Raw genomic sequence first — 143,320 nt, 5'->3', positions numbered from 1 at the left:
AAAAAAATTGTTGTTGCTGTGAGTGTGCTGGAGCCCTGGAGCAGGCTGCCTAGAGAGGCTGTGGATTCTCCTTCTCTGGAGAGCTTCCAGACCCTCCTGGCCATTGTGATCATGGGCAACCTGTTGTGGGTGACCCTGCTTGAGCAGTTGGTTTGGACTAGATGATCTTCAGAGGTCCTTTCCAACTCCTCACCATGTTGGGATTCCGTGAAGTATTGGCAGCTGGTCAGTGGTGGGGAAAATAAAGAGCTGAGTTAATGCTGTGAGAGGGGTAGGAGAATTTCATTAATTCCAGAGGTGGTTTTACTTTTGTGTTTGATTCGATTGCTTTCACACTCTTGATTTACATTAGCATGCAAATATTTCTTCCTCACTGTGCTCAGTGTTGAAAGAGATAAAATAAAGCAAACTGCCAACAGGAGTGATGAAGATAGATATATATTTTTTTTTTCCTTCTAAAGAAAAATGTTAGGGGAAAAAATGAATACGTATGCTTCTCAGGAAAATGCAATAATCACAAAGTTTTGAATATTTAAAGATCAATTTTGTCTTTGCCTTCAACCAGCTCAATCAGAGCAGGAAGAAGGCAGTATAGACAGATGATAATGCCTCAGAGTATAACCACTTGGGTGACAAAGGCATCTCAAGTGTCTTTGGTTGTTGTTTTTATTTTTAGAGCTCCCAGGAGCTATTCGGTATCAGCACTGAGCGGCAGTGATGTCTTTTTGCCTGCTGCATTGGTTTATTTTACCTGCCATGTCTCAAAATGCTGTTTATTTTTGAATAGGAAATAAATCATCACTTCTGAAAAGAAGGTTGGAGCCAGGTGGGGGTTGGTCCCTTCTCCCAAGGAGCAAGCGATAGGATGAGAGGAAATAGTGTCAAGTTGCATCACTGGAGATTTAGGTTGGACATGAGGAACAATTTCTTCCCTGAAAGGGTTGTCAAGGCCTGGAACAGGCTGCCCAGGTAGTGGTGGAGTCCCAATTGCTGGAGGGACTAAAAAGCCCTGGAGATGGGTGATATGGTTTAATGATGACCTGGCAGCACTGGGTTAACGATTGGACTCAACGATCTTAAAGGTCTTTTCCAATTAAAACAATTCTGTGATCCTCTGAAGTGTATCTGTTTAGCTAAAACAGAGAGGCCATTATCTGTAAGCATTTTGTTCCTAAATTAGGCTCCCCAGGATTAGGTTTTTTGCTCTTTCCTAATTTTGCAATGGCCATCCACCCTCTTTGCAAGTTCAAATTGCTCTCCTGTAATGAGTTCAATGGACCTTCTCCAATTTACAGCAGTAGAAAATAATTTGGCTCATTAGGCGTTTGATGAGAGATGATCCAGGAGGCTATCTCTGCCTGGATGGATGGTAAATTAAACATTAAGGACTAATAAAACATGTCATATTCTCCTCCACCACCACCACACTCTGGCTGTGTATGTAGGGATAGGTCATTACATATGAGTGGGCTCCATCTATGAGACAGCTCCATGGGTTGCCCAGATGAAGACTTTTTCCTCTTCTTCCTCCTATTGTGCTAAAGTCTGTTTTGTCAGGTGAGTTGACAAGAAGCTTGGTTTTCATCTTGGTGTTAGCTAAGTGCAGCTGCTCTTCACTCAGGGATAACTTAGTTCCTTTCTCTGAGGGAAACATAAATCCTCATGAAGTCTCTTACAGAATCACCAGGATGATGTCTAAGATGGATGTTCAGAACCAGAACTAGGATTTAAACCAAACTAAATAATCTCAAAAGTGATTGTTGCTGCAGTTTAGTTAAGTGATCCCTTTTTGTTTATGACCCTCTTGACAGTCAGCTGGCTACAGGCCAAGCTTTACCATTCCAGTGCAGATCCTCCAAACCTCAGTCCCCGCAACAACTTTGGCTCGTGCTGCCTGGCATTGTTGATTTGCTGGGGAAAAGTTAAAACTGCTTCCTTATTATCTTTTTTTCCCAAAGACAGTATGCTGCAATGGTATTTCCTGTGATATTGATGAATTCTACACATTCTGTCCCCCATGGTCTTATCTCCAGAAAGGGAAGTGGGAGAATTAGATAAAATTGATTGTGAGATGTGAGGAGTGCACTTCAAAAGTAAAACTACAGTCATGTCTGCTGAAAAAGACCTTTATGATCATCAGTTCCAACCATTCTCTAACTCTACCAAGGCTGGTGCTAAACCTTTCCCATCAGCACCACATCTCTGCATCTTTGGAACATTTCCAAGGATGTGGATTCTACCACCTCCTTGGAAAGAATTTTCCAGAGTCTGACAACCTTTTCAGTGAAGAAGTTTTTTCTAATATTCAATGTAAAATATAGGTCTGTGTTTTTTGTTGCCTAAAGGTATTATTTTAGAGATAGGATAGAATATAATAAACCAGGTTGGAAGAGACCTTCAAGATCATCGCGTCCAACCCATCATCCAACACCACCTGATCAACTAAATCATGCAACCAAGCACCCTGTCAAGTCTCCTCCTAAACACCTCCAGGTGATCAGGTTGGTCAGGCAGGACCTGCCCTTCCTAAATCCATGCTGGCTGGGCCTGATCCCTTGGCCATCCTCTAAGTGCTGTGTGATTGCACTCAGGATGACCTGTTCCATGATCTTGCCTGGCACTGAGGTCAGGCTGACAGGCCTATCATTCCCTGGCTCATCCAACCGGCCCTTCTTGTGGATGGGCATGACGTTGGCCAGCTTCCAGGCTTCTGGGACCTCTCCAGTGAGCCAGGGCTGTTGAAAAATGATGGAGAGCGGCTTGGCCAGCTCATCTGCCAGCTCTCTCAGCACCCTAGGGTGGATCCCATCCAGTCCCATGGACTTGTAGGGATCCAAACAGCTGAGGAGATCTCTAACTACTTCCTCCTGGATCACAGGGGAAACTATGCTGCTCCCTGGCTCCTTCTGCCAGCTCTGGAGGCCAGCTGTCTGGACATTCTGTCCTGCTAGTAAAAATTGAGGCAAAGAAGGTGTTAAGTATCTCTGCCTTTTCCTCATCTTTTGTTACAACATTCCCCTCCGTGTCCACCAAGGAGTGGAAGTTGTCCTAGCCCCTCCTCTTGCTATTAATATATTTATAGAAGGTTTTTTTGTTGTACTTCACAGCAGAGGCCAGTCTAAGCTCTAAATGGGCTTTTGCCACCCAAAGTTTTTTCCTACAAGACATAGCAACATCCTTAAACATTCCGTGGGTTGCCTCACCTTTCTTCCAAAGATGATACACCTTCTTTTTTTTCCCCTTAATTCGTTCAGAAGTTCATTGCCCATCCAGGCTGGATGTCTGCGCCGGTGGCTCATCTTCTGGCACATTGGCACAGTCTGTTCCTGTTCCTTCAACAGTTCTTTCTTGAAGTAGATCCAGCTCTCCTGGACCCATTTGTTTTTAAGGGCTTTATCCCAAGGAACCCTCTGAGTTAGTTCCTTGAGTAACCTGAAGTCTGCCCTCCGGAAGTCCAGCGCGGAGGTCTTCTTGCTGCCCCTCTTAGCTTGACCTAGGACTGAAAATTCAATTATCTCGTGGTCACTGGCCCCTAAACACCCTCCGACCACCACATCACCCACCAGCCCTTCCCTATTGGTGACCCTTCTGGTCAAGCATAGCCTTACCCCTGGTAGGCTCTCGCAGCACCTGGGATAAGAAGCTGTCCTTCATGCACTCTAAGAACCTCCTAGACTGTCTCCTCTCTGCTGTGTTGAGTTCCCAGCAGATGTCAGGCAAGTTGAAGTCGCCCATGAGAACAAGGTCAGGAGATCTTGAGACAGCCTTAAGCTGCCTAAAGTATGATTCATCAACTTCTTCATCCTGATTGGGTGGTCTATAACAGACTCCAACCAGGATGTCAGCCCTGTTGGTCTTTTCTCTAATTTTCACCCACAAGCACTCAACCCGATCGTCCCTGATCTCCTCTCAATGGCATCTAGTGCCTCCTTGATGTACAGGGCCACCCCTCAACCCCTTCTTCCTTGCCTGTCTCTCTTGAAGTTCTTCCCCATAGGGCTGCTCTCCAGCCCTTCATTCTGCAGCCCATGTTTATACTGGGGATTGCCTCAATTCAGGTGCAGGACCTTGCACTTGGCCTTGTTGAACCTCATGAGGTTCACATAGACCCACTTCTCAATCTTGTCCAGGTCTCTCCTGGACAAGGATCACATCCCTCAGTCATTTCAAGAACACCACTCAGCTTGGTGTCATCTGCTAACATGCTGAGGATGCATTTGATGCCACTATGCCATTTATGAAGACATTAATATCTTAAGATTTCTTCTTTTATTGTATGAGCTCCAGTAGTGATTTAATTCTCCTAGTGATTCATTACAGGCTTTGAATCAACCATTCATCCCTTTTTTTTCCCCCATAATACCTTGCTGATGAATTACAAAATTCATTCCAACTTCCTTTTCCAGTTTTTTTCCTCTTCTGCCAGCTACCTACTCTCTTGCCATGATCCTATCAAATCACAGATTGTTGAGGCTCATCAAAAACAGACATGCAAAGCTCTCACCCTCTGCTGTTCCTCAGGGTTTACACCTTTGGGTTGAGAACGTGCTGGTTGAATATGAAGTCATTGAGGACTGTTGAGCTGAGAAACCTTAGAAAAGTTTGAATTCATTATTAAAATCGAGGCAACTTACCTACCCCCACCACTACCCCTAACTGCCTGCTCAGAAAGTCATTCCTCTATTGCTGCTTTTTATGCCCATTATAGAACCTCTCAAAATCATTTGCTTTAGAAAATTGAACAATGCAACAGTCTTGACAAAAACCAAATGAAAAGCTGAGCTAACAACGGGTTGTAATGTTCCTGCTGTTAATGAAACATAATTTAACAAGTCAGCTCAATAATGTGCTTCTAAACCCCAGAGTAAAGTTTCATTCAGTCAAATTTCAGATGCTCCAAGGCTCGCCGATGAAGCAAAGACTATGTTTATAGCCCACTGACACTGGGAGCCAAACTGGCAATGTGGAGCCCTGCCAGATGAGGCCAGTTGAGAATGTGGCTGCAGCCAATGACCGTGAGATCTGTGTTTTTCATGACTCGGTTTTGACCCTGACATTCAACCCAGTAGCCACAAATGTAGCTCATTTGATAGCAAAGTGTGTCAAGCAGAGATCACAGAATAGAATCATAGAACTGCTTTGGTTGGAAAAGATCTTCAAGATCATAAAGTCCAACTGTTAACCCAGCGTTGCCAAGTCCACCGCTAAACCATGTCCCTCGGCACCACGTTTCCACAGCTTTTCAGTCTCTCGGGATGGGGAGTTGTGCTGGGTTACACCAATCCTGGGGCAGGGCTGCGAGAGCCCTGCTTCTCCTGGCAACAAAAGAAACCTGATCCAGGTGAACAGAGAGGGACTTGGTTTCCCCTTCCAGCAGGAGGGGTCCCCCAGGTCAAAGGTGGTCTATTCCACTCCCCCTTCCTGTCCAGCAAGCCTATAAAAAGGAAGATGCTGCAGCTATTTGCCTCTCTTTGCTTCTGCCTGACCTGTTTGAAAGAAGCAAGAGCTGCAGCTAGCCTCCTGATTCTTCCACTTTGTCAGGCCTGGTCTTTCCCTACTGCATCCATTCCATGTTTCTCTGAAGGACTGAAATCCACATACATCGAGGGAAATATAAGACCATCCATGCTTGGGCTTGTATATTTTGCTATTTATCCTTATTCCTTACCCCTTGTAAACCCTCCCTGTTACTGATATATCTATTTTTATTTTTTTTTTTTTGTTAAAAAATCTACTTCCCAACCAACTCCAGATTATTTTTTGGTAGATCTACCTCTTTCTCTTTTCCTCTACCTCTTTTTTTTCCCTTTCTCTCCTCTTTTCCTTATCAGGGAAAAGCAAGGGGCAGGGGAGGAATTCTCAGTTTGCTACCTTCTGAACTCTTAAACTCCAGGAGTCTACCACTATCCTGGGCAGCCTCTTTCAGGGCTTGCCAATCATTTTGGTGAATAAATGTTTCCTAATAACCAACATAAACCTCCCCTGGTGCAACTAGAAGCCATTTTCTCTTGTCCTATCACCTGTGACTTGAGAGAAGAGACTGCATCTCCACCTTGGTTCAAACTCCTTTCAGGGTGTTGTAGAGAGCTTCTTTTTCTCCAGAATAAACAATGCCAGTTCCCTCAGCTGCTCCTCACAATATTTGTGTTCTAGGCCCTTCACCAGCTTCATTATCCTTCTCTGGACACACTACAACATCTCAATGTCCTTCTTGGAATGAGGGTCTCAAAATTGAACTCAGTATTCAAGGCCTCACCAGTTCTGAGTACAGTGGGAAAATCCCTGCCCTGGCCCTGCTAGTGACATTATTGCTGATCCAAACCAGGATGCTTGTGACCTTATTAGCCACCTGGGCAAACACTGGCTTATCTTCAGGCAGCTGTTGACCGACACCCCCAGGTCCTTTTTCCACCAGTTAGTTTCCAGCCACTCTGCCCTAACCCTGTAGTATTCATGGGGTTGTTGGTGACCCAAATGCAGGACCCAGCACTTGACCTTGTTCTACCCCATTCCATGGGCCTTGGCCCATCAATCCACCCTGTATGGATCCCTCCATAGAGCCTTTCTACCCTACAGCAGTGTGGCCGGTTGACGTTGCCCCCTTAAGAAAGGGAATATGGTGGACGGAAGTTGGTAAACGGAAGGAATAGTCTAAACTAATTTCATTGGACGAGTGGGAGTGAAGTGGACATTTCCAGCACTTCTCAGTCAGTCTTGCTTCCGCCTCTTCTTCAGGCAACAGCTTTCTGTCCTGGGCTTTCTGCCAAGGCTTCGGCCTTGAGGCCGATAAGATACCAGGCCTGTATATTAACTCCTTTCCAATTAACACAAATTGCTTCTAACATTTTTTTTTTTCCTTTCTTTTCTTTCTCTTTCTATCCCATTCTGGGGAAAGGGGGGGAAGAGAGGGGAGAGCAGAGGTGGGGGACCCCTCTGCCGAGGGGGCTTACTCTCATTTCTGTGTTGCTCTGTTGTATATCTTTGTATATATTGTAGATATTGTAAATTTGTAAATATCTCCCTGCAAACCCTACATCGCTTTGTAAATATAGCTCCACTGCTTTGCTAATTCAGCTTGCGAGTTTTTTTTCCTTTCCCTTCAATTTTTTTTCCCTTTTACTTTACAAGGGGGAAGGGAGGAGGCTTCTCGGCCTTGCCCTTCCACCCACCACAAGCAGAGCAACACTTTCACCTATTTTGATCTTCTCTGCAATGTTACTGAGGGTGCCCTGGATCCCTTTGTCCAGATAACAAGGTTCTTGTGCTCTCACTACTGTGTTTGGGGAGGCTGGGCAGCCTTTCCTCACATCACTCTAGCAAAGGGCTAGATACCACATGACATCTCACCAAAAACACCTCTGGGATGGGGACATGGAGCTTTAATACTTTGGGAAGGGGCAAAGGATGAGAAGGAAGCAAAACTGGCCAAAGCAGGGACATAGGGACACAGTTGAAGCATTTTGTCTGACAGCGAGCAAAACTGCAATGCCCTTGGCACGGGGAGGTGAGTCCAGCCTAGCTGAGATCACCAGCAGTGGTTTGGTTTGGTTTTGGGTTGTGTTGTGTTGCGAGGCTACACACTAACCTTTCTGATGGAGAAGGCAGCCACATCACTTACTGGTTCAATTAAATATCGTAGGAACTTTGACAATTAGCACGCTCATATCAAGGCTGTGCTTCAGTGGTGACGGATGCAGAGGTTTACCTTTCATGAAATTTTCCCTTGAGAAACAATTCTCTCTCCATCATGGGTGAAATGTCATTAAACAAGAATTTCAGAGGGATGAATCAGCTAAATCTGTTCTTTTCTCCATCTTCTTGCTTTTTCTTCATCTTTCATGTCTAATATTAATTCAATTCTTTCTGATACAGACATTTTAATTGATTAAGTAGACCTGAAAGGTTGGCAGTGTGCTGCCAATGGTTTTTAACAACATGTTCCTTCAAAAATATAATCCATTAGCCTCATGCTCTTTTCAGAGTGAAAAAAATTCTACATCCTTCACTGTGTTCCCCAAAAGATCAATCATTCTTATTCGTTGCATGTCTAGTTTAGTACTTCTTACCTTGCACTGATTTTTGTGTGCTAACATTCCCAGAAGCAGCACTGGAAGGAACATATCTTGTTCCTTCTGCAGAAAGGTGCTTTGGGAACCCTTACTTGTGAAGATTTGAAGAGCATAGCTTGTGCAGCATTACATGGGGTACTTGTCAGCTCTGTGACCAAGCAACAGCCAGCTAACACCTGGGCTTGGCCATGAGCTGTTAAGATGTGTTCCAGGATTCGGGTCTGGGTGGACCTGCCAGGAGACTTTATGCTCCAAAGACATTTTTCTCCTGTTAAACATGAGTGTCACAAAAACAATCCAAGGATGGAATCCCTTTGCTGTGTAAACAGGCTCAGAGATAGGATTATTCAGCCTGGAGAAGAGGACAGGGAGACCTTCTTGTGGCCTTTCAGTACTAACAGGGGCTGATAAGAAAGATGGGAACAGACTTTTGAGCAAGGCCTATTGTGACAGGACAAGGGGTGATGGGTTTCAACTAAAAGAGAAAATTTGGATGATAGGGAAGGATGTTTTACACTGAGGGTGGAGAGATACTGGCCCAGGTTGCCCAGAGGTGGTAGAAGCCTCATCTCTGGAACCATTCTAGGTCAGGTTCTTCAGAGCTCTGAGCAACTTGCTCTAGTTGAAGATGTCCCAGAGGTCCCTACTGATACTCCACTTCAGGTGGATTTTCCCTTTCCTGAGGTTTGTACTGAGAGTTGAGAATCACAGCACAAAAATGATGAGCTGGAGCTGAAAGGGATTTGGATTGTACTAGAAGATAGTAAGAGCTGTGAGACTCTTCCCTGTGTGGCATGAGTAGAGCATCCCAAACTGATGGATGCTTTTGACTTCAATGTGTGTGGCTCGTTCTCCTGTTCAAAAGGTGGCTGGAAAGGTGGTGATGAGTCAATATTGATAGCTGTTCTGTCTGTGCTCATTTATCAGTGTTAAGCACCACAGGAAAACTTGTGAGGAAATTGCTAATTCTGACTTCATAGATCAAGTCCATAAATCCTCTTCCCCCTTAACACAGGGTAAGGCAGCAGTTCCTTCCTCCACACGCCCCCCCCTTCCACACGCACTTCTCCCCCACTCTTTCCCCCCCCCCCAAAAAAAAAGGGATGTGTGTGGAAATAGTACATTAGCAACAAGATTCTGGCATTTCTTAAGTACTGATTTCTGTGATATTAATTCAAATCAATCTATTCAGGTGGGTAATTTTACCTATAAAATAGAATTCCTCTTTCTGTTTTATCCATGCTCTGTTGTCAAAGTTTGCCCTAGGGACATAGAATCATAGAATTGTTTTGGTTGGAAGAGATCTTTCAAATCATCAAGTCCAAGCATTAACCCAGTGCTGCCAGCTCACCACTCAACCATGTCCCTCAACACCACATCTATGGGACTTTTAAACCTCTCCAAATATGGTGACTCCCATCAGTGCCCTGGGCAGCCTGTTCCATGGCTTGACAACCCTTTTGGGGAAGAAAATGTTCCTCATGTGCAATGTAAACTTCCCCGGGGCAACAAGAGGCTATTTCTTCTTGTCCTATCACCTAGTACTTGGGAGAAGAAACCAACCCCCACCTGGCTCCAACCTCCTTTCAGGGGTTTAAACAGTGTGAAGGCTTCCCCTCAGCCTCCTGTTCTCCAGGCTGAACAACCCAGTTCCCTCAGCTGCCTCTCACAATCACAAGACCTGTTCTCCAGACTCTTCACCAGCCTTTTGTTGGACATGCTTCTCCTCTGAAGCTCATCAGACTGTTACACCCTCGTTATGCCTATGCAGAAGGAGATGGCCTGTTTCTCCTGGCCAGTTCACTCAAAGACAATTTCAAATGGTTGTTCAGAGGCCTTGTGGACCTTGCTACTGCGTGAGCTCCCAACGCCCCTTCCACTGACGGCAAATATGGATTTCTTCTGCGTTTCAGCTCCTGCTCATGATGCTTTTAGAGCCTTTATTTTTAGAGCTGCTATCTTTTTCTCTGGCTGCCATATCTGTCTGCAGACTCTTGCACTGCTGCCAAGTTGCACTTGCTGTAGACACAACAAAAACAAAATTACATGTAGGAAATGTGGAGTTGATATTTGCCACTGTGAAAACTGCTTTTGCTTTCCAAAAAAATTTGTTTTGACCTTGCTAATCATAATCTTGGTTTACTAAAGCAAAGGTTATCTGTTGTTGATTTCTCTGTGTTTCAGCTCTTACCACTGCCTGGAGTTCTGAGATGCTACAGGAGGAGAATTAAGGATGCTAGTTGTGTATCAAGAGAAATAGGGAGAGATGGGGAGGGGATACAATTCTGCCCCTCTGCTCCACTCAGCTGAGACCCCACCTGCAGTGATGAGTCCAGCAGTGAAGTCCTTAGCACAGGAGAGATGTTGGAGTGGGGGGCAGAGGAGGCCACAAGGATGATGCAAGAGTTGGAACCCTTCTGCTCTAAGGACAGGGTGAGAGAGTTGGGGTTGTTCAGCCTGGAGAAGAGAAGGCTCTAGGGAGTCCTTCTTGTGGCCTTTCAGTACTTCAAAAGGCCAATCAGAAAGCTGGGGACAGACTTTTGAGCAGGGCCTGTTGTGATAGCACAAGGGGCAATAGGTTTAAACTAAAGGAGGAGAGATTTAGAGTAGAGAGAGGGAAGACATTTTTTTATGCTGAGCGTGGTGACACAGTGGCCCAGGTTGCTCAGAGAGGTGGTAGATGCCCCATCTCTGGAACCATTCCAAGTCAGGTTGTTTGGGCCTGTGAGCAAACTGCTCTAGTTGCAGATGTCCCTGCTGACTGCCAGGGGGTTGGACTAGATGAGCTTTAAAGGTCCCTTCCAATCAAAACTGTTCTATGATTATATGCTGCTATGTTTCTAAAGAGTTTTCTCTTTTTTCATACTGACATCTGAAACTGGTCACTAGAACTGTCAATTAAGTCAGACATGAAAAAAAGGAAGAGAGAAAAAAATACTTATTTTTCTTTTAAGAAGATGGCCTAAATAGCAGATAATACAAAAAGGACAGAAAAGATCTTATTCAATGTCCTCTCAGGTCTGTGCTCGTCTCAAGTCATAGAATCATTCAGTTTGGAAAAGGTCTTTGAGATCAAGTCCAACAGTTAACCCAGCAGTGTTAACGACTAAAGCAGTCATAATGAATGGTTCTGTGCCAGCCACAAGGAAAATGTAGCCATGTTCTGAGAAAGTAAAATACTTGCACCTGAGGACACATTACTTTGATGCTAAGAAAAGAAGAAAGAGAAGGGAAAAAAAATCTACCCAAAAACGGTTTGGCAAGCGTTAGTTCAGAAAGTGCCTGTTTGCTGTTAGCTTGAAGAGTAAATACTTTGAGGCAGATCTTCAATGACATGTTTTACTCCAGCATTGCTTTGATGACTTTTTTAGTTTGTGGAAAAAGTCAGAAACAGAAACAAATCCACTGTTTGGATGGGTCCTGGTATGTGATCATGTGCTGGTGTGGAAAGATGTAGCTGTATGTCATAGCTGCTGTGGTGACAGAGACCATTTGAAAGCCCATTTTGAGAAGGCTGTTTTCAGAAATGGTTATGGAAACACATAGAGTTGAGTTTAAAGAAACCCTTAAACCTTTTCATGGAGAAACACAGAAGCAATTGAATATAAGGCAAATGTTCATTTTATTTCTGCTGCTCTTCTGTGTAGGACTGCCTGGTATAAGGTAAGGCTAAAATGGGTTTGACTCTCTCTTTATCTCAGTAGTGGTCTGCTATTGGGAGATAACTCTGGTGCTGCAAGCAAAGATGAAGGGAAGAAATTTGATTGATTACTTCTAGAGGTCTATGACTGTATGCATTAATCTAGTCCACTAATCTAGTCCACCTCCCCTACAATAAGCAGGGACATCCCCAACTAAACCAGATTGCTGAGAGCCCCATCAAGCCTGACCTTGAATGTCTCCAGGGTTGAGGCTTCCACCTGGGCCCACTTCCCTGGAAAACCTGTTCCAGTGTTCCACCATCCTCATAGTAAATAACTTGTTCCTAGTGACAAGTCTAAGTCAACCATTCTCTAGTTTCAAACCATTATTCTTTGCCCCAGCGCTATGTGCCCTCGGAACCAGTCCCTCCCCAGCTTTCTTGTAGGCCCTCCTCAGGTACTGGAAGGCCACAAGGTCTTCTTGGAGCTTTCTCTTCTCTAGTCTGAAGAACCCCAACTCTCTCAGCCTTCTAGGAGAGATGCTCCAGCCCTCTGATCATTTTTGTGGCCCTCCACTGCAGCTGCTCCATCAGGTCAATGTTCTTCTTGTGTTGAGGACCCCAGAGCTGTATTCCAGGTGGAGTCTCAGCACAGCAGAATGGCAAAGCAGGCTTCTGAGGAGGTGTGGAGCTGCACAGTTCATAGAATCACAGAATCATTTTGGTTGGAAGAGACCTTTCAGGTCAAGTCCAAACATTAACCCAGCAATGCCAGGTCACTACTAAACTGCCCCTCAGCACCACATTTCCATGGCTTTTCAATCCCTCCAGGGATGGTGATTCCACCACTGCCCTGGACAGTCTGTCCTAGGGCTTGACAACCCTTTCAGGGAAGAGGTCATTCCTACTGTCCAACCTAAACCTCCCATGGAGCAGTTTGAGACTCTTTCCTCATGTCCTACTGTGTGTTCCTTGGGTGAAGATACCAACCCCTACCTTGCTTATCTCCAGGACTCATTAGGATAAAACAAGCAGTCAAGAACGAGTCACAAACCGCTCTGATCCTGAGCCAGTGGCATTTGGCTATCCTTGGCAACATGTGGAGTAATACCCTAGAGTGATTTAATACCACTCCACCACCAGAAAAAAAAAGAAGAAAAAAAACCCCAAAAATATTATGTGACCATTTGTGTGGATCTATGAACAATGGCAGTATATTAGTGTCCTGAAGGATGCAACTACCTGGAAGGAGGTTGTAGTGAGGTGGGGGTCAGTCTCTTGTCCTTAGTATCAGATGACAGAATGAGAGGAAATGGTTTGAAATTGCACCAAGGAATGTTTAGGCTGGATATTAGGAAAAATTTCTTCACTGGAAGACTGGTCAGGCATTGGAACAGGCTGCCAAGGGAGGTGGTGGTGTTCAAGAAATGTGTGGACATGGCACTTGAGGATGTAATTTAATGGCCATAGTGATCTTAGGTTGATGGTTAGACTCAATGATCTCAGAGGTCTTTTCCAACCAAAACAATTCTAAGCTTCTATGATGCTTGTCATGCCATGGACAAAAATTAAGCTGAGGACAGAGGAATACTTCAGACAGCACATTTTACAAGTTCTCTTTTGTGAAGAAGGGTTCTTGTGGCAGGATGGGTGAAAACTCTGCTCTGTGTCTGCTCACTGTGTGCCAAGATAAGATATGGTTGCAAAGTGGAGCAGTTAAAAATACTCCTCATCGTTAGAGAAAAACACGGGTGTGAAAGATGGCAAACATGGTCATGCTATGGGCTGGTTGTGCTCCTGTAGCTCTCATTTCAATTCCCAATTCTATTTTCCAAGTCCACTCCTCTCTCTTCCCCCTCTCTCCCCTCCCTCCCCCCTTTTTTTTTCTGCCTGGGAGCTATTTTAATTGAATTTGCTCCTCCTGCCTGTCATTAACTGCAAGCTGCCCTGACTCAAACCAGTTTCAGTGCAATCACGAACTGAGCTGTTCCACTAAATTTCCGGCGTTAAAAGCAGCTGACCTTGGCAGCTGGGGGGGCATGGAAAAGGGAGGTCCAGCAGATCTGAGACTGTGAGCTGCAAGCCAAATCAACTCTGCATGTAATTTGGATGAGAAACCCTTGTAATTGCACTAACTACCCCTATGAAACACAACACCATGTGTAACTTTGAGATATTGACAACATTTGGAATTGCATTATGCAATGGGCTATGATCAGCTGCTGGAATGTGTTGGGGATTAGAATGTGTTCTGTGATAATCAGTTCATTACTAGGCATAACGTAGCCATTCCTCTTCACAGAATCATAAGGGGTTGGAAGGGATCATCTAGTCCAACCCCCTCACTAAAGTATGGTCATCCATAGCAGGTTGCCCAGGATCACAATGTTCAGGTGGGTTTGGACTCTCTCCAGAAAAGGAGACTCCACAACTTCTCTGGGCAGCCTGCTGCAGGGCTCCAGCACCCTCATAGCAAGGAAGCTTCTCATGTTTAAGTGGAACCTCCTGCATTCCAGTTTGTACCCATTGTCCCTTGCCCCATGACTGAGCACCAGTGAAAAGAGTCTGGCTGCATCCACCTGACTCCCTACTCTTTAGTTCTTGGTGAGCACTGAGAAGAACCCCTCTAAGACTGCTCTTCTCCAGGCTAAGCAGCCCCAGAAAGTTCCACCTGAAGATACGGAGAAACTTTCTTGCAGTGAGGGTTCTAGTGCCCTGGAACATGCTGCCAGAGAGGTTGTGGAGTCTCCTTCTCTGGAGAGACTCCAAACCCTCCCGGACATTGTGATCTTGGGCAACCTGCTGTGGGTGACCCTGCAGGGAGGCTGGATGAGGTGATTTCCATAGGCCCTTTCCAACCCCTACCATGCTGGGATTCTGTGAAAAATAGAGCAGTAAATGGTTAAGAGCAGTTACTGTACTCTTGATACGGATGCTGAGGGTAATAAGGATTTAAAGATGATAAGATGTAACATGCCACATCATCTTACCCAAATAGCTCCATTTGCATTTAGATAAAGTATGATAACTGCTGCTTTATGGCACGTTTTCCAGATGTAACTGCCTGGTGAATGTTGTTCCACTCTTCTAAGTTCATTGACTGATGAGCTCTTTCTAAACTTCAGACACGCCACATAATGGGAAGTCACAAAGTCAAAATGTTACTTGAGTAGCCTAAATAAAATTGATAAATAACAAGGAATGTAATTACATCTTTGGAGAGGCTTTGAAGAAAGTCAGATGCAGGGTCCTGCATCTGGGTCGAGGCAATCCCAGGCACAAATACAGGCTGGGTAGTGACTGGCTGGAAAGTAGCCCTGAGGAGAGAGACTTGGGGGTGCTGGTGGACAAAAAGCTCAACATGAGCTCTCAATGTGCACTTGCAGCCCGCAAAGCCAATCAGATCCTGGGCTGCATCAGGAGAAGTGTGGCTAGCAGGTCGAGGGAGGTGATCCTCCCCCTCTACTCAGCCCTGGTGAGACCCCACCTGGAGTACTGTGTCCAGTTCTGGAGCCCCTATTACAAGAGGGATGGGGAGGTGCTGGAGCGTGTCCAGAGAAGGGCCACAAGGATGATCAGAGGGCTGGAGCACCTCTCCTATGAGGACAGACTGAAGGAGTTGGGGCTGTTCAGTCTGCAGAAGAGAAGGCTCTGAGGTGACCTAATTGTGGCCTTCCAGTATCTGAAGGGGGCCTACAGGAAGGCTGGGGAAGGACTTCTCAGGATCTCAGGTAGTGATAGGACTAGGGGGAATGGAATGAAGCTGGAGGTGGGGAGATTCAGGCTAGATGTGAGGAGGAGGTTCTTCACCATGAGAGTGGTGAAACCCTGGAATGTGTTGTCCAGGGAGGTGGTTGAGGCCCCGTCCCTGGGGGTGTTTAAGAGCAGGCTGGATGAGGCTCTGTCCAGCCTGATCTAGTGTGGGGTGTCCCTGCCCATGGCAGGGGGGGTTGGAACTAGATGATCCTTGTGGTCCCTTCCAACCCTGAATGAAACTATGAAACTATGAAACTATATTCCTGGTTTTGATGCAGTCTTTGCAAGAGAATCCCTGAATCTCACTATAGTGGGGGGTTGGAAGGAGCCTCTGGAGATCTAGTCCAACCTCACTGCTAAAGCAGGGTCAGCTAGAGTAGGCAAACTTAGAATTCGTGTGCTTTTTGAGATCACAGCATCAGAGAATACATCCAGTTGGAAGATACCTCAAAGGTCCCTCAGTCCTACCTTTGACCCTCCCTGAAGGGTTAACACTAAACTATGTCCCTAAGTGCCAGGTCCACACGCTGCTTAAACAGCCTCATGGAGGGTGACTTCATCACTGCCCTGGGCAGACCATTCCAATGTTTGAGAACCCTTCAGTGAAGCAATACTTACTAATATCCAAACTGAATCTCCCATGGTGCAGCTTGAAACTATTTCCTCTAGTCCTGTCACTTGACACCAAGGAGAAGAGGCTGCCCCCTCCTTTCTCCAACCTCCCGTCAGGTAGTTGTAGAGAGCAATCCAATCTGTCAATGACAGGAAAACAACATTTCTCTTTCCTTTAGATTGTAAATGAATCACTGGGGAGTCTAACTCCAGAAGGCCTCTCTTTAATCATACTAGTGGACATATGTATTTGATTTCATGGGAGACGTGGAATACAGAAGATTTATTTCAACCAAAGGATTGACTTTTTTGTTATCTTATTCTATGAAATGTTCATTATAACCTGGTTTCTTTTTAATTATCATTAACTTCTAGTCATCAAAACCAGGGGAAAAACTGGAACTTCCCAGTGAAGAATTTGTGACACAAAAATGCTTTTTCTTTGAACCTTATTTCAGAGCTTTGCACATAAAAACATCTTGTGAGGGTTTGGGGCATTCTTGCACCCCAAGAAATACATCTCCACAGTTGTGGTGGAACTTGAGGCTGATTCCTCTAGGAACAAGCTGCTTGATATTCTACTTTTTCACTTTGGGTGGAATATAAGAGTAAGAGCTAAGGTTTCATCCTTCGTCTGTATCATCACTGTCAAGTTCCTTTGAGGAGCAGCAGAATCTCCTGAAAAAGGAAGATAAATCAGGACTTTGTTTAATGTATTGCAGAGTGTTGGTGGCACGGGGAACGACTTGTAGGCTCTATGCCATGGGCTGCTGCTACAGCGTCTCAGATGCTGCATGTTCAATTTCACATACTGTGATACATTGTGTGGTGGTAAGAGAAATAAATGATGTGGTGGTGTAGCCATGGTGATCTAGAAGAATCCAGAGTCCAACCTTTCTTCTTGAAGGGACACGTTTGGCTTTGGCATGAGCTCAGCTATTAAATGTCCTATGTGGCCGTGGTGGGCAGGTAGCTGGTTTGACTAATCGAGGCGTATGTTGTGATAGGCTGATGATCAGCATGAGCAGTGCTGCCTGTCAGCAGGCATACAGCTCCTGCATATGTTCTCTCTAGCCTGACAGGAATATCTAAAGGCATAGTGGGAGTGTAGGACTTGGTGGCACTAAGGACATCTGCAACTAGAGCAGGTTGCTCAAGCGTGGTACAACTTGACCTGGAATAGTTCCAGGGATGGGACATCTACTCTGGGCAACCTGGGCAAGTGTCTCACCACCCTCATTAAAAAAAGACTTCCTTCTCTCTAGTCTGAATCTCCCTCTTTTTGTTTAAAAGCATCACCCCTTGTCGCAACAGGCCCTGCTAAAATATCTGTCCCCAGCTTTCTTATCAGCCCCTTGTAGTACTGAAAAGCCACAAGAAGGTCCCCCTGGAGCCTTCTCTTCTCCAGGCTGAAAAATCTCAACTTTGTTGTCACCCAGAAAATGGATTTTTCACCAAAATCTTTTATATTCCCATTTTGCCCTTAGGAACTCAGCACACTGATTATTTTGGATATTTTTTAGAGGGAATGGCAAGAATTGCCATGTTTTAGTTTGCCACCAAGAAGAAATTGTGTTCTTGGAAATTTTCTGGGAAGGAGGCAGAGCAGCACCACTTCTAAATGAAGGGTCCTTACATAAGCTGGTCCTTTCCTATTCCTCCTTTTCTCCCAGGAGCTGACTTAAAGCAGGCGAGTTGGCCTGATGCTTAAAGCACCGAGGATGTTGCTTGGCAACTTCAGGCTGTGCCTACGTCTCTCTCCGGGAGCAGCTGGACAGATGTTTGCACACAGGAGCAACCCGGTGGCAACCATGCAAACCCTGTCCTCAAATCAGTGGTTGAGTGGATGTGTGGTAAATTAAACATTTGCACTACGAGAAGCTGGTTGTGATATTGGTTATTTGCAAAGTATAAAAAGCTTTTCAGAAGGATGAGAGGCTGAGATGCCTTTCTTGGAGACTTCTCGGTGCCTAGGGGACAAATCTCTGTCATTTGTCATGTGGGAGAGTGCGGTTATTTTGTTAAAGCTGTAACTTGAAGATGATGTTGGATTGTTTTCTCTCTCTCTTAATCTAACACTAACATTTCTGTGGCATCGAGAAGATTTTTCTCTGGAGATACACACCCAGAATCCCCCAGGTCCTTTCACAGCTGTGTCCAGTTAGCAATTAGCTACACTTCAGTTAACATAGATTCACAGACTGGTTTGTGTTGGGAGGGACTTTTAAATGTCATCTAGTCCAAACCCTTACAGTCAGCAGGGACATCTGCAACTGGAGCAGGCTGCTCAGAGCCCCAAACAACCTGACTTGGAATGGTTCCAGGGATGAGGCAACTACCCTCTCTCTGGGCAGTCTGGGACAGGGTCTCACTGCCTTCAGCATAAAAAATTTCTTCCTTCTCTTTAGTCTGAATCTGCCTCTTTTAGTTTAAATCCATCACCCCTTGTGCTGTCACAACAGGCCCTGCACAGTAGTCTGCCCCCAGCTTTCCTGTAAGTAATGAAAGGCTACAGTAAGGTCTCCCCTGAGCCTTCTCTTCTCCAGGCTAAAAAACCCAAAGTCTCTCAGCCTATCTTCACAGCAGAGGGGCTCCAGCACTTGCATCATTGCTGTAGCCTCCTCTGGCCCTGCTCCAACAGATCCACATATGTGCTGTGCTAAGTTTCCAGAGCTGGACCCAGCACTGCAGGTGGGGTCTCAGCAGAGCCGAGCAGCAGGGAAGAATCCCCTCTCTCCACCTGCTGCCCACACTGCTTTGGATGCAGCCCAGCACATGGCTGGTTCTGGGCTGTGAATGCACATTGACAGCTCATCTCCAGCTTTTCACACACCAACACCCCCAAGTTCCTTCCCATAGAGTTGCTCTCCAGCACTTCATCCCCTACCCTGGATTGACACCAGGGGTTGCCCCAGATCAGGTGCAAGATGTTGCCCTTGGCTTTGTTCACACAGACCCACTTCTTAAGCCTGTTAGAAGGAAGCCAGTGAGTTTTCCTCTGTGAGTACTGGCAGTGGGAGGGAGTTGCAGGGGAAGTAAGCTGTGGAAGAGGAGGGAAGGCGCGGGGCGGTCTCTCCTCACTACCTTCATCTCAGTTTTACTGGCACTGTCCCATCAATGAAATGTGAGACTTAAACTGCAAACTGAATTTAGAGCATGTTTTTAAAAGGTAATGCATTTTGAAGGTACCTGAGCAGCTGTAGGCATAAGGTGTAGGAGCTCCTGGTAGTGCTCCTGTCTTAGCCAAGAGTGGACTGGTCCTTGGGAGCACAGTCAAGCAGAGACTGAAGCTTATGGACATCATCTTCAGCAGCTGCTCACATAAATAAAGGCTGGTGGCCAACACCAAAGTCTGATGCAGCACAGACTGGTGTGGCTGCCAAAAGAGGCGTCATTGTGACTGCTGTCATCCCCACTTGTCATGTCACACCACGCACCCTGCTTCTCAGTCTCATATTGATGAGATCTACTGGGGAGACATGGTAAAATTGATCAGATTTATTGTCTCTTCCCCCTTTTTATTCTAATTCATATTGTTGGCTTGTCTTCTTGTTCATCTGGAGCATCTCTGAAGTAGGAAAGGCTGAGAGACCTGGGGCTGTTTAGCCTGGAAAAGATCAGACTGAGAAGGGATCTTCTTGATGCTCAGCAAGAGCTAAAGGGTGGGGGGCATCCTTTACAGGGTACCCTGTACCAGGAGATGTTAGGTTATGGTTGGACTCAGTAAGTTCTTTTCCAAGGACAAGAGGCAGTGGGCACAAACTGGAACCTAGGAGGTTCCATCTGAACATGAGGGGAAACTTCTTTGCTGTGAGGCTGCTGGAGCCCTGCAGCACAATGCCCAGAGAGGTTGTGAAGTCTCCTTCTCCAGAGAGATACCAAACCCTCCTGGACATAGTGTTCCTGGGCAATCTCCTGTGGGTGCCCCTGCTTCAGCAAGGGCGGGTTGGACTGCATGATTTCCAGAAGTCCCTTCCAAACCCCAACAGGCCAGGATTCTGTACCTGTGGTCTTAATAAATGTTTGTGGTGGCTTGGTGAAGAGAGCAGGACAGAGAGAGGATGGAACGCCCAAATGAGGGTGAAGATGGAGATTTTTCTCCTGTTGATAATAAAGAGCTTTGAACTGGCTGGGAAAACCTCCCCAACTATGGGACAGGCTCTGAGGAGTAAGGTTGCCTACTTCTGGCCTGGTGGGATTAGGGGAGCCATGGACAGCCGAGACCTTGTCCTATGTCCTTGGTTTGTGGAGAGCATCCACTTCTGCTGTTAAAATCCTGTGGGAGGAAAGAAGATGAAGCAAGAGGAGGCAGCAGCCTGGGAACAAACATGTCCTTTTCTAACAAGAGACAGAAAAATTGCAACCTGTATTTTGTGGTTTTGCTTTCCTGTTGTTCTCTTCAATAAATATATTCAAACCCCCAGCCCTTTCCCCTTCTGTGAGTGAAGTTCATTTATTGTCAAACATCAGATCTGGGTTTTATACTTTTCTGGAACTCTGAGAGAATAGAAATGGAGAGGGACAGTTTGACAGGAAAGGTAGTTAAGCAACTTAAATTTCTTCTTTAGGCAAGTCAGTTGAGAAATGTAATTCTAAGGAGCCTTTGAAAATAAAGTCATCTTACACCCCCATAAAGAAGACAGTCTGTGACTAAATGAGAGGAGATTTAGACTGCCTAGAAGGAAGACATCTTTCACACAGATGCTAAAGCCCAGATTACCCAGAAAGGTGGTACAAGTCCCATCTCTGGAACCTTCCAGGTCAGGTTGGATGGGACTATGATCAACCTGATCTAGTTGAAGGTGTCCCTGCTCAGTGCAGGGTAGTTAGATTACATGACCTTTAAAGGTCTCATCCAGCCCAAACCATTCTCTGATTCTAGGATCTTTGCATGCTTAGCTGTAAGACAACAGTTATGAGGAGCAGCTGAAGGAACTGGGGTTGTTCAGCCTGGAGAAAAGGAGGCTGAGGAGGGACCTTCTCACTCTTTGCAACTCCCTGAAAGGAGGCTGGAACAAAGTGGGGATTGGTCTCTTCTCTCTAGTAACAAGCGATAAAACAAGAGGAAAGGGCCTCAAGTACCACCAAGGGAGGTTAAGGTTGGACATTAAAAGAAACTTCTTCACTGAAAGGACTCTCAAACACTGTAACAGGCATCCCCAGGAAGGTGGTAGATTTCCCATCCCTGGAGGAGCTTAGAAAATGCAGAAATGTGGTGCTGAAGGACATGGTTTAGTACCAAACTTGGTAGAGTTAGAAGATGGTTGGACTCAATGATCTTAAAGGTCTTTTCCAACAGAAATGATTCTGTGTTGGATAAATGTGCTCATTCCTGAGTAGAACTTCTTTCCTTTTCTAACACTTAAGGGTTATGATAAGCATAAGCATTCCTTGTACTTTTAATAAGGAGCTCTTATAGTTTCCCTTAATTGCTATTAACATTCGTTAAGACAAGGGAACTGTGCAAACACTCATTAAGTGCCTTCCCTCCCTGGTCAGTCTTACAGATCAGGAAGACAAATGATCTCTAAGCAGTTGGGGGCTGCACCTGTTAACCTGGCTGCTGTTATCAGTGTCATGAGGAAGAGGATTGTTCAAAAGAGATTTGTGGAAGGTGGTTATGATCCAGGGTGGCATTTCTGTGTCTAATAGTACTTAATAAATGCTCTCCTTTGAGTCAGTGAGACCTCAGCTTATACTCAAGGTAAACTCTTGCTTAAATCCTTCTCTGAATTAGATGTTCTGTCAGAAGAAGATGTGGAGCTAAATATAGTTATAGAACTAAAATCATAGAATCATAACCCAGCACGGCTGTGCCCGCTACTAGATAATGGCATGGGAAAGGAGGAAGGAAAGTATTTGCTTTCCTGCCCCACAAGTAGGGAAAAACAACAGGGACTGTGGAAATGAGGGCAAAAAGCCAGAACTTCATGGACTGAAGTAGATGGACTCGGGCTGCAAGAGCTGGGGTTGTTCAGCCTGAAGAAGAGAAGGTTCTGGAGAGACCTTAGAGTAGCCTTCCAGTACCTGAAAGGGGCCTACCAGAAAGCCGGGGAGGGACTTATAACAAAGGTGTGTAGCAATAGGATGAGAGAGAATGTCTTTAAGCTGGAAGAGGGAAGATTTACAGCGAGGGTGTTGAGACACTGGAACAGGTTGCTCACAGCGGTCATGGATGCCCTCTCCCTGGAGGAGTTCAAGACCAGATTGGACAGGCCCTTGAGCAACCTGGTTTAGTGGACAGGGTCCCTGCCCATGTGGGCTGGTTGGAACTAGATGATCTTTAAGGTCCCTTCTAACCCAAACCATTCTGTGACTCAACAGAAGCACCTAAGGAGTATGTTCCAGGTGATCTCAAGAGACATGTTTGGCTTCCATCTAGGAAATTCTCAATGCTAGGGTTGGCAACAGCAAATTAGAGTGGTCCTTGCCTCCCTCATTAGGCTGTTTAGGAACTCTGTTTTAATTAAAATAAATTTGTTTCAACTGCATTTTGCAAATCTTCCGCATTTTCTGCTTCCTAGAGTCAGTGTGTGTGGAATCAGAGCACAGGTAAATGATTATGAATAGACAAAACCAAAAACCTGAATTGAGAAAAACAGCTACTGTTTATTACTCTCTGCAAACTAATTCTTGTCTGGTTTGAGCACAGCCTCAAGTAGATCCCAAAGCATCTTGGATTCATAAAATTTGGTTACTTTTGGCTCATAGTGGGGGGACTGGAGACCTTCAGCAGGAGGTCATCACTTGATAATACAGTAAATGCTCTCAGCCAGAGAACAGCTACTGATGGGGATGTGGCAAAGGGCAAGGCTGAATTAATTACTGCAAATCTTCTCCAGGCAGGATTTCAGTTGCAGAAGCACTGGGGCCAAATTTACTGATTGTTCTTTCAACAGTCTTCAAATGGGGTGGATTTGGCACTGATGGCCAGAGTGAGACTTAATTCAAATGACAGACCACATAAATCTTTGCACTAAGGTAAAAAATACAGCGTGAGGAATAAATCTTACCTGCTATGTCACTGAGTTGTGCTAAGAGATGCCTCACCTGAAGGTTTACTAATTAGATATTTGGTGGCAATGGTAATATGGGCCAATCTGAGGTCCATGGGCATTATATTTGCACAGAGGGAAGACAGAAACAGAAGATGTTCTGGTTTGAGCTAGATCAGAACCAGTTCTAGTCAGGAATGTGACTTCTCAGCTCAGGCTCTGCTCAGTGAGGGCACTTTCTGAAGTTCAGGGCAGGTTTGCACAGAGAGTGGCTGCTTCCAGCAGTGAGAATGCTGATGGGGAGAGTTACCACCAAGGGCTGGGCTGCAGAAAGGCTCTGGCTTAGACTTGCTCCTGGGCAGACCAAGGGCACTGCCACATCTTGTGCTCCACCTTGGGGTGCAGGAAATTAGAGGTGGCACTTGTGGGGAGGAGCAGTCAGGCTAGGTTACCCTCAACTGACTAACAGGAGGCATCAGCTGGTCAACAAGATGCCATCCCATGGATGGCATCCTCAGGATCTAGCTAAGGTATCACCAGAGTCAAACCTCTTCTTCACTGGTTGGTGTCCAAGAAGGATTCTGTCCCTTCTGCCTTCAATCCTAATCCATGTGTTCCTGAATCCAGTTCCAGAATGCAGATCTTGAATCTAGTTCCCATCTGCTGCTGTTGAGTCTAGTCTGGGACTTCCCCAGTGCCTGCCTGCAGCATCGGGGGTGACAGTGGTGACATCATTGCCATCAGGGTTTGGTTGAGATATTGTTTTGTATCTCTGTCTTTATTTCATTGGATTGTTCCTCTTTCCATCACAGCTGGTTTAGTTTGTTTCCCACCCCATCACTCTCTCTCCTTTCTTCCCTTTCTCTTCCCTTTGGGAAGCAAGAGGTGTTAATGGAGAGTCTCTGGTACTCCTTTGGTGGCTGTCCCAACCTTAACACATGACAGAATATTTGGTCTCATTTCTAAATGTTGCCTTCATCTGGTGATGGCTTTTAGCGATGAGGATTTAGTTTCTTTGCCATGCTGAAAGCTAAGCTGCATGAGTCATGGCCAGAACAAGTTTGCTTTTAATAAATGGAAGTGGATACGGTAAGAATCAAAACAACAAAAAACCCTGCAGTCCGACTCCAAGCCCATCTCCCCGTCTAGACAGACAGTGCCAACCTCCTGTCTGCTAAAAAATATCTTCTTCATAATGCTGTAATGATGCTGCTGCTGCTTCTCCAGGACTTGCCATTTTTCAGAGTGCTGTCCCCGGCTAATTCATTGTTGGCCAGGCTTGAGAGGGCCTTTCGCTGGGTTTTGACAGCATTTTTGTGGCCTGCTTCTCCGTAATGCGCTATTTTGAATGCCATGGCCAATCAATTAGGGAATCACAAGAATGTTTTGGGCAGCAGTTCCCAGGGCTGGGCAATAATCCCTGGCCCTGCTCTTCCAGGGTTGCCTATTCATCCTTTCCTGGCAGAGACCATGTGGCTCCCCAGTCCTCTCTCCTGTTAAAACAAACCCTTGTTGTGGCCAAAGAATCTCCATGGGCCTGTTTTCCTTATGGCTGCTGCATTCTGGCTGGTGCCCCGTGGAGAAGGGGGTGTGTGGGTTGGCACCTTGTCCTCCTCCACCTTTGATTTACCTGCTTCATGTCACAGGCTGGTTTTGCCTTTCTTCTACCCTGGCTTTTTATAGAGCAGAAATGGTTTGGGTAGGAAGGGACCTTTAAAGGTCACCTACTCCAAAAGCCCCCTGCAGTCACCAGGGACATCTACAACTAGAGCAGGTTGCTCAGAGTCCCCAAACAACCTGACCTGGAATGGATCCACCTCTCTGAGCCAGGGTCTCACCACCTTCAGTGCAAAAAAAGTCCTCCTTTCTAGTATAAGTATTCCTCTTTCAGTTTAAATCCATCACTCCTTGCCCTGTCACAACAGGCCCTGCTAAAGTCTGTCCCCAGCTTTCTTATCTGCCCCTTTGAGTACTGAAAGGCCACAAGAAGATCTCATTGGAGATGACAGGAATAATCCCTTCCTTCCCTTCCCTCCCTTCCTTCCTCCCTCCCTTCCTCCCTCCATTTACATGGCTTTCTCAAGCGAGTTGTGCGTGTTCACTGAAGGGTAGAGACTCATAAACCAAAAGGGAGGGATGGATGAGGTTTAGGTTGGGTATTAGGAACAATGTCTTTCCCAAATGGGTTGTCAAGTCATGGAACAGGCTGCCCAGGGCACTGGTGGAGTTCTCATACCTGAAGTGATTTAAAAGTTGTGCAGATGTGCTTCTGAGGGACATGGTTTAGCGGTGATCTCGCAGTGCTGGGTTAATGGTTGGATGTGACGATCTGAAAGGTCTCTTCTCCATGGATGGATGGAAAAGGTAATGGAGAGCAGAGCTGGCCACCTCTTTTACCCATTTCCCCAGATTCATATTGATCTCCCAGGTGACTCTGGCTATTGCTTATACGGTTGAGTCCTAGCATCTGGATAGCTTTGTACCTTCTCCACAGGAAGTGGGTTCTGGGAGCAGTCTCGCTTCCAGACCAGCACAGAAACAGTTTGGATGTGCCTCTAGCTCCTTGCATGGTAGGAGATGGAGGATCCTTGCATGGGGAAAATGCAGGGAAGGTGGGTGAGGAAGGAAACTACTTTGAGGGGAGTGGGACAAAAAGATACTTCTTGCAAGGTCAAAGGTTTCATTGGTTGAGACAAATCCTAACTTAAATAGGACCACTAAACTTGTTTGATCCTGACATCCAGGTCTGAAGGATCACCTCCAGAAAGGCAAGAAAACAGCAAGACTAACACCATTGTCCTGTAGCAATGTAGGAGATCTGTGTCTTCTAGTGCTAACTGGACTTGTCATCTAAGGTTCCTTTTGTGTCAGTGGACACTGGGATAACTCCAGCGAAGTGTGGTGGTGGGGAAGTACTCATCTTTACAACCTAGTGATAAGAGTATGGATCCATGCTTTCTATATATTACTGGAAGAACATTTTCTTTAATAATTTAAAACTGCTGATTCATGGAAACCTAAACTTAGGAATCAAAGTATGATTTGGGCTGGAGGGGACCTTTAAAGGTCCAACTTACAGCTTCCACGGGGCTCCCATCTGACAGAAGTTGGGGCAAGGGGTGTAAAATAACCCACTCTGAAATTAGGAAGTAACACTTGAAAATTAAAAAAAACCCAAAACAACCACAAACAAACAGAAAAAAAGCTTTCACATTAAAAAGAATGTGAGAGCTGAGAACTCTGAAAGTTGGGCCCATGTGCATAGCCCAACTACCAGGTACCAGCTACCTCAATATTTGTTGCCCAGATCTACTGCTTGAAGGAGCAGTCTGTAATACCACTTAATGTTTTGAGGTTAAATGAATGTGCTTAAAGCCCGCTAGATCATCAGATGAAAGATGCTGTTATATCAAAGAAGTTTCTCCTCATCTTCAGATAGAACCTCCTGGATTCCAGTCTGTGTCTGTTACCCCTTACGTACACAGTATGTCCACAAAAGGGATCTCAGAAGATGTGGTAACCGTGGAGCAATTCTATGACAGGCAGTACAAGAGCTGTGAAAGGTTGTGCTGGTAAATCATAGAATAGTTTTGATTGGAAGAAAGCTTTTTAAGATCACCAAGTCCAATTCTTGAACCTTGCATTATTTTAAAAACATGATTAAGTCTCCTTGCTCAGTGTGGAGACTCAATTTGGTCAAACCAACTCAGTCCTTTTTCTTACTTTGCAGCTTTCTTTTTTCCCCTCAAATCAAACCTTGTTACCTCTAATGTGTGTCTCGGCTGTCAAGTCCATTCCCTTGTGATTTGTGATGGCTTCCAGAGCTCCTGGTGCAGAAGAGCATACAAGTCTCTTTATTTTGGCAGCATGACTAGAGGTATGCCCACTCCTAGCTGAGGGCATGTGTTCTCCTTTGGAAGTCTCTGCCCCTCTCTCACCTCTTATGGTGGGCCAGATCCACTCAATAGCACTTCAGCACAGCAGGTTAAGGGGGTGTGTGTCTTGCTGTGGTTGAACTTGATCTTAAAGGTATCTTCCAACCAAAACAATTCTATGATTCTGCATTAAATACAGAGCAGGACAGTTCTGCAGATCAGAGTTCACTGGTTACATCTGCTGCCTACTGTCCAAACCTCTTTCCTTCCTGAAATCCCACAGAGATGCAGCTCACTAAAGGAGATCTTTTTCTTTCTCTCTTATTCAAATCAGAGGCCTGAATATAATTTGGATCTTACCACCTGTAGTGTGGGGTCCAGCTCTGGAGTCCTCAGCACTGGAGAGACATGGACCCGTTGGAGCAGGTCCAGAGGAGGCCACAGAAGTTATCTAAGGGCTGGAATCCCTCTGCTGTGAGGACAGGCTGAGACAGTTGGGGTTGTTCAAGATGGAGAAGAAAAGGCTCCAGAGAGACCTTCTTGCATCCTTTCAGCACTTAGAGGGGCCTTTCAGCAAGCTGTGGACAGACTTTTGACCAGGTGCTGTTGTGACAGGACACAGAGTGGTGGGTTTAAACTAAAAGAGGGAGATTTAGACTAGAGAGAAGGAAGAAATTGTTTATGATTAGGGTGGTGAGACCCTGGCCCAGGTTGCCCAGAGAAGTGGTAGATGTGGTGCTGGTGGGATCCCCTGAATGGCTTCTGGACATGTGGGATTTCAGATGCTTTCTGACACATGGCATGGTGTGCTGAGTATCATGTTGAGAACTCCAAAGTAATTTGCAGTGTTACATTATCCTTTTGGAACAGCAGATGATGAATGGCAGGACCTATGTTTTTATTTTGTGTGTGGTGATGCTGTTGAGGGTCCAGATTGTATGAGAATGAGGCACAAGTCTTCTGAGGAGTAGCTGAGGGAGCTGTGGTTGTTCAGCCTGGAGAAATGGAGGCTGAGGAGAGAGATCTTCCAGCTCTTTACAAGTCCCTAAAAGCAGGTTGGAGGCAGATAGTGCTCAGTCTCTTCTCCTAAGTCACAATTGATAGGGTAAGAGGAAATGGCCTCAAGTTGCCCCAGGGAGGATTTATGTTGAACATGAGGAACAATTTGTTCCCCTAACGGGGATGTCAAGGCCTGGAACAGGCTGCCCAGGGCAGTGCCGGTGTCCCCATCCCTGGAGGGGTTTCAAAGCTGTGTAGATACAGTGCTGAGTGACACAGCAGTGCTGAGCTAACTGTTGGACTCAAGGTCTTTTGCAACCTTAATGATTTTATGATTCTATGATAAATTCAACCCCAAAAGGCTGGTGTACCCCACCATGCCACCAAAACCTCCCCGAGTACCTCAACACCATACCTTGACAGCACCCAGCTTGCTGGTTTTTAACTCTCATGGGAGTCTCCCTATCGCCAGGGAGCAACCACAGCAGCTATACTCAACCAAAGAGAAAAATTCATTCAACTGAGTCGAAAAGCATCCAGGTCCCTCTGGATGTGGGGTAGAGGGTGGGGTCCTGCTCCTGGGGGTGGTGGGCCCTGTGGGGGGAAGTCTGGCTTCACAAGCCTCCCGCCGTGCAGCTTTGGCCCTTCGCCGCCGCTTTTCCTTTTTATTTATTCCCCCCCCCCCCCCCTTTTTTTTTTTTTTTTTTTTTTAATGTTTTTCCCTTTTTCCCTCCCTCTCTCCGGAGCAGCCTCCGCAGCCCTGATTTGCTGGGAAGCGGTGGCGGCTTCGCTCTGGGCAGAGCCGGGGCTGCGCCGTCGCTGCTGACGCGTGGCCGCCACCAGCGGGAGCAGCACCCCCCCGCCTCCCCGGTTCCATTGCTGGGAGCAGTCCCGGTCCCGTTACCACAACGGCTCGACGGTACCAGCGGGAGGCACCTCGGTACCAGTAACGGCCACAGGAGCAGCTCCACGGTACCGGCGGGAGCAACCCCCGTACTACTACAGGCAACAGCAACAGCTTCACGGTACCGGCGGGAGCAGCCCCGGTGCCTCCGCTGCTGCCACCACTGCGAGCAACCCCAGTACCGCCGTCGCCTCTCCCCGCCGCCTCCAAGGTACCTTCCCGCCTTTCCCTGCCCCCCCTTCCCGGTGCGGTGTCCTCCCTGCAAGGGGGAAGCAAGGGACATGCCTTGGGGGAAGCAAGATCTGCCTTCCCCTTATGATTAATTTTTTTTTATATATACGTGTGTGCATATATATATAAAATATATATTTATATAAGAATATCTATACACACACATATGAAGCCAGGAGCCATTTTAAGTTAGCAGCCGCGGAGAGGGGCCGGAGGGCGGCGTGTCCGTGAGGGGGGTGCCGGCGTTTGGGAACCGGGGATGGCGGGGCTGGGGGGGGGGGGGGAGGAAGTCGACGACGACCTCCCTCTGCGTCCCTGTGAGGGACACACACACACATGGCTGCTTGCACCATAGCGGTACCCGGGGTGTGTGGGTGTCAGTTTTAGTATTTTTTTACTCATTTCTGCGGCGAAACTTCAGCTCTGACTCCCCCACCTCCCCGCCTCCCCGGCTCACAGCGGCTGGGCGGTGCAGGGCGAGCGCTTCCCCCGTCACACAGAGCCCTCGGTGCCGCTGTCCCCTCACCGCGCTTTGCAGTCACTCGGGGCGGGGGGGTGGGGGTTGTTTCCACACACCCCTCCCCGTGGGTTCTGCAATGCGGCGGGTGTGGTTATATAGGGAGCACATCGCAGCCCCGGGCCGCTGCAGTGGCAATGCCGCCGGCCCTCCCCGCTCCCCTGTCCCCTGGGTCCCCTCCCCCGTTCCCCCGTCTTCTTCCTTCGGTCCCCGCCCTGACGGTTCGGAGCTGTCAGACCCGCACTGCCTCGCCTCTGGCACGGCAAAGGGGGGAATCCTGATTTTGAGAAAGGTAAAGATGGTTTTCCTTTCCTGCTCCTCAGCGTGTGCTGATACTGGAGGCAGAAAGTGTTTCAACTCAGCATGTGAGACTGAAGTAACTACGGGGTTTGAAGCGTTTTCTGTCAAAACGATCATAAATCAGAGGTCTGCTTGCCAAAAGAGAAATTCTCTCGGGTTAGGTGCGGCCCACGTGTATCCGTATTTTATCACCTGGCAAGCTGAATCATCACTCTCTCAGTTTCGTTTTAATATTGTCAGCATTTCTCTGTGTCCGTAGAAAGCTGAAAGTACAACTAAATGTCATGGAAAATAAGAATATGCCTTATATTCTGTGAAAGATGTACTGAGGTGCAGAAAGGGAAGTTTTGGAGTTGCAATCTTGGTTAGATGTGATTGAGAGTTCTCTTTTCTCTCTAAATCTGTGAGGACTGTTATTTCTTCCATATCTATGGAGAGCACTTTTTCTTTTAAATCCATTGAGAACATTAGTTCCTCTACATCCCTGGAGAATATTCTTTTCCTTAAAATCTATAGGGAATGTTCTTTTTTCCCTATATCTATAGAGAACATTATTTCCTCTGCATCTCTGGAGAACATTCTTTTTCCTTAAAATCTATAGAGAATGTTCTTTTTTCTCTATATCTACAGAGAACATTCTTTCCTCTACATTTCTGGAGAGCATTCTTTTTCCTCCATGTCTCTGGAGAGCATCCCTTTTTCTCTACATCTCTGGACAACAGGCCTTTCATAGAGCATTAAAAGGTCAAGATCATCATGCTGCATCATCAGTATGTGGTTAAATTCATGCGTCTTGCTGCACCCGTGTGTGTACATACATAACAGAAGTGAATAAAGCTAAGCTGGTCTCCTTGGTGGGAAAGTTTTGGCTCGAAGGTGAGGATGAGACCTGAATGGCAACTAGGGAAGAGTCCAAGAGCACTGCATTGGAGTAAGAGCTGATTGAAGCTCATCCCTTAAGGAGCAGAAAAGCTCTTTGAGCTGCAGACCCGCTCATAAAACACATCAGGAAGCATTACAATTAAATCGTTTTTATTTTATCAGACTGGTACAGCCTGAGCCTCTCCCTGAACTAGCTTCTTCCAGTTGCCTCCCTCCACCCAAGATGCAGCTGATGGGTCTCTTCTCCCCCCAAACTGCTCAGTATGACTGAGGAGATGGGTCAGGATGCATGTCAGCTCATGGGAAGGGAGCCAGCTTCTGGGGTGGGCAGATTTGCTTTGGGAGGAGAAGAAGGAGGAGGGAGGCAGCAGGGTGTGGCAGCATCCTCAGCCTCCCCCTCGCCTCCGCCTTGGTCGCAGGGCTGGGCTGTGTCTGCTGGGGAGCTGCAGCGGAACTGGAAAGGTCTAATTTTAGGTGGAGTTTTATTCTCTCTCCGGTGAAGGAGCAAGTGAAGGTGAAGCTGTAACTTACATAATTCTTGAATTAAGCAGGGTGAGTGGGTTTTTTATTTGTTTGCAGTGGAAACCTAAGTATTGACTCTTCAATGCTACAAACTGGTTGTTGACAGGTTTTTCTTGGAGGCTTGGGTGGGGGTAGATGGGACCCTCAGGACTGTGCTCACACTTCTATTTGTTAGATTTGTTGTTTGGTGCAGTAGCTGGGGGTACCTCAGGGGCTGTGTGTGGTTATTACTTTATTAAATACATAAAATTGTCACTTCTCTGCATGTCAGGCATGATCTCAAGTTAACAGAAACTTCTTGAAATGTGTTAAATGTGTTATTCACAGTGGGTGACATTCAGTCTGGTTTCATGGAGGTGTACCAGTAAATGACTGCTTGTTGTCTCGGGAGAAAACATCAGACCATTTGTAAGAGGCTACAAAAGAATTCTTGTTTCTCCTGAGTTTTATCTCTTGAGCTAAAAGCCTTTTTAACACTAAAAGCATTAATAACTGGGTGACTTTATCACATCAGAATACATCCCGGGAGGGAGGATCTGTGTACGTACAGAGTACATTGGGCTTTGCAAACAAAGGGTGGATCTGTGCACAGAAGAGTTGTTCCGTGAGTCGGCAGGATTTGGCTTCTCTAGGGTTGTGCAGTGTGGCCTTGGGATGTTGTGGTTTAGCATCATTATCATCCCATTTTTCACTGGAAATATGCTACAGTTGCAGAGCTGGAATTTTCAAAGTGTTTTGTTCAGAGATAATTTCTAATCAAGTGAAACAAAATTGGTATAATAAGATCCTTGTTGACTAAGCTGGAAATGTAGCTGAAAGCATCTTTATCCTGCAGGATCACGATTGATTGGTTTTATTTAGGGCTTGTAGTGATGGAATGAGGGGGAATGGCATTAGGCTGGAAGAGGGTAGATTTAGACTGCAGAATAAATATTACAAAGAGCGACTGAAGGAGCTGGGGCTGTTTAGTTTGAAGAAGAGGTGCTAAGGGGAGACCTCATCACTCTCTACAACTACCTGAAAGAACATTGGAGAGAAGAGATTGGTGCTGGTCTCTTTTCACAGGTAATTAGCAATAGAACAAGAGGGGATAGCCTCATTCTGCAACAGGGTAAATTTAGACTGGATACTAGGGGAAAAAAATCACAGAAAGAGTAATCAGACATGGGATAGACTGCCCAGGGAGGTGGTTGTGTCACCACCCCTGGGTGTGTTTAAAGTTCATTTGGATGTGATGCTTTGGGATATGGTTTAGCGGTGCACTTTGTAGAGTAGGGTCAAAGGTTGGACTTGATGATACCAGGGGTCTTTTCCAACCTGAATTATTCTATGATTAGGAATAAATTCTTCACAGTGAAGACGGTGAGACACTGGAACTGGTTCCCCATGGAGGTTCTGGATGCCTGGATGTCTTCAAGGTCAGGTTGGACAGGGCCTTGAGCAAGCTGGTCTAGTGGAGGGTGTCCCTGCCCACGTGGATTTGTTGGAATTACATGATCTTTAAGGAACCTTGCAACCAAAACCAGTCTATGATTCTATCAGTTAGATGCAGAAGTTAGAAAGTATGTACAAGGAAGGGTGTTACCCAGTGCTTAAATAAGCCTTGCTGAGCTGTTGGAATCACTGCTGTAAAGGGAGCTTCAAAAAGAGGTGAAGCGCTGCAGAAGTGATGGATTAGCTGGGATTTATCACATGGTTTTCTTCATTTTTAATATCCTGTATTAACCATTTGGGTAATGGTCCAATTGTAAATGTGTGGATGGACACACAGCACTTCCTAGCTGGAAAACCCCAAAGACAAACATTTGTTTTGTGTGGCAATAACTCAATTTCTTTACTTTTAACAGCACAGGTGGAGGGAAGAAAAATCTAAGCACTTATCTTCCTTAGGAGAAATCCTACAGGCCCTTTGCTTCTGCCTCTGCCATTCCCAATCATTGTCACCGTAACCATTGGTGCAGAGGAACCTCAGGAGGATTGCAGAGGACTAAATATCTGTGGAAAAGCAGAAATGGGTCAGGATTTGGGACAACCGAGGTAACCTGAGACAGCATGCTGGATAGACAGCAACCTCAGTGCCTCCTGCACCTTTCCTGAGTGATTGATATGATGCAATCGAAGTAATTGTCCTCTTTTTTTCTCTGGAGGAAAAGTGAAAAAAGCTTTTTCACTTGGTGTTTCTGTCAGCAGAGCAGTTTGTTCTCTAGTAACAGGGAGAAAAGCAAAAAAAGGGAATGATCAGGGTCTTCTAAATCACTTCCAAAGCTGTTTGCATCCTGTGGGGTGGGGTGTATGCAAGGGTACTACATAAAGAAAAATAAATAGATAAAAAATAACACCCTGCACGGATACAGCAAGGGGTTGACCTGCTGGAAAGCAGCTCCAAGAAAGACCTAGGAGTGCTGGTGGAGAAGAAGTTCACCATGAGGCAGTAGCGTGCCCTCATGGCCAAAAGAGGTCAACAGTCTCTTGAGGTGCAATGAGAAGAGTGTGGCCAGTAGGTCAAAGGAGGTTGACCTTTCCCTCTCCTCTGTGCTAGTGAAGCCACATTTGGAGGTCTGGGTCCAGTTCTGGGCTTTCCAGTTCAAGAGAAATGGAGAACTGCTGGAGAGAGTCCAGTGGAGGCTACAAAGATGCTGAGGGGTCTGGAGCATCTCTGTGAAGAGGAAAGGCTGAGAGACCTGGGGCTTTTTAGCCTGGAGAAGAGCAGACTGAGAGAGGATCTCAGCAATAGCTAAAGGGTGGGGGTCAACAGGATGGGGCCAGACTCTTTAAAGTGGTGTCCATTGACAGGCCAATAGGTGATGTGCCTCTGGAACCCAGGAGGTTCCACCTGAGGATGAGAAAAAGCTTTTTTGCTGTGACAGTGCTGGAGCCTTGGAGCAGGCTGCCCAGAGAGATTGCAGAGTCTTCTTTTCTGGAGAGATTCCAAACTGACCTGGATATTGTGATCCTGGGCAACCTGCTATAGGTGACCCTGCCTTAGCAGGGGGGTTGGATTAAATGATCCCCAGTGGTCCCTGCCAATCCCTGCTGTGCTGGGATTCTGGGATTTTTAAAAGCACAAGAAGTTAAAAGGGGGGGGGGGGGGGATCGTTATGCTTTCTTCTCCATATCTTGGAAATACTTTCTGTGGTTTCTCTACCTATCAGAAATGACCTGTGGGCAAGCTGAGAAACAAAAGAAACCCTGAAATCTGCCTGAAGAACACCCACCAGATGTTTGATCCCACTGAGAAAAGCCATTATAGTTGAGAGTGTTAAAGAAGAATGTGGAAACCAGGGGCTTGGAGCATATGCAGGGGGGTGCAGGGCTTGAAGTAATGGGAAACATATGTGAATGTAAGGAAGTATTTTGGGAAGGGGGTGGTGCATGAAGAGAAAGCCAAGTGATTTTTCATCACTTGGGCTTTCACCTGTCTAATACCAGTGAAACTCAATTGCAAACAAGCATGTAAGGGAGGACTTGCTGTTACCTTTATTCTTCTTCCATGTTTTTGGAAGTTGTGCTGTATTAAAGGAGTTGGCAACTTAATATGATCTGGTTGTATTTGTATAATTAGTGAGTCTGTCAAAGCTGTGGTGTGATTACATGTTAGATGTGTTGACAGTGGATTGCGTGTCTAAGAACATGTACGAGGTCCCTCTACAACTTTTCTTCACCATCCCTTTTTAATCTGAACCATTTGTTTGGCTATACAGGCTTGTGACAGAAATCTTGGGGTTTTCCATCATCTATACGCCCATTTTCCTACCTGGCATTCCGTATTACCTCTACAGTAACAGGTCTTGGAGGAGTTAGAGTTTGACGTTAGTATATGGTTTAGGATTGGGTTGTTTCTCCACTCATTCAGGCTGAGAGAGTTGGGGTTCTTCAGCCTGGATAAAAGAATGCTTCAATGAGACCTTCTTGTAGCCTTTCAGCACTTACAGGGGCCTGTAAGAAAGCTGGGGACCGACATTTGAGCAGGGCCTGTTGTGACAGGACAAGGGGTGATGGTATTAAACCAAAACCAAGAGATTTGACTAGAGAGAAGGAAGAAAATGTTCACAGTGAATGTGATGAAACACTGTCAGGGATTTTGCCTTAAAAAAATTCCACTTATCCTACATAATGATGCATTTTGTCCTTTTGTTCTTAAACATGATGTAATTCTTGCTTAATTACCATTTCTATTAATCATTTTCAACTGCCATGAAAATGTTTTTATCTTCTTTCAGGTGCATGGTCTTTTTTTAAGCAGTGGTTGTGTCAGGTTGGATGGGGCCCTGATATACTTGAAGATGTTCCTGCTCACTACAAGGGGGTTGGCCTAGGTATCTTTAAGGTCCCTTCCAAAGGATTCTGTGATTCCTCCAGGCTCCTTGGTGGGGCCTTTCCGGGCACCCTCACCCAGGAAGGTGGCCAACACCTGCCCCACAGAAATTATCCCTTGGCATTCCCCATCCTCGGAATGCCTCATCCTCAGTGCTCCCCATCTCCTTCCTGGAGTTGAGTAGATTCTGGGAGGCAGCCACACACCTCAAGGTGCCCAGGAATCCTTTCCCCAGAGCCAGGAGATGATGTTGCTTAGCATGGAGAAAAGAGGCTCAAGGCAGGCCTTCTTACTCTCTACAACTCCCTGAAAGGAGTTTGGAGCAAGGTGGGAGTTGGTCTCTTCTTGCAATGAGTGATAAGGCAGGAAGAAACAGCCTCAAATTGCACTAGGGGAGGTTTAGGTTAGACATGAGGAACAATTTCTTTTCCAGGCAGGTTGTCAAGCCCTGGAACAGGCTGCCTAGGGCAGTGCTGGAGTCCCAATCCCTGAAGGGATTTCAAAGCTGTGATAGATGTGGTGCTTAGGGATGTGGTGACTTGGCAGTGCTGGGCGAACAGGTTGACTTGATGATCTTTAAGATCTCTTCCAAGCAAAACAGTTCTGGGTTTCTATGATTGCTGGTGGTGGCGAAGCAGGAGGACTCCCTGGTGGTGGTGGTTACCTTGTTTATTCCTTATGAATCTGAGGGCAATTATGTGTAACACCCCCTGGTTTCCTAGGACATATTGGCTGCAAATGAAGCCTTATTTAATAAGCCAACAAATGCAAACAGGCTGTGAAGAGAGAGAGAGAAAAAAAAAAAGCTCTTCCAGACCTCAGAAACATATGTTTGTGCTAACTGAGAGACCTGTTCTTGCACCCTGACTCATGTCGGGGAGTAGCTTTATCTGCCAGTCTTCCTACAGAAATGGGAAAGGCTGCCTGTCAAGGAAGGCTCAGCTGGATTTAGATGGATCAAAATCTGACCCTACCAAGGCATGACTTAGGTCAGGAAGCTGTAATCTCTCAGAGGACCCTGGTGATGATGACTTCACCTGCTCTGCTGCATTCTTCACTGTTTTTATTCAATTAAACCACCTCTGTTTCAGAGGAAGGGTTGGGACAGGCAGTGCTCAGCCCTACTCCCCAGACGCAGTGTGGTGGCTTCACTTGGGTAAATACATGGATGTATAAATCCACACAGAGAGAAACAACACCACTTGCCTATGGGATTTATATGCAGCATAACCTGGTACCTCTGGTTTGTTCCTAGGTCTTAACATTGTATGCCAGTAAATCATAGAGTCATTTTGGTTGGAAGACACCTTTAAGGTCATTGGGTCCAACCATTAACCCAGCACCGCCTGGTCCTGTACTTGGGTTACAACAACTTCAGCCAATACTACAGGTTTGGGGTAGAGTGGCTGGAAAGCTGCCCAGCAGAAAAGGCCCTAGGGGTGCTGGTTGACAGCTGGCTGAAGATGAGCCACTGTGTGCCCAGGTGGCCAAGAAGGCCGACAGCATCCTGACATGTATCAGCAATACTGTGGTCATCAGGACCAGGGCAGTTGATTGTGAGCTGAGGGGAGCTCCCTGAAAGGATGTTGTCGTGAGGTGAGGGTCAGTTTCTTCTCCTTAGTGTCAAGTGATAGACAAGAGGAAATGGTGTCAAGTTGCACCAGGTGAGGTTTAGGTTGGATATTACAAAAACTTTGTTTCTTGAAAGAGTGGTCAGGTGTTGGAACATGCTGCCCAGGGCAGTAGTCAAGTCACCATCCCTGAAGGTGCTCAAGAATTGTCTAGATACGGCAGTTTGGGTCATGGATTAATGGCCATAGCAGTGTTGGGTCCATAGTTGAACTCAGTGATCTTAGAGGTCTTTTCCAAATGAAAGAATTCTATGATTCTGTGATTCTGTGTTCACATCTGCACAGCAGATGTGTAGTTGAAGTGAGAAGGATTCCAAAAGCAGGTAGAGAGTTGACTTTGATCTTGACACTTCTGTTACCACGGCTGCTGGGATCCTTCTGACCACTGTAATGGAGAAACTGCCACCACCCTGGCTTCATGGGCACCCCCAGAACTGTGCCATGTGCCCTGCAAGAAATATTCTATGTCCATTCCTGTGGCACAGCAGTGGGCATTTGGTAAAACTTTAAGATGGAAGTTCTTTGTATTCTTCATCTCGGTGTCCTTAATTCAATCATTGTCCCCTCAGGCTGAGAGACAGACTGGCTGTACTGCTCTGCAGTATCATATCAGTGGAGAAGCTGAAAAGTAAAATATTTGTGGTTTATGCATGATGTGAGTGTTAAGGAAAAGAGTTTGGGGTTCACATGATGAAGAGCAAGTCAAGCAATCTGTGTCACACCACTGGCAAATGAGGATAAAACACCTTCAGACTTCCAACATGAAGTTCTGGATGGGATGGTTTGGTTTGGCTTTGCAAGAGCTGTGACCTAGTACAGATCAGAAACAACTTCAACACCAACACACTGAAGACAAAGGCAAACTTTGCAAGTAACTTTACTGGTGTCAGCACTTCAACATCATGAAAATTTAGGGACATGGTTTAGTGGTGACCTGGCAGTGCTGGGTTAATGGTTGGACTCGATGATCTTAAATGTCTTTTCGAGCCTAGATATTTAGCTATGTACAAATGCTGCTAGGTTTCTGCAGACATAAAGCCTGGCTGAAGGTACTTAAATGTATTGATAAAGGTGGTGAGTGTTATCTTCTCTCCCTGCCTTGGACAGTGGGTGACATGGACACATTGTCCATGGGCTCTTCTCCAATCCATCACAGGTGTAAAACTATTCCCCAGATTGGAATAAACCAAGACAAATGAACTAATCTCTAGTTCTTGAGGGTGTCATTAAATAGGATGTCATGAGAAATGGATGTGGGTGCTGGTTATCTTCTTTTACTTTTTCCAAATACCTGCTGTGGTCCATTAACATGGAATAGTAGAATGGTTTGTAAGGGACCTTAAAGATCATCTAGTTGCAAACTCCCTGGAAGGCAAGGGCACTTCCTACTAGACCAGATTGCTCAAGGCCCCACCCAGCCTGGCTTTGAACACAGGTTGGAGCCTCCACAACTTCTTCTGGACATCTTGTTCTAGTGCCTCACCAACCTCATGGCAAAGAATTTCTTCCTAAAGTGTCATCTAAATCCAGCTTCTTCCAGTTTGAAGCCATCATCACTCCTGTCCATGGCTTTGTAAAAAATCTCTATCCAGCTCGCCTGTAGCTCCTTTCAAATACTGCAAGGCTGCTCTAAGGTCTCCCTGGAGCCTTCTACAGGCTGAACAAGCCCAAGTCTCTCCACCTGAGAGAGTGCCATTACATATTAATCCTATTATATATTAATAGGACTAGTGGCATTGAGGGCAGGACTGAACACAGGCTGCAAAACAGTGTCCATACCAGATCAAAACTGGTCCAGAGCTTGTCTACAACTACTGTTTACTGTACTTAACATGCTAAGCCCCTCAAGTAAGTGATCATACTGCAACATGGTATTGAAGCACTTTTCTTGCTGCCTGGCCTCAAATTCCTGCTCTGAGCCTGCTCAGAGAAAGCTTGCAAAACTCTTTAATAAATCAGAGATGGAAATTAGGTCACCTCGCCTGCCATCCGCATCATGAGCTTGCTACCCAGACGGTGCTGCTCTGTCTCAGCAGCTCCTAAATGATTCAAGTGCTGAGGTTTCTCCCAATTCCCTGGGCAGGCTGTTCTACAGCCCAGTAAACCTTACTGTCCATCCCACCTACCCACCTCCTCCTCTCCACCCATTTTGCCTCTATCCCATTTTGTTCTCTTCTTTCTTAGATCTCCCTCTGATTCCCCCCAAAACCTCCTCTTGATGCTGCCACAACTGCCATCCGGCACAAATTGTTGCTGAGGAAACGTTCTTCTGCCTCTCCTGTAATCCCACTGTAGTGTGCTGCTATTTTTAGGAGGAAGAAATAGGAGGCGGAAAGGGAATGAGAAGCTGCCAGCTCCAGCTGTACATGGCTAATGCTCCAGTTTGTGGAAACTACATGGCAGTGTTTCCCTTTAAGCACACAGAATTAACCAAAACTTCCAGTCTTCTAGAATGATCCAAAAGGGAGAGAGAAGAAATCAAAATGACAAAATTGCAAGGTAAAAAAGCCAACCATCTCACTCCACCTTTCCACTCTGTGGCTGAGACTCACTCTGCCTTGGGGTGGCCCCTCAAATGGAAGTGAGACCTGTGTTTTACCCCTTCTTAGAGACAAGGCAACGTACTGACCTCTGAAAATGCAGCATGGAGGCCCATCGCCATGCCCAACCTACCCAGCCAACGTTGGTGCTGCCACACGTACCATGCAAAGGGCTCTATCAAGCATTGGATTTACCCTGGATTACCAAGACCATCTGGTTTAAAGCAAGAGCATCATGCCTTCGTAAGAGCACACTGTTATACCTTATCCACCATCTTCAACTTTATCCAGCCTCACATTCATATTCCTATAATCTTCTGATGAGCAGCTGAAGGAACTGGAATTGTTCTGCCTGGAGGAAAGGAGGCTGAGGGGAGACCTTGTTGCTCGCTGCAACTCCCTCAAAGGAGGCTGGAGCAAAGTGGGAGTTGGTCTCCTCTCCCCAAGTGATAGGACAAGTAGTTCAAGTTGTACCAGAGAAGCTTTAGATTGGACATGAGGAACAATTTCTTCCACAGAAGGGTTATCAAGCTTTGGAACAAGCTGGGCAAAGAAGTGGTAGAATCCTCATCCCTGGAGGGATTTCAAAGCTATATAGATATGATGCTGAGGGACATGTTTTAGTGGTAACCTGACAGTGCTGGATTAACAGTTGGACTTGACAATTTTAAAGGTCTTTTCCAAAGTCAACAATTCTGTGTTTCTAAGCAGCCTGTGGAAATCAATGCAAGTGTTTTGTATCTGTGTATTTTTTAAGAGACAAAATAGATGCATTAGGAACAGGCTGCCCAGACAGGTTGTGGAGTCTCCTTCTCTGGAGGCTTTCAAACCCTGCCTGGACATGTTCCTATGTGGCCTGCCATAGGTGGTCCTGCTTTGTCAGGAGTTTGGACTTGATCTCCAGAGGTTGCTTGCAGCTCTTACCACTCTCTAGATGACTCAAGTGGTAATTGACTCAAAATGCTTTGCTGTCTTATCTTTAAGACATAACAGGGCTATCATTCCCATCCTGAGAGTGTCTTCTGCACTCTTGTAAGAAGAATTTCTGCAGGGGAGGACTTGGCAAACAAATCAAGGTCTCCACCAAGAAAATTCATTGTCTGTCCATTTTCTAAACAAAACTAGTTCAGCCCACAACAAGTGTTTTGTGTCTGGTTTCCACAGGCTGTGTTTTGAGTTGGTAAAGTAGACGTGATGGGCAATAATTCAGTACAGGGCCACTGTTTAACAAGTACCAGAGAAGGAGACTTCGCAACCTCTCTAGGCAGCCTATTCTAGAGGTCCAGCACCCTCACATGGTTTCTCTTATTAGAAGGTGGCAACTCCAAGTTGGAGTATTTCTTGTCTTCCATAAGGAAATGAAGCAGTGACTGGCAGTAGATGAGACTTTCATCCAGATGTGGGTGAAAAGCTTCTCATGCCTCTTGGTCCTTCCTGGCAGACCTGCTGGTACAGGACTAACTGCTCTTTCCAGGCACCGGTGAAACCCTCAGCTTGGTTTCTTTGTCGCTTTCCTGGCAAACCCCAATGTTTGGGGCCTCTGAAAAATCTGGGGGCAGACTTTTAGCAGGTTCTGTTGTGACAGGAAAAGGGGTGATGGGTTTAAACTAAAGGGAGATTCAAACTAGAGAGACAGAAGAAATACTATGAGGATGGTGAGACACTGGCAGAGGTTGCCCATAGAGGTAGTAGATGCCTCATCCCTGGAACCATTCCAGGCTGGGTTGTTTAGGGCTTTGAGCAAGCCACTTTAGTTGCAGATGTCCCTGCTGATTGCTGATTGTTGGATAAGATGACTTTTGAATGTCCTTTCGAACCCAAGCCATTCCACGAGTCTTTGATGTTACATCAGTGGAGCTGCCCAAGGTCCTCCCCTGCTTTGGAAAACTGAAGCTAGGAGGTGGCAGTGGAGACAAGTACAGAGGTCTCAGGGCCTGCTGGCTGGAACATCTCAAGAAAAAGTTCTTCATCTCAAGGTGCTTCACGATACTACTCTCTCATCTCAAGGATGTTCTGTAGAGCTCCTGGGGCTGTTAGCTGTCTGACTGCTCCCACTTGAGCCTTTGTTGTAGGCGCCGTGAAGATTAATAATTCAATTTGTCAGGTGAAAATTTGAATTGCATCAGTCACGCCTCTTGTAGAGTTATCCTGTGATTAAAGATGACAAACAGTTCTTAGTGAAACCCTGGTTTTGTCTTCTCCTAACTCCTCACACATGGGTTTGAATGTTAAGGGTGTCATGTGTACTCTTCAACATTCACCTTTAAAATTATGTATTTAATGTACAAAATATTCAACCTGTGTTAATTTCCACTTAAAATGTGGACCTTTCTTGCCTTGCTGCTAGGAACCAACTATAGCTGTCCAAGACCTGAATTTTTGCACCCCTCTGCTATGATCCACAGCTCCTTCCAACTTCTTTTGAAATATTGGATGACTTTCAGCAAACCTGCAGGCTTCATCCCCTCTGAAACCAGTCTGTGTCTGCAGATACATGGAGGCGGGATCTAAGCACTTGATTTGTCTCTGCCTCTTGAGGCAAACATCAAATCCAAAGCACCACTGCAACTAAACATGTTGAGAGGAGACTCAGGGCTGGCTGAACCTGAACACATCCCCCTGTCTTCATCAGGAGGTGATGCAATAGCTGTGGGGCTGGTCAAGAAAGCCAGTGATGTCTTGGTGTGCATTAAGAAGAGTGTGACCAGCAGGTTGAGAGAGGTTGTCCTCCACCTCAAACTTTGCCCTAGCGTGAGGCCACATCTGGAGTACTGGGTCCAGTTCTGGGCTCCCCAGTTCAAGAGAGAAAGGAAACTACTGGAGGGAGTCCAGTGGAAGCTGCAAAGATGCTGAAGGGACTGAATCATCTCTAGTGATGAAAGGCTGAGAGATCTGGGGCTGGTTAGCCTGGAGAAGAGCAGCCCGATATGGGATCTTCTCAATGCTTAGAAAGACCTAGAGAGCAGAGTGCAAGAGGATGGGGCTAGAGTCTTTTCGGTGGTGCCCAGTGACAGGACAAGGGGCTACTGGCACAAACTGGAACTCAAGAAGTTCCATCTGAACTTTAGAAGAAATTCCTTTGCTGTGAGGGTGCTGGAGCCCTGGAGCAGGATGCCCAAAGATGTTGGGATTCTCCTCTGGAGAGATTCCAAACCCACATTGTTATCCTGGGCAACCTGCTGTGGGTGCCCCTGCTTTAGCAGTGGGTTTGGACTAGGCAATCTCCAGAGGTCCCTCCCAAACCCTACCATACTAGGATTCTGTAATTCTGTCTGGGTTCCTGGTGGCCACTTTTCCAGTTGTGTCATGAATGGAGCATGTTCACTGTTGTGACAGTGCTTTGGCAGTCAAGCAGATGTTGTCCTACTCTGTAACAGATAATATTTGGAGATGGTGGCTCCTGGGTCTGCAGAGCCCTGGCATTGACGGTGTTGTGTATAGTTATGTGAATGCAGAGGCTCAGCAGGTGTCCCAAATGTTTGGGACACACAGAAGTAACATCAGTTTGTAACTGTCTGGTGGGGTTTTCTTGAGGCTTATTGATCATTGTTCTGAAACCCCCATTGCATGTGCACTGGGTGTTACACTCCTCCAGCCTGCTCTGTTCAGCTGCCCCATGGTCATATGCATCACGTTACCAAAAATAGTGTTCTATAGACATCTTCCCCTTTCCCTTTTCAGCTGTGAAGCCAATATCTTTTTCCCTGGAAGGATTAAAAAGCCATGTAGATGTGGTGCTGAGGGACATGGTTTAGTAGTGACCTGGCAGTGGTAGGTTAACCATTGGACTTGATGATCTTAAAGGTCTCTTCCAGCCAAAACAATTCTGTGGTTCTATATTTGGTCATTCATTCATTCAGAAGATCTTTCAATATCTTAATCTTTCACCTCAGAGCTGCTGTTTGAACTTGGGGCTTGGCTTGCACAGCTTTGGAAGCAATGGTGGTTATTCAGCTCTTTCCAGGGTGTTCGCCGTGCAAGCTCTTACAGCGGTTATCCATCAGTTTTCAAGCTCTTTGCACTTACCAACATGATAAAAATCAATTAGTTAATAATTAACATAGTAGTACTCAACCATTTAATTTCTCTACTGGTTTGTAAGTGAATGGTAGGGTTTTGCCCTAAAACCTGTTAAGTTTAAGAGGTTTTGATCCTATCCTGTGGTCTTGAAAATTGGAAGAAGAGCTTTTCAGGGACTGCTTAGAAGCAAACGATGGATAATGGTGCCATCTCCCAAGCATGGCAGCTGGAGAGTTTAATTATAGGCTGGGAAGTCAGTTGGGGATTAAGGAGAGTGTTAGCAGAAGGGGTGGATGTTAACAACAGCTGTTTGCTGTGGGCTTCGGGGAGGCCGGGTACATATAGATCATAAATAAAGTGTAGGGCCAGACTCCAGGTCACTTGTTCCTTGACGTGTGAGCTTGGGCTGTGTGAAATCACTTTAGTGGCTCGCACATGGAGAGGTGTGTGTGGAGGAAGGGGGAAATTCCTCCTGCCTGTGTTGCTGAGATCACTAATGGTGCAAATTCCTAGGACAGTTATAGCCAAATCCTAGGACAACCTTTCCTCTCCATCACTTTTCTTAGTGCTGAGTTTAGGTTTCTTCCTTCATTTGCATTTGGTCTGCTCTGTAAAGAGCTTTTTTTTTTTTTTCCTCTCCTTCTGTGGCACAGGTTTTTCATTATATCAGTTATGTTTGAATGAGGAGGAGTTGAAAGGGATGTGTGCCAGGCTTACACTGGTGCATACATGACTTCAGGAATCTGCTTTCTAACAGTGGTGGGGATTGGAAGAGACCTCTGGAGATCATCTAGTTCAACCTGCCTGCTCAAGCAGGGTCACCCACAGCAGGTTGCCCAGGGTAACGATGTCCAGGCAGCTTTGGAATCTCTCCAGAGAAGGGCACTCCACAGCCTCTCTGGGCAGTCTGCTACAGGGCTCCAACACCTTCACAGCAAAGAATTTTCTTCTCATCTTCAGATGGAACTTCCTGGATTCCAATTCATGCCCATTGCCCCTTGTCCTGTCATTTGGCACTGCTGAAAAAAGTCTGGCCCTATCCTCTTAGTCCCCACTCTTTAGCTCTTGCTGAGCGTTGAACAAATCCCCTCTCAGGCTGCTCTTCTCCAGGCCAAACAGACCCAGGTCCTTCACCCTTTCTTTCTTAGAAAAAGACACTATGGTAACCTGAGCTCATCCTCTAAGAGGACAGAAAATGTTAACATGAACCATCTTTGGGAAAATAACAACATTAAACCAAAAAACCTTAATCATCCAAAAGCATGAAAGCTCCCTCCCCAAAAACCAACCCACACACAGAAACCCCAAAACCAACCAACCAACCAACCAACCAAAACCAAACACACAAACAAACAAAACCAAAAAACCACAAACCAACAATACATCGAAAAAATACCCAACACCAAACAAAAAATTAACCCAAAATCCAGATTTTTGGTTTTGGTGGACTTTCTGCTCTTACAATTACGAGTAATAGCACATATGAAGACTCCTAGAATTATTTAGGCTGGAAAAGACCTTTAACATCCTCTAGTCCAATATCCTCAGGTTCAACCTTTATCTCAACTGCAGAGATAGTTCTGCTCCACCTTACAGACTGCTGTGTCTTAAGCATTCAGAAATACATTAGGGGAACGATCTTCTTTAAATCAGTTTAATCAGAACATGTGGCACCATTTCTAAGCCATTTCTTAGAGCTATAGATGCATGTCATCTTCCTTGAGAATTACAAGCTTGTAGATAAGAGCAGAGGGGGTCTGGATATCAGCCAGTGTTGGGTGGGTGCTGAGAGGGCTCAAGTATTTACATCTCACTTTTTGGGTGGTTCATGGTCCTTGGGAAGCTCCCTGGCAATGGAAAGAAGACATTTCATGTGGCATTTCAAATGTTAGACAAGAATTCACTGCAGGCAGTTTCTCTCCTCTGAGGTTTGAGGGGAGAAGAAAGAGGAAAAACATCATCAAATAGAGCTCATTTCAGGGAGGGTGAAACTTGAACCTGCTTTACTTAAGGTTGTGTCAATGCAGGTCAGGCAACCTGCTGAGCTGCAGATGGAATCATAAGAAGGAAAACCAACCTTCCATCTTCCTGAAGGCTTTTACAAGACCATAAACAGTGACAAAGGAGGGGAAACTGGGAAGAACCTTGAGTAGCTGTGTTTTGGGTGTTGTGCCCTTGGTTGTGCCCTTCTGTCTGAACAAGAGAAGAAATCCTTCTTCTACAGGCTCAGTCTACAGGCTGATGGGCTCTTTTGGGCTGGTTTAGGTTTTATACCCCAGTGGATTCTTTCCCCCTACCCCAGCTTGGAAGATCTATTAATTATAGCTGTAATTTTGAGGCTTAGATGCAGTTCAGGGCACAAAGGATCCTGCCATGTTTCTAGACTTATTTAATACTAACGGATTAGACACAAAAGTCTCAGAGCCCCACCCTGAAATACTGCAAGGAGCTTTTCTTCTTAAGAACTCCTAAATATCCATGTCCACACTTGCATCTACTTGAGGCAGCTGGAACTAACTTCGCTGCAAGCTTTCAGTTGTCTGAATGCCAACCATTGTCTGGCCACTGGTTGGAATGGAATGGTATTGGATATTGGCCTGTCAGCCCAGTTCTTGGCATCCTGTGCCCATGACACGTTTGCTGCCGCTGCTGCAATACGATACATGATGTCAGTTGAGGTTTTGTTCCCTTTAAAGAGTCATTGAATCACAGAATCATTTTGGTTGGAAGAGATTCTTAAGATCACTGAGTTCAACTACTAACTGCCCAGAACTGCCAAGTCACAAATAAATTATGTCCCTCAGCACCACATCTCCGTGGCATTGAAACCCCTCTAGGGATGGGGGCTGCCCCACCGCTTTGATTGATCCAGGACTTGACAACCCTATTGAGGAAGAAATTGTTCCCCTCATCCAACCTAAACATCCCCTGGGGCACAACTTGCTGCTGTTTTCTCATGTCCTATTGCTTGTTCCATGCGAGAAGAGATCACCTGCTACCTGTCTCCAGCATTCTATCAGGGAGTTGTAGAGAGACAAGGTCTCCCCTGAGCCTCCTTTTCTCCGGACTGGACAACCCCAGCTCCCTCAGCCACCCTCACAAGACCTGTTCTCCAGACCCTTCACCAGCTTTGTTGCCCTTCTCTGAACTTGCTCCAGCACCTCAGTGTCCTTCATGAAGTGAATGGTCCAAAACTGAACCCAGTATTTGAGGTGTGGCCTTACCAGTGTTCAGTGCAGTGGACAATCACTTCCCTGGTCCTGCTGACCACACTATTGCTGATACAGGCCAGGACCCCCGTGGGCTTTTTGGCCATCTGGGCACACACTGCTTCATGTTCAGCCATCTAGAAACCAGCATCAAAACTTCATAAAACAGAGGTTAAAGGAATCATCCTCAATCAGTCTTCTGCTTTTTCATTTTGCATCAGCAAGTCCTAGCATGAAGCTCATTTCAGGAGTGCATTAAGATGCCCAGATTAACCCAAAATTGCTATCTTTCCTCACCATTTAACTTTCAGTTCAGGAAAGGTTGAGGCAAACATTTGGCAGCATACCCAAAGGGACCTGACACTTCTGTTACAAATAACTAGTCCACAAAAGCATCTCTTGTGTTGAAGCAGTTTGGGTCCCGGCTTGCAGCCATGGCTTTACCTAAGCATATTACAAGAAGTGACAGGTAGACAGCAGTAATACAGACCTTAATGTGCTTGAGACCATAAAATGAGGTAGACTAGACTTTCCTTTCCCAGGAGATGTGAGCTTGCTCCCCATTTATTAATAAGTTATGACACTGCCAACACTGCCACTCACGTCACCTTAATGGCCCTGAGGACCTGAGGACCTCCAAAGTTAAGAACATTGAGTTTGTTGTAGTTTCTGGAAGATGTCGATGGAGGTTCTCCTGCCTCTCTGCTCTGCCCTAGTGAGGCCTTGTCTGGAGTATTGTGACCAGTTCTGGACTCCTGAGTTCAAGAGAAACAGAGAACTACTGGAGATAATCCAGCAAGGGTGCAAAGATGCTGAGGGGCCTGGAGCATCTCTGTGAGGAGGAAAGGCTGAGAGACCTGGGACTGTTTAGCCTGGAGAAAAGCATCCTGAGAGAGGAACTTCTCAATGCTCAGCTGTAGCTAAAGGGTGGAGGGCAAGAAGATGGGGCCAGACTTTTTTCAGTGTTGTTCAGTGACAGGACAAGGCACAATGGGCTCAAACTGGAACACAGGAAATTCTGCTTCAAGTGGAGAAAAAAATTTGCTGTAGGGGTGACAGAGCCCTGGAGCCGGCTGCCCAGAGAGATGTGGAGTCGTCTTCTCTGTAGCGAATCTGAACACATCTGGATGTGTCCATATGTGGCCTGCCCTGGGTGAACTTGCTGTGGCAGGTGAGTTGATTTAGATGATCTTCAGAGGTCCCTCCCAAGCCCTACCATTCTGTGATTCTGTATTCTCAGCTCAGAATCACCACAGAAAACATGCAGTGGGTTTGATCAGCCAAACTTGTAAAGTCCCCAAGACCTGTGACTGAGGTGACTTTATGGAGTGTTTATTATTCTACTTCTCAAGGCTGATGAATATCTAAAAGGTAGGGGTCAAGAAGATTGGGCCAGACTCTTTTTACTGGTGTCCAGCAACAAGGGGCAGTGGGCTCAGACTGGAACCCAGGAGGTTCCATGTGGATGTGAGGTGAAACTTCTTTGCTGTAAGAGTGCTGGAGCCCTGGAGCAGACTGCCCAGAGAAGTTGCAGAGTCTCTTTGTCTGGAGAGATTCCAAACCCACCTGGACATTGTGATCCTGGGTAACCTGCCATGGGTGACCCTGCTTTAGCAGGGGAGTTGGACTGGATGATCTCCAGAGGTCCTTTCCAAGCCCCACCATGCTGGGATTCGGGGGTTTGTATCATGGTTTGAATGTACCTTGGAGGCAGGGAGCCACAGTTGTTTTAATGTAAACCCTGTGCCTTCTGTCACTGAATGTCAGTAAATACTTGTTTGTCAGCTCTCAGCACAAGAGGACAAACATTGTATCTATAAAATGAAAAAAGGAAAACAAGAGTACTATCAGCTTAGGAGGTTGTTTGTTTGTATTGGACATGATATATTTCAGACAGTTTCACTCCACTTGGGAGATCTTTAGGCAGGAGGTTAAAGAAAACAGTGTGGGATTAGGAACAGATCAAAGGTTAAAACTGAAGTTACTAAGTGCTGTGATATGGGGAAGATACTGAAGTCTTTACCACCAGGAGGTATAAAGAGGAGTGTTGTTCTCAGCCATAAGGCCACCCTGGCAATCTGCTCACCACCAGTAAGCCCAGTTGCTCTCTGGCTGAAAGCAGGGTTTGGATGCTGTTGCTTGAGAACCAGGTGGAGTGCTGGAAAAGAGAAGAAAGGAGAGAGAGAAAGTAGCCTGAGAGGGGACTAAAAATAGGGCTTGCCAGATGAGACAGAAGAGAGCGCACTGTCTGAGGGGCAGACACTGCAGAGCCGTGTCACACAGCTGCTGGCAGCAGCGCTGGGAGGAAGGAGCCTGCATTGCAAGGAGGAAGAATTAGGTCAGGCACTGGGGAAAATGTTCCTAAACAGTAAGACTGGGGAATAAATGGACTGTGGGGAACAGGGATTTGTAGGATTTTAAGTGACAGAAGCCTAGACTGGGTAGAATTTAGATAAAAAGGGCCGGAAAGGCTGATGTCAGTGTGCAAGGCACTGGAACGATGAGCCCCTTAAATAAAGGCTGGAGAGGTTGTGGAGCCTCCTTCTCTGGAGAGTTTCCAAACCCACCTGGACACCGTGATTCTGGGCAACCTGCTGTGGGTTACCCTGCTTTAGCAAGGTGGTTGGAGTAGGTGACTTCCAGAGGTCACTTCCAACCCTCACCATGCTGGGAATCTGTCAAAATCCATCATGGATCTGACATGCTTGTTTTGGTGGTGGTGCTTTTTGAGGACTTGTATGACTGTGTCTTGAGGGCCACAAAAATGATCTGAGGGCTGGAGCATCTCTGCTGTGAAGACAGGCTGAGAGAGTTGGAGTTGTTCAGCCTGGAGAAAAGAAGGGTCCAGGGAGACCTTCTTGTGGCCTTTCAGTACTTAAAGGAGATGATAAGAAAGCTGGGGACAGAGTTGAGCAGGGCTTGTTGTTGACCGGACAAAGGGTAGTGGGATTAAACTAAAAGGGGGAAATTTAGAGAAGAGAGAAGGAAGAATTTTTTTATGCTGAGGATGGGGAGAGTCTGTCCCAGGTTGCCCAGAGAGCTGGTAGATGCCCTATCCCTGGAACCATTCCAGGTCAGGCTGGGACTCTGAGCAACCTGCTCTAGTTGAGAATGTCCCTGCTGACTTCAGGTGGTTTGGATCAGGTGATTTTTAAAGCTCTCCTCCAACCCAAACCATTCTGTGATCTCTCCTAACAAGTTTGGGGGCTGCTGCTGTGGGGATAATTGATGCTGTTCTGGAGCTGAGGGAAGCACTGGTTGTTTTGTTCCTTCTTTTCAAACCTTTCATAAACTGAAAGGGTAAGCTCTGAGTGGCCTCAGCTGTGGTGAAACACATGCGTATAGCAGAGTAGTTTGGATCCCAGCTGCAGGGTCCAACTTCCCCAGGGCCTTCCTGACATCCAACTAGGGGGTGGATTACTTCATTCATTTTTCAGTTCAGATGTAATGGCCACGTGAATATCAGCATGGAGTTTTCTGTCCCTGCAGAAAACAGGCTGCAGAGTGAGCAGAGGAGGGGAGGGAGAGCTGAAATGTAGCTCTGTGCTTCATCTAGCATCAGCCACAGCTACCAGAAGATATTTTGGAGTGTTGAACCACAGTTTGTGGTGAAGCAGGGAGTAAGGCTTTGTATTTTCTGCATACTTATGAGCTCCTGAGAAGGCTGAATTGTGCTCTGAGATACCAAGATTGTTTGATAAGTTAAACTTTGAAATTCTAAATAAATGCCTTTGTGGGCAAATCCTCTGATAAGGAGCAAGACAGTTCCCTTTCCCCCCCTCCCCCCCCCCCCCCTGTAGAATGTAAATAAGTTGCATTTTGCATGCAGAACCACTCAGAATCTCAGTATGGTGAGGGCTGGAAGGGACCTCTGGAGATCATCTAGTGCAATCCCCTGCTAAAGCAAGGTCATCCACAGCAGGTTGCCCAGGATCACAATGTCCAAGGCAAGTTTGGAATCTCTCCAGAGAAGGAGACTCCATAGACTCTGTGCAGCCTGCTTCAGGGCTCCAGCACCCTCACACTTCTTTTCAGAAGTTTTTCCTCCTGTTCAAATGGAACCTCCTGTGTTCCAGTTTGTTCCTGTTGCCTGTTGTCCTGTCCTGGGTACCACTGGAAAGTGTCTGACCCCATCCTCTTGTACCCCAGCTCAGGGAGAGGGAGATGCGGTTGTTGAGCGTGGAGAAAGCAAGGCTGAAGGAAGACCTTCTCAGTCTGCAACTTCTGAAAGGAGGTTGAAGCCAGGTGGGGATTGGTCTGATCTACTTAGTAACAAGTGAGAGGATAAGGGGAAATGGTCTTGATTTCCACCAGGGAAGGTTTAGGTTGGACATGAGGAAAAATTGCTTCCCCCAGGGGGCTGTCAAGCTCTGGAAGAGCTACCCGGGGCAGTGATGGAGTCCCCATCCCTAGAGGGATTGGAAGGCCATGGAGATGTGGTGCTGAGGGTCATGGTTTGGTGGTGGTGCTGGCTATGCTGTTGGACTTGACCACAAAGGTCTTTCCCAGCGTAACTATTGCATTATTTTATGGGTGGCTGCATAGATGGTGGAAGTTTTTGTCTGTATTGAGATGTTAAGGTAGAGAGGATTGCTCTTAATTCCTTGTGGAGTTCACCATGCGGAGGACCCTCCAGTATTAATTACTGTGCGTGGGGATAGCACGTAAAGAGGCTTTGCTGTGCTGTGAAAGCACACAGCTGAAAACTGCTCTGAGAACACATAACTGAAGAGTGACTGAAGCCTGGAGAGAGTTCTGCTTGCTCAGTGATTTTTAAGTGATTTTGCTCTACTCTGCAGATGCCTGACTCTGCCCTGAATGTTCTTGTTGTCCGTGCATTTCCACTACAACTGATTTGTTCCTAGAAGTCTCTGCTCCCACACCATCTGCAGGTCTTGGTTTGCATCCAACATAGCAACAGCTGGTGGATTTGAGGCTGTCAGTATGTGCTCTTAACTTTTGGGGGGGATATGTTCAACTGCATTTTGTAACAGGACGAGGGATAATGGGGTGAAAGTGAAAGCGAGAGTTTCATGCTAGAGAGAAGGAAGACATTTTTTCAGTGAGGTTGGTGAGACCCTGTCCCAGGTTGGCCAGAGAGGTGGTAGATGTTCTGGCCCTGGAACCATTCCAGGTCAGCTTATTTGGGGCTCTGAGCAACCTGTTCTAATTGCAGATGTCCCTGCTGACTGCAGGGGAGGTTGGACTAGATGACCTTTAAAGCTTCCTTCCCACCCAAACACTACATGATTCAGTGAGGTTAGTCAGGTTACCAACTAAGAGCACTGGAGCAGGATCTACTTAGGTATAATATGAAACAGAAAATGTTTTTCACAGGTGTTAACAGTATTATGACCTGAGGGTAGCGTGATAATGGAGCTCAGCAGCCATGTATCAGCAGCTCATGGAACCCATTTAAAGAAATACTGTGATTCACTCAGTTTCCTGCTCAATAAAAGAGAATGTGAATTTTAATGTCACTACAAGAAGGTCTTTGAAGTGCTGGACCACATCCAATAATGGCAATGAAGCTGGTGAAGGGTCTAGAGCACAGGTCTTGTTGGGAGCAGCTGAGGAAACTGGGGTTCTTGAGCCTGGAGAAAAGGAGGCTGAAGGGAGACCTTCCTGTTCTCTACAACTCCCTGAAAAGAGGTTGTAGCAAGGTGGAGGTTGGTCTCTTCTCCCAAGGAAGGAGCAACAGGACACAAGGAAATGGCCTCAGGTTGCACCAGGGAAGATTTAGATTGGACGTGAAGAACAATTTCTTCCCCTAAAGAGCTGTCAAGGCCTGGAACAGGCTGTCCAGGGCAGTGGTGCAGTCCCTATCCTCGGAGGGATTGAAATGCTCTGGAGATGTAGTGCTGAGGGACATGGTTTAGTGGTGACCTGGCAGTGATGGGTTAATGGTTGGACTTGGTGGTCTTGAAGGTCTCTTTCAACTTAAATGGTTTTGTGATCCTGTGATTTTCAGAAATTAGTGTAAGTTTGGGGTGCTCTAAGTGATACAGCCTCCAAAAGGCGGTCTGGTGTCTTTATGGAACCTGGTCAGTGATAGTCCTCACAAGGCTTTTGTGCAGACAACAGAAGTCACAGTGATTCTGGGTTTTATTGCTGTGGGAAGCTGCCTTCAAGAGAGCAAAACAAAGCTAGGTGGTTTCACCAAGTCACAGAAGTGAAAGCTAAACAGCAAATAAAACATTCTCCTGTGCAGTCAGGTGTTCTGAAGCAGAAGCAAGCATGTCCATTTTGTGAAGTCAGGGTTTCCAACCCAAGTGGAAGGGGCAGAAAAAGCAACAATTTAATTTCTTATACTTTATAAAGTAGCAAAGAGAGAATTTTACTGATGCTGTAAGTCACCAGTGGTGGTTCCACACAACTATAGATAACCTCTTATTGAGTGTTGTTGATACTCCCTTGTGACAGGTTAAGGGGATCAAAGCAGGTCAACTGTCTTCTCCAGATCCCACTTAGAACAATAGAACTGTTGAGGTTGGAAGAGACCTTTGAGATCATCAAATCCAACCACTCACCTAGAGGTTGCAATCCCAGACTACTGCTAAGCTACTACCACTAAACTATGTCCCTCAGCACCACTTCCATGTGTCTTTGAAATTCCTCCAGGAATGGTGACTCTACCACCTCCCTGGGCAGCCTGTTCCAGGTCTTGATAACCCTTTCCATGAAGAAATTTTTCCTAACACCAAACCTGAACCTCCCTTGGCACAAATTGAGAGCATTTCCTCTTGTCCTGTCACTTGTTACATGTGAGAGGAGACTGACCCCCACTCACTCCAGCCTCCTTTGAAGTAGTTGTAGAGGGTGATAAGCTCTTCCTTCAGTCTCCCCTTCCAAAGACTAAACAGCCCCAGTTCCCACAGCTATTCCTCACAGGACTTGTGGTCAAGGCCCTTCACCAGTTTTGTTGCTCTTTGGACCTGCTCCAGCACCTCAATGCCCTTCTTGGAATGAGGAGCCCAAAACTGAATCCAGTATTTGAGGTGTGGCCTCGCTATTACCAAGTTGAGAGGGATACTTGGTGCTCACCAAGCTCCTGCTCCATTGTTAACAAACTCTTGATTGCTTTCTGTCTGCAAGAAGCTGTCCCCACCACAATTGGAAAAGACCTCTAAGTTCATCAAGTCCAACCATCAACCTAAGACCACCATGGCCACTAAACCATGTCCCAAAGTGCTGTGTCCACATGCTTCTTCAATCTTCAGGAGCTGTGAATCTGACTAGATTCCTGTAAGGCCAGATATTAGCATACATGTGGTTTTCTGTCAGACTGATTTTCTCTTCTCCAGATGAGCTGGCCAAGCCACTCTCCATCATTTTTCAGCAGTCCTGGCTCACTGGAGATGTCCCAGAGGACTGGAAGCTGGCCAACGTGGTGCCCATCCACAAGAAGGGTCGGTTGGATGAGCCAGGGAATTACAGGCCTGTCAGCCTGACCTCAGTGCCAGGCAAGATCATGGAACAGGTCATCCTGAGTGCAATCACACAGCATTTACAGGATGGCCAAGGGATCAGGCCAAGCCAGCATGGATTTAGGAAGGGCAGGTCCTGCCTGACCAACCTGATCTCCTTCTACGAGCAGGTGACCCGTCTGGTGGATGTGGGGAGGCCTGTGGATGTAGTCTACCTGGACTTCAGCAAGGCCTTTGACACCGTCCCCCACAGCAAACTCCTGGCCAAGCTGTCAGCCCATGGCTTGGACGGGAGCACACTGCGATGGGTTAGGAACTGGCTGGATGGCCAAGCCCATAGAGTGGTGGTGAATGGTGCCACATCCAGCTGGCGGTCAGTCAGTAGTGCCCAGGGATCAATGCTGGGCCCCATCCTCTTTAACATCTTTATTGATGATCTGGATGAGGGCATTGAGTCTATCATCAGTAAATTTGCTGACGACACCAAGCTGGGGGCAAGAGTTGATCTGCTGAAGGGTAGAGAGGCTTTGCAGAGAGACCTTGACAGGCTGGACAGATGGGCAGAGTCCAACGGCATGAGATTTAACACATCCAAGTGCCGGGTTCTGTACATTGGCCACAACAACCCCATGCAGGCTGGGGTCAGAGTGGCTGGAGAGCGGCCAGGCAGAAAGGGACCTAGGGGTGCTGGTTGATGGTAGGCTGAACATGAGCCTGCAGTGTGCCCAGGCAGCCAGGAGGGCCAATGGCATCCTGGCCTGCATCAAGAACAGTGTGGCCAGCAGGAGCAGGGAGGTCATTCTGCCCCTGTACACTGCACTGGTTAGGCCACACCTCGAGTCCTGTGTCCAGTTCTGGGCCCCTCAGTTTAGGAAGGAGGTTGACTTGCTGGAACGAGTCCAGAGAAGGGCAACGAAGTTGGTGAGGGGCTTGGAACACAAGCCCTATGAGGAGAGGCTGAGGGAGCTGGGGCTGCTTAGCCTGGAGAAGAGGAGACTCAGGGGTGACCTTATTGCTGTCTACAACTACCTGAAGGGAGGTTGTAGACAGGCAGAGGTTGGTCTCTTCTCCCAGGCAACCAGCACCAGAACAAGAGGACACAGTCTCAGGCTGCACCAGGGGAGGTTCAGGCTGGAGGTCAGGAGGAAGTTTTACACAGAGAGAGTGATTGCCCATTGGAATGGACTGCCCGGGGAGGTGGTGGAGTCGCCATCACTGGAGGTGTTCAGGAGGAGACTTGACAGGGTGCTTGGTTGCATAGGTTAGTTGTTTAGGTGGTGTTGGATGATAGGTTGGATGCGATGATCTTGAAGGTCTCTTCCAACCTGGTCTATTCTATTCTATTCCATTCCATTCCATTCCATTCCATTCCATTCCATTCCATTCCATTCTATTCTATTCTATTCTATTCTATTCTATTCTATTCTATTCTATTCTATTCTGTTCTGTTCTGTTCTGTTCTATTCTATTCTATTCTATTCTATTCTATTCTATTCTATTCTATTCTGTTCTGTTCTATTCTATTCTATTCTATTCTATTCTATTCTATTCTATTCTGTTCTGTTCTGTTCTATTCTATTCTATTCTAACTTCCTTGGTGGGATGCTGAGTACAGATTGGACACTCTCCCTTCCTTCACTGGTGCTCCGAGGGCTGCGATTCCTCAAATCAGTAATTCTCAAGCTTTGTCTTCCTGCTGCGGGGACCTTTGTAGGCTTCAGCTTTGGGCTTTTAATCATTTGTGTATCATTTATTTTTAAGTTTTTTCTTCTTCTTTTAATAATTTAAACAATTTCTGAGGCTCACTCATTAAAAAGTCATGCAGGGCTGTTTTAAAAGCCTTTCTAAAGATAGGCTCTGTCACTTGCTCCACTTTCTTCTTATCAGCTGGGACAGATGCCCTGTCAGAGAGAACGTGAGAGACATTACACCGCCTTGAGGTGACTTGGAGATATCCCTGCTGGCTGTTTGTTTAGGTGTTGGTTTGTGGCTTGTTGTTTGTTTTCTTCTAATCTCAGTATTTGTACTGAATTAGGAGTCCTGTTGCAGTGTGTGCTTCACTCACTGCTCTGCTATTAGAGGTACACTGGGATTTCTGGCTTTTGTAAGACCAGGTGCTGTCTTGGGTCTTCACATTTTTTTAGTCCTTACCTCACCTTTCTGGCATCTGCCAGGCAGTGGTTAACAGTTTAGAGATGACTGTTGGTAGTTCCTCAAGCACTGTAGAGACATTTCCTTGCTGAGACCCCACCTGCTGTGTTTGGTCCAACTCTGGAATCCTCAGCACAGGAGAGACATAGAACTGTTGGAGCAGGGCCAGAGGAGGCCACAACAATGATGCAAGGGATGGAACCCCTCTGCTCTGAGGCCAAGCTGAGAGAATTGAGGTTGCTCAGCCTGGAGAAAAAAATCTCCAGGGAGAGCTTCTTGTCATCTTTCAGTCCTTAAAGGGGCCAGTCAGAAAGCTGGGGACAGACATTTGAGCAGGGCCTGTTGTGACAGGATAAGGGGTGATGTCTTTTAAATAAATGAAGGAGATTCAGACTAGATAGAAGAAATAAATTGTTTACTGTGAGGGTGGTGAAACCCTGTCCCAGGTTGCCCAGCAAGGTGGTAGATGCCCCATCCCTGGCACCATTCCAGGTCAGATTGTTTGGGGCTCTGCGCAACCTGCTCTAGTTGCAGATGTCCCTGTTGATTGCAAGGCAGGTTGGAGTAGGTGAGCATTAAAGGTCCCTTCCAACCCAAACCATTCCATGATTCTGTGATTTCCGGTGGTTCCTGCAGACCTCAAACCAGCTGGTTCCTGAAGTGTTTGCTCTGTCATCCTTTACTTCATCCAGCCTGCACCTGCACATCCTACACGTCAGGTGGAAGATGCCGCAAGTAGCTGCTCCCAGCTGGCTGCTGTGGAATGAGGCTCTGAATAATTCAGCCTTTCCTGTGTTCAGTGTCAGGCCATGGGTTTCCTTCTCATATATTTGAGACTCTTGTCTCACTCTTTGCCTCATCTCTTAAGTCACTTTGCATCCTCGCCTTCATTTCTCCTGTAATGTTGATGGTGGTCTTTTATGTTCATCCCAGTGTTGTGTGTCCTTGGGTCCCTTCTTGATGTATTCCCCACTGGGCCATTTAAAAGCTCTTGGTGGTTCCCATCCTCATGCTTGCTGGGGGCAGAGGATAATCTCTCCAGAAACACTGAGATGCATTTTCTTTTAGTGGTACCAGAGTGGTGCTTGCAAGCCTGAGACAGGTGAATTTTGGGTCTTTAAATAAAATTACAGAATTGTTTTGGTTGGAAAGACCTCTAAGATCACTGAGTGTAACCACTGACCTAACCACAGGTAATTCAAGTCTCCTGTTGCCTTTTGGTTCCCTCTGAAGGGTATGTCTGTTGAGTTTAAGGTTTCTCCTCTTATCTCCTTCTTCTTGTGTTGCCTCCATTTTTCTTTCTTTCATCTTCATCAAAGATCTTTAAAGAAATCCGTATCACACACGCGTCCAGAGAAGGGCAACGAGGCTGGGGAGAGGCCTCAAGCACAAGCCCTATGAGGAGAGGCTGAGAGAGCTGGGATTGTTTAGCCTGGAGAAGAGGAAGCTCAGGGGAGACCTTATTGCTGTCTACAACTACCTGAAGGGTGGTTGTAGCCAGGAAGGGGTTGGTCTCTTCTCCCAGGCAACCAGCACCAGAACAAGAGGACACAGTCTCAAGCTGTGCCAGGGGAAGTTTAGGCTCGAGGTGAGGAGAAAGTTCTTCGCTGAGAGAGTCATTTGCCATTGGAATGTGCTGCCCAGGGAGGTGGTGGAGTCACCATCCCTGGAGGTGTTCAAGGGGATTGGACATGGCACTTGGTGCCATGGTTTAGTCATGGGGTCTGTGGTGACAGGTTGGACTCGATGATCTTTGAGGTCTCTTCCAACCTTGGTGATTCTGTGATTGTGTGATTCATAGAGCAAACAAATTCTGTAACTCAGGCTATGTGTTGCAACACCTCCAGCAAGCCTTTCTTCCTTGTTGCTTATTAACATAGAATCCCAGCATGGTGGGGATTGGAAAGGACCTCTAGGTCTAGTCTAACCTAGTCTAGTTTAGTTGAACCTCACTCCTAAACTTGAGGATGGTTTTCTTTTCCAGGAGGCCTGGAGCAGGGTGCCCAGGGAGGTTGTGGAATCTCCTTCTCTGGAGAGATTCCAAACCCACCTGGACATTGTCATGCTAGATAAACTGCTGTCACTGACCCTGCTTTAGCAGGATGGTTGGATTAGATGTTCTCCAAAAGTTCCTTCTAACCCCTACTAATCTGTGATCAACAAAAAATGGTTGTTTTCTTGATGAGGAACCCAATTGGAACAAATTGAGCTGAGACTTGGAGCAGTTTGATGACAACAGTTTGTACTTCAAGCCCAGGAAATCAGCGTTCTGGCGCGTCTTCGTGAGACGTATCTTGACATTTCTGCTGCTGCTTATAGCGCCATATTCTTCCCCATATGCTCTTCCCATCATCATCTCACTGTTACTGAATAAATGTCTCTCATTATGTGGAACTGTTTTTTTTTTTTCTTCTTAGTAGATCATTATTTTGTTGCATAACTTCCAAATTTGGACCTTGGCAGGGATTCGTCATAATCTTTGAAAATTACCATAAAGGAGAAGTTTCCACAAAGAGAATTAGTGAGATCAAAGCAGCATTTGAATGTGAATCATTAATCTGTGCATTACAGGAAATGGTTGGTGGCTGTGTATAGCTCCTTTAATTATGTTTGGTTCCATTTTGTTTTGTCATTGCATCAGAATTTATTTGGAATTAATTAGCAATTTCTTCTCTAATGTGATTTCCGTGTGCTGAATACAGGAGATATTTCCACTGGCATGTGTTTATATATAAATAAAGGTTTATTAATGCCTGCTGGGTTAATTGAACTGAGGGTTCTACTGTCAGTTAGCTGTGAATTTGGTTGCTAGGTACAACCCAGAAGGCCTGTGCTCTTGAGAACAGGAGGCTTCATAATCATTTAGGTTGGAAAAGACTTTTAAGGTCAAGTCCAAACATTCCAATCATTAGCCAAACACTACCAAGTCTGCTGGTAAACCATGTCTCTCAGCACCACATCCCCATGGCTTTCCAGTCCCTCCAGGGATGGGAACACTACCACTGTCCTGGGCAGCCTCTGCCAGGACTTGACAAGCCTTTGGGGGAAAAATTTGTTCATCATGTGCAACTTGAGGCTGTTTCCTCTTGTCCTATCTCTTGTTCCTTGGAAAAAGAAACTGATCCCCACTTGGCTCCAACCTCCTTGCAGGGAGCTGTAGAGATCCAGAAGGTCTCCCCTCAGCCTTCTTTCATTCAGACTCAACAAACCCTGTTCTGTCAGCTGCTCCTCACAAGACTTGTACTCTAGATCCTTCACCAGCTTTGTTGCCTGGGGAGGAATAACTCCCTCCACCAGTACGGATGAGAGGTTCTGCTGCTGGAAAGCATCTACAAGGAGAAGGACCTGGGTGTGCTGGTGGGCAAGTTCACCATCATCCAGCAAAGTGCCCCTGTGGCCAAGAAGGCAAATTGTCTCTTGGAGTGCACTGAAAAGAGTGTGACCAGCAGGTTGAAGGAGGTTCTGTGCCCACTCCCCACTGCTCTGGTGAGGCCCACATTTGGAGTTCTGGCTCCAGTTCTGGGCTCCCCAGTTCAAAAGAGACAAGGATCTACTCGAGAGAGGCCACTGGAGGCTGCAAAGATGCTGAGGGGACTGGAGCATCTCTGTGAGGAGGAAAGGCTGAGAGACCTGAGGCTGTTTAGGCTAAAAAACCGCAGACTGATAAGAGATCTCAGTGCTCAGCAAGAGTGAAGAGGATGGGGCCAGACTCTTGTCAGTGGTGCCCAATTACAGAAAAGGGGCAATGGGCACAAGCTGGAATCCAGGAGATGTCTTCTGAACATTAAGAGCAACTTCTTTGCTGTGAGGGTGGCAGAGCCCTGGAGCAGGCTGCCCAGAGAGGTTGTGGAGTCTCATTCCCTGGAGAGATTCCAAACCCACCTGGACATTGTGATCCTGGGCAACCTGCTGTGGGTGATCCTGCTTTAGCAGGGGGGTTGGACTAGATGATCCTCAGTGGTCCTTTCCAACACCCATCATGCTGGAGTTCTTTAATATATACAGTACATTGTGACTGTCACTTGCTGGAGGGGACTAGGTGACACAACCTGGACTTTACTTAGAGAACTGTTAATGCAGGGCAACATGATTGTGGCTCCCCTATGGTGTAAAGGAAATCATGTGCTTTAAATCCTTAGTAACTGATCCTGGGAGTGGTGATTTCCCAAGGGGCACTATGTTGCTGGCTGTAGGTATCAAGGGAGTTCTGTGAAGATTTTAGGATGTAGTTTTTTGCTCAAGTGGTTTGCAGGTTCATCAGTCTAATATCTTTACCTTGTGTAAGTTAAGGGTCTGAAAATATTCACAATTTCTGTGACTTGCTCTAATAGAAATGACCATAAAAGATGTCATTCAGGGCTTTTTTAAGCTGTGTTTTAACACCTTATAATATATTAATAATTATCTTCCCTTAATTATTCTCCTGCAGCACTCAAAACATTTTTTAAGCGATTCACATCCAGTTTTAACTTAATTTTGGAGGAGTAGATGAAAAAAAAGCTGTCTCTTGGCTTTTTCTCTTAATGAAAAGTCTTTATTTTCATTTTGATTGAATTCTGTAGTTGCAGTGTCTTTTTTTGCCTTAGACTCTCCAGTCTTAGCAGCATCAGCGTTAAGTTTAGATGCAGCTAATCATTTGGAATCTTTGAATACATGGTTGGGAGCCAAAAGTGAGCTGTCCAAGAGCACATCTGGCTTGTGGAGTATTACCTCATGTGTGTAAGGTGTTGTTCTGAGTTCCTTTTCATTAGTCTGTTTGCTGGAAAGAGGAATTTGATACAAGGGTTCTGCCGGCAACAGGAAAAGCTGAAGGAACTTCAGTGATTTCTTTCTTCCTGTGCTGAAATTCACATTAGAAGTCAGGAAGGTTGGACTAGATGAGCTTTAAGGTCCCTTCCAGTCCAAACCATTCTGTGATTGTGTGATTTTGCACCATAGCCAAATACAGGAAGCAAACCAATCAAAGAAGATATTCTCACCCAATGAAATCTGTTTGAAAAAATTGTGGACACCATGAGCTGTTCTGTCAGCTTTGCTGCATACAAATGATGTTAAAAGTTTAAGGTTAAGATGTTCAGATACCATTATCCCTTACAGTATTGATCTAGAATCCTCATAGAATCATGGAAACATTAAGGCTGGAAAGATCTCCAGAATTATTGAGTCCAACCATTAACCTAGCACTGCCAGGTTAAACCATGTCCCTCAGCACCACATCTACATGGCTTTTTTCTAACAATTCCGGGAATGGTGATTCCACCACTTCTGTGGGCAGCCTGTTCCAAGCCTTGACAAGCCTTTGGGGGAAGAAATTGTTCTTCATCTCCAACCTAAACCTCTCCTGGTGCAACTTGAGGCCATTTCCTCTTGTTCCTTGGGAGAAGAGACCAACCTCCACCTGGCTCAAACCTCCTTTCAGGGAGTTGTAGAGAACCAGAAGCTCTTTCCACAGTCTCTTTTTCTTCAGGCTCAACAACCCCAGTTCTGTCAGCTGCTCCTCACAAGACCTGTGTTCTAGACCCTTCCCCAGCTTTGTTGTTCTTGTTTGGACACAAAGTCATTGTGTCTCTTGTCAATGATCAGTTCTATTATATATCTGCCCTTCAAGCTTATGCATTAAAATAAAGATCTGGGATGAGCAAACATCTTAGGCACTGTTTGAAGAGTCTGTAGTAGGTTCCCAGGCATGACTATATTGTGAGATGCCACCATATGAAGGGATGTATTAAGGTATTTCCAAGCTAGATGAAATGAGGTAAACCTCAATACCATCATCTGAGGCACGTGTGAGGAGTTGGACTCGGAATGTGTTTGCTTTGCCCCTATTTCCTGTAAGATAACAGTTTCACATCCATGGTGTTCTGTTCTGGGTATTTGTTATTAAACACATTAGTAAGCATAGAGAAACAAGGCATGTGGAAATGGGTGACCTTGAGTTGATGGATTCCATCTGCTCTCTGACTAATAAAGGAATACTGTCTCCAGGGAATTGCTTCCCCTAAAAGGTTTGATAATGCGCAAGAAGTTTTCTCACAAAGCACTCTCAGAGCAAGCGAGGACTCCTGTAACTGCAGAGAAAACCAGCACCAGGGAGTAGCTCGTGGCATTGCACAGCTCTTCTTCAGGAGGGAATATCCCAGGAGAAGTGCAGAACCCCCTTTGTTGTTCCTAGAGATGCAAAGTGGTAACTGGCAGGAAAAAGAAATCATGTTTTCATCTCATGCTTCATAAAGCTGTGTTTTATGGGGCTAATTTAGCTCACAATCAGCCAAGATACAAATGTTCATTAGGAGAGAAGCCATAATGGTGCAAAAGGAGCTTCCAGAGATGTGGTGGTGGCATCTGAAGGAAGACAGACTGTTCATTCCTACCAACTGGTAATCTGGTCCTGTATAGATTAATGCCTCAATGGACTTGGGTTGTTTCTGAACAGCTCTTTCTGTAGCTGCTTTCCCAGCAGGACTAGGACAGTGATCACCCTCCTGGCCTGGCACTGGTGAGGCCTTATCTCCTCATGTTCAGATGGAACCTCCTGGGTTCCACTTTGTGCCCGTAGCCCCTTGTACTCTCACTGGTCACCACTGAAAAGAGTCTGGCCCAATCCTCTTGCACTCTACCCTTAACTCTTGACCATCATTGAGAAACTCCCCTCTCAGGCTGCTCTTCTCCAGGCTAAACAGCCCCAGGTCTTCCAGCCTTTCCTCCTCACAGAGATGTTCCATTTCCTTAATCATCCTTATAGCCTTTCACTGGACTCTCTCCAGTAGTTCCCTGTTTCTCCTGAACTAGGGAGCCCAGGACTAGCTACAATACTCTAGACAAGGCCTCACTAGGGCAGAGTAGAGGGACAGGAGAATCTCCCTTGACATTTTCCAAAAAAGTGCTACAACTCAATAATCTTGTCTTTGGAGACCTTTGGGGCCATTAAGGCTTCACCAAGAGTAGATCCTGCCTGACCAAGCTAGTGGCTTTCTACAATGCTGTTAACTACATCAGTGGACAAGGGATGAACAACAGGTGTCATCTATCTGGACTTTTGTAAAGCCTTAGATACAGTTCCCCACAGTAGCCTTCTCTCTAAACTGGAGAGATAGGGATTTGATGGGTGGACTGTGCACTGGCTAAGGAATGGGTTGGATGATCACATTCGAAGGGTAGTGGTAATGGTTTGATTTCCAGATGGAGACAGGTGATGAGTGGTATGCCTCAAGGTTCCATAGTGGGACCAGTGCTGTTCAATATCTTCATCAATGATATAGACAGTGAGATTGAGTGCATCCTCAATGGGTTTGCAGGTGATACCAAGCTGAGTGGTGTGGTTGATGCCATCCACAGTGACTTGGACAGGCTGGACAAGTGCCTGCAGGAGAACCTCACGAGTTTCAATAAGGTGAAGTGCAAGGCACTACATCTGGGTTGGGGCAACCCTCAATATCAATACAGGCTGAGAGAAAATGAAGTTGAGAGCAGATGTGCAGAAAAGAACTTGGGGGTACTCGTGGGTGAGAAGCTGGACATTAGCCAACGATGTGCACTTGCATCCCAGAAGGCAAATTGCACCCTGGGCTGCATCAAAACCAGTGTGGCCAGCAGATTGAGAGAGGTGATTCTGCCACTCTGCTGTGGTTGAGACCTCACCTGGAGTACTGTGTCCAGCTGTGAGACCCCCAGCACAAGAGGGAAATGGACCTGCTGGAGCACCGCTCAGCCTAGAGAGGGCTCCAGGGGGACCTTACAGCTGCATTTCAGTATCTGAAGGGGACCTATAAGAAGACTGGGGAAGGACTTTTTAGAAGGGCTTGTAGTGATAGGACAAGGGGCAATGGCTTGAAACTAGAGCAGGGTAGATTTAGGTTGGACATAAGGAGGAAGTTCTTTACAGTGAGAATGATAAAATACTGGAACAGGTTGCCTAGGAATATGGTTGAGGCCCCATCCCTGGAGACATTCAAGGTCAGACTCAATATGGCCCTGGCTAGCCTGATGTAGTTGGAGGTGCCACTGAGCAGGGGGATTGGACAAGGTGACATTTGAGGCTCCCCTCAAAGCCAATGCAGTCTGTGAATCTGGCCTCATTTTAAACACTTTTTGTCAATCTTGTTACACATTTAAGTAACAAAAGGCTTCTACTTTGTGTTGTGATCTTTCATAAGCCTGCTCCTCCGAGTAAATACTGTGGAGTATGTGAAGAGTTCTCGTGGTAGCCCAACAGATGAATGAGCAGATGTATGTTGTGTGGGACTGGGTGTTCTGACACAGTAGCTATGGTTACCAGGTTAACACAATCACAGCCCCTTGGTGAACAGAAATAGGTTGCAGCAGAAGGGTTTGGGTTTGAGTGACTTCAAAGCAAGATGCTGAAGGAGAGGATCACGAGGTCTGAGAACGTATGAGTAACAAACATGAAAGCATGCTCTGCTCAACTGGCACAGAGCCTGCTGCTTCAAACCTTTGTTTTGATACAAAATCACAGTATTTTTGTAAAGCTTTAAAGCTGGTATGGAGTTTGAGGGTTGGGTGCCAAACACATTTCTGTAACAGTGCTGTTTAATTGAAAGAGTGAAGATTGGTGGTGAATATTGCTAGGACTTTGAGGTTGTTCATCCTGCAGAAGAGGAGGCTGAGGGGAGACCTCATTGCTCTCTACAACTACATGAAGGGTAGTTGGAGCAAGGAGGGGTCCAGCCCCTTCTTCTTGATGACAAGCAACAGTACCACAGGAAATGGCTACAAGATGAACCAGGGGAGGTTCAGGCTGGATGTTAGGAAATACTCTGAAAGGGTTCTCAACCATTTGAATGGAGGCAATGGAGGCACTGTCCCTGGAGGAGTTCAAACAGTGTGTAGACCTAGCACTTAGGCACATGGTTTAATGTTGACCCTTTAGTGCTGGGTTAAGGGCTGGATATCTTGGAGGTCTTTTCCAACCAGTTATATTTTGTTATTCTGTGGTTTTCATTTTGGTTTAGTGCTGGAGAAAGTTTGGTTCAAACAGAAACTTCTCACATTTGTGGAATGTCAGACTCCCTTTATGATAATTCTAACACTTAGAACAATTCAGTGGAAATGTTTATCTTCTCTTATGGATGCTTTCACACACAGAAGGAAATTACAGAGGCCTGGCTAAATTCAAGCAGAAAAGGAGGTTGCACTAGGTGGTTTCCAGAGGTCACTTCCCAGCCCTATCATTCTGTGATTCTATGATATAACTGGGCTGAAGAACACTTCTACTTGATGTTTGTGGCCTCACCCCAGATGTTTCTAGGTCATATGTTGCTTGGAAGAATCAAAAGTCCACATCCAAAAGCGAGTGCAGGTCTTGACTTCATTGTAAGAACAACAACTCAATGTTTTCAGAAGTTTCCACCTAATTTAGAAACCCAAACTGCAGTGAATTGTGTTTGATTTAGGGTCCTCAAGCACATGAACTTTCTTCAAGATGTTAACACTGGTTTAATGAGTTATGGACTGAGTCATTGATAAAGATATTGAACAAAACTGGGAGGCCTGGAACACCTCTGCTCTGAGGACAGGCTGAGAGAGTTGAAGTTGTTCCGCTTGGAGAAGAAGAGGCCCTAGGGAGACCTTCTTATATCCTTTCAGTACTTCAAGGGGCTGATCAGAAAGCTGGGAACAGACTTCTGAGCAGGGCCTGTTGTTACAGGACAAGGAATGATGTTTGAAACTAAAAGAGGGAGATTCGGACTAGAGAGAATGAAGAAATTGTTTACAGTGAGGGGTGTGAGACCCTGTCCCAGGTTGCCCAAAGATGTGGTAGATGCTCATCCTTGTAAACATCCCAGATGAAGTTGGATGGGGCTGAGAGGAAACTACCCTAGACAAAGATGTCCCTGCTGAATGCAGGGTGGTTGGACTAGATGAGCTTTAATGGTCCCTTCCAATCCAAACCATTCTATGAATATGAAGGCCTAATATCTGTAGAATAAGATCTTATGGCAATATGCCTTAGAGTATGGATGCATTTAGACCTGGCCTTTTGCACCAGGGAAGCTTTCCTGGGGATCTCATTGGGCCACTGTATCTTTAAAGGCTGAGCAGACTAAGACTAAAACTTGGGGCTTGATGATTCTCCATTTAGTAATCCCAGTTTACCATCTAGGGGACTGCACTCAGTAGATCTGCTCTCCTTGATTTACAGAATCACCAACCATGACCACAGAATCGGGATCAGACTCGGAGTCCAAGGATAAAGAGCAGGATCAGCAGGAGGACCCTACACAGCAAGGGGCAGCCGAGACCCAGCCACAGGACCAGCAGCAGCAGCCACCAAGTGAAGAGCATCAGAAGGCTCTTGAGCAGTTCTCGGCCGTGGCAGCTCACAGCACACCAGTGAAGAAGGAGCAGGTAAGGAGCCTGTGGACACAGTGAGCTGTGAGACCACCTAAAGCTTCTGGGAAATAGCAAGCCTGGTGTGTTACAAATGGGGATCGCTCTTCACAGACATACGGAGGGGTGTTTGGTGTGATGTTGCTGGTTGGGTTTTTGTGGTGTTTTGAAGTTCATGTCAGGCTTTTCAGCCTTCTGTCCTCAAATGTAAAGGCAACCTTACTTAGCACGAGAAGGACATGAACCTCTTGGGGCGTGTTCAGAGGAGGCCACAAAACTAATAAGAGGGCTGGAACCCCACTCCTGTGAGGATGGGCTGAGAGAGTTGCGCTTAGGCAGCCTGGAGAAGAGAAGGCTCAGGGGAGACCTTACTGTAGCCTTTCAGTACTTACAGGAAAGCTGGGGGCAGACTTCTGCACAGGGCCAGTTATGACAGCACAACAGGTGATGGATTTAAACTGAAAAAGGGAGATTCAGACTAAAGAGAAGGAAGAAATCATTTATGCTAAGACCCTGTCCCAGGCTGGCCAAAGAGGTAGAAGATGCTGCATCCCTGAAACCATTCCAGGTCAGTTTGTCTGGGGCTCTGAGCCATCTGCTCTAGTTGCAGATGCCCCTGCTGACTGTATGGGGTTTGGACTAGGTGACCTTTAAAGATCCCTTCCAATCCAAACCATTCCATGATTATATGAAGGAATCAAGAGACGTCTTCGATCTCACGATTGCATTAGACAGCAAACAGTGCCACTTTTTAAAACACTGAAGATGTTTTCAGAGTTCATTTCTTCTTTGACACCTGCTGAAAGCTGATTTCATGCTTGCTTGTCTGATGTGTGAGCCATGAAGCATCTGTGGTCCCTTAAGCTTCTCATAGTCCTTAAATGACTGCATCCTAATGAATTTAACTTTTCATGTAATGAGTTTCAGAAGAGCTCTCTCATGCTTTTCTTTTGGGTTCATCATTGCAATTATTAAATTTGTGGAAGGTGCTTTCTTTTTCCTGTTAATAATTTCCAGTCAGTAGGATTAAGAGATAATATTCTTCATGGGTTAGTGACACACAGTTAATGAGGTACCTGCAAATCACCTCTCTAAGCTCCACAAGGTTGTGACCACCATTTGATGGCATTCACCTTTGAAGAATGGAATGTATCAGCCTAACTCCTCCTCTTCTCCACCCTTTAATATTAAAGATCAGGTTGGTTGAAGTGAGATCCTGTTGTTTTACCTGGTTGGGAGCACTGCTGGGGATGCAAGCAGATGTAAAGTGTCTCTTACAGTTGCCACCAATACTCCTGGAGAGGCTGGTCCTGGACATTGTGTTGAGTTTTAAGCTTTTTCCATAGAGCTACAACTCAGACTTGGTGATGATGTGGAAAAAACGGGGGGTGAGCAGTTTGAGATGTAAAGTATTTTTCATAGAATCATAGACTGGTTGGGTAAAAAGGGACTTTTAAGGTCATCTAATCCACCCCCCCTGCAGTCAGCAAGGACATCTTCAACTAGAGCAGGTTGCTCAGAGCCCCAGATAACCTGACCTGGCATGATTCCAGGAGGGGACATCTACTACCTTCCTGGGCAACTTCGGCAACCTCATCATCCTCAGTGTAAAACCTTTCTCCCTTCTCTCTAGTCTAGATCTCCCTTTTTTCAGTTTAAACTCATCATCCCTTGTCCTGTTGACAGATTTTTGTATCCCTCCAAGTTAGGGATGTGTTATGTAAATAGCTGAGACAACAAGTAACTCTGGGACCAAATTAGAAGAGTTTTCTCAGGTCTGATTTCTAATATCTCAAAAGGTAGACAGGTTTTTCATGTTTATTGCTCTGGGAAAATCAACCATTGAAAGACCTCCTTTTTTGTTTTTGATTGCTGACCATTTTTACCATCAATAACCCTTGATGAGCATCATAGAATCACAGAATCATTTGATTGTAAGAGGCCTTTAAGATCATCAAGTCCAACCATTCACCCACCACTGCCTCACTCCATGCCCATCAAAGACTTCTCTGCTCTTGCTCCCACACCCATTGGCTGTGTGTCAGGACAATTTTGGTCTATGAAACGGATCAGAAATTGCAGGTGGTTCATTTGGGGGAGGCAGGGCTGCTCATCCAGAAGAAAAGGGTGCTGCTCAAAAGGGTATTAATTAAATTGTAATTCCATCAGGCCTAGGCATGAATGTTACTAATTTTGTTCTTCCAGACATCTTCAGTCATCTTTCCACACCAAGTTTCCTTTCAACTTAAAAAAAACCACAAGACAAACCCCAAAATAACCACAACCCTCCCCCAGCCTGACACTGGAAGACACTAAGCTTGTCCATCTCTGTGTAGTTTTGGAGACATGAGATGATCTCATGTGTTGCATGATCCCTTACTTTCCCAAAGATCACCCATGGGCAGGTATCTACAGAACCCTGGATAGAAGAAGTATCTTAGTGGAGGGATATATGAGACCTTCCCACTGAGGGCTGTGAAACACTGGAACCTTAACAGTGTAGCCCAGAGAGGTGGTGGATGCCCCATCCTTGGAACTGTGCCAGGTCAGGTTGTTTGGGGTTCTGAGCAACCTGCTGTAGTTGAAAGTGTTCCTGCTCACTGCAGGGGGATTGGACTAGATGAATCCCAGAGGTCCCTCCCAACTCCTACTGTGCTGGGATTCTGTGATTCTGTGATTCAGGAGGGGTTGCACTTCCCCTGTCACAGTAAGGTACAATCAGAGAGAGAGAGATGAGAGAACTTATGCTCAAAACACAGACAACCTGAAGCAACCTGAGTTATAGAAACATGTCTACATCACTGAAAACACTGCAAACCCACAGCATCAAAATGTTTTGGAGAAGAGCTTAGGAGAAAATCCAACTGTGCTTGCAGAGTTCAGAAGCAGTTTTCTGAGTACATGGCTTTTTCACTGACCAGTTTCATTTTTTTTCCTCAATAACAGGATGTCAGGTTTCTTTAGGGAGAACAGGCTTAATCCAGTCTGAAGGTCCCTCAAGTGCCTGAACATGTCAGCATAGTTTGGGGGATCTTCTCTAACAATTCTTGGCATGTTTTGTTCTCTAGACACAGAAGAGAAAATCCTTTGTATGATTTTAAACAAGGCACGTTTCCTTAATCTTAAGGCATGCAGGAACTTTCACAAACAAAATAACCTCAACATCATTAAAACAATAAACCAAAAAAGATTTCTGCTGTGGTCTTGAGTCCCTGAGTGTCTTCACATGAAGGAAAACAATCATAATCCATAAGAGCTCATAGGCTGAGGGTGCTTCTAAACTTCAAATGGCTCAGGAGTGCCCTTCTTGTTGTGGGCTTTCCCCTAAAGCTGCTTTCCTGTTTTCTTCATAAAGATTCATTCCACCTTCATAAAGATTGATTGACTTTTTGTGTTGGGTGTTTTTTGCTGAGGTGGTTTGGCAGCTCTCACGTGTGGAGTTGAACAAGCCAGGGACAGGATATTTCTCCCACTGTTGCCACCTACACACATAAGTGTGCACCCTCCTAGGCAGATTTCTTCAGTCAGACACATGGAAATCATGCAAGAGTCCCTCTGTCCAGCTCTTCACAGAGGCCCTCAAAACAGGTGATATCTTGATGATGATACTATGAAATTCAGTAAGGACAAGTATAGAGTCCTGCACCTGAGGAGGAGTAACACCAGGCACCAGTACAGACTGGGGGTCATCCTGCTGGAAAGCAGCCCCGTGGAGAATGACCTTGGACTTCTAGTGGACAGCAAGTTCTCCATGGGACAGCAATGTGCCCTTGTGGCCAAGAAGGCCAATGGCAGCCTAGGGTGCATCAAGAAAAGTGTGTCCATGAGGTTTAGGGAGGTTCTCCTCTCCCTCTACTCTGCCCTGGTGAGACAGTATGTGGAATACTGTGTCCAGTTTTGGGCTCCTCAGTTGAAGAGAGAAAGAGTTCTACTGGAGAGAGTCCAATGGAGAGGTACAAGGATGATTGGGGGACTTGAACATCTCTCATATGAGGAAAGACTGAGAGAACTGGGGCTGTTTAGTCTTGAGAAGAGAAGCCTGAGACGGGATCTTACTAGTGTTTGTAAATATCTGAGGGGTGGATGTCAGGATGAAGGTTCCAGTCTCTTTTCACTGGTGCCTAGTGATAGGACAAGGAACAACAGGTATAAGCTGGAGCACAGGAGTTCCTACCTCAATATGAGGAGAAACTTCTTTATGGTGGGGATGATGGAGCACTGGAACAGGCTGCCCAGAGAGGTTGTGGAGTCTCCTCTGGAAACTTTCAAAACTCACCTGGATGTGTTCCTGTGAGGCCTGCCCTAGGTGACCCTGCTTTGGCATGAGTATTGGCCTCTATGATCTCTAGAGGTCCCTTCCAACCCCTAACATTCTGTGATTCTGTGATTTCAGTCTTGTGGATACTTGGAATAGTGTGTTCAGTTTTGGTCCCTGCTGGACAAGAAAAATGTGGACAGGCTGGAGGTGCTCCAGAGAAGGGTCAGAAAGATGATCCAAGGACTGGGAAGCTGCCATGTGAGGAAAGGCTGAAAGAACTGGGTTCAGGCTTGGGAAAAGAAGGCTCAGGGTAGACCTTATCACCATGCTCCAGTATTTAAAGCTGGCTACAAAGGGGATGGGAGACTCCTTTTTTATAAAGAGTCACATGGAAAAGCTCTGGGGTGATAGGGACAAATCACTCCTCAGAAGATTCCAGTTGGTCGCTGGAAGACAATTTTTCACAAGGACAGCCAGCCATGGAAATAATCTCCCCAGAGAAGTGGTGGAGTCCAACAACACTGAACGCTCAGCTGGACAGTGTTGGGCCATCATGTCTAGATTGTGCTTTCCCCAAAAAAGGTTGGACCAGATAATGCTTGAGGTCCCTTTGAACTTGAGATTCTGTGATTCTATGGTCGCTTTCCTTTGGGTGCAGTAGGTTGGACTGCTTGCCATCTGCCCACGTCGGTGGTAGAGGCATAGCTTGCCTCAAGTCTTTCTGTGAACCCTGGGGAGGGACACCCTCCTCTCATCACAGCCCCTGTGAGCATTAAATGCTGCATGAGCAGCTAATCCACTGACATACTCTGTGCCTCCATCGCCCACCAGCCTTGTGAGGACCTTGATATCCAGACACTGAACTTGTTTCCAAGTGCTGGAAGGGGAAAGTCCTTCAGTGCTGGAAGGAGAACATACTCCAGCTGGCACTAGGTCAGGGAAGAGCAGGGGAAGAGCCAGCTGGCAATGGGATGCTCCTGAGGAAGAACATCCATGGCTCAGGGGATGAGGTGGATTTTGAAAGCAGCTTTTATGTTGCTTTCTGATCTTTTGCAGTCCCAATTTCTTCTTGTTTCCCCACCAAGGGAAGCCCAGGAGGCCTTTGCTGTGTCCTTTCTTGCGGGAATAGAGGAGAGTGGATCTTGCCTCAGCTCTTTGCAGTTTGCTAAGGCTTTGGTGGGAGCTGGCAAGTTAAAATAGTGGTGATAGAATTGCTTTGTTGGAAAGAGACCTTTAAGACCAAGTCCAGCCATTAACCCAGCACTGCTAGCTCATCACCAAGTTCCTCTTTTGTTCATTCACCCAGAGGCAGGGGGGAAGGAGGTGGCTTGTTTGCATGGAATCTCAGGGTTATGTGATGCAACGTTACACTGCTCTCAAAGCAGATTAAAGCTTTTGGGTGGATTTGCTCCATTCTCATGAAGGTTTATTAGGTACAATGAATGGAAACAGATGTGGAGGATTAATTTATTTCCAGCAATGCTTGTTGCTATTCAGAGCCAAAAAAGGTTTGTTTTTTCCTTGTAGTGAGATAACAGAAAGATGCTATTTATTGTATCTTATTTATTGTATCTTATTTTATTTATTGTATCTTATTTTATTTTAACATTACATTAGTTTTTATTTAACTCCAGTTGAGCTTTTGTTTGGAGACTCTCAGACTCAAAACTGGTAAGAAATGGGGTGACTTCTCATCCCTCTACTCTGCCCTAATGTGGCCACAGTTGCCGTAATGGGTCCAGCTCTGGGCTCTCCAGTTCAAGAGAAACTGGGAGCTACTGGAGAGAGTTCAGTGGAGGCTCCAAAGGTGCTGAGGGGCCTAGAACATGTCTGTGAGGAAGACAGGCCGGGAGACCTTGAGGCCTTGAGCACAAGCCCTATGAGGAGAGGCTGAGGGAGCTGGGATTGTTTAGCCTGGAGAAGAGGAGGCTCAGGGGTGACCTCATTGCCCTCTACAACTACCTGAAAGGTGGCTGTAGCCGGGAAGGGGTCAGTCTCTTCTCCCAGGCAGCCAGCACCAGAACAAGAGGACACAGTCTCAAGCTGCACCAGGGGAAGTTTAGGCTCGAGGTGAAGAGAAAGTTCTTCACGGAGAGAATCATTCGTCATTGGAATGTGCTGCCCAGGGAGGTGGTGGAGTCACCGTCCCTGGAGGGATTCAAGAGGGGATTGGACGTGGCACTTGGTGCCATGGTCTAGTCATGAGGTCTGTGATGACAGGTTGGACTCGATCATCTTTGAGGTCTCTTCCAACCTTTGTGATACTGTGACCTGGGGCTTGTTTAGCCTGGAGAGGAGCTGCCTGAGAGGGGATCTTCTCAATGCTGATCAAGAGCTAAAGGGTAGGGAGAAAGAGGATGGTGCCAGATTCACTGATGCCCAGCTAGCAGACAAGAGGCAATGGGCACAAACTGGAACCCAGGAAGTTCCATCTGAATATGAGGAAAAAATTCTTTGTTGTGAAGGTGCTGGAACCCAAGAGCAGGCTGCCCAGAAAGGTTGTGGAGTCTCTTAGATAGATTCTTAACACACCTGGACTTTGTGATCCTGGGCAACCTTCTGTGGTGACCCTGATTTAGCATGCAGGATGGACTAGGTGATCTCTAGAGGTCCCTTCCAAACCCCACCATGCTGGGATTATGGCTGTGGCACAGGGCTGTTGCTAGGAAGGGTGAACCACTGTGGAGCAAGTCTGGCATTCATCTTGCTTCGTCGAGGACCATGGGCTGTGCTCCATCATGGCCACTCCTCACGTAGTCTGATCCACAAATAAACCTAAGCAAAAGGAAGAGAACTTGTTTCTTCTTGCCCCTTTCTTCTGCAAGACATTTGCCTTTCAAACAGCAGCCACTTCTCACCAGCTCAAAGGACTTGCCAGGCATTCAAAGCAAGCAGAACTCAGTCCCTCATCGTCTATTTAGCAGCCATTACCCAGCCAATTGCACAGCAAAGGTGTCAGACTCCTGGCTCCCAGCCTCTTTGTTTAACCCTTTGCTCAGGGAACCTTTTGTCATCCCCTGCACCCCAGCAGCCCACTGCACATTCACACTGTTGTGGGGGGATCCATATCCTCAGTCAGGGGACTGTTTTGGTGGGTGAAAACCTGGACATGAGCCAGTAGAAAGCTCTCAGCCCAGAACCAGCTATGTCATGGGCTTCATCCCCACCAGTGTCAACGGCAGATGGTGGGAGGGGATTCTGCCCCTCTGCTCGGCTCTGTGAGGCCTCACCTACAGTGCTGGGTCTGGCTCTGGAGTCCTCAGCACTGGAGAAACATGAGCCTGTTGGAGCAGAGCCAGAGGAGGCCACAACAATGATGCAAGGGCTGGAAACCCTCTGCTGTGAGAGCAGGCAGAGAGGGTTGCAGTTCTTCAGCCTGGAAAAGAGATGGGAAGACTTTCCAGTACTTACAGGGTGCCAGGGAGTCACTATGCCTGGAGGTGTTCAAAAAGCTTGCAGATACAGCACTTTGGGACATGGTTCAATGGGCATGGTGGTGCTAGCTCAGTGTTTGTACTCAATGGTCTTGAGAGGCCTTTTTCAACTGAAACAATTCTATGATTTGATAAAAAATCTGGGCCTGTTGTGACAGGACAAGGGGTGACCTTTAAAGGTCACTTCCAACCCAACCATTCTGTTATTTTGGATTGAGAAGAGAAGGTTGGGAGGAATGTGGACAATATGGGAAATCTTTTCTGTAGCTAACAACAGCGCTGTCCTACATCAAGATCTTTTCTCACACAAGTCCCACACTTAGACACACTACAGACCTTGGGTGCTAGGTGGGTGGTGTGGTCCATGGTGCAATTGGCTCATCTTCCTTCAAAAAGTCTACTTTCTTTCTCTTCATAGGCCACAGAGAAAGAACAGGAGTTTGCTGCTGCAAGTGCCAAACAGCTGGAATACCAGCAGCTGGAGGACGACAAGCTCTCTCAGAAGTCATCATCTAGCAAATTGTCCAAGTCTCCTCTGAAGATTGTCAAGAAGCCAAAAAATATGCAGTGCAAAGTGACCCTCCTGGATGGATCCGAATATGCCTGTGAGGTTGAGGTAAGCTGCTTTTTGGCTGCTTTTTTTCATCCTGTCTGAAGGAAAAGAGTTGAAATTAGCTTATTGACTTAGGTAAAAGAACGAAAGACCTGGCACTTCATCAATGCCAAGCACAGAAGTGCTTCTTGTTTTCTCTGGAGGTTGAAGATACTGCACAAATTCGAGCTGGATGAGGGATCATGAGCAGTTGCTGGAACAGCCAGAGATTGTGGATCAATTTTATGTCACCACATCCCACAGCAGAGCACAGAAGATGAATTATTTGCAGCAAAGGCCATCAACAAAGAAGATTTTATCCCATCAGGCTTTTACTTTCCTTAGTACTGTGATGAATCTAGACTCACACTGAGGCATGGTCCTAACAGTAATTCTGACCATTGTGAGATCAGAGAAACCCAAAGGAGAAGTCAGGAGCAAGTAGATGTGAGAGTGGTGGGGTTTATGGCCTTCTTCACCATATCTGTGAAGCATGGTTCTGTGAGCACACTGCCCAGCATCATGTCAAGGCAGGGTTTGGAATCTCTCCAGAGAAGGAGATTCCACAGTCTCTATGTTCCAGGGCTTTATCACCCTCAAATTGAAGGTTTCTCCTCATGTCCAGATGAAACCTCCTAGGTTGCAGCTTGTGCCTGTTGCCCCTTGTCCTGTTGCTGGGCTCCACTGAAAAGAGTCTGGCCCCATCCTCTTGCCTCCCACCCTTTAGCTCTTGATGAGCATTGGGAAGATTGTCTCTCAGGGTGCCCTTCTCCAGCCCCAGGTCTCTCAGCCTCAATTCCTTAAAAGAAAGCCAAGGGCGACAAAGCACACATGGTAATCCAATGTTGAGTATTTCCATTCCATGTGCTTAATCCACTTGACTGCACCTTCTGATGTGGATGGTGGCCTGGCATAGGGATGTGGCAGTAGACATGATTCAGAAATGTCACCTTGTTGTCAGCTCCTGTCTTCCATCTCTGTCTGGGTGTCATGCATCTGATCACTGAAAGCTGCAAAGCAATGTCATCTCAAAGGACCAGAAACTTAGAAACCTAGCAAGACCAGGGATTTTCACCCTGTACTTGGCACTGGTAAGGCCTCACCTTGAATACTGGGTTCAGTTTTGGGGCCCTCATTAGGTGAAGGACACTGAGGTGCTAAAGCATGTCCTGAGCAGGGCAACAAAGCTGATACAGGGTCTAGAGCACAGGACATATGGGGAGCAGCTGAGGGGACTGGAACTGTTTACCCTGGACAAAAAGGACGCTGAGAGGAGACCTTCTCACTCTGTTCAACTCCCTGAAAGGAGGTTGGAGCCATGTGGGCATTGGTCTCTTCTCCCAAGTAACAACTGATAGGATGAGAAGAAAGAGCCTTGGGTTACACCAGGAGAGGTTTAGGTTGGAACTTCTTCACTGAAGAGGTTCTCAAATACTGGAACAGGTTCCCCAGGGAGGTGCTTGGATCCCCATCCTCGGAGGTGTTTCAAAGATGCAGAGATGTGGTGCTGAGGGACATGGTTTAGCACCAGCCTTAGCAGAATTAGATAATGGTTGGACTTGATGATCTTAAAGGTGCTTTCCAACCAAAATGATTCTGTGATTCTGATTCTGAGCAGAATAATGACTCTGACAGTGAGTCTTGACTGGGATGTGGGCCAGTTATTTATCTCTCCAGAATTGCATTCCCTGGTCTGGGAGTTGGGGATGATTATTGAATCCATCAGTTACTCCATGCAGTGCTTTGCAAATGACAGAGGCTTTTATGGATGTGAAATATTAATATCATTTAAAGGAGCTTATTGCTCTCAAGCAGAGCACAACCTACATCTTATCAATTATGTGTTCATCCTGTTAATGACCTGACAGCCCAAATTGCCTCTACTCATGGATGGAGCATCTCTGGAGATATTTTTGAGGCATCTTTGGTTAATCCATTACCCTCCTTGGTGTCCTTTGTTTCAGGAGCCCCTCTTTCTTCATATTTAATGCAGAGCATCTCCACCACCTTCTTCTGTAACTCTCAATGTGTCTCAGGGCCAGCATTTTGCAGGATTTTTTCATGCTGTATGAGATGTATCTACAGGGGGACGTGTAGTGGAGCTAACTTCAAAGCTGAGCATTACAGTGGTTCATCTAACCTGGTCTCCCTTCAGTGAAAGGATCTGAAGTAAATGCCAGGTAAAAGCTTCCTCCTGAGGTGTCCCTCAGTGTCACTGCCTCTGTGCTGTGTCTATCCTGACACAGAGTCTTCGATCCAGTAAGACACTCCAAGCCACAACAAGGTTAAGGAGGTAACCCAACCTGTTCAGTCGTCCTCCTTCAAACCCATAAACCAAAAGTGTTACCATCTGTACCCTCACGTTTGCTCTTCTCTGGGAGCCTACAGATAGCAGCAGGGAGCTCATTAAGAGAAGTGTTTCCTTTCAGAGGCAGGATGGCCACCAAATGGTGCTTCACCTGTCCAGGCACAGCTCTTGGCTTCTGGAGCAGAAGTATTTGTGGTTCACTGACTGTACAGTTGATTGCCCCTGGCACTTTGTCAAAGGGTGACTTTGTTTCTCCCATGTCATGAGGAAGCTGGAGGATTCTAATGTGTGCTCAGTCAGAGGAGTTAACTTGTTCTGCTCAGAGGAATGCTGACCAGTGATTTCCAGATGGATGTCCACCCCTGGTGGAAGTACCTAACTTTGTGCTCTGCCTTGTGCTTTTATACCCAGTATCAGGATCAGAAATGCACCAAATCCACAGTTGTGGCCAAAACTGCACTGCAGAGCAGCAGCTGAGCACTGCCTTGTGAAGCAAGCCAGACTTTGCATTTGTTGGTTTGAAGAACTAAAGAAATCAAGATCCAAAATGATTTCAGATAACCTTAAATAAGACATCACAGAATGGTTTGGGTTGGAAGGCACCTTTAAAAGTCATCCAATCCAAACCTGTCAAAGCCTCATCCAACCCAAACCTGTCAAAGCCTCATCCAACCTGTCCTGGATTTTTCCAGAGGTGGGGCATCCACCAGCATTCTGGGCAACCTGGGCCAGTGTCTCTTTACCCTCACAGTAAAAGATTTCTTCCTATCTAGTTTAAATCTCCCTCTTCTAGTTTAAACCTTTCCCTCCTTGCCCTGCCACAGCAGGCCCTGTTGAAAAGATTGTCCCATCTCTCCTTTATGTACTGAAGGCCACCAGGTCTCCCAGAAGCCTTTCTTTTCTCCAGGCTTAACAACCCAAACTCTCTCAGCCTGCCCTCACAGCAGAGGGCTTCCAGCCCTCACATCATTGTTGTGGCTTCCTCTGGCCCTGCTCCAACAGGTCCATGTCTCTCCTGTGCTGAGGACTCCAAGTCTGGGCCCAGCACTGCAGGTGAGGTCTCAGCAGAGCTGAGGGGCAGAATCCCCTTCCTCCACCTGCTGTCCATACTGCTGTGGAGCAGCCCAGGAGATGGTTGGCTTCTGGGCTGTAAGTGCACATTGTCATGCCCAACTTTTCACCCACTAGCACCCCCAGGTCCTTCCCCACAGAGTTGCTCTCCAGCTCTTCATCTCCCAACCTGGATTCATTGCTTGCCCCCGTCTGCCCGTGTCTATATGATAACTCTGGTTTTGAATGTATAGAAAGAATGCATCTCACCATTTTGCAGCTCAGGCTACTCTGAAGTCACCTGAGGATGTGGGGAAACCCAGTACTAAGAAAATGAAGTCTCTGTGAGTGAGAAGGTTCATCACATGCCCAGGTCCCAGGAGGATATAAACCCCAAGCACAGTGTATTTTTACCAATCACAGAATCATTTGGATTGGAAAAGGCCTTTAAGATCTTTGGGGCTGTTCAGCCTGGAGAAGAGAAGGCTCTGGCTGGGGAGGCCTCATAGCAGCCTTCCAGGACCTGAAAGGGTCCTACAAGAAAACCGGGGAGGGACTGTTTTCAGGGGCTTGTAGTGATAATGCAAGGAGGAACGTCTTTAAGCTGCAAGAGGGTAGATTTAGACTGGATATTGTGAAGAAATTCTTTACAGTGAGGGTGGTGAAACACTGGAACAGGTTGTCCAGGGATGTTGTGGATACCTCCTTCCTGGAAGTGTTCAAGGCCAGGTTGGACAGGGCTGTAAACAACTTGGTCTAGTGGAAAGAGTTCCCACTCATGGCAGGGGGAGTGCAATTAGATGATCTTTAAGGTCACTTTCCACCCAAACCATTCTGTAATTCTGTGATCATCGAGTCCAACCAGTCCTCTCCTACCTCAGCTGACCCCCACCCACCGAGAACAGGGGACACCAGTGACGCTTTCAGAGATTCCAGCTTTCCATGTGCTCTGCAGCCTGTCTGGATCCTATGGCAACTCCATTTGATGTAGGGCTGCAGAGATGCCACAGCCAGGCTGCCATGGAAACATTTGCTTTCATTTACTGGTGTCCTGCATGATAAGAAAGTCTGAGCTGTACAGGAATGAAGAAAGAGTATAAATTACCAACGGGTTCCAACAGCTGAGCCTTTGAAAATCAAACCTAATTATTTTCCCATTTATTTAGATGATGCTATAGCTTTCTGATCTCCCTTTGCCATCAGTAATGTGTATATGCTCAGAGCAGGAACAACAAAGGCATATCCCAACCTGGCTTAAGAAGATTCTTCAAAATTAGGCTATGTGTAAGGGAGGGGATGGCAGCTGGTTCCACTCCATCTCCTCATTAAAATGCAGTGGTGTTGAGCACAGAAAATGGAGATGGGGCAGAGAGGGAAGAGAAGGGAAATAAATCCTAGAAATAGCCTAGTTGTACTACAGCACTTGAAACTCCCTTAAAGTGGAAGGAACTCAGAAATTGATTATTTCTGCTTGTTTTCTTGTACCTGAGCACAAACCTGAAGTGGTGCCTTCATTGTACTTAAAGGGGCCAAAAAGAAAGCCGGGGACAGCATTTTGATGAGGGCCTGTTGTGACAGGACAAGGGGTGATGGGTTTAAACCAAAAGAGGGAGATTCAGACTAGAGAGAAGGAAGAAATGTTTTAAGCTGAGGGTGGTTAAGACTCTGGCCCAGGTTGCTCAGAGTGATGGTATGTGCCCCGTCATCATTCCAGGTCAGCTAGTCTAGGCCTCTGAGTACCCTGCTCTAGTTGCAGGTGTCCCTACTGACTGCAGGGGAGTTGAACTAGATGACCTTTAAAGGTCTCTTTCAACCCAAAACTCTTATGACTCAGTGAACAGGTCCCTTTTTGTACTGCACAAGTATCTATTGGTCTCTTCTCTGATCTTGAAGGTCACTTCCAACCTGGTCTGGTCTATTCTATTCTATTCTATTCTATTCTATTCTATTCTATTCTATTCTATTCTATTCTATTCTGTTCTATTCTATTCTATTCTATTCTATTCTATTCTATTCTATTCTCCTTTGTAGCATGTGACAGGATGAGAGGAAACAGATTCAAGTTGCAACAGAGGAGTTTAAGGCTGGACATGAGTAACGATTTCTTCTCCAAAAAGGGTTGGTAAGGCCTGTAACAGGCTACCCAGGGCAGTGATGGAATCATCACCCCTAGCAGGATTGAAAATCTGTGTGGATGTGGTGCTGAGGGACATAGTTTAGCAGTGGACTTGGCAGTGCTGGGTTAATGGTTGGACTTCATGATCTTCAAGTTCTCTTGCAGCCTAAATAATTCTATGATTCTGAGTGCTGAAACTCCTTTTTGGAGACCAAGTGGGCATGGAGAGTGGTGTTTCACATGAATTTTCCTTTTTCCTGTTAAAATGTGAGAGAACATGGACCATTCCTTAAAACATAACAAGTTAAAGGTGGTCGACTTGAAGAGCAGAGAAAAAGCAGACTGATTTCTGCTGTGAAATGGAGAAGAAAGGAGAGAAAAGATCTCACTGCCAGCAAGGAGAGTGCTGACTGACTTCATGTGTTTCTTTTCCTGGCTTGCAAAACTACCTCTTCTTGAAAATCCCTTCTGGGTTCCTGTGTGGCAATGGAGGGACCACACAGCCCCAGTGTCCTCTCCCCACATACCATCCCACCTCTCTTTTCTCCCTCTCACAGTGGACCCACACAGGGAGTTTAACAGCCCTGAATTTCTCCTCTGTTTTGAGGTGGGTTTTAATGTCAGGGAGAAAACCTCTGTTACAAGATGCACTCAGAAGGATCCAGTTTCATTACCCCCTGCACATTTTAATTGTTTAATGAATTCCACACAGCCTCCTGCAAGTGCCCTTCCATGTGAAACTCATTACTGAACCCAAGAGGGAATCTTTTTTTAAGAAGCCTTTTCCTTTTGACCCACTCCTTTCCTTACATTTCAGTTCATTTAATACCAAGAGATGTGGGTTAGCTTTTTGTTGCTTCCTGAGGACCTGTTTTGGTGACTGTGACTGGACTGAGATGCAGCGGCGGCGTCACACAAAATGTTTTCTGTCGCCAGACCTGCTAATTAGGGCTGACTGAGATTAGCCAGAGGATTTGGTTAAGATCTATGTTACCTGACACATGTCAGTAGGAGTCTGAATATGTTCCAGCTGAACAGAGCTAATACACAGCTCTCCAGGCTTGCAAAATACTCTAGGTTGCGCTTTATGAGTTAAAGTAGTTGTCAGCTCAAGAAGCTTAATGGTTTGGAAGTTGATAGTGATGTTGGCCAGCTCATAATCATCAGCTGTGAGGCTGAGCAGAAAGAGGTGTTTGGCTTCCGTTTGGTAACTGAAACAAAAAGATGTTTCAGCTCCCTTTACTAGTGACGATGATGGTGATGATACTGTTGATGTTATTACTGATATTATTGTTGTTGTTATCATCATCACCATTATTGTTACTAATATTAGTAGAGTCGTTGTTGTCATTATAAATTAGTTATTAATATTATTAAATTAGTAGTCAGCACTGGTGAGAACCCAAAATTTAGACAACAGCCAGGGCCAGGGAAGTGACTGTCCCCCTGGACTCAGCTCTGGTGACACTTTGAATACTGGCTTCAGTTTCGGGGCTCTCACTTCAAGGACATTGAGGTTCTGGAGTGGGTCCAGAAGAGGGCAACAAAGCTGGTGAAGGGTCTGGAGAACAGGTCTTGTGAGAAGCAGCTGAGGGAGCTGGAGTTGTTGAGCCTGGACAAAAAGGAGGCTGAGGGGAGACCTTCTCACTCTGTATGACTCCTTGAAAGGAGGTTGGAGCAAGGCACGTATATTGGTCTCTTCTCCCTAGTAACAAGTGGTAGGATGAAAAGGAACAGCCTGAGGTTGCACCAGAGGAGGTTTAGGTTGGTTATCAGAGAAACTTCTTCACTAAAGGAGTTCTCAAACACTAGAACAGGCTGTCCAGGGAGGTGGTCAGTCACCATCCCTGGAGGTGTTTCAAAGCCACCGTGTGTGCCATCATTCCACCGAAGGAATCTAAATCAGAGTCAGTTCAGCTTGAGCCAGGCCTTGTGGAAATGATGCTGGTGTGGCACTTACAGGGCTGGAGCCAGAAGAGGAGAAGAAGAGCTTCCCCACAGCTCTTCACAGCTGGCAACATCTGGACCATGTGGTGTCCAGGGAAAAGGGCTCATAACCTTGATGGAAACACATAGCAAAGCAGTTAGCCAGCTGGAGTCTCCTGAGTTCCCTCCAGTTGATATTCAGCTGTTTTACAGAGTAGAGAAGAAACAAGAATCAAAACCAAGTTGTACCAAGGAAACAGCAGATTGGGCTTTAAATCTCACCTTTTGGCAGAGCAGAGGACAGGGTCACAATCAAATTACATGCTCAAAGTTTAAAATAACAAAAAAACCCAAACATTTGTGCATGTCCTCTCCACCTGCATTTTTTTTATCCAGTCCTCATATCTCTTGCCTTCCATTAATGCTTTCTGGAAATGATGTGGCCAGGGGAATGATGGCAGACCAAAAAACCTTCATGTTGCTACGTTGGAATCATTGGGCATTTTTCATAATGGTGAAAACCATTGAGAGGGGGCAGCCTACATTGGCAAACAGTTTCAGCTGCTCTGGAACTGCCTTTTCTAGGGAATAAATGATGAGCTGCAAACTTCCCAGTGAAGCGTTGCCTCCGGTTGCCTTCCCTTGGTGTGCCGGTTGGACACGAGCCAGGCATCAGGAGCATGTTCTCCATCTGCTGAAGTTTTTAACAGTTTTTCCGTTCATGCACACTCAAATCCAGTACTGCAAGGTTAACCTGTCTGCAGGAGCTCAGGAGAGAAGGATCTTTTACCACAGACAGAGGTCTGTTGGCACGAGGGGTCCATCCTTGTTGGTGGCCTGACTAAGGTGACACTGCATCAATCCCTCCACATTTCTCTTCTTTAGGCTCATTACTTGGGGTGGTCCTCACCCTAGAGTGGCTGCTGCTTCTTACTGGGGTGTCTGATGCAGCCAGCACCCAAACTCCACACATGTTTTTAAGCACTACTGGAATATAAATCACAACCAGTGGATGAAGGTCTTTGCTTACCATTTTCCTTCCCCAAAGCAGATGCTCAGATTTTGAAGGCTCCTGCTATTTCTGGACAATGTGTCCATTTCACCATCTACCTCATACCCATCACAGAATCCCAGCATGGTGGGGGTTGGAAGGGACCTCTGGAGATCATCTTGTCCAACTCCTCTGCTAAAGAATGGTCACCCACAGCAGGTTGCCCAGGATCACAATATCCAGGTAGGTTTGGAGTCTCTCTGGAGAAGGAGACTCCACAACTTCTCTGGGCAGTCTGCTCCAGGGCTCCAGCACCCTCACAGCAAAGAATTTTTTTCCTTCTGCTTAGATGGAACCTCCTTGGTTCCAGTTTGTGCCTGCTGGCCATTGTCCTGCTCTGGGCACCAGTGAATGAGTCTGGCCCTATCCTCTTGCCCCCCACCTTTTACATACTAATGAGCATTGAGAAGCTCCCCTCTCAGGCTGCTCTTCTCCAGACTAAACAGCTTCAGGTCCCTCAGCCTTTCGTCCTCACAGAGATGCTTCAGCCCCTCAGTGTCATCAAGGCCTCCACTGAACTCCCTCCTGTAGCTCCTTACCTTTCTTGAACTGGGGAGCCCAGAATTGGACCCAGAACTCCAGATGTTGGCCTCATCAGGACAGAGGAGCGGACAAGGACTTGCTGATCACAGTCCTTTTAATGCACCTCAGGAGGCCATTGACCTCCTTGGCCACAAGGGTACACTGCTGCTTGATGGGGTACTTATTGTCCACCAACACTCCCAGGTCCTTCTCCTTGGAGCGAGGTGAACCCCTCATCTGTACTGGTGCAGGGGATTATTCCTTCCCAGGGGCAGGACCCTACACTTGCCCTTGTTGAACTTCATGAGGTTCTCCTCTGCCCAACTCTCCAGCCTGTCCAGGTCTCACCAAATGGCAGCACAGCCTGATGGGGTGCCAGCACTCCTCCCAGTTTTCTATCATCAGCAAACTTGCTGAGGGTTCACTCTGTCCCTTCTTCCAGTTCATTGATGAATATGTCATCCTTCCAGAGAAGCTGCTGATTTTCAGGTCACGCTTCTGCCAAGCCTCCCGGCATTTTGTCACGTTTCCTGCCCTGCTTCTGTGTTACTCAAGTGCCTCTTACCTGCTCCAGCTCCCAGCTGAGCCATCTGATTTCATCTCCAGCTCTCTTGCTAGTTGCTCCCATTTTATAGGTGATGTACCCACCTTAACATTTGAAGTTGCTGCTTCCAGACCAAAACTAAGTCGCTCTTCACTTTATTATTACCCCCTGAAGACATTAGCTTCCATATAAAGTCCTCACACCTCACATGAGTGATTTCTCTCCAGCTCAGTTCCATGCAGTGCTCCCTAGGCTGCTTTTATGTTTCCTTATGCTTCTCTGTTGATACAGTGAACCAGCTATCCAAGATGGGACTGGGTGATGAGGACATACCTGCTTGCAAAGCAAAGCTTTGATGGGCAGCAAGATCTGTCTCTCAAGGTTTATCTTCCTCTGGCAGAAAGGGTTTTTGATCTGAAGTGGTGAAGCTTGAAGCACAGGCTATGCTGTTGTGCTTGACAACCCCAACATTGATGGTTTAATCCTATTCAGGGTACCTCAAATCTCCAAGCCTCATCATCACTCTGCCTCTCCTGCCTCAAGAGCATCTTTCTGTGTGATTTATTTCTGTTTTTCAGCCCAGTCTGGCAATGTAGGTCAGGGAGAGCTCTCTGGTTTTTGAGTTCAGATGGCGAGATTATGTGCTAAATCAGACTATGGCGACAGCAGAGACCTTTTTTAGCTGAAAATAAACAAAGTGTTTATGCTTGATTTTTGTTGATAGATGCCAGGAACTATTTCTGTTGGTTCTCCTCACTGGGGTGGTGCTGGGCTCCTGCATCATTAGCTGAGCTCACCCAAGTATAGGTAGAATAAGGACAATATTTCTATTTACACCAGGAGAGGTTTTGGTTAGACGTGAGGAACAATGTCTTCCCTAAAAGGGTTGACAGACTGCCCAGGGCAGTGGTGGAGTCCCCATCCCTGGAGGGATTTAAAAGCCATGTAAAAGTCATGCTGAGGGATATGATTTAATGGTGGACTTGGCAGTGCTTCACTGACAATTGGACTTGATGGTCTTTAAAGTTTCTTCCAACCAAAACAAGTCTGATTCCATGGTTTATAACTGCTATTGGAAAGCTTCAGCTGCTGTATTGAATCCCACTCAGCTTCCCACAGAGTGGCTTGCAGGAGGCAGTGGGGCAATCAGGAGGTATTAAGCCAATACATCAGCTGCACATCTGGTTAAAATCCAAGCCCAAAGAAGCTGTTTCCAAAGAAGCTGAGCAAGGAAGGTACTTTCACTGCAAAGCCTCCAACAGCATGGAATAAGGATCATTATTTGATGTCAGGATTTAGCACATCATAGAATCACAGAATCATTTTGGTTGGGAAAGACCTTTAAGATGATTGAATCAGATGCTGAACCAGTAGTCCAGTACTGCCAAGTCCACCATTGAACCATGTCCCTCAGCACCACATCTACAAGGCTTTGAAGCAACTCCAGGGATGGGGACTCCACCACTGCCCTGGGCAGCCGGTTCCAGGACTTGACTACACTTTCAGGGAAGAAATTTTTCATCATGTCCAACCTTAACCTCCCCTGGCACAACTTGAAGCTATTTCTTCTTGTCCTCTCCCTTGGAGGAAGAGACTGATTCCCACCTGGCTCGGAGCCCCTTGCAGGGAGTTATAAAGAGACAGAAGGTGTCCCTTGAGCCTCCTTTTGTCCAGACTAAACAACCCCAGTTCCCTCCCTTGCTTTTCGTAAGACTTGTTCTCCAGACCCTTTGCCAGCTTTGTTGCTCTTTGGACACACTCCACGCTTGCTGAGGGGCTTTGTGTGAGACTAATGAGTGTGCTGAGAATCAAGCTGTTGTTTGAGGAATAGCATCCACTCTTTTTGCCATGATGGCAGAGCAGGGCTTGCGAGCTGTTATCCAGATCTCAAGTTCTACAGCACAGCTTCTGTCGATGCTCTTGGGTTGCCCAAGCATTTGATGATCATCACATTTGACAGGGATTTCTGTAGCCCTAGTGCATATGTAGCCATGGCTGTTACTCTTCCACATATAGACATGCTCCAGAGTCCTTGTTATTTCTTAGGTGCCCCTTTTGCTGCTCTGCTTTGTCCTCAACTTGCAAACTCTCAGAGCTTGTGTGATGTCAGCCCTGGTGTGATCTCTGCTGCAGAAAGCAAAACCTCTCGTTTGGCCTGATGCCAGAATCATGACTAGGTCACCAATCTTCTTACTGGGATTTAGTATTTTTTTAGATTAGTGCTGGCTTTTGAGGACTGCAGGCTCAAAGGGCATTAAGGAAGGTTGCCTCTGATAAAAAAAAGATGTCATGTTACACAATGTCCTTGGCACTGGCTGCAGGTATATGACTGTAGCACCAACATTTCCTTGCATCAAGTGCATTCACACTGAAGAAAATACAAGTCTTTTGAACACAGCTTTTACACAATTAAATCTTCCTGAAATTGCCTAGCTCTTCATTCCCCTCACATTTGGCCAGGAAGAAAAGGACTTGGGAGTGTTGCTTGACAGCCAGCTGAAAATGAGCCAACATGTGCCCAGGTGGCCAAGAAGGCCAACAGCATTGTGGTGTGGATCAGGTATAGTGTGGCCAGCAAGACCAGGAAAGTGATTGAAGTTGTGGAATCTCCTTCTCTGGAGGCATTCAAAACCTGCCTGGGCATGTTCCCATGTGACCTACTACTAGGTCACAAAGGTGATCCTGCTCTGGCAGGGGGTTTGGACTAAATGATCTTCTGAGGTCTCTTCCACCCCTAGCATTCTGTGATTCTGTGACTCAGTGATTAACTGGTGGTTAGGAATACTTTCAACTCGTTGTCACAGTGAGAACTCTTTTCCCATAAATTCCCCCAGCTGAGTCTCCACATTGCTGAATTCCAACCTCCTGACAACAGACTTTCTCATTCTTTCCTTGTGAATTACCCAATTCACATGAAAATATGGTCAATCCCAGGAAAAAACACACAAGCAAACAAAAAAACCCACCCCAAACACATTAGAATCATAGAATCGTTTTGGTTGGAAGAGATCTTTGAGTCCAACCATTAACCCAGCACTGCCAGGTCATCACTGAACTATGTCCCTCAGCACCACATCTACACAGCTTTTAAATCTCTCCAGGAATGGGGACTCCACCACCTCCCTGAGCAGCCTGTTCCAGGACTTGACAACCCTTTTGGGGAAGAAGATGTGTCTTCATGGACAGCTATGTGCAAATCCTTTCTCTTTCAAATCCAGGTCCATAGGTGTAATACTTCTAGTCTGGAGAAAAGGGGACTGAGGGAAGACCTCTCTCTCTATGACTCTCCGAAAGGAAGTTGGAGCGAGGTGGGGACTGGTCTTTTCTCCCTGGTTACAAGTGATCAGACAAGGGGAAATGGCCTTAAATTGCACCAGGGGAGATTGAGGTTGGATATTAGAAGAAACTGCTTTACTGAAAGGGCTCTCAAACCCTGAAACAGGCTCCCCAGAGAGGTGGTCGAATGCCCATCCCTGGAGCTGTTTCAGAGACACAGAGGTGTGGTCCTGAGGGACATGGTCTATCACCAGCCTTGGTAGAGTTACATTATGGTTGGATTTGTAGATCTTAAAGGTCTTTCCCAACCAAAACAACTCTGGGATTTTACTTGTTCATCTTGCTGTGGTCCTAGACTGAGCAAAAGGGAGGTGAAGTTTTCTTTCATGATGCGCCCTGACCTTACAGTTACCACACTGTGGAGTTGATGGTTATTGGTGGCCAAAACAAATCCTGTTGTAGCATTTTGGCTGTGAGACTCTTTCTGAATGTGACCTCCTGCAGTTGGTATCAGGCAGGAGATACTTTCCCACCTGCATGCTGCAGCCAGCCCTGGCTCAGCATTTTGCATCCACATGAGACTGCAGCATTGGTGCAAAAATAGAAGCTCTCCAAAATGCGACACTTGGAAGGCTGCAGTTGCTTTCATTTCCAGGAAGCTAAGAGGGTTTCTTCACGCACTTCAGCTCTTCAGTCTTGTTCACTATCAGGGGGAGGAAGGTAATCTGCTCATGAGTAAAAATAGAGTAGGAGAGGAGACTGGCACACTGCACTTCAGTCAGATACACAGTGATTAACCCCTTGGTATCTACACAAAGGTGCATAAGGAGCCAAATATCAAGGCTGTGCTGGTTGGAAGGAACTAGGTGGCTCCTGGATCAGGCAGGACAATAGGTCAGGCCAGCTATGTGCATTGCCTGGCCAATGCCTTGAAATCCTCTGAGATCAGAGGTGTCTTGGTCTTGCTGAGATACGATCCCCATGCAGCAGTGCCCCTCCAAGGAGAAATCTGACAGACAGAGGATTGGATTTTTGCTGATGGTACCAAACTGGGAGGAGTGCTGCCACCCCATCAGGCTGTGCTGCCGTTCTGTGAGACCTGGACAGAGGGGAACCTCATGAAGTTCAACAAGGGGAAGTGTAGGTCCTGCACCAGGGGAGGAATAAACACCTGCACCAGTACAGGTGAGAGCTTGACCTGCAGGAAACCAGCCCCAGGGAGAAGGACTTGGGAGTGCTGTTGACAAATTTGCCATGAGTTAGCAGTGTGCTCCTCTGGCCGAGAAGGCTAATCGTGTCCCAGGGTGCACAAAGAAGACAGGGTGAGGGTCTCTTCCCCCCACTACTCTCCCCTAGTGAGGCCACATCTGGAGTCCAAGGTGCAGTGTGATGCTCCCCAGTTCAAGAGAGCCAGGGAACTACTGGAGAGTCCAGCTGAGGCTCCAGAGATGCTGAGGGGACTGCAGTATTTCTGTGAGGAGGAAAGGCTGAGAAACCTGGAGCTGTTTAGCCTGGAGAAGAGAAGACTTCCCTTTAGCTTAGGGAAGCAGGTGGTGGTGAAACAGTAACCCAAATAGTTTTGAATTGTTCATCATATTCCTAGTGAGGAGCAGCTGGGGAAGCTTGGGTCGATAAGCCTGGAGAAAAAGAGGCTTGGGGGAGAACACCTCATTCTCTACAACTCCCTGAAGGTCAGTTGGAGCCAGCTGGGGGTTGGTCTCTTCTCCCAGAGAAGAAGCACTAGGATGAGAAGAAACAGCGCTAAGTTGTGCAAGGGGAGGGTTAAGTTGGACAGTAGGAAAAATTTCTTCCTCTGAATGGTTGTAAAGCACTGCAACAGGCTGCCCAGGGCACTGCTGGAGTCCCCATCCCTGGAGGGATTTCAGAGCCATGTAAATGTGGTTTAGTGGTGACCTTGCAGTGCTGAATTAACAGCTGGATTTGATGATCCAGCCTAAATGATTTTGTGATCTATGATCATTAATGCATCTCAGGGCTGGCAGGTGTAGTTTCTAGAGGACATTTCTGTCTGGTGGGGGGGTTTTGGATATTTTGTCTCAATGTCACGTGTAACACTGAGAACTCAGATGACCTGCATTTTCACTATCCAATACCAGGGATACTATGAAGCTTCTGCTAAGGTCTGCCAGTGAGAGATCTTCTCATCTAATGTGTCAGCAGTAAAGAAGGTTAGTGGGACACTGGAAAGCTGCTTTCCTACCCACCTGTGCTCCTATTGAGACACTGGGCTCTTCCAGAGATTTCAATAGATGTTGTTACTGTGTTTCCAATATATTAGACCCAAAAGGATCCTGGAATCACTCCACATTGTCACCAAAGTAAGAAAGATCTCCACATTTGATTTTTCCTCCAGTGATCACCCCTCAGTAACAGCTCTGAGCAGGAATAGTTGTTAGCATTGTTGGTTGCTGCCATTGCATACAAAGAACATTCTGGTCTGTGGAGATACGACTACAGTCTGCATTTGAAGTTGCAGTTTCTGAAGGACATGAGAGAGCTTCTCCTTCAGACTCAAACCATGGCATATACTGACTTATTTTCAGGTGCACAAGAAGACCTGGACTTCCAAATAAAGCAGATGTACCCCATCCAGCTGAGATTTATGAAGCTCCGGGTCAACAAGTTGGAAAGACACAGGAGTAGAATTAAATCATTTTGGAGTTACTGCTTTGAGAATGATTTTGGGTTTATTTTGAGGATTGTTGCTGGTATTACTTCATTTTGTAAGAGTGATTTTTGTTTTCCCTTGTTTATTTCCCACAGAAACGTTCCAGAGGTCAAGTGCTGTTCGACAAAGTCTGCGAGCATCTGAACCTCCTGGAAAAAGACTACTTTGGGCTGACCTACAGGGACACAGAAAACCAAAAGGTAACCCACAAAACCCTGGCTGTTCTTTGGAGTGTGGACATCAGAACTCCCCAAGACCCCTCCAGACTGTTTCAAGCAGTGCAGGAGGTTTTTTTATCTTCTTTGGCAAGTTCCATAGAGGTGACTCGAGCTGTCATAACTCAGCAACTCGGGAGCATCCCCCTATTTTCCTGGCATCCCTCTTCTCTGACTGTTTGTGACATGAAAGAATTACAGCATCTAGCTGGTTCCTTTTCTTTTATGATTTATTTCATGACTGCCATCAGATTTACATTCGTAGATACACTATTAATAATACTCAAATAGGACTTAATAATACTGTGCTTGGGATACAGACAGGCAGGGCTTGATTGACTTCTGCTAACTACTTAGATAAAGCAAGGCTTTGAGTCTTGACTTTATATTCACATTAGGGTGACTATAAGGTGGAGACAATATTTTTAGCAAGGCCTTTTGTTGACAGGACAAGGGGTGATGGGTTTAAACTAAAAGAGGGAGATTCAGACTAGAGAGAAAGAAGAAACTGTTTAAAATTAGGGTAGTGAGACACTGGCAGAGGTTGCCCAGAGGTGGTTGAATCCCCAGCCCTGGGACCATTCTAAGTCAGTTTGGACAGGGCTCTGAGCAACCTGCTCTAGTTGTAGATGTCCCTGCTGACTGCAGGGGAATTGGATCAGATCACCTTGAAAGGTCCCTTCCCACCCAAAACAGTCAATGATTTTGTGTCTCTACGATTTATAATGCTAGATGTCAATGATTCTGTGCTTATTGTTGATGCAACCAAAGACATGTCTTCAGAAGTAGTTGATAGGAACAATTAATCACATTCTGCTTATCTGCATCTCAACTTCAGTATGAAATAGTCTATGAAATGTCCAAGGTGATCTAACCTACAGGTGATATATATATATCTTACTTTGGACATGTTATGATGAGAGACTATCAAAGGATAATTTAAAACATTCTGTGTGGTTTTGGTGTTCTAAGATAAATATTTTGAAAGAAAGCAGCACCAGAACCTCTGAGCGATATGAGCAGTAGCCCAGCAGACTTCACCAACTGGAGCTGTTTTCTTTGCATGTCCTGAATGCTCTTCCATGACACAGCTGAGCTCTTGCCGCTTCTTTAACTGCTGATGACTTGTTCACACACCAACCATTACCATGAGGGTAGTAGAACACTGGAATAGGTTGCCCAGGGAGGTAGTTGAGGCCCCATCCCTAGAGATACTCAAGGTGAGGCTTAACAGGGGTTGGGGCAACCTGGTCTAGTTGAGGACCCCCCTGCTTACTGCAGAGGGAGTTGAACTAGATGAACTTTGGAGGCCCCTTCCAATCCAGACCATTCTATTATTCTTTTCATTTCAGTTCTGTATGGTACAAATCAGTCCTTTTGTCTCCCTTTTCCCCTTTTTTTATAGACTTCTAAATGTGAGGATTTTGGGTTTGGTTCAGGAAATCACCTAAGCAGACCCTTGGTGCAAGATAACACTTTAGCATATGTGTAGTTTTGAGTTGTGGTAGAAGTTAAGCAGATGCTTAAGTGCATTTCCAGCCAGATGTGCTTGCCTGCACTGGAAATAGAAGAATTTATTTAGTATTAACAGATGGTTTAGAAGCACTAAACATTTATAGACCACCAGTTACTTTGCAAAGCTAAACAGCTAAAAGAATTTAACTGCTGACCACCACATTTATTGACCAATAACATGCATACTTTTAATGTCAGAGTACTTAGCAAGTCACCTCCATCCTCTGCCAGAGAGCTTCCATCCAGACAAGATCTGTCCCCACATCACATATTGTCTTTGAAAACAGAGATGCTGACACAGCTTTAAGTCCTTAGTGCATGGTGTGCTGGTGCACAGAAAGAGCTGGAGCTCTTCACCCTCCTGTTTTGCATCACACACCCAGTTTGGACAGCTGCAAAATGGTTGTTTTTGTTGGGGGAGGATTGTTGTGTTCTGCTTGTTTGATATTTCTTTAGTGTGGAGGTTTTTTTCCCCTCCAGATTTATTTGTTTATCTTTCTTTGGAACTTTCCAAGGGGAGGGCAACTTTCTGTTCTGGGCTGTGTGACACATTTTAAATGCTGTTTACATAGCTGTTTCATCCAATGTCTAGATAATAGAATATTTAAACATCCAATTGATTCTCTTAGAGGACAAAGCAGCAGCAGCAGAACTAAGAGAGCTCAAGCTGCTTGCACACCTCCTCCCAAGGAATTCCATCTCCTTTTTGGCATCCATCCTTGACATCCACACATCACCATGATGATTCCATGTGTTGTCATGATGATTCCCCACCTTCTTGGCAAGGAGGTCAATAAAAATCCTTCTTCTACCCAGGTCCACATCTTGGAAGTTAGTGTTCCCCCTGCCTGCCTGCCGCAGGAGGAAGGGGTTGCAGACCTTTGCTCTGACTCATAGCACTGCTTTAAAAATAATATTTGTTGTGTGTTCTCATTCAAACTGAAAAAAAGGAACCATTTTCTTTGCAGAATTGGTTGGACCCTGCCAAGGAAATCAAGAAGCAGATCCGAAGTAAGTTTGTTATTGGTCACATTGTTTATTTCAGGGGGGGCTGGGAAACTTCCATCCTGGTGTATCAGGATCTCAAAAACCTGCGTAAAAAAGGATTTTTCCCACAATCAGTGATTGTGATGATGGCAAACCCTGTGCACTGAGCATCTTTTAGATCTTCTGAGGAGCAGCTGAGGGAACTGGGGTTGTTCAGCCCAGAGAAAAGGAGGCTGAAAGGAAACCTCGCTCTTCATAACTCCATGAAAGAAGGTTAGAGTCAGGTGGAGATTAGGGAGAGGAGAGTAATGACAGAAAACATGGAAGTGGCCTCCAGTATCTCACCACCCTCATGGTGAAGAATTTCTTCCTAACATCCAATCTGAATCTACCCATTTCTATTTTTTTTTCCATTCCCCCTAGTCCTATCATTACCTGACCTCAAAGTCCCTCACCTGCCCCATTTTCCCCCTTCTTCCCCTCAAAATTCAGAGCACCTGGGCTCTGTTGGAGACTCCTCCCACCCCAGGTGTGGCCACTTGGCCCTCCCTACCCACTCCCCTTTTTAATCCCTCCCAAGAGAGGCAGAAGCCCCAGGTTGAGCCCTTCTGGGCTGAGGGATCCTCCTCTCATCACCGGTGAGTCCTCATGGTGCACACTGGGTGATGGTGGTGGTGACAACAAAGGCCGGGGGGCCTGGTGGCCCCCCGGTTGTTAGGGCAATGATTGATGACTCCTCCAGTATCATCCACGGGTGCTGGCTGGGCCTCCTTACTGGGGCTGAGCTCCTCTGTGTGGTGTCTTGGCTGGTTGAAGGTCTTGCCCCTGGCTCTGGGATAAATGGCTTTTGAACAGCTCAGTGGTTGAACTTAGCCATTCAGGAGCCTCTCCAAGGAAAAAACTTTGGCCTGCCTTTTGTGCATCTGTCTCTATGACTTGGGCAGGAGAACCTCAGCAGTGCTTTTTCTTCTAGAGAATGATCTCTTTTGGTGCTTGTGCTTTCACAAAGCAAATGCATCTGGTGGTTCACATTTGTTGGGTCAGGACTAGCAGGTGGATCATTTCCCTCTCCAAGATTCAGAGGGTTAATTAACACTGTCTGGGAGACTTCCCCACACACTGTAAGCAACCAAACATTTCCACCAGTGTTATTTTCATAAACATAATCCAAGGGCTGGAGCCCCTCTGCTGTAAGGACAGGCTGAGAGAGCTGGAGTTCTTCAGCCTGGAGAAGAGAAGGCTCTGGGGAGACCTCATTGTGGCCTTTCAGGACTTAAAGGAAAGTTTGGGACAGATTTTTAGCAAGGCCTGTTATGACAGGGGGAGGAGTGATGGGTTTAAACTAAAAAAGAAGAAAGTGTTTTATGCTGAGGGTAGTGAGACCCTGTCCCAGGCTGCCTGGAGAGGTGGTAGATGCCCCATAGAATCGCTGTAGTTGGCAACAACCTTCAAGATCAAGTCCAACCAATGATTGGACTTGGAACCATGGAACCACTGGACCATTGGAACCATTCCAGATCAGGATGTTTGGAGCTCTGAGCAACCTGCTCTTCTTGCAGATGGCCCTGCTTACTTCAGGGGTTTGGACTAGGTATCCTTTAAAGGCCCTTTCCAATACAAACCATTCTATGTTTTAAAGCTAATGCTTCAAGAAAAGCTTCACAAACTGATGATCCAAACTGGTATCCATCCCATGGGTCACCTAAACTTACCCATCAAGAAACACACAATCACAAAATCATTAAGGTTGTAGAAGACCTCCAAGGTCAACCATTAACCTAAGACTGTCAAGCCCACCACTAAACCATATTCCTCAGCACCAGTTGCCTAGTGTTCTGTAGTTTTCTGGTCATGCTCTCTTTGTCCTTGCCGGTTTACCTCCACAGTGATTTATTTTTGCTGGAGATGGCAGCAATGTGCTGAGGCAGCAACACTGAGAAGATACTGTGAGCTGGTTTGAGCAAGCAGACCTCAGCACATCACCTCCAGAGCTCCTCCTATTCTGACTTGGAGTTTCCAGCACCTCTTGGGTTTGGGTTGTTGGGTTTTAAAGCTTTGGATGGGCTGTGTTTGGAGATGGATAATTCCATGAGCATTGTTTTCAGACTGAGGGGATTTTTTTAGTGTTAGAAATAAATTCTTGTTCCCTGAGGAGTCTCCCTTGGGTGGGAATCGTACTAAATACAAAAAGAGCTGTAAGATCTGATCTAATACTGTTATTGTGAGAGGGATAATTAGTGTCTTCAGAATGATGTATAGGGAAAAGATACTAAATCCTGTTCTTCTGGACTGAATAGAGTAGACAGTTTGGAAGAGACCGTCAAGATCATCGCGTCCAACCTATCATCCAACACCAACTAATCAACTAAACCATGCAACCAAGCACCGTGTCAAGTCTCCTCCTGAACACCTCCAGTGATAGTGACCCCACCACCTCCTCGGGCAGCCCATTCCAATGGGCAATCACTCTCTCTGTGAAGAACTTCTTCCTAACCTCCAGCCTAAACCTCCCCTGGCGCAGCCTGAGACTGTGTCCTCTTGTTCTGGTACTGGTTGCCTGGGAGAAGAGACCAACCTCTTCCTGTTGGAGCACTTGAAGTCTGCTGGTATCAAAGAGCATGAACAGCCCCCTTTGTACTGACAGTGTCCTTTCAGTCACTCTCTGTTCTTTTCCAGGTGGTGCTTGGCAGTTTGCATTCAATGTGAAATTCTACCCTCCGGACCCTGCCCAGCTATCTGAAGATATTACCAGGTGTTTAAAACATTAAATACCTTCCAGAAGGGGCTTAAAAGCTGTTTGTAGTAGCATTTACACTCTAATTATCCAAGGAAAGGAATGCTTTGTATTCCCACTGGCTTCCTTCCTCTTATGAGTTTATGGAAAACATGCAGTGCCTTGGCAGAATGGACGCTGTGAACAGTGTCTGTCCTCTGAGCTAAGACCTTTGTATAGCTTAACCCTGGTAAGGATCAGGGCTGGACTGACCACCAGATTAGTGCCAGAGGCTCTCTATCAACCCCTCTATGTTCCCAAAGGGAAGAGAAGGGTAAGAGGGAGGAAGAGAGATAAGCTGATGGGTTGGGAAAGGAACTAAACCAGCTGGGATGGAAAGAAGAATGTGGTGGTTGAAATTCACACACACACCCCAACACTGAAATCCAATTAAAAAGAGACAATGACATACACACCAGTATCTAACCCTTAATGGCAATGGCATCACCATTGTCACCATTGATGCTAGGAGCAAGCACTGGGCAAGTCCCAGACTGAACTCAGCAGCAGCAGGTGGGAACTGGATCCTGGATTCAGGAACACAGGCATTAGAATCAAAAGCAGAAGGGACACCTGCCTTTGAAGAAGGAGCTTGACCCCGGTGATCCCTCATCTTGATCCTGAAGATGCCATCCATTCGATGGAATCCTGTGTTGGTTGAGGCTCACCTGTTCTGTTCTCTTCTCCCACCCTCAAGGTGGGGCACTAGATGTGGCAGTGCCCTCAATCTGCACAGGCAAGTCTAAACCAGAGCCTTTCTGCAGCCGAGCCCAGTAACTCTCCCCATCAGCACTCTCACTTGCTAGCAGCCACTGTCTGCAAACCTGCCCTGAGCTTCAGAAAGTGCCCTCACTGAGCTGAGACAGAGCTGAGAAGGTCAACCCCCTGCCCAGAATTGGTTCTGGCCTAGCTCAAACAAGGACAAACCCTAAAATTCCAGTTTTCCAACACACATTTCCCTGAGAGTTGATTTTAATTTTCACAAAGATATCCAGTGCCCACTTTCTGGTCACAAGTTGATACTGTAAGTAAAATCCTAACTATGAAAGGAAAGAGGTGGGTCAATAGTAATCCTGTGTGTCATTTTTTTGTCATTTAACAAGGGAAGCATTTGATGTGCACGTTGTCAGGAATATGGTGCTGATGACCAGCTGCTCCCTGCTCTGTGAGTCACTGCTGCACCTCTGCTCTCTACTTTTGTATTCAGGTTGCAGCTACAACCCAAAACAACCCCTCATATGTTTTCATTTGTGGTGTAAAGCAGGAAAACTTCTGAACTCTGATGAGTTTTGTGTCTTCAGCCAACCATTCTCTATCCTGTTCTGATAACATTTTGCAACCTGTGCATCATTTTAGCCTGCCTTGCTTTGTGGACTACTTGTCGCTTTACGGGTAGCGTGAAGCCCTTGGCTTCAATCAGAGGTCACTTGTACTAGGCACTACACAGAGAGACACTGTGCCAAGAGCTTCCGCTTCAGCAGAGGTCTACAAAAAGAAAGGAAAACGCTCTTGTAATCCCTCAAATCTCCCCTGGAAGCTCTTTGTCTTCACCAGCAAGCCAGCACTCTTCTGTTTTTCCATCTTTGCTTCCACATTGCACTGCCTATGACCATGTTTTTGACAGCATTTGCTGTTTGGGTGTGGTTTTGAGGAGGCTCATGACTTTGCCAAGGAGACAACTGAATTTTTTTGAGCACCTTGGAGTTCAGCTGCCCTTCAATGGACAGTATTTGGGGGGGTGAATTAGTTCTGGGTTTTTTTTCTTAAAGAAAATAATTTTAAGGTTGCTGTGTGTCTTAGTGATTTATGATGGAAACCTGGTACGTTTAATGGGTAATTCTCCATCCAGATCACTAAAGGAAGTAATAAACTCTTTTAATAAGACATCTCCATCCTGCTTTATAAAGATAATTTATGTGTAGCAACATCTAATTTAAGAAGAAAAAAAAACCTTGGGGTTGGGAACTGTCTGTGAATGAGTACCGGAGCCAAAGCCACTTGGGTGATGCTCCCTGAGGGAGAACTTCAGAGCCACTTTGGTGCTTTGTTGCAGGTACTACCTCTGCTTGCAGCTGAGAGATGACATCGTGTCGGGCCGGCTGCCCTGCTCCTTTGTCACCCTGGCCCTGCTGGGCTCCTACACCGTGCAGTCGGAGCTCGGCGACTACGACCCTGATGAGTACGGCAGCGACTACATCAGCGAGTTCCGCTTCGCACCCAATCACACAAAAGAGCTGGAGGATAAAGTGATTGAGCTGCACAAGAGCCACAGGTAGATACAGAACATCAGCAGGGGCTGTAGCCTGCCTTCAGGGACCTCCACTTATCTACTGTGCTAAGAATATTTTGTGGACATGGCTCCTCTCCATGTCTTCAGTTACAGAAGAATTTTGCACAGAATCTTAGTGTGGTGGGGGTTGGAAGGGACCTCTGGAGATCATCTAGTCCAAGCCCCCTACTAGATCAGGGTCACCTACAGCAGGTTGCTCAAGAACACAGTGTCCAGGAGGGTTTGGAATCTCTCCAGAGAAGGAGACTCCACAGCCTCTCTGGGCAGCCTGCTCCAGGGCTCTGTGGCACCCTCACAGGAAAGAATTTTTTCCTCATCGTCAGATGGAACCTCCTGGGTTCTAGTTTGTGCCTTTTGCCCCTTGTTCTGTCACTGGGCACCACTGACAAGAGTCTGGCCCCATCCTCTTGCCCCGCACCGTTTAGCACTTGCTAAACATTAAGAAGTTCCCTTCTCAGGCTGCTCTTCTGCAGGCTAAACAACCCCAGGTCTCTCAGCCTTTCTTCCTCACAGAGATGCTCCATGCCCTTCAGCATCTTCCATAGTCTCTGCTGGACTCTCTCCAATAGTTCCTTATGTCTCAAACTTGGGAGCCCAGAATTGGATGCAGTACTGCAGGTGCAGTCAGAAAGTTATGTCAGCATACAGGGATCCCCAGAAATCAGTGGGAGAAGTCACATGACCTGAGGAGCATGATAGATGGCTATAGCCTGCTTCATAAAGACAGGCAGAGTAGAAGAAGTGGAGCAGTGGCACTGTATTAAAGGGAACCTTGAATATATTGAAGTCAACCATGGTAGTCATGGAAGCCCTATCAAATGCCTCTGAGCCAAAATTTGAGGGGTCATCTCCAAGAGAGACCTTACAGTAGGTATCTGACACAAGCAGGGAGGCAATACTGGAGTCATTTAAGCAAGCTTCAGGACCACAAAACCTGTTTATTTTGGAAGACTTTAACTACCCAGACATTTTCTGGAGGAACAATAAAGCACCTCACCTGTCATCCATCAAAGTTTTTGGTATGCATAGAGGACTCCTTCCTCATACAAAGGTTAGATGTGCCAACCAGGAATGAGGCACTGCTGGTCTTGCTGCCCACTAACCAAGAAAACCTGCTGTGTAATATCTTGGGTAGTAACAGCCTCAGCTGCAGTGATCAGAGTGAAATTCAGGATACTAGTGAGCACACTAAAGGTTAGTTCCAAAACAGAGGGTTTAGATTTTAGAAGAGCAAACTTCAGCAGGCTCAGGGCTCAACTGGAAGGGATCCGATGGGAAGCTTCTATGGAGGATAAAGGTGCTAGCAAGTGCTGAGAGTTTTGCAGGAATGCTCTCCTAGACACACAAAACTAGTTCTTCCCCTCTAGAGTCAGGGGAAGTAGACAGAACAAGAGACCTCCTTGGTTTAGCTGTGAGCTTCTAGGTCTGTTCAGAACCAAAAGGGAAATGTAGCAGAGATGGAAAAGTAGAACACTACCTATTGGAGATTACAAGTGCATTACCAGGGTATGCAGAGATGCAGACAAAAAGGCAAAAGCTCAGCTTGAGCTAGAATTGGCCCTTCAAGAAAGGCTTCTTCAGATATATTAGCAACAAGCAGAAACAGAGGCTACAGGCCCACAATTAAACAGGAAAGGTGAACTAATCACCAACAATGCTGAAAAGCCCTCTAGAGGTCCTCAACATCTTGGTCCTTACCAATGCAGTTGGGTCCCAGTCCATGGGAATAAAAATGCAGGTTGATGCAGACACAGACCTGCCTTCAGGGAAGAGTTGGTGTGTCAGCTATTACAGGAGCCTGACCTGTACAAATCAGTGGGACTAGATGCCATCCACCCAAGGGTGCTGAGAACTGGCTGATGTTGTTGCAAGGCTGCTCTCCATAATCTGTGAGAACTCATGGAGATCAGGAGATATCCTTTAAGACTGGAAGAAGGCTAATGACACCCCCATCTACAAGTAGGGTTCCAAATAGGACCCATTTAATTATAGACCTCATTTCAATCCCTGGGAAAATTAGGGAGCAAATTCTCCTGGGGACTGTCTTAAGTCAACTGAAGCCTCTGACTGGGAAAAGCCAATGTGGATTCACCAGGGGCAAATTGTGCTTGGCAAACCTGATCACCTTCTCTGACAAAGAAACTCACTGGGTTGATGCAGGGCAAGCAGCTGATGCTGTCTACCTGGACTTCTCTAAGGCTTTGCATATGGTTCCCCACAACCTCTTCCTAGAGAAACCAACACATTGTGGCCTAGATATGTGGTCTGTGTGGTGGGTGGGAAAATGGCTGACAGGCTGTACCCAGATTGTGGCAGTCAATAGTTCTTTCTCAACCTGGCAGCCAGTCACAAGTGGGGTCCCTCAGGGATTGATACTGGGCCCAACACTAATTAATAATGTTATGTGATCTGGATGTTTGGGTTCAAGAGCACCCTGATGAAGTTTGCTCATGACACCAAAATGAATGGGGAGCTTGGCAGTCCGAAGAGAGAAGCCATCCTCCAGGAAGACCTGGATAGGTTGAATGAGTGAGCTAGCAAGAACATTAGGAAGTTCAGTGGGGACAGATGTAGAGTCTTGCACCTGGGAATACATAACCAAGGAGTGCAACTCAGGCTGGGATCCTCATGGCTGGAGAACAGCCCTGTGGAGAGGGACCTGAGGATCTCGGTGGACAACAAGGTTAGCATGAGTGAACGGTGTGCTGCAGCAGCAAAGAAAGGCAACAGGATGCTGGGTTACATCAACAAGGGCATTACTAGCAGAGATAAATAAGTCATTGTCCCATTCTGGTCAGGCCACACCTGGAGTACTGTGTGCAGTTTTGGTCCCTGCTGTACAAAACAGATGCAGACAGACTGGAAAGTGTCCAGGGAAGGGCCAAGAGAATGATCAGAGGACTGGAAGATCTGCCATATGAGGAAAGGCTGAGAGGACTGAGTTTGTTCAGCCTTGAGAAGGCTTAGGGGAGACCTTAACCACCATGTACCAATACATAAAGGGTGGCCACCAGGAGGGTGGAGGCTCCCTTTTTACACAGAGGCACATGGAAAAGACAAGGGACAATCGGTACAAGTTTCTCCTTGGGAGATTCCAGTGGGACTCCAGGAGAAAATTTTTCACAATGAGAACATTCAGACGTTGGAATCATCTCACAGGGAAAGTGGCTTTCCCTACATTGGACAGTTTTAAGACTCAGCTTGACAGGGTGCTGGGCCATCTCATTTAAACTTTGCTATTGCCTAGAAAGGTTGGACCAAATGATCCTTGGGGTCCCTTCCAACCCAGCATTCTGTGATTCTGAAATGTGGCCTCACTAAGGCAGAGTAGGGGGCATGGAGAACATGGAACTCTGCACGAGAGTTTTGGCCCTGACCAGTACTCACCTACCTAAGGGGTATGACTGTAGGTCTGACAGGCTGAAAACATTTTCTAGCAGCTGGATTTTCTTTTGTATTCTGTTTCCTTAACACTGATGCTAGGATTTGGTTGCTTTTCCTCAGGGGAATGACACCTGCAGAGGCTGAGATGCATTTCCTGGAGAATGCCAAAAAACTCTCAATGTATGGAGTAGATCTCCATCACGCCAAGGTGGGTACTCTGATTCCTTCACTGGTCATCTCTCTCCTGTTGCATGGTGCTTATATCTCCATGGAGCCCCCACTTTATTCTTTCTGATTATTCTGAGAGGGACATTTTGTGGAACAAATGATGTCAGCATGAGGTGCCTCTTGGGTTAAGCATGAATATACATTGTAACATAGCTTAGCCTATAGATTCAAAGATGTTCCACATCAATCTTTCACATTGATGAAGCAATCAAATCCTTTGGGAAAGACATTGAATGGGTGGAATGATGAAGATGTCCAGAGAATGATCAACTCTCATCTCATTCATCTACGTATCCCAATTTAGTAAGAATCTCAGCTAGATAAGCAGATCGTTTCTAATGCTGCTGAGAACTTTCTAAGCAATTATTGAGCTGTGGTAGAAACTTTACTCAGGCACACAGTGATGAGGAGACTACTGCTGGTCTGGCTTCTGGAGTGTGGCCATTGCCAATGGCTGGACAGGCCATAGTTCTACTGGGAACATTCTCCCATGATGAAGTAGTTTCTCTAGTAATCATCTGATTAAGTTATGAATAAAACATGGCTGTCCTTGTTGCCCTCATTAGCATAATCAGTGGTCATCTCCTACTGGCTTGGGAGAGCCAGCTCCAGGCTTGTGCTGGTTGTGGGTTTTTCCCCAAATAATGAGTAACTGTCTTTATGTTCACATTTCCAACTGATTTCTTTCATTCTCTTTTGAGTGGATTTTATCATCTGTGAGGTTTGGGAGCACCCTTGGTAGTGAATGCTGAATAAAGAATCCCAAGCTGGGGAGATAGAGATATGTTTTCTGTAAAGGTCAAATTATTGTGAGCCTGGTTTTGTGCTGCACATCCTTTCAGGGACCTTGGATCTCAAAAGTGCCTACAACCAGATCCCTGGGGTGTTTGGGAGGAGCTGTGCATGTGTGATACAGAACTCAAGGCAATCTTTTTAGTTCTCTTAATCTCCTTCACTGGAAATGAAAAATCTGTCCATGGCTCAATGAGCAGAGCTTGACCAGGAGGCACAGCACTGTCTTCCCCATGTCCTGAAGATAGGCAGCATATCTCGAGGCACATTTGGAGCAGAAAGAGGTTGGAAAAAGTCATGCTATAGCTTTTTTTTCCTACATCTTTTGGCCAAGACAAAAAAGTCTGAAAAAGAGCAACAAAGTCAGTTCACATAATCCCCCTGCTGAAGCAGGGTCACCCACAACAGTTTGCCCAGGATCACAATGTCCAGGTGTGCTTGGAATCTCTCTAGAGAAGGGGACTCCACAACCCCTCTGAGCATCCTGCTCTAGGGATCCAGCACCCTCAAAGCAAGTAATTTTTTCCTCACATTCAGATGAAACCTCCTAGGTTCCAGTTTGTGCCCACTGCCCCTTGCCTTCTCACTGGGCAACACTGGAGTCTGGCCATATATTCTTGCCTGTCACCCTTTATCTCTTACTGAGCATTGAGAAGATCCCCTCTGAGGCTGCTCTCCTCGAGGTTAAACAAGCCCCAGGTCTCTCAGTCTTTCCTCCTCACAGAGATGCTCCAGGTCCCTCAGCATCTTTGCAGCCTCCACTGGCCACTCTCCAGTAACTACCTGTCTCTTTTGAACTGGGAGGCCCAGAACTGGACCCAGAACTCCAAATATGGCCTCACTAGGGCAAAGCAGAGCGGGACTAGAACCTCCTTTGACCTGCTGGCCATACATTTCTTCACATACACTAAGATACCATTGGCCTTTATGGCCATAAAAGCACACTGCTGACTCATGGTGAACTTGTCTTTCACCAGTACTCCCAGATCCTTTTCCATGGAGCTGCTTTCCACCTGTACTGGTGCAGGGGGTTATTCCTCCTCAAATGCAAGACTCTACACTTGCCCCTGTTGAACTTCATGAGGTTCTCTCTGCCCTCCTCTCCAGCCTGGCCTGTCCAAAATGCATTGCAGACTTCGTTACTGACAATTTATCATGGCATTATGGTCTGAATGTTTTGTTCAGAACAATGGAGAAAGGAGATCCTGCTTAACTTACACAGCCTGAGACAACCATTTTATTTTATCTCTAAAAAATACTAGTCTCCAGCTTGCTGGTTTTCATCTAGAAAGACCCAGAGCAAGAGAATTTGGTAGATGATCCCATCTCTGTCTGAAGTGATGTTCTTCAATGAAGAACATCAACAAAACTGGGTCAGTCTGTGGGTTAAGAAAACCAACAGGGATGTTGGAAACTGGGCTGAAAGTGGGAAAAGCAGGTTCTGCCTGAAAAGAGGAATGTTTGGTTTTAATTAGCTCTTCCAGCAAGATCTGATGGTATCAGACTAGGGGACAAGTATCTCAGTGGTTGGCTTTCTGAAGTCACAGTATGGCAGATGTCTCTATGTAAATGTTAGTTCATTAAAGGCTGTGACAGGTATTCAACAGATGCTGGAGTCAGCAGCTGCTGTTTAAAGTGGTTTTCAATTACCCAGCACAGGGCTACAATAAAAGATGTGTTCAGGTAGAGAGATGTGTCCCCTGGGCTGTCACTACTCTGCTGAAGCCCCCCACATTCATACACACAGCTGCAAGGACCATATCTTGCTCTTCTGATGTGACAGTGAGCAGACTTCTATCAGATTTTTAATTAGGAAACTCTACAGTGAGGTACACTGAAAAAAATAATTACTTTTTGTGTTCTGAAGTACCTGGTGGTGGCCTCATACAAGAGTTTTAGGTAGAAAAAAATCTTCCTTTAAGGGGTGAGACCATCATAGCAGAAGCAGGACCTGAACAGGCCACAGGAATGATGAGAGCATGGAACCCCTCTGCTGTGAGGATAGGCTGAGGGAGTTGGAGTGGGTCAGCCTGGAGAAAGCTACAAGGCTTCTTGCAGCCTTTCAGGACTTAAAGGGAAGGTTCAGTATGCCCTGTTGTGACAGGGCAAGAGGTATTTGGTTTAACCTAAAAGAGAGAGATTCAGACTAGAGAGAAGGAAGAAGTTTTCATTACAGTGGTGAGACCCTGGCCCAAGTTGCCCAGAGGTGGTAGATGCCCCATGCCTGAAACCATTGTAAGTCAGGTCATGTGGGGTTCTGAGCAACCTGCTCTAGTTGCAGATGCCCCTGCTGCCCTTTAAAGGTCCCTTCCAACCCAACCATTCTACCATTCTATTATTTTTTGCAGTGGGGGGGGGAGTAAGAAGAGAAGGTTGGGATGAATATGGGCAATATGAGAAATCTTTTCTGTAGCTATCCAAGGCTGTGTCCTACATCAAGATCTTTCTCACACAATCCCCACACTTAGATTCACTGCGGTGTTTGGGTGCAAAGTGAGTGGTGCGGTCCATGGTGCAATGGGTTCATCTCTCTAACACTGTTCAAACCCTTCTCTGATTCTATGGTCGTTGTTGGAACATGCATCTTCTGTTGGTGTGCTCTCTAGCACTGGAGTGACTTCATGGCACTAATTCTCTGTTGTGTGTCTGATTTTAAATCAATTATTTTGTGTGTACTTCAAGCTGTGCTGTAGACGTTTTGCTCTCGAGTGGCCAGATGTTCCTCTGTGTTCATCTTAAAATGAAATCTTATTCTCACTGTGCTAAAGGATGGTTTGTAGGGAAAAGCAGAGGGAAACTGGTCCTGTTCTGTGAAGATACCTATGATCTCTTCATAGATTCTACTGTCAAACTTTGTACCTTTCAATTATTTTAATATAATTACTGAAGAACTGTGTGTTCAAAGTGGATCTTTCTGTTCTCTGGCAGCATTAGTACTTAGCTAAATGAATAAAACAGATCTATACAGGCCAGTGGTGACATCAAACAGTAAAGATTTGCTTTAGACTATTTGAAGGCTTCTAAAGGAGAGAGAAATGTGTTCTCCTTACTTCGGAAAGCCATATTTGGGGGTATATTCTGAAAAGAATGTGACCAAACCTTTTGCAGAGTGAACATGCCTGACCTGCAGTGTCCCTGCCAAACATGGATTACAGCAAAAGTGCTTCTAAAAAAGTCTTTTTGGTCCATATGTCCAAATTTCTGACCACTGGTCGTTTCAAAGGACCAATACTGACTGTAGGCACAAGAGTGTTACAGAAGTTGCCAAACCAACTAAAGCCAAGCGAACCACAGAAGAAGAATCTAAGGCTTCACAGAGCTCAGTCACAGAGAAGACACTGATCTTCTCGATGCCAATCAATATCCAAAGGGTGGGGGGCAAGAGGATGGGGCCAGACTTTTCAGTGCTACCCAGCAACAGGACAGGGGGTAGTGGGCACAAATTGGAACTTAGGAGGTTCCACCTGAACAAGAGAAGAAATTACTTGGATGTGAGGGTGCTGGAGTCCTGGAGCAGGCTTCCTGGAGAGACTGTGGCATCTCCTTCTCTGGAGAGATTCCAAACCCACCTGGACACTGTGATCCTGGGCAACCTGCTGTGGCTAATCCTGCTTTAAGCAGCAGGGGTTCAGACTTGGTGATCTCCAGAGGTCCCTTCCAGCCCTCACTGTGCTGGGATTCTGTGTTTCTGTGAGCTGAGTGATGCCAGAAGTAAATTTGTATGCTGTCCTGCTTTCTATCTGCTATTTATGCTAATAACACTCAGGTTTTTATGATGCTTATAAACATGCTTAATATCATTCTATTAGTAAGGTCTACAATTTCTTCCTTCCTTCTGGAGTCTTTCTAAAATGGAAGGAAACATTCACAACACTCAAAGACCTCTCACCCTGCCCAACCTTACTATTACTTGCATGAATGCAAGTAGCACTCAGAAATCAGGTCACTACGACTGATGCATTAAAAAGACATAGCCTGGGTAGAAACAAGGATCTTTAGGATGGAAGGAGAGAACTATCCAACAAAATCCACTTCTTGTTTTTTCAGGATTCTGAAGGAGTGGAGATCATGCTGGGAGTTTGTGCAAGTGGACTCCTAATATATCGAGACAGGCTCAGGATAAATAGATTTGCCTGGCCAAAGGTGCTGAAAATTTCATACAAGAGAAACAACTTCTACATCAAAATCCGACCAGGGGAGGTAAGGGCATCCTGATGCTCTTCAGTGAAAGAACCTTTGGAAACCCTGTGTGATGACTGATGTGTTGATTTGTCCTCTCTTACCAATACTCCTCTCCATTTATTGTTTGGTTGTTTTTTTCCTAATCTATGCTGATTTTCTTGGGTCAATACTTCAAATACAGATCAAATCTTCTTTCGTGTTTCTCTGTTTACATCCAGGAGCTGACATTTACAACATTTACATGTAAAATTCTCTTCCACATTATGGCTACTTTGTGGATTTAAGTAACACGTTGTTCATCATTTCATGCTCATCACCCACCATCATGCTGTGTATTAAATTAGGGTCTATTTCTCTTCCTCACTAGAAGATGTAGACCAGTGCAAACCAGTAGGCCAGTACAGACCGGTAAAACTGAAATCAGAGCAGAGTGCTACAGTTAAATGTTAATCATCCACCATCCAGCGTTTTCAGTCACCACAGGCGTTGGCACTTCAGGCCCGCAGGAGCTCACAGTCTGGTTCTAGCCAAGGCGATGGAAAGTCTTGATCAGTGAGTGCCCTCTGGTGGCTCAGCCACGAGCACAGCAAATCCCAGCCTCAAGAGCTGAGTTTGAACTAACCCAGAAATGAGATGACAAATCTTAAGGAAAATCCCAGGAGGATCATCCCAGGCAAAGGATGTGCTGGTCCTATTATTGCTCCATGATAGATGAAACACTCACATCCATTTAGAGGGTGGAGCTCTAGTTCAGTACAGAAGTCACCTGGATGAGGATTTTCTGGCATTTCTCCCCTAATGTGCTGTGGCTGTTGGGAGCCCTATGTTGAGGTCTCCAGTACCTAGCATGGGCTGCCTAGGGTAGTGGTGGAGTCCTCATCCCTGGAGGGGTTTCAGTGCTCTGTAGATGTGGTGTTGAGGGACATGGTTTAGTGGTGACCTGGCAGTGCTGGGTTAATGGTTCGACTTGATGATCTCAAAGGTCTTTCCTGACCAAAATGATTCTATGGCTTCATAAGTGACCTGGGAGACCTGCTGGTCAACCCCATACCCACAAGGTCTGGGGTTTTGCGTCCTAAATCAAAATCTACAAACCTGCTTCTCAGCAAACACCATTTTAGGAGCCAACTTCCCAATCTTGAGTTTGATTTTAAAAGAGACCTGTAAGTAGCCACAGATATTCCCAGTGCCTGTGCTCAGCTGGCCACTGGTGAAGCCCTGGTGACCTCTGCTGGTCGGTGTGTGTAACATCTTCTGACTAGGTCGTAGGTCCTTAGGCAAAACACTCACTGCAATCTCTTTCCAAATCACACGATTCATGATCCACCACAGAATCACCCAGTAATGGAGGTTGAAGGAGCCTCTGGAGGTCACCTAGTCCAACCCGCCTGCTAAAATACAGTCACCTAGAGTAGGACCATTACATGTGTTGCTTCACTGTTTTTCTGTTTCCTGCTTTGTTGCTCTGTCATCTCCCTGCAAGGATCTATGCTTCTTTACCAACACCATTCTTTCCACCTTTTCCTGATCACATCACTCTATTTCACCTGCTCAGACATCTATGTGTAGACTTCAGCATGTTGCAGAGGTTTTATCTGGCACAGCCTTTTGTCTGGAGCGTAGAAATCTACCTAGAAAGGTCTCTTTGTATCCCCAGTCAACCCTTTTCCATTACCTGCCTGTTCCTCATGCTCTTCACAAGATAAATTAGCTAAACCCACTGTGATTTACTAACTGTGCAGTTCTTGAACTGCAAATCTCCTTGATCTAAGGCTGTGTGAGACCAAATCAGTCCCTGGGGACCATTGCTTTCCTCCAGGCTATTATCAGATTTCCCACCATTGTTTAAACTGGGTTAAAACACTTAAATTGTGGTTTTCTCACAGGTCTCCCAAATCTCTGATCTCTTTGTTACTACAGGGCATAAAACATCACTGTCACCATCAAAAACCTCCTGCTCTTTGAGTTTCTACCCAAAACCAGTGCTCAAAGGTTACCATTATCACTCCCAGCTTCAGAGACTACATGTATGTGTGGTTATGTATACAAGCATTAATGTTCACTCTTGTAGTGAGATGATACTGATGGAGGAGATGAAGCTGAATCTCTGTACACCAGAAGTGGATGCACAGCCTCAAACAAGTCCTTAGTCTTTTTCTTCTTTCTTCCCTAGTTTGAGCAGTTTGAAAGCACCATCGGGTTTAAGCTGCCAAATCATCGTGCTGCAAAGCGCTTGTGGAAGGTGTGTGTTGAGCACCACACGTTTTTCAGGTATGTGGATCCCTTCTTCCTAAAGATGTGACCTAAAACAACAACAACAAAAGAGACCAATTCTGTCAGCAGAGACAAAACCCTTCCAAATCGTGCTGTCCTTCTGATCACAAGGTGTCTCCAAGCAGACCAAGAGGAGGTTATTTCTTCTTTAAGATGAAAGTGTTTTGCCCCAGTTTTTCATAGTGTTTCAGATAGCTCCTGAGTGTTTCAAATCACCTTATGGTCCAAATTAATCATTTGCCATGGTATTACCAGCTGCTATAATTGGAGATGAAGGGTTCTGCTGCACTTTTGAGTGTCTAAAGAGAGCAACTGGTATGGGAAGGGTTGTAGGTAAGAGCTTAAAAAGAAAACTGCGAGGCCACATCTCTAATACTGAGTTCAGTTTTGGGTGTCTCACTGCAAGAAGGACATTGAGGTGCTGGACTGGGTCCAGAAAAGGGGACTGAAGATAGTGAAGGGTCTGGAGAACAAGTCTTGTGAGGAGTGGCTGAGGGAACTCAGTTGTTCAGTCTGGAGAAAAGGAGGCTGAGAGGATACCTTCTGGTTGTGTACAACTCCCTGAAAGGAGATTGGAGCCAGATGGAGGTCAGTCTCTCCCAAGTAGCAGCAGGACAAGAGGAAATAGCTTCAAGTTGAACCAGAAGTGGTTTAGGTTGGCTACTCAGAACAATTTCCTTACTGAAAGAGTGAACAGGCATTGAAACAGACTACCCAGGGAGGTGGTGAAGTCACCATCTCTGAAGGTGCTCAGAAAACATGTAGACACAGCACTTCAGGACATGGTTTAATGGCCAGGGTGGTGTCGGTTTGATGTTTGGACTCAATGATCTTGATGGTCTTTTACAACCTTCGTTATTCTATGATTCTTGCCTTTGAGGCAGAACTCGGCATCCTTCGACTCTCTTTTAGCCTCAGACCTATGAGGCACAGACCCAGGATAAAGAGAGATACTGTCATGGTTTAGAGCAAGACAAAATTGCTCTTTTTGTCTCTTCCAAAAGGGGCAAAAGAAAAATGCTCACACAAAGGATTGGATAGGAAAGTTTAAATGGGAATGCTATTCACAACTACATACAACAGTACAAAGCATATGAAATACACAAAAATCCATAGTCTGGATCACAGAAGCTCATTAAACCAAAGCTTCACACAAACCTCCCTTTAAAGCAGGTGGTGAACAAATCCAAGCTTTCATGCTCCCTCCCTACCAAGCCTCTCTACCCTCCATACCACACCATTGTGATGCAGCAAAAATTCAGCTTGGCAGCTCCAGGCCCCCATTCAGCCACTCCAGGCCTAATTGGTAGCATTGCCAAAGCCAACACCAGGCCTTCCCCGCAAAGAGATAAGAGCCTGTGTGACCTGGGAGGAGAGAGGGAAGGGAAAAAAGGAAGAAAACTGATTCAGCTGCCAATTTTATAGAGAGGCAGGACTTAGGGGAATAAAATACATCTTCCAGTCCACGTCCTGGATGCTCTGGACCTTCTGGAGGTCTGCAGCTTTGTGCTGTCTTAAAGGCACCTAGCCTCTAAACTACCACAGAGAGCCAACAGTCATCTTCTCTTCAGAAAGGGTTTTTGGAGGAGGGCGAGTAACTGCTGCGCTACTTGTTGTGTTTTAGACTCTTGCTGCCAGAAGCACCTCCAAAGAAGTTCCTGACGCTGGGCTCCAAGTTCCGCTACAGTGGCCGGACGCAAGCGCAGACGAGGAGAGCCAGCGCCCTCATAGACCGTCCCGCACCCTACTTCGAGCGGTCTTCCAGTAAACGTTACACTATGTCTCGCAGCTTAGATGGGGGTAAGGTCCTCTCAGCTGGCTTTGTCCAAAGTTCTCATGGTGGTGGTGGTCACTGCTTTAGACTGGGTATAAAGTTCTTGTCATCTCATCTCTTTGAGCTTCAGCTGAGTGGAGGCTGTGAGTACCTGCACGTTTTGGGAGGATGCAGAGGAGTATTGTGCTAAATGTTACTGCTGTGGTCCTTATGAAGGGTGTGCCTGGATGAGGTTCTTGAGAGCCCAGTCTTCATGGAGCCCTTTTTCTTGCCATCACAACTTCAAAGCAACTCCCTGCTTTGGGCAAGAACTAAGTCAGGCATCAGCATTTTTTCTGGGCTTGCATGAGTAAGTGTTTGGAGTTTGGTTTAATTTGGCCTCTTCTCTTTTGTAGGACTTTCTAGGTTACAATTCATAAATTAATTATTCCTTCCCCAAAAGAGTTGTCAAGGCCTGGAACAGGCTGCCCAGGGCAGTGGTGGAGTCCCCATTCCTGGAGGGGTTTCAAAGCCGTGGAGATGTGGTGCTGAGGGACACAGTTTAGCAGTCACCTGCAGTGTTGGGTTAATGATTGGACATAATAAGCTTAAAGGTCTCTTCAAACCAAAATGATTTGATGATTCAATTCCCTTGCTTCCAGTTACCTCACATCCTACATTCAGACTAGATACAAGGCATAAATTTGTTACACTGAGGATGGTGAGACCCTGGCCTAAGTTGCCCAGAGATGCCCCATCCCTGCAGACATTCCAGATTAGGTTGTTTGGGTCTCTGAGCAACCTGCTCTGGTTGAGGATGTCCCTGCTGACTGCAGGGGGGTTGGACTAGATGACCTATAAAGGTCCCTTCCAACCCAAAACATTCCATGATTCCTGATTCTAGTCAGATGAGCACTACCAGGCTTTTTCCAGATGCTACTTTTGAAGGTGTGAGATGGACTAATGTGTATGGGTTCTTCTCTGTGATTCACAGAATAATGGTTCTGCTGCTCCCTCAGTTTAAACCAGGGTGTGATTCCGAATCTTAGCTATATCAGCTGTTGCTTTTATCAGATGTTGAGTAAAGAGGTTGTAGTTTATCTATATAGAAAAAAAGGCTGAGACTAAACTCAGATCTGCTGCAATTTTACAAGGAAAGGTGAATTCTCCTGCAAAACATCACAAATGAACCGCAGCTGATGATGGGAAGGGGAAGAAACTTTAACATGGAAGTAATGATGACAAGGCTGCTTCTCTCCACCCTTAAGATGCTGCTTGTCGTTAATTATTTTGGAATCTTCTAATTCTGATAATGCTTCTTGCTTGTTACCAAGCAACTGGTGACCTGCTTGCTGTGCATGTGGCTCAGAGCAGAAACGATCCTGCTGCGTTATTTTGTTTGTGACATCCAAACAAGATGTCTCCTTTTCCCTTTGCTTGCTCCTGCCTCCTAAGCTCATTCCCAAGAGACAAGAGATCCAAACCACTTTGTGGATTTTATGTTGTTAATTTGCTGAAGTGCACATGGGGGACAGAGGCTTGTTTTTAATCAATGCTTATGGTTTCTTCACTGATGTGGTTGCTGTAAGGTGAACGTGGCTGTGACGTCCTGCATCGCAGTTCCAATGTGATCCTAGTTCTATCATTGGTAACAGATGCAACTAAATTCATACATTTGAGCAGACCTATTGACTTAGAAACTATGATTAATTAACTTAATTAAAGATTTTTTTAATGCCAAGAGTGGTGAAACACTGTTGCCCACAGTGATGGAGGTGCCTCATGCCTGGAAACATACCAGGTCAGATTGTTTGGGGCTTTAGTTGCAGACGTCTCTGCTGACGGCAGGGGGATTAGACTAGATGAGCTTTAAAGGTCGCAAAATCCCAGAATCCCAGCATGGTGGGGTTGGAAAGGACCACTGGAGATCATCTAGTCCAACTCCCCAGCTAAAGCAGGGGCACGCACAGCAGGCTGCCCACAATCACAGTATTCAGATGGGTTTGTAATGGCTCCAGAGAAGGAGATTCCACAACTCCTTTTGGTTGGATTTGACCTGAAAGGTCTCTTCCAACCTGAACAGTTCTGTGGTAACCTCTCTGGGCAACCTGTTCCCACCCAAACCATTCTGTAATCTTAAAAGATCCCTATTGGATCCACTGCATTGAACACCATCACTTCCCAGAGTGTTTTGGGATGATGAGCTCACTTGACTGTGTCAGACACTGGTGCTCACTGACACAGAGATCCCATTTCCTCGCTCCCAGATGTCATGCCTGTGGTACGTCAATATTGCCATTCTCTGTAGAGCAGCACGTTCCTTGGAGTTCTATTCTGCCGCATCTCCAGGAAAACCTCTTCCACCCCCATGGCTGATGTCTCAGCTGGTTCTCCTTATGTTTCCTGCCTGATAATTGTGACAACTCTTTTTTTTATTACTATTATTTTCTGGTGTTTACTACAGTTTGAATGGCTTGATGACATTTAGCAGCTGTGTAATGTGCACATTAGCTACACTAATGTGCGTGTGCACAGTCATAATCTGTGTTCTTGCTTAGAAAAGCTTCGTTTCCAGTAAACATTTTACTTAAACCTTTATTTAAATGTATGCACACCCTCATGGTTTCCTGAAACAGCACAAGAGTTGTGTTTTCAGCAATGCCTTGAATGCTTTACTAACCCATTTTTGTGCAGCTTCTCAGCAAAAAGCTCTTTCAGACTTTTTCCCTCTTTAAATATTTGCTTTTAGCATCAGTGAATGAAAACCATGAAATGTACATGAAGGATTCTGTGTCTGCTGCAGAGGTTGGTACTGGCCAGTACGCCACAACAAAGGGCATCTCTCAGACCAACTTGATAACCACTGTGACCCCAGAGAAAAAGGCAGAAGAAGAGAAAGATGATGAAGAAGGCAAAAAGAAAAGAGCAGAGGAAGTCACCCCGATTTCAGCTATACGCCACGACACCAAGGTAGAGTTTGGGGGGATTTGGTGTTCAGCTGACCTGCCTGAGAGTGGGTTTTTGGGGGCTTGTGCTAAACTGACCTGCCTGACAGTGAGTTTGGGGGGCTTCATGTTAAATTGACCTTCCTGAGAGTGGGTTTAGGGAATTTTGTGCTAACCTGACCTGCCTGACAGTGGGTTTGAGGGAGGATTGGGCTAAACAGACCTGCCTGAGAGCACTGGGGGAAGGGCAGAATGGATGAGGAAGTAGGACATAACTAGTTCCATGAAAGGAAACTAGAATATACACAGTTGTATGTCCACATACATACATGTCTTGAATCATTATTTTTACAGTCCGTTTGTACTGATGTTTTAAAAGCTGGTTTCTGCCTTGCACTGTCATTTGAAATCCATTTAACAACACAGTGGTTTTTACAGGGAATTCAAGAGCTCTGTAGGAAACCCCCCAAAACAGCCTGGCTCCTGTGGTCATCAGTTACAGTTATCATGGCTTTTATTTTTCGACAAGGCGTCAAAATAATTCTGCGTTCTTGTGTGTAGCTCTGTGCTTTTGTCTTGGTCTCATCCGCATCTCATGACACTGTTTCCTTGTATTTCAATGAGCTTTTTCCTCTCTTAACTTTTGGTTATTAATATTAATATTTTTTGGTTGGTTTGGTTTGGTTTTTTCTGCTTTGCAAAATCATTTCCGTTCCTCATTTGAAGTTCTGCATTGACAGAAATGCTTGGTTTAGTTGGTGATTCTCTGCTCAGCTGTTCAATTTGGTTTATCCCTCCCCATGTCCCATTCCAACATCACCACGTTCATGACTGCTTTGTATCTACTGAGGTATCAAGACAAGATATATCCAACAGGGGGGCAGAGAAGATGCTGAATAATAGAGGTTGGCAGTGAAGAGAAATAACGTAGAATCACAAAAGACTGAGTGTAACATGCCCTCTGTTTCTTTTGCATTGAGAAGAGAATAGAATATGAAATAGTGAATCTTGAATGTCATTCCAAAAGTCTGCTGTGGAATTCCTTTGCTAAATAAGTAGGATTTACCCTTCTCATTTGTGGACAAAAAAAACTTGATCTGAGATTTACCCTTCTCATTTATGGGGGAAAAACTTTGCTCTGATATTTACCTTCTTAATTTATGAGGAAAAAAAAACCCTTGATCTAAGGTTTACCCTCCTTATTTATGAGGAAAACCCTCGATCTGATATTTACCTTCTTCATTTACAAGGGAAAACCTTGATCTAAAATTTACTCTCCTTATTTATGGGGAAAAAAACTTGTTCTTTATATCCATAAAATTGCCAGTGTTAGCACCTGAACATCCAGCCTTGTCATGTAAGGCCACAATGAGAGCTACATAAAGCATCAAGCCCTCTAAAAGAGTTGTCATTAAGGTTCCAAACATCAGGAACAAATTACATTCCTGACAACTGCACATGAGAAAAGATTTCCCTTTGAAAGCATGCTCTGTAATTGTAGCTTGAACAAAACAACCAACAACCTCTGTCAAATTTAACTGGGGACCTGAAACTGCATCAGGTTCTGCATGGAGAAACATGGATGAAAACCAAATATGCAGAAAATATCCAATAGAAATTAATTCTCGTCCAAGTGTTTGTTAAGTCAATGGGGAGATCAGCTGTATTTCCAAAATCATCTGTTCCTTAGATCTGGCTAGAAACAGTCAAAGATATATTTAGGAGAATGTTTTGAATGGGCTTAAACATGCATAAATGAGTGGGTTTTACCCTTCACTCAAGAGGTGGGTTCCATTTAAACCATCTGAAAATAGATGGAGAAGTGAAGCCTATAGAGATCTCAGTCCTGTTTTGCCTGGACCTACAAAGAGAATAAAGAAGCACAGGACAAATTTGAGTTCCAATTTCTTTTTAAGGATATATATATATATATAAATTGTACAGGGAGGTTTTCAGCTTCTCCACTGAGATGTTTTTCCTTTGCTTTGTCCATATGTACTCAAGCACCAGAAATTACTCTCAATATTAACACTGCAAAGATGTTCAGTAAGTGAAGAGTCTGTGTTAGCAAAGAATAAATTTACTTTGGCTTCTTTGCCTTTACACTACAAATAAAGAGAAGTTCTGTGTAGTTGACTCACATAGAGTCCTGTGAATCCACCAGCATTAAATTTTGCCTTGATCTTACCACATTAAGCCCATAAAGAAGACATTTGCAAGCCAGGTTAGGCTTGGGTTTGATGGCTTCACCTGGGAATAGATTACCTGAACTCATGGATTGCTGGGTTTTTTTAACTGTTCTGGTCAGAGAAGAGAGAGCAGAAAAATAACAGGAGGGGAAGGAGCTCTTCCATTAAAATATTGGGCCTTAATCCCATTCCTGCCATTAATACACTTGGTAAAGATTAGACTTAGTAGCTGGTGTTGATGTACCCTGTGACTGAAATTTGGATCCTGCTTGTTGGCTCACATTTGGCACCAGCTTTTGCAGGCAAATGCTGGTTTGGCTTTGAAGTTGTTTTGCTTATGGGAGCTGGGAGTGGAGTTTAAATGGCCCGTTGTAGCTCCTCAGGGAGATGCATGGCAGATGGAGCATGGCAGATGGAGCAGGGCAGGCTCTTTGGATTTGGTCATGGAGCTAAGTGTACCTAGTTGCTTTTGGCCGAAATGCCTCTGATTCATCAGCATTGTGGCAGGTCTGCTGTTCTGGGGCATTTTGATGGTGATAGTGGTTGTTGTCCTGCTCCAGAGCAGTCATGGAAGGGAGTATGTGAGGTGATGTTCACCCTTTCTTGATGAATTCATCATCTCCCTCCTCCCCACTTTTTGTCCTTGAGTGACTTTAAAGACCTGTTGGATTGCCTACAAGTGTCACAGCAAAGCAAAGTCTCCTTTTCAGTAGCAAATATTCTTTGGTAGAACTTGCAACAAAAGCATTGGGTGTAGTTTTTTCCATCATTGCTATGAGTAGGGAGTCACTTTCTGACTGTGAGGAGAGGTGGCTGTGTTGGTGAGGGCAGGCTGGTGAGCAATGCAGGGATGAAGGCAGGGTGAAGAGGACACAGAGGTGAGGACAGGATGGTTGAGACACCCAGGCTGGGTGGCGATGAGCACCGTGCTGAGGAGCTGGCTGGCAGGGTAGGTATTGAGCTGGGACAGATTTTTTTTCTGTCAGTAACGTATGGATTTATGCCTCCCCGAACCACAATGTGTTTAATTTGGGCTTAAGACCTAAATATAAGGCTGTTCTAATACTGTCATGCAGGAATTGGGGCACACAGAGTTTCAAAATCCATAGGTTCTACTGAGCTTGTCCAAAGTGTAGATGAGAAGCATCTGCACCCCCTGCCTTGGGTCTCCTCCCGAGTGCAGGAGGGGTGTCACAAGCAGTGTTGGTATGAGAAGCACATTCCCTTGTTTCTTTGTTGCTCTCCATGTACTTCATGTTTGAAAGCTCCTCGTGACCTGAAGCCAGTCTTACTATAAGGGGAAGGTGGCAGCACCTGTAACTCCACCTCTGAAGGCTTTAGTGTCAGGCTTAGATAAGTGCTGGATGAAGAATCATAGGATCGGTCATAGTATACATTGGGTGGAAGGGACCTTTAAAGGTCATCTAGTCCAAACTTCTTATAGCCAAAGGAGGTGTCTTTTGTGAGCTGTGACCCTGGCCCACTGCTAGCTGTGGTGGGAACATGCACCATTTAACTCAGTGGAAAGCTGTGGTGTTCAGGCTGTTTCTGATCTTATATAAATATAAATAAATATATTCTGTATCACCGCAGAAGAAAATTAACTAATGACAGTTTTCTTTTTGTCCTTTTGCTTTCGCGCCTTGTTTGCTGCTCTTCCTCTGTCACCAGCCATCTTTGCTTGGCACTGACCCCCCCAACCCCTCACCATCCTCGCAGCCTGGCCCCCCAATATCTTCTCCAGCAAAGCTCCGCAGGAGATGCAAGGAGAGCGCTCGGACCAAGGCTGCGGGTTGCGAGGTGCCCAACCAGAGCCCTCCGAAAGCCGGCGAGGCGGAGCCGGAGCCTGACCGGAAGGGGCGAGTTTGCTCCGCCGAGCCTGACGTGCCTTTCGCCTACAAGCAAAAGCCCAGCGGAGGCGGAACGCTCTTTTCCTTCTCCTTGCAACTCCCCGAGTCCTTTCCTTCCCTCTTGGATGACGATGGCTACCTGTCCCTCCCCAACCTCTCCGAAACCAACCTCCTGCCCGCCAGCGTGCAGCACTACCTCCCCATCCGCTCCCCATCCCTGGTGCCTTGCTTCCTCTTCATTTTTTTCTTCCTGCTCTCTGCCTCTTTCTCAGTGCCATACGCCCTCACTCTCTCCTTCCCTCTGGCTATGTGCCTCTGCTACCTGGAGCCCAAGGCGGCCTCCTTGAGTGCCTCACTTGCCAATGACCTGAGTGACAGTTCAGAGGAAGAGGTGTGTACCTCGGCATCGAACACACTCTTTGCCGTGTTCAGTGCTTCGGTCCTGACCAGTCTTAGATTGCTGCGATAGTGGTCCTACTTTCAGAGCCTCATTTCTGTCTGTGCTGATATGTTAGAAGGGGTGGTTTGGGGTTTTGGGGTTGTTTTGCTTTTCTTTTGGTTTTCTTTTTCCTTCTTCTTTTTTTTCCACATGTTGGGAGTGAAGCCTGGGGCCCAGGGTTAGGCACAACACTGTGTGGAAGTGGCTTGGTTTGACCTGTGTCAGCTGAGGCACTAAACAAATTGCAAGTGATCAGCTCTGAAGTATTGTGTGTGAACCCACCAAAATCACAGAGAATCATTAAATATTTCTAGTTTGAAAAGACTTCTAAGATCATCAAGTCCAACTGTTAACCCAACACTGCCAGGTAACCCCTAAACCACAGAATCATAATATCATTTTGATTGAAAGAGACTCTTAAGATCATCAAGTCCAACCATTAACCCAACACTGCCATGTCACCACTGAACCACAGAATCACAGATTCATTTTGGTTGGAAGAGACTTCCAAGGTCACTGAGTCCAACCATTAACCCAGCACTGCCAGATCACCACTAATCCATGTCCCTCAGCTTTTAAACACCTCCAGGGATGGTGGCTCCATCACCTCCCTGGGCAGCCTGTTCCAGTGTTTGAGAACCCTTTCAGGGAAGAAGTTTCTTATAATATCCAACCTAAATCTCCCCTGGCACGACTTGAGGCCATTTTCTCTCATCCATAGTAATGGGCACCCTCATCAACTTCAGCATGTTCCAAATCTAGATGGACTCAGCTTTTTGCAAGAGACTGTCAGCTATAGCTCACCAAAGCCTGGATCTGGATTTTTTGTCCCAGTCACATCACAGCTGCAGATTAAATTGTTGTCTTGTTTGGAAATCTAGTAAGAGGTCAAACTGGGACAACTGTTGAGAGTGTGCTACTTGGGCTATCATGACATTTGCAGGGTTGAGTTAGCACTGCCAAAAAACCTATGCCTCAAGCCACTGGAGTTACCACAAGCAGCTAGATCAACTGTGATAGAAGAAGAGTCCACAGCAGTTCTGGGAACTATGGATGTGATGATTGATCCAGGAGAAGAAAAGGTATCTGTTTGTTTAAATAACTGGGTAACTGGCATCGCAGTTTTTGCTAGTGCCCCACTTAATCTTTCTTGGCAGAATAAAATAACAAATTTGTTTTCCCTTCATTTTTCCTTACTCCCCTTTGTCTTGGAGTCATAGAATCTTAGAATCACAGAGTGGTTTGAGTTGGAAGGGACCTTTAAAGGTCATCTAGTCCAAGCCCCCTGCAGTCAGCAGGGACATCTGCATCTAGAGCAAGTTGGTCAGAGGCCCATCCAGCCTGACCTGGAATGGTTTCAGGGTTCTGGGCAACCTGCAACAGGTTCTCTCCACCCTCAGTTTAAACTGTTTCTTCCTTCTGTCCAGTCTGAATTTCCCTCTTTTACTTCAAACCTATCAACCCCTTGTGCTGTCATAACAGGCCCTGCTCAAAAGTCTGTCCCCAGCTTTTTGTCTCAGCCCCTTCAAGTACTGAAATGCAACAAGAAGGTCTCCCTGGAATCCAGGCTGAAACCCCCCCTAGCCTGTCCTCACAGCAGAAGGGTTCCAGCCTTTAGATCATTGTTGTGGTGTTCTCTGGCCCTACTCCAACAGGTCCATATCTCTCCTCTGCTGAGGACTCCAGAGCTGGACATAAATGCAAATGTATGGGTTTGCTTTGTGTGTAGAGAACCTCCCCAGACCAGATAATCACAGACCAGTTGGCCATGTGTAAAAAGCAGCCTTGGTCACTGGTCACTGCCATCACAGTCGCTGTCTTGAATAAACCAGCTTGTGCATCTAAACGTGGGTATCATGCACCATGAGGGTTTTGCAAGACAGTGGAGGATTCCATTCCCTCTTTTATGGTAAGCCAATCTTTTATCTTGTAAAAACACTGCCTCTGGATGCTTTCTGGTGCACGTGATGCCTCACAAATAAACAAGCACATGTAATTTCTGATTATAGGCATCCAGAACGTTGCTGCCTTGTTTCATGTCCTCATTTTGAGGTCACACTGAGGTCTCCATTTGCATTAGCTCTGCATGGGGTTTAATGTAATAGCAATAAGAGCATGAACGCTCCACGGGCCATGATGGGGCTGTGTTTATGTAACACAGAAATGAGCTTTTCTTGCCCTCAGTGAAGTTAGGAAACAGGAAAACAAATTTAAAATGGGTTTTTCACGTCACTCTTTATGAGCGTGGTCACTCCAGCAGTGCTTCTTGGCAGATGACACAGACTTGTGCCTAATCCAGGGGGTATTTCTTGTTCAGAACATTGCATGCCAGTGATGACTCTGTATTAAACTTGGGCATGTCTGCATTACATTGCCAAAACAAATCACAGCAGTTCTGCTCGCACATTAGAGGAGGTGCAACCACAGCAGCTCAGGAGATGAGCTGCTTCTCCCTTCCGGCTCTATTCCTCACCCACCACAAGCCCACCAACAGCCCCAGACCATCTCTTAGCCCTCACTCTGGTGAAGACCTGGTGTTCAACCTTAATTCACCATTCCCTGACATAACCCCAGGTCTTTATTCCAAGTGTCTTGACTCTTGACTCCAACCCCATGACTGTCAATTGACTCATTACCAGATGTGTATGATGATGAAGGGAATTTTTTGCCTTACTTAGGATTTCTTTGCTGTTATGGCAAAAGAAATAGAACCCTTTTCCCCACCCCAGGGCACAGAGTGATGCAAGAGCTTCTTCCCAGCATCCTGACCCATTCTCACACCTCCTTGAGCTCTGTTCTTCCAGGAGCAGTGCATCTGAAGGCAGGCCCTACAGCCAGAGATACAATGTCAGCCCTTACAGCTCATTACCTTTTGTGCTGGCACCTTGGCAGCTAATATTTCCATTGACTTTGCTCTTACATTCCCACTTCCACATTCTTAACTGAGTCTTCTCCACAAGACTCTGTGCCTTGATACAAATATTCTAATCCCTTTTAAATGCCTATGTTCAGTAATTCCTTTGTTTTTGGAATGTTTTGGTTTGTTTTTAAATGGGAATGACAATCACAGAATCATTTTGGTTGGAAGAGAGACCTTCAAGATCATGGAGGTCAACCATTAACCCAGTACCGCCAGGTCACCATTCAACCATGTCCCTCAGCACCGCATCTACGCAGCTTTGAAACTCCTCCAGGGATGGGGACTCCACCACTGCCCTGGGCAGCCTGTTCCAGGCCTTGACAACTCTTTTGGGGAAGAAATTGTTCCTTGTGTCCAACCTAAACCTCCTCTGGCACAGCTTGAGGCTGTTTCCTCTTGTCCTGTCACTTGTTCCTCGGGAGAAGAGACCAATCCCCTCCTGGCTCCAACCTCCTTTCATGGAGTTGTAGAGAGACAGAACGTCTCCCTTGAGCCTCCTATTCCTCAGGGTAAAGAACCACAGTTTCCTCAGATTTTTTGTCACCAGACCTTTAGAATTGCTGATAATGCTATAAAGCTGTGAGATGTTTCACTAATAAAGAAACAAAAGCTTGAAAAACCACATCTGACTTGCTTTCCTGCACTCGCCAAACAGGTCAAAGTCCCTGCTTATTCTTCTGCCTGTCATACAAGCAACACAAATAATATCAAGGCAGGAATGAGAGAAAACAAAGCCATGAAACATACCCAAAAAGCAGTTTTATGAAATATTAGAGTTGTCAGAAAGTGACAGAAGAAATTCAAAGCTAAGACAGATACTCCATCCACCAGTCTTTTTGCTCTTGTTTCATACTGGTGTGAGAATGAGATGTCTTGTCATAGCCTTAAATTACCTCCTTCAGCTACTTTCGTGGAATCATGGTGTGGTTTGGAGTTGGAAGGGACCCTTTAAGGGCAGCTAGCTCTACCCTGCTGTAGTCAGCAGGGACGTCTGCAACTAGAGCATGTTGCTCAAAATCCCATCCAACCTGACCTGGAATGGTTCCAGGGGAGGGACTTCTGCCACCTCTCTGGGAAACCTGGGCCAGTGTCTACCATCCTGACTTTTTACCACCCTCATCAAATCCAAAGCTTTCAATGATGTGAAAACAAGCTGGATGTACCAATATCTGGGGCAGTGGGAGCACGTTCTTGACTTCCTGCTTCTCCATCACATCAAAAAGAGTCACCAGAACTCTGCTCAGCCCGTAGGACCCTACACTCAACTCTCTGTTTATTGAATCTTAAGAGTTGATGTTCTCCACTGAACTGTTCCTCACGGTGTGCAGCGAAGCAGGGCTAGATCAGGCTGTGCAGTGCTGTGCTTTGTTTCGTTTTTGTCATACCTGGTCCATTTTTATCCTACCTAGTGCCTGGTTTTGGGGGGGGAGGTGTGTGTTAATTTTTTTTTTGTCCTGCTTCCATCCACATTCTTTAATGGAATGAGAAGTCCTTTTGATTCCTTTAATGGCTGTTTTCTTTCTGTTCTTGTTTTCTTTATCTTCCTACCACTAACACCATCAGCTGCTCTTTATTGGGACTGAGTGGGATGTGAGCCTTACTGGTGCTCCACAGATAGGCAGTAGATGGGCTGGAATGGTTGGGGGGGTGGAAACCTGGTTCTTTTAAGCCCTTGGTAATGCAGACAGCCTCACGGTATATAAATGTGGAGACAAGAACAACTTCTGTACAAATGAGGGGCTGAAAGTCAGGTGACTGTTCAAGTAGCCTTAACATTTTATTTTGTTGGTTTGGTTTGGTTTATTAAATTATCTTTTCCCCCTCTGGGTGCAAAATTCAACCACGACAAAAATCTGGCCACAAGAAAAATGTTGATGACAAATTTTCTTGTAACATGATGTTATGGGTGGAAAAGTTGGGTTAGAAAATACCTTTTTTTTTTCCTTCTGGTCCCCCCCTTTGTTGTTTGTGTTTTTTTTTTAAAGCCACCTGGCTTTCTTTTTACAAAAAAAAAGAAATAAAAATTTAATGATAATTTTCAAATCTACCATTTGAATAACGCTTTTTTCCCAGTAATATTTTGTTTGGCTTCTCAATTTATTCCAGTAAAACCATCTAGCAGTGTACAGTACGCCTCAAGTCTTCCTCTGAGTCTGTTCTGTTTACTAATTTAGCCTTTTTGTTTTGCTTCCTTGACATGTGCGTGGTTTGGAAAAGCAAAATGCTTAATGCAGTTCACAGGGCTGGCCAGCTGAGCGAGCTCCTCATGTACTGACCAGCTTGGGTTTATTCTTTATTCTTGCCTTCCTCTCGGGACCCGGTTCCTTCTCTAACCCTCATAGACTGACAGTGAGCAGACGGATACCGCGGCCGATGGTGAGACCACTGCCACCGAGGTTTGTACAGCCGCCAGCACCCGCTCAGGGCAGGGCAGAGCGTTTGGTGGCCTCATCTCCTCCCCACCTTGGGCACCCTGGACAGCATGTCTCCGGCAGCTCCGCGTTGCATATGCATGTGCAAGTGGGAGAGTTTTCCTGGGGGATTTATTTGAGTTCTCAGCACTTCTCTGCGTTTGGTGTGGGAACGGTGGTCTGGTGTCGCCATGGTGGTCTTAGGTTGATGGTTGGACTCGATGATCTTGAGAGGTCTTTTCCAACCAAAACAATGCTACGATTCTGTGAAAGGCAGTGCAGATATTGGCGTGGTCGAAGTGTCACCCACCCCATCCATCATCACCCACTCCAGTGGTCGTGGTCATAGAATCATAGAATGCATCAGGTTGGAAGGGACCCTTGAAGGTCATCTTGTCCAGACCCCATGCAGTAAGCAGAGGCATCTTCAACTAGATCAGGTTGCTCTGGGCCCCATCAAGTTTGACCTGGAATGTCTCCAGGCATGGGGCCTCCATCTCTGGGCAACCTGTTCCAGTATTTCACTGCTTTCATTGGGGTAGCCAGATCATGCCCTGGGTTTTTCTGTTTGCTTGTTTGCTCTTATAATCTACAGCCTGTGTGATAGAGCGGGGGGGAAAACAAGTTTAAAAAGCATTTTCCTATGTTCTGGACAAAGGTATTTCCACATTATCAACATCTCAGCTCTTCCTTGAATGTAGTTTTTTGTGTCCTCTCTGCTTATTGTCACCAGTAGTACAGGTATTGTCTTCAGAGGAGGAATGCCAAACAATTTGTGTTTTCTCTGTGTAAAGAATCTTTCTTGTTTCCTCTTGTTCTGAGGAGCCTCATATCCACAACATGATACACTGACTGTGCAGGCCAACCCAACCCTATGTGCCTCCAGTGATGTGCACCTAATGCCTTCATAATTAATATGGCTGCAGCTGCAAACATGAGCTGAATTTGGTCTGACATCTGGTAGAAGACAGTCTTAGCACAGCCACAACTGTAGGTTTGCAGGAAGATCTCATTAATATTTCAGACTGATTAAAATTATCATCAGGGGAAAATTTCTCCATCATCAAGGAAGAATTTTCTATCATCAAGGGAAAAACTCTCCATGTGACACGTCAGGGCAATTCAGCCTTGGCTGTAAGTAGAACAGATTTGAACTGAGTGATGAAGTAACCAACAGATTTCTCCCAAGGGTCATTTGACTAATTAGGACTATGTGAAAAATTGACAACAGAATCGTGGTAAAAGCATTAAAAGGATCCAAAGCAAGGACATAAAGTCTCTTGAGACATAGTCAGGAGCAAAATGTGCTTTGAGGTGCATCTTGCCCTCTATAGCTTCAAGCTTTGATCCCTACAGAAAGTAAAACATAACCCTAAAACATCTAAACTGTACAGGATCACCTCAGTAACTCTCATCTTTATTTGAGAGATTTTTGTGAGCTTCAGTTTTGCTCCTGCACATGTGGATATTTACAACTGTGGCTACCAGAAAAGTCAGTCTGAAAATTGTGGCCATCTGATATCAAAGATAATAGCCATCAGAAAATTCCAATGTGTGGCATTCCAGGAGACTCCTTTCATTGCAGATAGATCCTGAAAGAGCATCTTCAGGCTAAATAGGAGATAAAAGTAAATAAACAGGGACTGAAAGGTAAGGGAAATGACATTTTAAGCCAAAAATACGGGCTTGAAATAAACCACATTTAAGGAAATAATTATTATTTATTCAAGCAAAAAAATGGGCTTGGTTCTGTCAAAGGCATTGCAGGTTGTTCACCCATGGTAGGTTGATGCCAAGCTTTGTGGTGGCCCAAGAGATTTCCTAACTTTAAACTCTGAGATGATGGACTTTGCTGTTGCCATTTGGTTCTAAACCAAATATGATCTTGGTGAGAAAGTCCAACTAAATCAATAAATGGAGGCATAGGAAGGTGGAGTGCACTGACAGTTGTGGAAGGAAAATGTTTAAGATTCCTTTATTCAGAATTAATAAGTTTGAGCAGAAGAGGCTTGCTCTGAGTCCTTGGCTCACAAATCACACATTAGAATGGAACAGGCTCACCCTGAGTTAGGATAACCCTGCAAAGCCAACCAGCACCGCCGCTCCTTCTCCTCGAGCCTTTGACATAGAGAAAATGTGATTCTTACCCCGTGTGCTCGTCCTCTCCCCTGTGTCTGTGAAGTAGTATGAGTGGGTAAGGTGTTGTTTTCCCATCTCTCCCATGCTGGCAGTCGGATCAAGAGGAAGACGGGGACCTGAAGGCACAGGTACAGGAATGCAAGGTTCAGGTTCGAAATGTTGGAGGGGTTGACCTCTCTCAAGCATGTCAATTCTCTGTGAAGAAATGTGTAGAAAGAGCATTTTGTATCCTTCCAATACTGTGTCCCTTACCTTTTCCCTTTCTTTTTTTGTTTTTTTCTTCCCACTTCTTTCAGAATAGTCTGATTAAGCGCATAGAGGGTGAAAATGTGTATGTCAAACATAGTAATCTTATGTTAGAGGTTGGTATTGGTATATACCAGTGCATGTCCGTACCTGTGTGTTAGTTCTAGTGATAAACTGTGAACCTGCACCTTCTGATGCATGACCTGTGTATTCCTCCCACCTGCTAATCAATCAATCAGTCAATCAATCAAAAAAAAAATACCAGATTGGAAATCTGTTTGGTTTTGTTCCTTTAATCTCAGCTAATGGATGACTCCTCCTCTCTAGCCCCTTGCGTGTGCGTACGTGTGTGTGCATCCACACGCATTATCTGTGTTTGTTTGGAAGCCCTCTTGATATCAGGGTCAATTCTGGTGTTGCAGATAAGCTCTTTAAGAGCCTTTTTTTTTATGGTTTTAGTTTTTAGACTTTGATCTCCTGTTTACCTCTCAAAATGCCACATTTTCACAGAGTGTTGTGTCAGTGCTGTGCTCCCTCGGCTCCTTCAGATGTCACTTCCCTCTTTTACTAACCCAGCTATGTGTCTTTTGGCTCTCAAATGCCCTTGGTTTAGGATGTGTTACAAACTGCTCTGTTCTTTTGAAACTGTCCAGGACCTAGACAAAACCCAGGAAGATCTGATGAAACATCAGACCAATATAAGCGAGCTGAAACGCACCTTCTTGGAAACCTCCACAGAAACAACTGTGTCTAACGAGTGGGAGAAGAGGCTTTCCACATCTCCCGTTCGGCTCGCAGCGAGGCAGGAGGAAGCTCCTATGATTGAACCACTAGTGCCTGAAGAGGTTAGCGTGAGCTGAAAGGCTTCCTTTTCTATGTGTCTATTCCTTTGTGCCCACCACAGCCCTCAGTAGATTAGAGGCCATAGGTTAGAGGCTGTTTCCCATTTGCAGGGGCTTCCTCATCTCAGGGCTCAGGCTCTGGGATCAAAGATGGAAGGAAGAGCAGATCCTTTTTTTTTTTAAACATATATTGATGCGAAAATTTTATGATACCAAACTGGGAGGAGTGCAGGGCACCCTGTCAGGTTGTGCTGCCATTCAGCAAGACCTGTACAGGCTGGAGAGTTGGGCAGAAGGGAACCTCAAGAAGTTCAACAAGAACAAGTGTAGGGTCCTGCACCTGGGGAGGAAGGATCCCTGCATCAGTACAGGTTAGGGGTTGACCTGCTTGAAAGCAGCTCCAAGGAGAAGTACCCTGGAGTGCTGGTGGAGGACAAGTTCACTGTGAGCCAGCAATGTACCCCCATGGTCAAGAAGGCAAATGGTCTCCTGGGGCACATTAACAAGAATGTGACCAGCAGGCTAAGGGAGGTTCTTCTCCTCCTCTGCTCTGCCCTGGCGAGTCCACATTTGGAGTATTGTGTCCAATTCTGGGCTCTTCAGTTCAAGAGAGACAGGGAGCTACAGAGGCTGAAGGGGACTGGAGCATCTGTGAGGGGGAAAGGCTGAGAAACCCGGAGAAGAGCAGACTGACAGAGGATCTTCTCCATGCTGATCAATAGCTAAAGGGCAGGGGTCGAGAGGATGGGGTTACACCCTTTTAAGTGGTGCCCAGTGACAGGACAAGGGGGCAACAGGCACAAACTGGAAGCCAGAGGGTTCGATCTGAACATGAGGAGAAAATTCTTTCATTTCAGGGTGATGGAGCTGTGGAATAGAGAGGTTGTGGAGTCTCCTTCTCTGGAGAAATTCCAAATCTGCCTGGACATTATGATCCTGGGTAACCTGCTGTGGGTGACCCTGCTTTTAGCAGGGGAGTTGGGCTGGATGCTCTCCAGAGGTCCCTTCCTACCCCCACCATGGTGTGATTTTGTGATACCTATTCAGAGTATGAAATTTCCTGTGAGCTGCATGGCAGAATTGGGTCTCCCTTAGGGTGCAAAGCACAGGCTTCATTACATGTTCAGTGAGCTTGAAGTCCAGCCATGCATGAAAGAAACCATGAAGGTGATGGAGAGAAAATTTTAATAGTGGTGACTGGTTGGGAGCAGTGATGTAGCAGGCTAGGTGGGTGTACAGTACCTAGCTTGACAAGAAAACATCAATGAGCAGAACTCCCTCCGTCTTTGACAACAGGGAAGTAATAATGTTGCTCATTAGGCCTGTTTGGCCAGTTCCATAAGGGAACTGATAGTTGCTGCAGTCTGCTGGGTCCTGTTTCCTTGAGCAGCCCAACACAGATTGCTGACTGTGTGCATTTTCATGCAGTGTGCATGCTTGAAAGCATCTTGCTAACTGTGCACCCTTGAAGTCTTAGCAAGAAACTGACCAGTTAAAGAGCTGCCTTTAATTTGTGGGTAGATATTGAGGTTTAGAGGTGATACATAATGTTCATGTTGCCATAAAACACACTCTCAGTTGGGAGGACTACAGAAATATTGTGAGAGCATCTCGAGATGCAACAAGGAAGGCTAAGGCTTTCTTGGAACTAAATCTGGCTAGGGAGATGAAAGAAAACAAGAAGGGCTTCTTTAAACACTTCAATAGTAAAAGGAAGAATAGGGAACAAGTGTTAAATGAGGTGGAAGACATGGTGACAGAGGATGCAGAGATGGCAGAATTACTGAATGTTATCTTTGCCTCAGTCTTCACTAAGACCAGGCCTCAGGAATCCCAGACACTAAAGGTAAGGGAGCAAAACTTGAGGGAGGAAGACTCTCCACTGGTCAGTGTGGAACAGGTTACAAATAGCTTGGATGAACTAAAACCACACAAATCCATGGACCCCAATGGGGTTCATCCACAAGTGCTGAAGAAGCTGACTGGTGTTGCTACTGATCCACCCTCCATCATTTTTGAAAGATATGGAGAACAAGGGAGATGCCTGAGGACTGGAAGAGGGCCAGTCTCACTCCAGTCTTGGCAAGAAGTTACTTTGGTTCTTCAGGAACTGATCTGCTCTGGCCAAAGGTGGCCAGCCTAGGAGATGAGCTCCAAAGGCTCAGCAAATGGAGTCTTACCAAGGGTTAAAGCTTTCCCACTTGGTCAAGATGCAGAGACAGTCTTATTGTTCTCACAACTCTGGGAAGGCACTGATGGGATGGAAGCGAGCAGGATTTTGGTGTCATACTAGAGCAACAATGCAGCTTCCATGGTAGGAAAAACACTTGGAGACCTCTTACACCTGTCAGGAGAAATGGAGAGCTGAAATCTTCAGCAAGGAAGGCTGCAGGCTTGGGAAAGAGCAAAGGCCAGGGTGAGGGTGGAAAAGGATGTACTGTAAGTTGCAGCAGGCACAGTGAAGTGAATAATGGAAGATGAGTGAACTTGGTGCATCCAGCCCCGGGTGCTGGTCACTTTAGTGGGTTTGTGTTATCCAAACTGATTTCACTTCTTGGAAACCTTTTTGCTCTACACCTGCTATTTAATTCTGTGCCCTCCTTTCTCCTGCAGTTAAAAATGTGTAGAGAAGTACAATGAGCTGTTGTCAGGTATTAGTGGACTTGATACTCCTCCTTTTACTAAAACCATTTATTCCCCTGACATTAGACCAAAGAAGAAAGAGAAAAGTCAGAGAAACTCATATTTTTGCAGAAGGGAGGTACTACCCTCGTTGAACTGCAGGTAAAAACAAGCACCACTTTCTTGCAATGCAGTCAGATAAGCTTGGGGGTGATAATTTTTTTTTATTCCTTTTTCCCCCAAGCACTCTTTTTTTGTTAATTATTTCTTAAGTTTCGGATGGAATCTGGGGGCCAAATTCTGAGGAAAGAATCCTCATCCCAGAACTTAATGCTTCCTCCTAGAGGCTGACTTCCCTGCTAGATAGACATGTCCTTGCATGGTGCCGGTTTGGATTTTGTTTGCACTTATGCATGCGTTTCCAGCACTGGGGATGTCTTGGTGAATGGGGCACTGCTGGCATTTGGAGTGAATTTCCTTTTATACCGAATGAATTCAGCTTCTGCTGAGTGATGGTAAACTTTGTATTCTTTCTATTAGCCAAGTGAGATAGAGAAGAAGCTGCAGGAAGGAGAATCTGCTGGCACTTTGGTTGCTTCTCATCAAATCATTATCCAGAAAAGTATCCCATCATCCCTAGAGGTTGTTTTTCATTCATTCCCTTTTAAACTACCACCTTTGCTTAGTTAAAGTAAGAGAAGTTAACGGTCTTAAAGGTCAAATAACTGGATGCTGATGGCAGAGGGAATCGCAGAGTTAGATTTGTGCAAGAAAGAATCAAAATGCTGCATGAAATTCCCTTCAGAATCTTTAGAGATACAGAATTCACTGTGTTTTAGTGCTCTGTTTAAACAATCCTGGCAGGGGGTTGATGTGTTTCTAAGGAAGACAAGGGAATTCAGTGCAGGCTGCAGCTCCATACAAACACACATTATTCTAAATCCTCATCAACAGCGTGTTTGTGGCAACTGGGGAACAGCTCCGTGGGCTTATCTGCCCTATTTTTGTCACTTGTATTTGACTGTAGCATGATGAACCGTTGTGATATGTGATGGCTTTTTAACCTCAGGATGTACTCCAGTCCTTTAAAATGGTGAACTGAAAAAAAGTATTTAACTGCTGCTCTGCTTCAGATGAATACAGAAATAGTGTGGCCAGAGTTCATTTTATTGCATCCATGTTTTATGGGCTTCTAATGGGAATATACAAAGAAATTGTAAATTCTAAAGGGAATATGCAAAGAAAATGGTAAATCCGAAAGGGAATATGCAAAGAAATTGTACTTTGCCTAAGGTGTTTCTGTCTGTTTGCTTGATAAATGCACTTAAGAGATATCGTGGGTAAACATTACGGCGGTTAAAGAGGTAGAGTAGTTAAGAGATGCTTTCAGAAAGGGCAGCATTGATTTCTCAAAAAGTCTTCATACTTTTGTGCTCTTGAAGCACAGCTAAACCTTCAAGCCATTCTAATTTAGCTTTTATATCTCAAATATAGGGCACTGAGGATTGGGTTATTATAGACAAAATACCTTCAGAGGTAGTTGATGGTGAAGCGAGACAGAATCTGGCGTACAAAGTAGTGACTGTGAGCAGTAAAACTGCCTTTCCAGACAAGATATTAAAGCCCAGTGCTGTTATAACACAGAGCTTTGAGGACTTGGAAAGTGAAATCCAATCCAAAGAGGAGAATAAGCAGAAAATGTTCACCCTAGGAAAGTCCTATGATACCATGTCCGGGAGAATCATAACCATGACAAGTAAAGTAAAAGAGGGTGAGAAAGTGGCACCAGGAGAAGCATTGCAGAAAATGGGAGGGGAAAACCAAGAACCAGTGAAAATCATTCCAGTAGCAGCTGAGTATGAAATCCTGGTGCCCATCACTACTGAGAAAACCAGGAGGGCATCCGATGTGCAGAGCACCAAAAGAAAGCTCTCCGACTCCCTGACCCCTATAAAGGAAGCAGCCTCTCAGCTGCCAAGTCCCGAAGAGACCTTGAAGAAGACCCTGAAGATGGACCAAGATTGGCAGTTACGTGGTGCACTGGGAAGAACGCAGCTTGACAAAGCTGAGAAGTCCCCTGGCAGTGAAGCTGTACAAGCTGGGGTGTTTGCTCGGAGAGACCAGAGCCTGCCTGAGCGGAGATACTCCAGAGAGCGGCCATTTACCATTGCTACAGCTCACTATGTTACTGAGTCGTCTGCGTTAACAGTGGTGGTAACAAGTGGCTTTGACCTCCTGCCGTGGTTTAGAGATTAAAGCATGACTTTTTCCGGGCCATGCCCTCACGCCACCCTTACCTTTCAGTCCTCTTGCTGCCTGGCTTTGTGTTGACAGCAGCCAACCCAGCTTATTTTTTTTCCCTCATCTGTTGACTCCACAGTCTGAAGCAGATGTTCTCTCAGGCTTTCAACCCTCCTGATTTATTTAAAGATCCATGTTTCCGAACTCTGGTATTGCTGCTGTGGCTTGTTAATGAAAGGGAGGGGGGGGAGAAACACCCCAAACCCCAAAGGTTTGCTTGAAAACGCCAATGCTAACAGTTCTGCTTTGTAACTCTTGCTTACTACAGCCATTACGAATTTGCTCTGTTTCATTTTCCCATTCTTTTCCACACACTCCCTGTGCCCTGCGTCCTTCTCTCCCTTTCCTCCCCGTCTTTTGGCAATTAACCTCTCTGTGGTTGTAGGTCTTGCCTTTCTTCTACCTGTAACTCTACCTTTCTTTGTTTAGACTAAACAGTTCACCAGTGAAAAGACCTTGGATGGGTCCGATATCTTCACTTTAATAGAGTCCGCCCGAAAACCGACTGAGTTCATAGGAGGGGTCACTTCGACTTCACAGAGCTGGGCTCAGGTGGACATTTGGTTCCCTCCATCAACATTGTAACCCCACACCAGCTGCTTTGTTTTTTCCTTGGTTTCCTGGTTTTATGCATCACTCAGAACCTCTATAACTAATGCATGTATTTGTGTGCCTTTTCTTTTGGTGTGATGAACCACAATGAAAGTCCGCCCAAAAAAACAAAGCAACCAAGAAAAAACCCCAGATTTTCTCCCATTTCACTTTGGTTTGGTCACTTTGCAGGGTGCTGTATTTTGCCTTTATAAAACTCACACAGCAACAGCATTGAGCATAGTCCAGTTCTGGGCTCCCCAGTTCAAGAGAGACAGGGAACTGCTGGAGAGAGTGCAGTGGATGTTACAGAGATGCTGAGGGCACTGCAGCATCTCTGTGAGGAGGCAAGGCTGAGAGCCCTGGGGCTGTTCAGCCTGGAGAAGAGCAGACTGATAGAGGATCTTCTCAATGCTGATCAGTAGGTAAAGGGTGGGGGGCAAGAGCATGGGGCCATACTCTTTTTGGTGTTGTCCAGCAACAGGATGAGGAGCAATGGGAACAAACTGGAACCCAGGAAGTTCCATCTGAACAACAGAAGAAATTTTCTTTACTGTGAGGGTGCTGGAGCCCTGAGGCAGACTGCCCAGAGAGTTCATGGAGTCTCCTTCTCTGGAGAGATTCCAAACCCACCTGGACATTGCAGTCCTGGGCAACCTGCTGTGGGTGACCCTGCTTTATCACAGGGGTTGGACTTGATGATCTCCAGAGATCCCATCCAACCCTTACCATGCTGCAATTCTGAGAAAAACACTGTGATGTTTGTCTTCAGTGTAAAAACTATGACTCTTGCTTTCTTCTTTATTTCTGCTATTCTGATGATGCCCTGAGAAGGAAAGTCCACGCAGTGTGAGAGAAATAAACTGGCAAAATGCAACACCCATCATTTTTATTTCCATTCGCAGCACATTGAGCCAAGGAGGAGCTGTCACACAGAGCATCATCTTCTGACACTGAGGGTTGTTTCTTCCCCTTCCCTACAGAGAATAGACACGACAACATCTCAGGAGAAAACTTCCAGTGAAATGAAGCAAGTGGTTCAGCCGCAGCAGGATACAGCGAAGAAGGTTATAGAGGAGACCATAGTGACCAAGGAGAGCCGTGGGATGGACGTCCGAGTGAGCGGAGATCCGGCAAAAGCTGACGGACTGGTGCTGGATGCCCAGGCTGCAGTGGCTGCCACTGTGAAGGGGAAGGAGGGATCTGCTGGGACTGAGGGGACCAAGGAGGAGAAAAGAGATGAGGCTGAGAAAACTCTGACCAAACGGGAAGGAGCTGAGGCTTCTTCAAGTCAGCAAGCACAGGAGCACAGTACAACAGTCCACCTGTCAGAGTCTCTGGAAAGAAAACAGCATTTTGAGGTAAGTCCTTATGAAAATTGTGGCTGTGATGAATTGTGAACATAGGCAATAGTGGACTAAATGAATTCCTGGAAAGTGAAGTCTGCCAAACTTGAATGGTTGCATCACTACAGCAGACAGGTTGGTTCTACACTTGTTTCCTTGCATCCTGTAAGGCTTATTGGTGGTTTCCATCATGGCCAAACTGCCATGCATGTTTTACCTGAAAGCATTTTTTATCATCATAGAATGGTTTGGGTCAGAAGGGACTCTTAAAGGTCATCTAGTCCAACCCCTCTGCAGTCAGCAGGCACATTACAGCTAGAGCAGGTTGCTTAGAGCACCAAACAGCCTGACCTGGAATGCTTCCACGAATGGGGTATCTACCATCTATCTGGGCAACCTGGGCCAGTCTCACCACCCTCACAGTAAAACATTTCTTCCTTCCGTCCAGTCTAAATCTCCCTCTTTAGTTTAAACCCATCACCTTTTGTTCTGTCACAACAGGCCCTGCTCTAAAGTCTGTCCCCAGCTTTCCTGTAAGAACTGAGAGTCTTCCCTGAGCCTTCTCTTCTCCAGGCTGAGCAAGCCCAACTCTCTCAGCCTGTCCTCACAGCAGAGGAGTTCCAGTCCTCCCATCATTGCTGTGGCCTCCCCTTGACCCATTCCAATAAGTCTGTGTCCTTATGCTGAGGGCCTAAGACAAAAAACTAATTTGGTGGCAGTTTATGCAATGGATAACAATTCAGCTGGCATTTTCTCTGGGAAATTCCATCAGGATTGGCAAAGTTTGTGTGTTCTCAAAGACAGGAAATACATTGTTTTCCCATACTTGGTACTATGGGAAAGACCTGGGCTGTGTCTTAACACAACCCAGGTTCCTTATCTCAGCCCCATCAGCAGAATTTCAGGAACTCTTCTGCCAAGGGGTTAAAAAAACTTCTTGCTCTTTTATTTGAGAAGTAAATGGAGGACTAAGCCTGAATATGGTTTATTCTCTCATCATTCTGAGATACTGTAGAATCACTGAATCCCATACTAATGAGGGTTGCAAAGGAGATCATCTAGTCCAACCCTGCTGCTAAAGCAGGGTCAACCCACAGGAGGTTGCCCAGGATCACAATGTCCAGGTGGGTTTGGAATCTCTCCAGAGAAGGAGACTCCACAACCTCTCTGGGCTGCCTGCTCCAGGGATCCAGCACCCTCACACCAAAGACATTTTTCTTCATGTTCAGACGGAACCTCCTGGGTTCCAGTTTGTTCCCTTTGCTCCTTGTAGTGTTTAGATCTTTTTGTTTTCATGAATTCCAGGATAGTGGTAAATACTGCAGTGGTGCAGGCTTTTGTGTACCACTGAAATGAAGAGAATTTTCCCCTTTTTTGTTAAATGCAGAGCATTTTTTAGTCATTGTTCCTCCTTTTCCCAGCGTCATGGCTGAGCCTCAGCCAGCAGCTAAGCACCTCACAGCCACTGACTCACTCCTCCCAAGTGGGATCAGGAAGAGAATAAGAGGGGGGAAAACAAAACCAAAAACCTCATGGGTTGAGATAAAGACAGTTTAATAGGACAGAAAAGGAAGAGGAAATAATAGTACTATTATAGCAATAATATAACAGTAATAATTTTGTAACAGTAGTAGCAAGAAGAAGAATGGGATCATAGAATAGCTTGGGTTAGAAAGGACCATTTAAAGGTCATCTAGTCCTGCCCCCCTGCAGTAATAGTAACAATGATGATGATGATGATAACAACAACAATGATAGTAGGATATGCAGAGGAAATGATGCAGCATACAATTGCTCACTACCCATTGACTGATGACCAGCCAGTCCCTGAGCCATGGTGTCCCACAGCCAGCTCCTCCCAGTTCATATACTGGGCATGACATCATATATTATGGAATATCTCTTTACATGGTCTGGAATATCCCTTTGGCCACTTTGGGTCAGCTGTCCTGGCTGTGTCTCCTCCCAGTTACCTGACATGGTGCAAGCACCAGTTGGCCACAATGAACCCATCAGTGTGTTACCAACATTCTCATCCCAAACCACAGCACCACACCAACTACCAGGAAGAAAGTTAACTCCATCCCAGCCAAAACTAGAACACTCAAACGAGGAAGTTTGACTACATGACCTTTGAAGGTCCCTTCCAACACAAACCCATTCTCTGGTTCTATGAAAAACTAAATGTTCTGAGAAATCCAGAAGCTTTGCTAAATGTTCCAATTCCCTTTTTTTCTTTCTTCACACAGTCACCAGTTGTGAAGACTGAGACTATCAGTTTCAGCAGCCTTCCTGCTGGTGGGGAAAACCTTGAAATCTCAACAAAGGAAGTGCCAGTTGTCCACACAGAAACAAAAACCATAACTTATGAGTCTTCTCAGGTAAGGAAGTCTGCAAAAGCCAGGGTTTGATTGACACATGGCCTGAAGGAAGCTGTCTTTCTTCACTCAGCTTTAGGTGTGTGCCTTAGTGTAAATTCTTCTATGTTGTTCAAGTATTAAAACATTAGCAGTAGAATCTCTCTGTCCTAGTAAGGCCATGTCTGGAGTACTGGTTCCTGTTCTGGTCTCCCTAGTTCAAAAGAGACAGGGAACTACTGGAGAGAGTCCAGTGGAGGTTCTGAAGATGCTGAGGGGACTGAATAATCTCTGTGAGGAGAGACTGTGAGACCTGGGGCTCTCTAGCCTGGAGAAGAGCAGCCTGAGAGGAGATCTTAATGCTCAGCAAGAGCTAAAGGGTGAGGGGCAAGTGGATGGAGTCTGACTCTTTTCATTGCTGCCCTCAAGAAGACAATGGTCAGTGGGCACAAAACTGAAACCCAGGAGGTTCCATCTGAACAGACAAAGCATCTTTGCTGTGAGGGTGATGGAGCCCTGGAGCAGGCTGCCCAGAGAGGTTATGGAGTCTCCTTTTCTGGAGACATACCAAAAAAAACCTGGACATTGCAGTCCTGGGCAATCTGCTGTGGGTGACCTTGCTTTAGCAGAGGGGTTGGACTAGATGGTTTCCAGAGATCCCTTCCAGCTCCCCCACCTGAGATTCTTTGTGACTGAGGATGTACTGAAGAATAGCTTACCCAAGAATGACTCCCATGTCTATTTCAAAGCCACACCTCCTGTGCCTTTCCAAAAGTGAAGGGGAGTCTGCAGACATGGAATGAAATAACAACACATGATCACCCTAACAGCAGTTATTTTCCCTACCCTTAGATAGTCACTTTATGAAGAGCTGCTGACCAGGGAAGTACAGCCAGTCCAGTTCCTGCCTCTCCGTGCTCAGGAGCACATTGGACTTGATGATCTTGGGGGTCTCTCCCAGCTTAGTGATTGTGGTTCTACATTTCTGATGGGTGGTTTTTTCTTCTCCTTCCTAGGTGGATTGCAGTGCTGACTCAGAACCAGGGGTGTTGATGAGTGCACAAACCATCACGTCTGAAACCACCAGCACTACAACCACTACACATATCACCAAAGTGAGTCCTCCTGAAAACAAGGAGCTCTTTTTTACTTTCCCCACAAGGATGTATATTTTCTTTGATTCTGTTATTTATTTTAAAACTTACACATGTGCTGGACAAAAAAGTTCTCAGGTTTGGGTACCTGTCTTCATTCACCTGTCTTTGGTTATCCTGACTTCATGAAAGCATCATCCAAGGACTTGACAGGAGTCCTGAGAATCACAAACCCTCAGGGTATGCCTGTGCAAGCACAAAACCTCCTTGTGCAGAGACCTCTAAGTGCTGACACTGTCTGGAACTGGAAGCCATGTAGACTTCATCATATGGTAGCCAGGAAGGAGTAACTTGCCTGAGCATGAGGCTCTATGGATGTGACTCTAGTGCCTGTGTGCCCTATGAGCTGTTGCCCCTCCAGGGAAGCACGCAGCAAATCCGTATCATGTCGCAAGCACGACATGCACACACGGCTCTCCTACTAGTATTTGGTAGCTCAATAGGTGAACTATGCCAAGTCCATAGCACCCTCTATGTCCTTCTGAAGCCTGCAGCTGGCTTTGACCAGATTTTAATATAAACTGTCTTTTTATCTCCTTTCCTTTCTTCATGGGATGAATTTACCATCAAATATGCCATTTTTGACACACAGACATCAAGATCAGGTTGTTAGGGGCTCTGAGCAATCTGCTCCAGGTGAAGAGTTCCCTGCTGACTACAGTGAAGTTGGACTAGATGACCCAGAAAGGTCCTTCCAACCCAAAACATTCTATGATTTGGTGTGTGCAGACTGATTAGAATCATCAACTGATCTGTGTTGGAAGGCTCTCTGGAGGTCATCTAGAGCACTCAGAGCAGGCCAACCTCAGATCTGCTCTGGTTGCAGTTCAGGCTTGTTCCCTCTGTGTGAGCTGTTCAAAACAGTTCAGTCCGTGTCTGGGTTCCTACTCTGGATGAGTAGCAGCACTCTTTGAAGTGAGTTACTGACCTGCATTTGTCCTTCCCATCCAGACTGTGAAAGGAGGCATCTCAGAGACAAGAATCGAGAAGCGAATAGTCATCACAGGAGATGCAGACATCGATCACGATCAGGTAAAAGCTATCAACTGCTGCAGGCTACCCTGAAGACTGCCAAAGAGAGAACATTTTGTGAACATTGCTCTGAGACATACTACTCATAGTGGCATGCCTTAAATTAAAGTGGATTAGCAGTTTAATCAGTGATGGTATAATTCATATTTTAATCATTTTCCTCATTTGTAGACTGTGTAATATCTCATGAATCTCTCCACCTTGCTACTGATCATGCATGTTCCACCTCCTTTTTGTTTTTGCCCTTCTGTGGTTTCCTTGGGATAGGCGCTGGCTCAGGCAATTAAAGAAGCCAAAGAGCAGCACCCTGACATGTCAGTGACCAAGGTAGTGGTACATAAAGAGACAGAAATCACACCAGAAGATGGGGAGGATTGACCACAGGTAAGAGGACTAGATGATTTTCCAAGGCATTTACTGGGCTGGCATGTTGCAAATGTCACTTTTTCCCCATCATAACTCACCTCTTAACTCTTAGCTTTCTCTCGCTGGCATTAATTTTCAAGTGGAATTCGGGTCATTATCAGTTCTGGTGTTTGAACTTAAAACCACGTTTGGCTCTAAACATCTTTTGTGGTGCCAGCTGGAGAAAGAGAAGCTCCTCATCTGCTTTTGTTGGCTCTCTGGGAAGTCCTCATTGTCTCCATGCTTTGATAGAGTCTAACTTTCTAATTCCAAAGTTTAAAAACAGAAAACAGAGTCTGTTGTCTTGCTTTTCTGTCGTTTAAGAACAAAAATCATTTGCTCTTAAACATACATGTTTTGTTCAAAAGAAGCCATGGGGAAGCCATGGGGAAACGTAGCAGCTGCTTCCTGAATGTCCTGTGCAGATACGTGACGAGTGCAGCTTGAATCCCTGACTTGCAAAGATCCAATCCAACCTGCTTTTGGTTTCCGTTTTACACCCAGCGAATTCGGTGTGCTGCGGGTGTTGGGGTGTCTTGGCTGCTTCCTATTCTGAAAGCACACCTGGTGTTTGAAAGCAGCATTGTTGACCAGGCTGGGATGATAATGCAGCTTTTCTCATGTCAAGCTTTCTTTGGGTAAAGGCATGCTGCTCTCCAACTGTGGCTGGCTAAATTTAATACTTAGTATTTATTCTGTCTGCAAAAAACATCTCGTGCGTCCTAACCCGTGCTGCAAACGCCAGCACTGCTGCGCAAACTGCTTGGAATGCTGTGTGCAGAAGGGGAGGGGGGAAATATAATGCTGCTTATGTGGTTTGTTTACATCAACAGCAGCATTTTAGTCTCAATAGATAAACCCTAGCCCTTGGTGTAAGTAACCAGTTACTTGAGTTACCTCTTGAAGCTGTTGTGCTCTCCTGCTTTGGGACAGACAGACCCTAAGGAAAATGTCTTACGCTGAGGGAGGTGAGACCCTGGCCCAGGTTGCACAGACAGGTGGTAGATGCCCTATCCCTGGAAACATCCCTGGTCAGGTTCTTTGGGGCTCTGAGCAACCTGCTCTTGTTGCAGATGTTCCTGCTGATTGCAGGGGGGGGTTGGACTAGATGACATTTAAAGGTCCCTTCCAACCCAAACCAGTCTGTGATTCTGTAAAACTGACTTTCAGTGTCTTTTATTTGTTTGAAAGGTAGGAGGAGTAAGGAGCTGCTCTCGTGGTGCTCTGATGATAGTTTTAGAGACAGCACAATGTAACTTGCTTAAAAGTCCACTGATGTCACTAATTCCTTCCACTGGCATCAGTGGGACTTTGGACTGGGGCCAAGCTGCTTATTCCTGGGATGATGCTGTTTGCAAACAGCTTTTGTTTACATGCACAATTCGACCTGTTCTGCAAGAGAGTGGTTGCTTCAGGTAATGACCCCAAGTCTCTTACTCCTGCAGGAATAACCTGGATTGCGTATGAATCCAGTCACGCTCACCCGCAGGAATGCGAGAGCCCACGCGGAGCCTCAGTTCCAACCTGCCTGACTTGTATCTGTCTCTGGAAAAAAAAAAACACAACAAAACAAAACAAAACAATTACAAATTCCCATGAGGAAGAATTGATCTTGGCCATTAATAAAGAAACTTGGCAGCGATACCTTCCCGTAGAAAGCAATCCGAATCAGCAAGCAGCTAAACAATATTGCATGAAGTGACGGTTAAACAGTTACAGAAAAGCAGCATCTTTAATTTTTCTTCTCAGTTTTCAGCTAGACCTGCACGTTCATTAAACAAAACACAAAAACAAAGCGAAACAGAGCAAACCCCACCAAACGATAAACCCTAATCTCATCTAACACATCAACCAGCTCCATGCCTTTTCGGTTTCTGAACGCCTAAACCAGGTTACGTTAGGGGCAAGCCTTTTGTTTACAGATACTGTCCATGAAGATGACACCCCCCCCCCCCTCAAAACGCTAGCAGCTGTCTAGGTCCTGCGTGTAATGTCCTACCACATGTTAGATGTGCCAATAACACCATTTAATTCAGTAAAAACAAACTTGAATCTTCTCTCTGTTCCATCTGGTTTCCTTACTGCCTGGCAAGTGCGGACAAACCTCTACTCTTCGACGCTTACAAAGTGTGCTTCGTATACCTTGACTGAATTACCTTATCAGGTAGTCATGATTTTAGTGTATTAATGATTTCTGTCGGCATCATTCAGAGTCAGCTTCCAGTACCCTTTCACGGATCCTAACCTTGTAAATGATATGTAGTTATTTTGGAGAAGAAAAATAAAAATTTAAAATAAAAAAAAATAAAATAGAAAAAATAATAATAATAATAATAAATCTGTATTTTACTTAGTTCACAGCACTAGAAATTATTAATCTGAAATAACCACAAATGATTTTCTATTGATTTCCCTTTTTTTTCTTTGTTTTTTTTTCTCAGAGGAAAACAAACACACACACACACACACACAAAAATCTGTTTGAGAATCTGGTCAGAATTTACTTCTCTAGTTCAGAGTCAAGCCTTAACCTGTACAGAACGTCCACTGAAAACTTGTTAGTGTCCAGCTCTGGTGCCCACCGAAGGGATTAAGTGTCCATTACACTGTCAGCTGCATCACAACACATGGTGAATGTATGATTCAGCATAGTGAAATAAAAGTGGAAAATGCACCCAAAATTGTACTGTTCTGTGTCTAAAAGCACCCACTGGGTTTTCATCTTCAAAACGTTGTTTGTAAGACACACCCCAGCCGTGTTTTTACTCAGCGACACCCCAGATGAGTTTTGTCTTCAGCAGCTGGTGCTGCCCTGTGCAGACAGTTGGAGGTAGAGGAGCATCTGAACGGATGATGATGATGATGAAGGGATGAAGATGATGTTTGCAAAAGGAAAGGAGTAGCTGGTCCCTTCTCTTTCCCCTGGCTGTGCAGTGTTTCACCAAAGCTCAAAGAAGAGATCTGTGGTTAGCCAGTGATTGCCAGTAGCACTTGATCCAGATTCACTCTCTTTTTGTGCTGATGCTCTGAAGTGTGGATCAACCTCTTTGCCAAGCAGCACTTACTGATCTGTTCAATTCCTCCTTTGCCACATGTCAGTGACACTCCCCCGGTAGCTGGAGAGAAATTGGTCACCACTCACCCTGCAGCTGGTGTTTCCCAGCAGGATGTTAAAAATGGGCACAGGCAGACTTTCCAGGACTTAGAGGGCCAACTTTGCCCCTTTTTGTTTACATAGGGCTCCCTCACACTGAAGTCAATGGGTTTGGTTTCAGTGGAAGGGAGGACTTGACCCAGTGACCTGTTAATAAATGCTTATTTTCTTAATTTAAAAAAAATAGTATATATAGAGAGAGCAACCTGTAGATAATAAAAAGTAACATCCCAAGGCTTGTAACGCTCTGCCCTTGGTCTTTCAGTCATCTCCCTTCCACCAGCCATTCTTCATGCCTTGAACCCAGGCTGCTACCTACCTAACTCCCTGCCATTGCTTCCCTCTCACCTAATGATCACATTTGCCCTCATCTTCAGCTGACCTCCCTTCCTCCTAGTCCAAGAGCATCTCTGTTCTCAGTACCCTCAGTGACCGTAGGCTCAGCTCCCTGGTGCTGCCAGGGCTGCAGGAGGTCCTCCATTTCTCAGCAGATGCCACACCAGGTTCTCCCTACCGCATCAGGAGTTTAAAACTAGGCTCTGAAGCCATATTGATCTTCCCTCAGGTGCCCCTTCATGTTGTCAGCTGAGGAACAGCAAGGTATTACCTCAGAGAGGTGCGAGGTGACCGCACTGCCTTCTCTCCAGTTAGCGTTCTATTTTAGCATGGCTTGAGGAGGTCGCCCTCTGGTGGTGCCGCACAGCGCATACGCTGCCTAAAGGTGATGTATCCTAAGAGCTTTAGTCTCCTTGGAAAGGACGCTCATGGCCAAAGCGTTTGCAAATAATAAGGAGATGGAGAATGGGCAGGCAAGGACATCTTCTCAGTGCCACTGTCGGCAGCAGACCATTGTTTGGGGGATGGTTCCTGGAAGTGGTAGCTTTGGATTTTTGTTACCAACTGTTTATTGGGTTGTCTGCCTAATGCTGTGCCACATGAAATAAAGAATACCTGCCTGTTTCTACCAACTAGCTTTTGTCTCTTCTCTTCTTGATGTAAAACCATCAAGTATTGTGTAACTAGAAAGCACCATTACCAACACAGACACCAGGACAGGAAACAGCCTCACTTGCTACAACCAGAGTCACTTCAGCCCCATGATAAGTCATTGTATACTGGGCACTGTTGATGCCACACCTCAAAGGCAAAGAGTTCAGGTTTTGGTCTCTCACTCCAGGAAGGGCACTGAGGTGCTGGAGCATGTCCATAGAAGGGCAATGAAGCTGGTGAAGAGTCTGGATAATAAGTCTTGTGAGGAACAGCTGAGGCAACTGGG

General features: G+C 45.9%; 1 protein-coding gene across 13 annotated transcripts; it reads left to right on the top strand.

Annotated features, from left to right (window-relative positions):
* The first annotated feature begins 28,810 nt into the window (after positions 1 to 28,810).
* EPB41L3 (erythrocyte membrane protein band 4.1 like 3) lies at positions 28,811 to 143,008 on the top strand. Of its 13 annotated transcripts, none has more exons than XM_068147578.1 (27): positions 28,811 to 29,061; positions 66,755 to 66,960; positions 75,053 to 75,250; positions 90,804 to 90,908; positions 93,407 to 93,449; positions 96,102 to 96,177; positions 98,252 to 98,470; positions 101,993 to 102,080; positions 106,940 to 107,092; positions 109,248 to 109,345; positions 110,973 to 111,148; positions 113,851 to 114,071; positions 117,907 to 118,476; positions 123,787 to 123,840; positions 126,087 to 126,122; positions 126,291 to 126,356; positions 126,894 to 127,085; positions 129,792 to 129,866; positions 130,245 to 130,346; positions 131,199 to 131,918; positions 132,435 to 132,557; positions 133,580 to 133,957; positions 136,192 to 136,323; positions 137,316 to 137,414; positions 138,405 to 138,485; positions 138,753 to 138,869; positions 140,336 to 143,008. In XM_068147578.1, the coding sequence occupies exons 2-26, from the start codon at positions 66,766 to 66,768 to the stop codon at positions 138,861 to 138,863; spliced, it is 4,311 nt and encodes a 1,436-aa protein (XP_068003679.1). In that variant the 5' UTR covers positions 28,811 to 29,061; positions 66,755 to 66,765; the 3' UTR covers positions 138,864 to 138,869; positions 140,336 to 143,008. The 13 variants fall into 13 exon arrangements, with proteins under 13 accessions (XP_068003679.1, XP_068003678.1, XP_068003681.1 ...); XM_068147577.1 differs by lacking the exon at positions 28,811 to 29,061 and adding an exon at positions 31,157 to 31,332; XM_068147580.1 differs by lacking the exons at positions 28,811 to 29,061; positions 117,907 to 118,476 and having other exon boundaries at positions 113,905 to 114,071.
* Positions 143,009 to 143,320: the final 312 nt, after the last annotated feature.

This window comes from Melanerpes formicivorus, unplaced genomic scaffold (genome assembly GCF_026170545.1).
Source record: "Melanerpes formicivorus ecotype bairdi unplaced genomic scaffold, bMelFor1.0.p_v2 SCAF_15, whole genome shotgun sequence".
In the NCBI taxonomy this organism is placed as follows: Eukaryota; Metazoa; Chordata; class Aves; order Piciformes; family Picidae; genus Melanerpes; species Melanerpes formicivorus.
The sequence above is the reverse complement of the archived record's forward strand: the minus strand, read 5'-3'. Positions and strand labels throughout refer to the sequence as shown.

Coding starts and splice junctions, on each gene's coding strand:
- EPB41L3 (XM_068147578.1), top strand. CDS start 66,766: ATGACCACAGAATCGGGATCAGACTCGGAGTCCAAGGATAAAGAGCAG. Junction 123,841..126,086: donor GTGAGACCACTGCCACCGAG/GTTTGTACAGCC, acceptor CCATGCTGGCAG/TCGGATCAAGAGGAAGACGG. Junction 127,086..129,791: donor AACCACTAGTGCCTGAAGAG/GTTAGCGTGAGC, acceptor CCCTGACATTAG/ACCAAAGAAGAAAGAGAAAA.